The sequence below is a fragment of the Nothobranchius furzeri genome, chromosome 13, assembly GCF_043380555.1.
Source record: "Nothobranchius furzeri strain GRZ-AD chromosome 13, NfurGRZ-RIMD1, whole genome shotgun sequence".
NCBI lineage: Eukaryota > Metazoa > Chordata > Actinopteri > Cyprinodontiformes > Nothobranchiidae > Nothobranchius > Nothobranchius furzeri.
In genome coordinates this window covers 32,245,793-32,389,971 of record NC_091753.1, presented here as the reverse complement: position 1 = coordinate 32,389,971, position 144,179 = coordinate 32,245,793, and the positions used below count along the sequence as shown (strand labels likewise).

Genomic DNA, 144,179 nt, shown 5'->3' with positions numbered 1-144,179 from the left:
AACAAGTAAAAAAAAATTCTCGGTGAACTTGGTCTTTAAACTACACATTTTAAAGTGCAGGGAGCACAAGTCATGCCCATCTACTTCTGGACCGTGGGTCCCTAGAAGAACCAAAAAGCGTAGCGTCAATAACAGGTAACAAACCGTTTCTGTGTTTTAAAAAAGAACGACAACATGGTATCCTGAGCAGTTTTCAACTGAAAAAAGTTTCAACAGCACCTCGACTCGAGAATCAGTTTTTATTTTAAGTCTGTTTAACATCAATCTTATCTTCAATTTCCCCTTTATACTACGTGGTTGGACAACTTACATTTTCCCAACAAAATTCTACTTTAACTATTGTGACATATGGTAAAACATATTACGCAGGACAGCAAATGAAATTCCCAGACATTCATTACAAAATGCTTTCCCATTAGATCACATGGGTATGAACCTTCGGGAAGACATTACTTTGCGCTGGAGTTCTTACAACATCAAATGACAAATCAACAATAGCATCGCACCAAGCTCTCAGGAGAGTGGATATATAATACTCTAACTCTCTTGGATGGAGCATGCACGGTCTCTGAAAGTTCACACCCAGATTTATCTTATTTCTCTCAAACTTATTTTAATATCTGTTTCTTTTCTTTGTGGATTAGTCAGGAAAAAAAGCCACAGGGATTTTTTGCATAGTAAAATCACTTGAAAGTGCCAGATCAAAACGAGAACTGCAGCTGAGGTGAAGCCTGAGCCATCCTCCTGGATTTGGGCAAATTCAGCTGATGCAAAACAAGGAATTAATTTGAGGCGAGCGGCTTGTGCGTGGAGCTTGGTGCTCTGACAAAGATGAATGGCATCATTCCAAGCGAATGGTAATTTCACTTTTTGTGACAGTGCTCTAGAGCAAAAGCGACTCGGAACGCACAAAGCATTTGCAATCCCATTGAGAGTCCTTGGTACCTGCCTATCAGACACTGCACATTGTTTACCAATCATCTGATATTGATTGGTTTCAGACTAAAGTTTGAAGATGAATTAGAGGGAGAGAAGGTTAAGTCTTAACCTTGAACGATTTAGTGTCTCTTTAGCCAGCATGTAGGACTCTCCTCAGCTCACTTGGAGAATGAGGAACTTTTAAATTCAATAGGGGGTGGGAGACACAAAATGTGTCACATTCACTAAGTGAATCCACTGGAAGAAACGCAGAAGAACACCCAAAAAGCATAATCTTTCTCCCAGTTGATAGAAATGGTAATTGCATGTGTGGGATAATACTTTGAAGCTGAGGCCTCGGTCGAACAGACCGCCTATTTAGGTTCAAAAAGGGGCAACAAAACAGCTCCTTCTTTACGCTTTTGTTCACTTCTCCACTCTTTTAAATGTTTACTGAAAAAGAACCTTCAAATCCACTCTCCATCTCCTTCTCAATGTGGCACCTATCACTCCTGGGTGCATGGACACATTGTGTTATGGAAATCATGGATATGTAGCGATCATTCCCATGAATCATTTTCTATTTATTATTCAGAGGCTCAAGAATCCGATTTTCATCCTCTTGAGGTGGACAAAAAACATTTTGTGACACAAAGTGCATCATTTGAATGCTAGTACTTTGCTACAAGCCTGCATGGCTGCTTTGGGCATGTCAAAGAACACGTTTTAGGCTCCTACGTACTCCGTCTCTGGTTCAGATGCCACACTGATGCTCTAGAGGACACGAGCACATGACAACGCACCACAGGACACGAGGAGCTTCCACTCTAACATGCAGCACAAGTGATGTTCTGACAACAGGACTTTCATATTCTGATATTTTTGAGGGTCAGCTTGTTGGGATGTATCATCTCTCAGCATGAGGTTGGCGCTCTAAATGGACTGTTGGGCAACCCATCACAGCTGGGCCACACCACTCAGCATCTCCATGCCCCCCCCCCCCATCCTACAACTGAAAGCTTCTCTAGTCTGCTGTGAGGCTGTCCAGCCCACTCGACCTCCCGACACAGCACAGAATAGGTGCAGACGGCAGTAACCCCCACACGATGCCCAGGTCAGAGGTCGTGCTTAAAGGGTGCACGCAAGGCTCGTGGTCCAATGAGGTAAGAAGAGAGCAAACGTCATCCTTGTAAAGTGAGTCATCCTGTTGCTTATTAAAGCATCCTGTCTCGTAGACACTTTGCAACCATGATTGTGGTTGAACACCATATTTCAGATTTTGGTTGAACATACCAGTAGCTCCTCTCACTTGAAAGGGTCTGTAGAAGGTCTAGCACTGTTGGTGACAGGAAGCTGGCAGAGGTTATGGATTAGAGTGTGCTGCTAAGGATGCAGGTGTGTTTGTCCTGACAGCGAAACAGAGGAGCGCTACCGTGGAGGGCAGAGAGGACAGCACAGCGGGGCCCAGGGTCTGACAGACGTCTGTTAATCATCCTGAAACTAATATGTGCGCCCACTGGGGGAAACCCACACATGGCATGCCGCAGCAGCAGCAGCAGTTGCAGGAATCATGGCAGATGTTCAATAACTCAACAAGCACAATGTGTTGGAAAACACTACCTCAAACACAATGCAAGACTGAAAAAAGGAAAGGTCATAAGGACTTCACTACAAAATGCTGAAAGACATAACATTTAACAACACAATGAAAGCCTCCTTCTAATAACTGTGTGTTGTTTGTTGTAAGATGTTCATCAAATTTTTACAGTGGAAAGAAATAATGAAAAGGCAAACGGATACCAACATGTTGATAACAAAAAACCTGCTATTATTCTGAACTTTGATAATTTAAGCATAATACTGACACACACACACACACACACACACACACACAAAGTGAGGCCCTGGGGCTTAGCCAACCCTTGCAGCTTGACCGTCGGTCCTCAGCTCTGAATACGAGCGGCACTTAAACTTTCCCCTTTTCAACAGAACAGCACAAAGAGAGGGCCACATCAGCAGCCTGCTGATCATCCCCACAGATGGCTGAGCGTGGACAACAGGCAGGTCCCTGGACACGTCAACAACATAATGTCCTCATGTCCCCACACACCGTCCAGCCCTGGGCAAAGCACAGTGCAGGGCTCCCACGTGAGACTAGATAAATAGCAATTCTTTCTGGGAAGGGCAGTTGATAGAGAGGGAGCGGTTGGGATAGGAGGCCTGGTACTGCAGCTGTCCTAACTGGCCACGTCCACCCCCTGAATCCCATAACCACTCACCACCACCACCACCACCATCCCCAGCAGCAGGTTCCTCCTACAGAGTGAGGAAAAAAAAACACGCTTCATTACGTCCTCTCTCCCTGGATCAGCCAGGGGCCTTTCACTGCAGATAAGCCTCTTAGACATGAAGTAGCGCTCAGAGCTGCATTTGACTGACAGCAGGAAGGTTTAGCCATTCAGTGGACAATGCTCACATTCTCTGGCTTTAATCTAGGAGGCGGACAATGATCTGTATTTTAAGGCCTCATCTCCTCTGCTTTTCCCACAGCAGTAGGTGACTGGCACAAGGAGGAGAAAAAGAGACAGAAAAGGGCCGAGGGCCGACTGGAAGGGCGCGCCGCTATCTCCCGAGGCCTCGCGTTTCTTTGACAGTCCAGACTGAGGTGGGATGAGAAGGTGGGGTGGTTGGGGGGGTCGACGGAAGGCAATACGCATCAATCACACGCAAACACGCTCACACATATGCATGGGCACAAACAATAAGTCGTGATGGTTGAGTGCATTTGTGTGACAGACAGGCAGGTGAGAGGCCTGCTGGTGATGTGGCTTAGTGTAGCGCTTTGTCATTCTTATCTGCTCTGACCGCTGACACCCATCCCTACTCGGCCTTTTCTTGTGTGAGAGACCCTATGTGTGTGTGCTTCTATTCTTTTATCTATGTGTGATACAAAGGCAACTGGGGGTAAAAGAGCGAGAAATGTGCCCGAATTAAACAAAACGATCAGTTTCATTGAGTTTTTATAAAATGTCGTACAAAGAGCCTTCACAGCACAATCAGTCATTCACCCACTCACACACACACATCCACTCTCTGGTGGTGATGTGCTGCATTGTAGCCACAGCTGCCCTGAGGCGCACTGACAGAGGCGAGGCTGCTGAACACCAATCCCTCCAACCACCACCAGCAGGCAATGTGGGTTAACGTCTTGCTCAAGGGCACAGCAGCAGCATTCTCTGCCAAGAGCCGGGATCGATCCTACAACCCTCCGATCACTGGACGACCTGCTCTACCTCCAGAGCTGCTTTCCCACCCAGCGCTAAGTAACTGTGAAACAAAGAACACCTGTCAGCTTCTATGCCTTTTAGTTTGATTTCTAAATGTGTCCGTCAGCTTCCTTGTACACTTAAAAAAAGACACGTTGGGTGAATAAAGTAACCATAACATTTCTTTATCCTGGGAGTGTAAAATGTCCAATGAAAAAAAAACAACAACCACTTCTCTCTTGTTTACTTACTGACTTTTTTTATTAACTTTTTTTTTTTTTTTTTTTTGCTATTCATCTGATGGGAATGCAGATTTCTCACAGGAAGTGAATGACGGAGTATATTTCAGCCAAAAAGAATAAATAATACAAGCCAGGGAGACACAGTGTCAGTGTGCTACAGAGCCAGGCGGATTATTTTAGTCGCCTCGCACTTCGGACTAGTTTGTTTTTCTCCTGAGAGCGTATAAACATCCACACCTCATCTACAATAAACAGACACTGCGTCTTACTGAAAGAGGCACAGAGGCTTAGCTGAATGCATTCAAGCAGACATTTGTGGTTGCGTGTGTGTGAGTCTCTGAGTAAGTGTGTGTGTGTTTGTGTGAACAGAGAGCCCAACGTACGGAAACGTGTCCTTCAAGGGAAATGAGGTAAAACCCCTTCAGTGTCGATCACAGCGCTGCTTATTACTTTAATTGGATTATGACTACAGTTTGGACCTCTGTGTGTGTTTCTGTTTCTGAATGAGGCAGCATCAGCAACTCTAGATGGTGAGTTTGAGAAAGTAGGAAAAACTAGTACTTTTGTTGAGCAGCTGAATGAGGAATTCCAACCTAAATCAAAACTGTCCAAAACGTTTTCAATAATACGATTTCAAAGTGTAATTTCAGACACATATCTTTAATGCGCATTGATTACTGGTTTGGAAAACTTAGATTTTAGTTCGAATTTTCATTTATGATCAATTTTGTCAGATCAGACTTCAGCGACCTGTTGATTAGGAGCCTCATTTGTCTCTGCAGCCCTGCTGAGGTTGCCCTTTGTATCTGTGACCAAGTGATATGAATCTAAATAGTGTTTAATTAAACTCAGACTTGGAATGATCTTGAAAGAGTTCATTAAGAAGTTTTCATGTCTGAATTTTAGCTATAAGTGTATAAAATATCCAAGGTTGGCTGAGTCAAATAAGTTTTAATCCAGTGTTTGGGCAAATCCTTCATTATAAATGCTTTGGGGATTTTCTTCAAATCTTTAAGAAACTATGATTTTGCTTGTACTTAGTTAACCCTAAGCATAAAGTCTGCTAAATGCACCAGTTTTGTAGCATAGAAAGCTTGACCAGCTGTAGCAGCAGCACAATGACTTTGCTCTGTGGGTTGGTCTAGCCACGCTCCATTGCAGCTGCAGCAGACCTACTATTGGCCCAAACAGTTTTATGTCTTGCCAATCACAGCGCTCTACGCTGGGTGGGCTTTGCACTAGGGTTGCTACGAAGAAAAATGACAAAGATGGCGTTGGCTCTGAAGTGGCGCTCATTTAAACTGGCTTTGGCATCAATCGTAGACGATTTAGACTTGGGCTTTTCTTTAGCCTCGTATAAAACACAATGCCTCCAGTTTACCGCAACGCCGAGCTAGCATCTGGGAGCTTTAAGTTGTTCTTTTTCCCAGTAGACTGATTTCTATATTAGTGAATACATCACGCTGTTTGTTGCTCTGATCGGTCGTAGCGCCTTTCCAGTTGAATACTGTAGATTCGTCCCCACAACCAAGATCTGTTTATGCATGGAGGCCAGACTATATATTTACCGTTATAAGACGACTTGCCAGGCAACCAGTTTGGCTCATCCATTATAAATTAGAAAATTCCACGGCAGTACATTTAAATGCTTTATTCAGCTTATTGTACTAACTTGTTACAACTGTTGCAGGAAGTAAAATAGTGCTGAGCTATAAAGTGTAGTTTTCTTCTTCTTCATATCTTTACCTAGAGCTTAAAAATAAAGTAGTTTAAAAATGCTTTTACAATTTGCAGGAGGCAAAATTAGCCGTTTTTACTTGTAAATGTCCCGGACTTCTGTTTTGGACAAATATCATATTAAGTGACCATAACGACTCAGAGCTGGAGTTTTTCTGCTGGAGAGTCAACCCCCCCCCCCCAAAAAAAATGTCTACATTTTTGTCTTCCTGCAAATACAAATCTGACCCTGAAACTCCCAGTTTTGCCATCCTAATCTGGAGGATTGGCTGAAAGGTTACACCTTTAGATTTAAATATTTTAGGGTCGCAAAATGAACAAAACAACCTAATTTCCAATTGGTTTTAGTTGATTCTGCAAACCACTCAGTTCAGCATTTCATGCGTCACTTTGAGGTGGGAACATCAGTAAAATTTCCAAAATCTCTGTCTTTAAATGAACCCTGGCAAGTATGTTTGCAGTTCTGACAGAAGCACACACATCCATACTAAAAATTCCCCCTGGCGTTCAGCATGTCTTCAGCACCTCACCCTTACTTGTATTTTTTGCTTCTCTTACAGCTTTGCTCCCTTTTATCTCCCACACCTCATCACAACCCTGTCACTTCAACCCCAGAAATCTCATGTCCTCTGCACACCTTTACCTCCTTTGAGGGCTCACATCTAAAATCCTGCAACTAATAAGTCCTTGTAAGATTTTGTGGCAAATCACATGAAGTGTCAGTCATTTCTGAACGATAAAAACCATAAAAGTTTGATACTTTTTAAGTCTACTGGATTTTGGGTCCATGGTTTGTGAGTGTGCATCATAAAGACTGGCACAGCTTGATTTGATAGGCTTTAAAACAGACACACACACACACACACACACACACACACACACACACACACACACACACACACACACACACACACACACACTGAGTGCACACTTAGAAAAGACAGACCTATCCATTCATGGACTGCCTGATGCCAAAAATGTAACAGGCTACCCAAAAAAAAAGACTGAAAGAGGTAAAGAAAGCCACAGTCAAGTGGTGAGATAGACATATCAGAGGACAGGCAGGCAGAGACAGATTGGGCAATTAGACAAACACACGGAGAAAGATCATTCCATTACATAGAGGGACTGACATGGCGGCCATAGAGACAATGGACTGATTCAACTCACTACTGAGTGTTTATGTCCCCCGTCAGTCTGCATAACCAGTGTCCCCCATGACTGCTCGCAGCTGACACACACACATTTCCACACACTTCTTTGACCTCTGGGCTTGAACATGATTCGTGCACACACACACACACACACACACACACACACACACACACACACACACACACACACACACACACACACACACACACACACACACACACACACTCTCTCTCTCTCTCTCTCTCTCTCTCTCTCTTGGTTTGCTTTCTGTCACATGTCAGCACATCATGTCTCGCCTAACTGTATGTAAGGGAGAAGAAGGTGTGTGTGTGTGTGTGTGTGTGTGTGTGTGTGTGTGTGTGTGTGAGGAGTGAAATCTGACTGAATGAATAGGCTTCTGTTGGACTGCTCGTAATGACTTTATTTAGGGATGCCATGTTTAATGTCAGGAAACACCGGTCATGCGTGCTGCCAGCAGCGTCCGTGATGATGGAACAAATGATCCACCCTCATCCTTGGGCCTCAGCCTCACCTTATCTCCTGGCAGGACTGTTTTCTAGAGCACAGGTGAGTGAGCAACAACATGAAGATGAAGAAGAGGACTTCCTGTCCTGTCCCACATCTCTTCAACACCCCATCACTCATTCTCAGTAATCCGTTTAAACCCACGTCAGTCCTCTTCATTATCCTGCTGTTCCATACTTCTTGTTACCTTCTTTTTTTCTCTCTCCCCCCTTCAAAACCCTCCTCCCCCTTTTCTGGTGCAGGTATAAAACACACCAAAAGTTTTTACTGGAGCTGGGTAATGAGACAGACCTTTGACCTCGCCTTGATGACTTCCATATCTGTGCATGTGTAGGAATACGTGCGGCTGTGTATGAGTGTGTGCGTTTGCAGCTGGCGGCTGACAGCGACATGACTAATGAGGGCCTAGGACAGAAATAATAGGTGGGAATTATAACACAGAAAGGCTACAAGAGGAAAAAGAAGAAGAAATGTCCGACTAGGAGACAGAAGGAGTGGTAGAAGGTAAAAGAGGAAAAACAAACCATGAAAGAAAAGTTCAAAATAATTACACAGGCCAGGCTGTCACTGAGAACTAATACCTGAAAATATGTGTTAAACCCTGGGTTTCTTTAAATATTTTTGAACATTTTCACCTTTAAAAGTCCTCAACAGAGAGTGGAAACCTATGTAAAATAAACTTGGTGGTCTGCTCAACAAATGCTACTTTGGCTCAGTTTGTGATCACTTGTTAAGCTAATTGGTTAAAAGTGTGAAATCCTTCAAATCTTTCCACAATAAAACAGCAAACTCCACCATGTTTTAATACAACCACCTATTTTTAGACAATGTGCAAGTGTATGATTTATCCCAGGTTGATTATAAAAGTCAGAATTTTTCAGATGATAATTATAGCAAAGGCTGTTGTTGGTTCTGTTTTAAGGTTTTGTAGATAATCCCACATTTCTAAAACTTTTAATGGGACTTCAAGGATAAAATAAGCATCAAAGCCTTTAATTCCAAAACACATTCGGATTTGTATTTTTATCAAAAAAGTCAAATAAATCACATGGATAAAATAATTGAATGTAGTACAAAGTTTACACCTCTAACAAGCCAAGTTCTTCCGTGGTTTCCCCGCAACTATGTCAAGTAAAACAACACGTCTATATCTGTATTGGCTAAGGTATAGGCATCACTCTAATATTTCAATTTGTGGTCCTAATGACAAATCTTTACTCTTGGCGAAGAAAAATAAACATACTTCTGGAACCAAAAGGTTTAGAAATAAGGAGGAATAAAGACATCCGATCCTGCAACAGAAACCAGACTTTGTGGAATAAAGAACAACCTGGACAGCACATCTGACTTTCTGGCAGCACACGCCTGCAACTGTCACACTCGAGGTCAGAGGTCATCATGTGTAGACAGAGCAGAGCTGTGTAATTATGCATGATAAATGTAATCACACACAGGAAGCATTTCTCCTGACAATTTACTGGCTTAACCTTGTCAGATGTTCCAAGATGCAGACAAAACAGTGTTAAGCATCATGCTGAGGGTGTTTTCTCAGATCACAGCAAGCACGTAAAGCTATAACACACACAACCTGATCAATGATCTAGATCTCTTTCATTCAGAAACTGATGGTGTGGAGATGAAGAACCAGAAATAGAATGATGGATGGCAATACCATCTCATAGAAATCTTTTCACTGAACCCCGAGCCAGAGGGTCTTAACCCACTGACACGAAACATGGCGCCAAGACAGAAGCAAGGCAGATGGATGAACAGACAGATACACACTCTGACAGACATCCTGTCTCAAACCACAAATAGATACAACAATTAGGTAAGGTCTGGTCATTTTCATTTCACTGACCCACGCCCCCACCTCCCACGCATAAAGACAAATTACTGCTGCCTTCAGATTTTGGCCGATGATTCCAACCCTGACAAACATGTGGTGTGTAGGCTGAGACAGCAGACATAAATCATACCTGCATTTGATTTGAAACAATGACACGCAGAACCACTTGAAATGTTGTTAATGTGCTATTTCAGACCCAGCTGAGGTTTCTTTTTTTCATCAGATCTTTTGTTTAGGTAAATGGGACAAATGCAATAGTTTAAACTTTAGAAATTTTTATTTGATTGCCTTCAATTAATCCTCAGACAGCAGCCATGTTAGCCTTGGTTTTCATTTACTTTCCAGGGAATATTCAACTTTACCAGAAGTAAATAAATGTTTGTCACGATTTGCTTCTTTTCTCTTCAAGGTTTGCCAAAGTGAATCATCCACCTCTACTTAGTTCTATTAGAAACTAGTTTTTGGTTGCTTTCACAAGTCACGTTTTCAATGTTCAAAGTCTCAATTCCTCGAGGAGCAACTTTAAGTCAAGTCTTTGACGGTCGGGTCTAAAATCTTTGAAGAGCACATCTAAAGCCTGGTTTATGGATTTGCGTCGGTACAGAGACACACAACGGCATTATCCGTCGTAGCGAGGGCTCTCCAACAGGCACACGAGGATGGAGGGAGTCGAGCCCAGTTTTCTAAACATCCGTCAAATGAGGCGGAGAATGCAAGCTTGTGATTGCTCACGAAGACGCTTCCTTCACACTCGTTAACAGCACCGCCATTGCGCTCTCAAAAACAATTAGAAGAGAGCTGAAGATATCTACCAGCAGACATAGAGCAGCTTGAAGAATACCTCACGTAAAAAACAAAAAATATTAACGTTTAATTCACTCTTGACTGGAGGAGTACAATGAAAGGCATCAAGTGTTTTATTCGTAGATAGAAATGATGGGAAATTTGGGTTTAGAGGGGGTGAGCACATGAAGAGGTGAAAGGGGAGAATGAGGGACAAATTTGTCTGTTTTGAAAAGTTTCTGAAATTTAAAATACATAATATAAACACAATAGTAAATGTACTATCTTGGACCAGATACATGACAGGATGCCCCAAAAAAGCGCTACACCCTCTGTTGTGCTGGCGGGGAATTGTTTAGCAACGCTTTCCTATCAATACGTGTGCTTCTCTTCCTAGTGGAGCTGACGTAGAAGCGTGAACTAGGCTTAAGACATATTCACATATTGACACATATTCACAAGTCAAGTCTTTAGTCCTCTGGAGGAAGTCAAGTATTTGATGTGCTGAATCTAAATCAAGTTTCATGTAATTAAAGACAAATCCAGGTTAAAAGGCAACTTTTATAGGTGCAAGTCTGAGTCAAGTTTGACTTGCATGCCCGAGAAAAGTCTCAAGTCTTTGGTGGCCAAGTTTCAGTTCTTTGGAAGTTAGGTCAAGTCTCAAATCTCTAAGGGTTAAATATGATTAAAAATGAATATTCTCTCATGGGATTTCTGCAATGCACGCCAATCAAAGCGCTACAAAGCTCTATGTTATGAATTCAAAGCATCTATGTACCCATCAGTTAGATTAGGTCAAGTAGCATGATCAGAAGTAGAGCAGAAGCCTCAATCCATCAAAACGTATTTCCCTGTTACCTGTAAATGTCCCTGTTTCTGCCACAATAATATACTGTGATTTATGTCAATTCCATGCAAAGGATATGACATTGGCTGTGTTCATGAGTACTTTACATGGTACGTTACAGACATACAACAGTCTGAACACAACTATCTCCAAAATAGTCTACTTTTGCAATCCTGGAAAAGAAAACGACAACACGTCTAGATGTACGCTTCAGAGTGAAATTTAGAGTGATTTAGATCCAGACTTTGTTTTCTGCATTTCAGGGCTTGTTTCAAAACCCCAGAGGTGACTGCTGTCTTGGCTAAGCAAAATCAGAATTACATTAAAACCCAAAGAGCATTTCATCAGAGGCAGCAAAGCCCCGTGGCCCAAGACACTTGTAATAGAGTTTCTCCTGTCACAGGCGGAAAAAAAACATTTAAACTCCTCTTGAATGGAAGGTTTACATGGTCCTGGCAGCAAGAAAATATGCTCCCTGCAACTGATCAAATCAGGCCAAACAAATTGCATTTGTCAAGAGAAGGATCAAATGCTAGCACCCACAACAAACACATTTGCGGCCTGATCTACAAAGAGTACCCGTGGCAGGCCGACAGTATTTGATTAGCAAAGTAACACTGAATAAGAGAAAAATGTCTTCAGATATCCAAACTGACTTCTTTCCTCTGCTACCCCCCACCCCCCACCCCCCACCCCTGCCTGCACTGCACATATGTACTTTGAGGACTTGCCATAGTACAAATATAAAGAGGTGTATTGGATTTCTATGAGGTCAAATTTAGATGCGCCGCATGCCAATTTCAACAAGTCGGGTTAAATGGGTATAAATAGCCATCTAAAATACCCCGCCCTTGTAAAACCGATGCCTTTTGAAGCATTCCTTGAGTTCATCTACAAGGGATCTTAGAACAAATCAACACTTGTGTCTACGATTCTCACTGGGGAATACAAGAGATCTGTCATGTATATCTATAATGGGAAAAGGAGATATTTCTCTAGTTTGTTATTTAAATAAACAGAGGCAGGGATGTCTGCTATGTACTCGTGTGTGAAAGTCAGAGGGGAGAGGAAAAAGAGAGAGACTAAGGGGCCTGACTGTCTAACAGACAGGCAGGCAGATGGACGCAAACTTGGCATTGGGGAATATGTTTCTGCCAGGGAGTGATCCATTAAGACCGAGGAAGGCCAAAGGGCACCCTCTCTGTAATGAGTCATCATCACTCAGTGGTGTTCATGCTGGGATGGTCCATGTGAGTTGCGTGTGTGTGAGAATCATTGTCTGGGAGACAGAGCTGCAGTGTAAGCAACCAGCACTGCTGTTTTAAGCGTCTGGGAAAGAAAGAGAAAGAGAAATATCCCTGTTGTTTAATCTGGCTAAACATAGACACCCCTGCCAATTAACTCCCAGCAGTTTCATTAAAAAACATGGGTGAGAAGGTGAAAATGACACACTCTGGATGAATCTGGATAAAACTTAAATTGAATATCTTTTGTTAGGCAGAACCAGCCTTTGACTTCTTGAGGCTTTGCAAACACCCACTAGATGAGCTCTGCCATGGCAGCTGGTCCAAGGGTAACACAGTGGGCAGCTGGACGGGGCTACAAGGGAGTTGTGGTAATTTCATAAACTTTTTTTCCCCGCTCTTTCTTTTATTCAGGCTTTTGTTTGACCACATCACAGGTCAAACTGACCACTAAAAGGGCAGTGCACACTGTCAGCACCTTGTACTATAGCTCATAGTAAATGTTACAGCTACATTTCAGTCAGCTATGGAAATGATTGTTCCGGTGTACATTTATGTGCATGCACATGCATGGGGCCGTATTTTCTGTTTTGCAGGATTGGACGAATATCTCAATTTCTTGGCAGATGACAGACTGTTTGTCATCCACGCCACAATCAAGAACTGACCTTCAGCAGCATAACTACTATTATCCGGTCGTTTTTCTCCTCTCTCCTCCCTTCATCCATACATTTCTATTGCCTCTCTTACCATTTTATCTTTCTAATTGTACCTCCTTTTACTTCTCCTTCACAGTTTTTCTGTCCGGCCTTTGTCATTGATCACTGATGCGACTGGCTGCCTCCATGCTCAGTAATGACCTGCACTGGTAACCAGCAGGCTGCTCCTTTTGGCCCCCTCGTAGATTGAACTGTCAGATGGCAGCGATTAATGGCTGGTCAGAGACACGGACTCACACCTGCAATATCCAACAGTGCGCTGTCCATCCCATCCCAGTATTTGCACACGTTGACAGATGTCTCTACACTTGGGAATGCTAATTAAGGGTTTCTTGTAATGATAAGACAGTTCTATTCTATACAGAACAATGCAGAAGAACAGGAATATACTGTAACTCAGTCCTTAATGAATGTGAACTTTTACTAAAATAGAAAACATATCCATTCACATTCTGCAACTATGTCAACAGAAAATATTTAAAATGTTTTATCAGGTTGCCTTCTCTACTTTTTACATCTGGAATGATTCATTTAGTGTGCTGTTCACAGCTGAGCCACTATACTCAAAAGAATCACAATAAATGTCTGAGATATAATTAAGTGAGTGGAGTGTTTGGTCTGGTTTGTCTGCTGAGATGTGTGCAGTTGGTCCATGTGGCCATCCCATGTTGTGCTTGGCTGGTAGTTTGCTAACTGTCAACGCAGTATCTCCTAACACTGATGAGCAGAAATTTTCCAAACGATTCCCAAAGCTTTCATTCCTTTGTTTTAATGCTCATCCAAAAGAAACGGCCAAGAAAACTGTGGTTTCTCCCCTGCTTAGCATTCCTGAAAAGATAAAGAGCACAGAGGGCCAAATTTCCAGTGAGTTCTTGAGGTACAACTAACCTTTTTAGTAGCTGCTTTTAGTTCCAAAAACATCAAATTGCTGTATTTGACCAACAGCTGCATCAGGAACCAACTATTTCATTAGAGGAAATCTTTGGATTGGGACCAAAAGGATATACAGTACAACTTCCCTAGTTTTGGATCACATCCACCAAACTGATGATTGATGAACACCTGACCTTTAAAGATCATGTTGCCTCTGTTGGTCGTTCATGCCGCTTTGCGCTGTATAACATACGAAAGATCAGACCATACCTAACACAACATGCCACCCAGCTCCTGGTGCAATCTACTCTCATCTCCCGCCTCAATTACTGCAATGCCCTTCTAACTGGTCTTCCAGGCTGTACTGTGAGACCTCTTCAAATGGTCCAGAACGCAGCAAGGCGTCTGGTCTTCAATCAGCCAAAAAGAGCACATGTCACCCCTCTGTTCATTGAGCTCCACTGGCTACCGCTGGCAGCACGCATCAAATTCAAATTGCTAACACTAGCATATAAAGTCCGAGATGGTACGGCTCCCATCTACCTGAATCCTCTTGCAAAGGCTTACGTCTCGGCCCGGCCGCTCCGGTCATCACAGGATCGTCGGCTAGCAGTGCCTACACCACGCTCAGGACAATCCAGACTTTTCTCATGCTTCGTTCCACAAATGTGGAATGACCTACCAAGCACTACCAGAACAGGAGCTTCCTTTTCAATTTTCAAGAAACTCCTGAAGACCCTGCTCTTCAGAGAGCATCTTCTAAACTAGCACCCTCCCTGCACCCGTCCCCACCTCTCTACTGTCCACTCTTTGTTCCTTCCTCTCCATGATTGATGTCAAGTTGTTGTTGTTATTGTTGTTGTTAGCCTCATGGGCAAAATGCTGATTATCACTTGTAAGTTGCTTTGGACAAAAGCGTCTGCTAAATACATAAACATAAACCAAACACCATTTGGTCCTCACAGCTCGTTCCTCACTTTAGTTCTAACCTGAGTTTTAATCACTGTTTCTCTTTGGGCATAACAAAGGTTACACTCCACATCTTGCTAATTGACTTCTGGGTAAAACAGCCTATCTTGACCCTGAATAAGAAAAAAAAAACAGGAACAAAAATAATTAACTGTTCTAATGTCTAGATCAGGGGTGTCAAACATGCGGCCCGCGGGCCGGATCCGGCCCGCAAGCGAGTCAAATCCGGCCCGCGAGATGGTTGTGTAAACTTTATTTTCATACTTTACAATGTAGAGTGAAAATAAACTTATCATTGTGAGCAAGTTTTCTCTGTAATGAGTATAAATAAAACAAAGCTGCGCTAGAGGCTCACACAAGAACTTGAATCACATCCTGAAGTTGGCCGCCACTCAGGATGTGACTTCTGATATTGATGTGCTAATGAAAGCTAAAAGATGTAAAGTAAAATGAGTCAAATATACTTTAAGTGCTGCATGAAACTGATCTTGCCATGTGATCTGTAAGCTCTTTAAATCGCTAAGGAATTTTTATTGATTGATTGATTTTTTTTTTCAAATTTTCAAGTACACTTCAGGTGTCATACTTGTACTACACTGTCCTCAGGCTCCAACCTTGTTTCATATTGATTGTATTAAAACAAAGAAAACAATCTGAAGTTTTTTTTTTAATTTACCGGTCCGGCCCACTTGGGATTAGATTTCCCTCAATGTGGCCCCTGAGCTAAAATGAGTTTGACACCCCTGGTCTAGATGGATGGTTGAATGGCCAGGAACTAGCAATGCTAAACTTGGTGCTCACAGTTCTGCATAACACAAGTTATTCTTTTCCTGTTCAATACCCTTTTTGACTGGTTACTTACTTTAACAGATCACCAACCCGTATACCACATTCCACTGAGAGAGTGCGGTCTGGACTCCGGACGGGCTCCATGCAGACTGCTGGACTGTCTTTGCAGAAGCCGTTTGGATTCCAGACTGCATCCTTTCCATACTTGGTGTGAATGAGGCATTAGTTTTCTTGATACATCCAGACTTGTTTGAATATACAAATGTATTTAACTTTTTATTAATTAAACATGCCACAAATTCACCACTATTTGTGGATCCCAGTAAATTCCATGGCACTGTGATTCTGAATATTTCACAAATCCAATCAGAAGTGTGGATTGCTGGCAAAAGTGTAAAGTAATCCAATTAAATCTTAGGAGATTAACTTATTCAAAATAACATTCTAATTCAAGCACGATAATCATTTGGTGTAAAACACTACCCTCAGATTTAGTGAAAAAGAAAAGAGGGAGAAACTATGATACTGTAAGGTGACCCTGTAAAAGATGGTGCCAGAGAGAATAATGGAAACAATTAAGAGAAAAAAGGAAACAAAAGAGGAAAATGACAGAAAATGAAGAGGAATAATCATCTGAACAGTGGATGTGAATATCAGGCCAGTAGGGGTTTGGCGTGGCGTATGAAACCAGGATAAAATCGATTAGCTTGTCCACTGACCCAGTGAGCAGAGGGGTCCCCCATCGCCCAAGTCTTGCCACAGCTCTGACAGAGATGTCCAGAAGCTGAGGTCCCCAGGGGTCGCCGATGGACACTGAGGTGAACAAAGTAGTGGCCTCCTGTCAAACTAAAGCCCTCGAGCAGCAGCAGCACAACAGACCATGATGCAACGCTTCACTGATCCCTGATTCCAAAGGACAGAAAGAAGATGTAGTACAGGCTGCAGAAAGACATGCTGTTTAGAATACATAATTAATACCAATTTATTTTTAAGTTATTGAGGAATTTCAGCCAACTGATAACACATCTTAATCTCTCTTAGTCCCAGGAAATTACAAAAGCACCATTAAAGTTCTCTTTGAACTTGTATTCCTTTGCTCTCATCATCAAAAGTTGATTGAGAAAAAGTGATTCTGGGAAGTATTTTATGCTTGCCGTTGTTTTATTTAGATAATGTGTGCCTCTTTTAGTTCCTTTGTTAAAGATACTGTCAAGCGTTTCTTTGGAAATTCTCAAAACACCAGAAGGACAGATTCCTGACACCTGTTGGCGGACCTTGTAACCTCTGCGTATCGTTTCATCGACTCTTTTTCTTCTCTTGATTTCCTCAGCCAAATCACAGGGCGAGGAGCACCCTTTGATTCCTGGCTCATTGTAGTGTATTTGACCCCAGAGGTCACGGAGTGGAAAGAAGTGTATGTGTCACCCTCAAGCTCTTCTCAGTGTTAGAATAATATTCCTACGGCGCTTTTAGGATGCTAACGCTAATCAAAACAGGACATCCTGAGGAGGGCCACGCTCTCTCTCCCTTGGCCCTGTTCACTGGCTTCTTCGTGTTTTTGTGTTTGCGGAGGAGCGACAATCCCAGGAAACAGCAAGGAGGGTTCATCAAAGCTCCAGGCGGGGGGCCCCGGCTGCAGGATTGCTGGAATGTGACGCGGAAAGGAATCTCTACTGTCCTATTGTTCCCTTGTTTCCTCAGTCTCATCACAGGCCGGCACGTTTAGTTCAGTCACAGGTAAGCAGCGCTAATCAGCCATAATCATTCTTTTCCTCAGACACATCCTAACGTCTGCTACATTCCTGGACAGATCAGCAACAAATACACAACGCTTCTATCAAAACTCCTCTATGAACGACAAGTCATTGGGAGAAATCTTTAAGGTTTAGGGTTAGGGATGTGATTGTTTTTCTGGGAATGTTAGTGAAGCGTGTCCCAAAAAGGGACCAAAATATTCAATGTTTGCTAACAAAAGAAATAACTATTATGAAAGAATACTGGTTTGTGTCCCATGGACTGGCTGTCCTCAGTGTTTAACATGAAATCAGACTTTGGTGTAACCCCTAAAAAGTTAAGTATAGCCAGATTTTAGCACAGCCTCTCCTTTAAATCAGATGAGTTTAGTGTCCACACTCGTGTGATGATATTTTATCTTCATGTCTTCCAACATAACATTATCACCACTTTTCAGCAACACCAGGAGACGCCATCATCTCCAATCAGCCGAATATGCTGCAGCTCTAACTCCATCAGGAAGACCTCAGCTTTGATCACTTCTCCTCCCCTCCTCACTCCTGTCCTGCCAGGGTGAGAGGTCACTATTTAATGAGCTTTAGGGTGGAGAAGGGAGAAGGAAGCTGGTTATGGTGAAGATGAAAGGGGTACGGTGAAGAAAACTCATAGCTCACAAACAAACACACCTGATTACATTTGCCCTGCCTCCCGACATGACCTGATGTCCTGTTTTATAATCTGAAATCCTCCCTCGGACTCTCTCTCACCACCTCCTCCCATTGGTCCAGCCTGCCTCCACCCAGGGAGATCCCCGAGCAGCGCTGGAACACGCTGTTATCACCACATTCACAAAACGATTGTTGGGTAATTCCTGTTTATAGCTATGCGCTCCCTTCGGTGTGTGAGAGCTGTTTTCCCCATCAGCTCTCCAGGACGGCCATCAAAATGTGGTGTTTACAAGCGTTGCATGCCATTTGAGCACATCTGCGAGTACAAAGTTTTGTTTTGTTTTGTTTTTTCTCCTCCAACTTCAAAAGATTTCTGACAATATCCACAATGGGCTGAAGGCTCATTAAAAACAAATGGAATGGAATTTCTACAAAATCTCATTTGACATTTACGGATGAAATGTAAACCAATTTAACCCGTGAGAATTTTCAAAATGACTTTATGAGAGAAGGTAAACTGATCACCCGGCAGCATAAAAGAACCATCAGACAAAACAACAACACACACAGGCAGCTAGCATAAATTAATACCTAAGATTTTAACAGTGTGATAAAGTAACTTATGGCTGATGTGAGACATGAGTCCAGAGTGTCGGACCCGGTTTCTACCACCTGCTCCAGGTAATTGATTGGTTCATATAAATGACTGAGTTGCATTAATTAGCCAACGGGCATCTCTGTTTTGAAGCTTGCCAAGTGGTGCTAACTTCGCTGCTTGCTTTGGGTGAACTGCACCATCAGCATTGCATTACATCTCCGCAGACATCATAACGACACACAAATCAGTTTAATGTAAACTTCTTTTTTTTTTAGAACTCAGCAATGTGCCATTTGTCTTGGAGCGGCTTGACAAAACGGCAGCATGCCTCACGTTCAACAGCTAGACTCTGCAGAGTGATTTTGTTCACAAAAAAAATCATGTGTACACACACATACACGTTCACCACCCCTTCAAGCAAGCACACACACACACAAACACACTCACAATCTATAAAAATATGCTTAGCTTGGGACTGCTCTGTTGATAATGACCTCAGCCTTGGCACCGTTCTGGGCCAGACCAGACGGCCGGCATACTGGAGGCTTTTGTGTTGACTCACTATCTCTAACTCCATGACCTTTAAGGGGAAGAAGTAAGCAGAATTGCTTTTTTTATTATTTAGAAGAGGTAAGGCTCGCTCATTGTTCTGTATTGGTACAGTTTCCTGGTGGTAAACACTCTGTGGTTCCCAGGCTTGACATGTTGCTGCAAAGTCCCCCCACCCCAATCCTACCAACCCTTGGTGTTCCCACACTGCCCTGTCTGGGTCATAGCATCAGAACTGCCCTCTTAAAACACACAAACACACACACACACACACACACACACACACACACACACACACACACACACACACACACACACACACACACACATCAGCACACAATTTTGACACATAATCATTTTATTTTATAAATAATAAAATGCCACCCATGCATGATTGTTTCAGATACAGCACAGGTTGAACAGTGTTATAAAAGATTAAAGGCACAAGAGAATCCCCTTAGGAAAGACCTGATAGGGGACCCATAACTGGGCCTTATTTAGCTACTTGGGACAAGGGCCATCCTTCAAGTGAGTGACAACAGTGCCTAAACAAACCACTAACCTCATCAGCCCTCTGTTTACAGCCCAGAGTCTGAGTTCTGGACAGCTCATTAACATCTGAGAACTTCCAGCAGAGTCCTTTTCTCACATTGCTGATGGATGAGCAGTCCTGAGTCGCAATGGATCATGCACGTATTTCTAAAATTCAAATCCAACACACCAAAATGACTCGTTCCCCTCCCACGTTGGTGCTGTATATTCACACAACAGAGAAGATCTTTCAGCACAAGTTCTTCTAAATGTGTCAAATCATTTATGTAACTTTATTAAATCAACAAAATCCCCTTTTATTCCTGTTCATGAGAAAATAGTTCAGAGTCTTTGGAGTGGGTTTTGTGGAAATGGGTTGAATAGGTAATATCTTACCTGTTGGAGAAGGCTCTATGAACAACCTCAGTCTGGGAAAGGAGATGGGTTTAGTCCAGATTAATGAGCGCAGCGAAACGTCAATGAGGGTTCTTATGTTTTTAGACAAGACAAAATTAATTTCCAATTCTCAACTTGACCTGACAACAGAGAATGTGGTTAATCTCAGAGAAACATTATTTTTTTCACTTTCTGATTTTTCACTTTTTTTCTGTTTGATTTCATTTTTGTTTGTTTCTGTGGTTTTATCATTTAACTCACAGAGAACAGGGCTATTTATTTGCGAGAGCTTTATCAGTTCAGAAACAGGCCCAATCCCAATAATCCTACTATTAATGCGCCCTACGGCCTTCTGTGAAGTCCACTTGGAGGAAGTGTGCTGTAAGGCTTTGAGTGTGTAGTAGCTTACACAGGCGTGCAAAATATTGCCACATTAGAACAGAGAGCATTGCGTCATCAACCGCAAAGCATGCCAGGATGCTGGTTGCTGTGCTACATTTAAAAAAAAAGTTTATTCACAACTTTCAAACAAACAACCAATTATTTGAAAAAAGTTTACATTCATTGCTGCTTTGTCTAAAACATTCAGAGCATCAACTAATCATCCTAAAATGAACTACTTTCATTTGAAAATATATGTTTTCAGAAAAGGCACTTGAGCCTTTTCTCCACAGCAGTGGATTGTGGGTAATGGCCTTTGCCTTTGGGTCCTTTGGGTGAAGTGCAGATCAAGGGTGCAAAAGGGCCTGATCAGTTCAGTTTACAAAAGCGACACCTATTGCCAGTGTTTCCTCTCATTTTCATTACAGTTGCCGGCAAGAGCTCGGGGGTAACTCCCCACGTGATCACGACACCTCCCTCTGTTGTGCCAAGGTGTAACTTGCAATCACATGTCCGGTGATGTGGCAATATTACTACCAGTATGACTCGCAGTAGCAGCAGTATTACGCCGGGGACACACCGGCCGCGGAAGCGCCGAGAAGCGAATCGCTCACGAAATTCGGCCGCTGCTCGCCGCTCCTCAGTTCAGATCAGACACACCTCAGTCGAGGTGCGCCTCAGCTCAGCTGTAGTTTTTCTTTTAACCACTTGGTGTCCTCCATTTCCTCTCTGCCTTTTCTCAGCTCTTTTTCTCTACGTTTGAGTTTGTGTGTGTGTGTGTGTGTGTGTGTGTGTGTGTGTGTGTGTGTGTGTGTGTGTGTGTGTGTGTGTGTGTGTGTGTGTGTGTGTGTGAACTTATGGTATGAGTTGTTTCTGCCAGTTGAATCTCTTGGAACCCGCTCCAATTCTGCAGCTGTATCCTAGCAGTTTCTTCCGAAATGGGTACGTAAATAACCATGTTTTTCGGGGGTCGTACAGCTCCTTGAGTTTCTCAACTTCCATAATTAATTTAAAGTCATCCATCTTAACTGCTTGCCTCAGACTTTCTGCCTCTCTGTCCTGTTTGCTCCGGAGAAAAGACACCCAAAACCACACACCCCTTCACGTGGTCACACACGCACACAAGTTCGATGTGTGTGTATGTGTGTGTGTGTTTGTGTGGTTTTTCTGCAGTGTCTGATTACGAACACATTTGACTATTGCGGAATTTTATTTTGAAATGCTTTATTTTGTGAAATTTACCGGCCTGCCTCTCATGTCTAGGTTTGACTTCCTGCCAGGATTGACGCGATTCACCCGCGGCTCGCGAATAAATAGAGCAGGCGCCAAAATGATCGCTGCACAGCATGGGCTGGAGCGCCGGCATCGCCGGCGCAAGGCGATTTGCGGCGCTTCAGCGGCCCATGTGGTCTATAGAATAGCTTAACAAAGGCGCCGAATGAAGGCAGTCCCATTTTCGCGGCACTTCCGTGGCCGGTGTGTCCCCGGCGTTATGCTGATTTGCTGGTATGGCGTGTCTTCTAAAAAGGGCTAACTGTTTGCTCAGGGACGTGGATGTTTTATCTCCACAAATAGCACGCCAGGAGGAGCCTCTTCCATGTCAATGAGTTGCTAATGCTAGCAGTTAGCTTCTGTTGACCAAGACGTTCTCTGCTAATCTAGATGCTGAAACAACAACAGCCGTTATGAGTCAATATGGATAAATCCAGTTCACAATGTGGCATAAATCTGTTGGGCTATTTATAGATTTTCACCTATCTTCTATCAGAAGCTAATGCAGGAGATAGGTGTAGGAGACTATTCATGTTCAATATGCATGGAAAACTCTGATTATAGTAACGCAACACATCCTCACACCCTAAGCGTCGGAAACAAACGCTTGGTCAGCCACCCTCCACGTCAGACCCAAAACGCCATAAGTGCCCTTTTCGTTACCTATGTGCGAAAAGGGGTTTTTCCCTTTGGTAACTGCAGATCCCAATGCAGCGTAAAACTGACGTGATTAGATATCCGCTGATGCGGCACCGAACCAGCTCGTTTAACCGCACCTAAACCTTAACGTTTCACTATTTATAAGCTTCCCCTCACCCTCATCTTAACTTTAACCCTCTACCTAAAACGTTACTCTCACTGTGATCAAGCGTTTGTTTCCCATGCATTCTGACTGTGAATTTTCGTATTTGCCGCCCAAGGGGAACGTTAGAACATACCATCTGGCGAGGGGAGGTTACACATACCCTCTACTTTTGACCTCCACCTTGGTAGTTGAAACCTCCCCCTCGAGTTGGCTCGGTCCAAACTTGACCAATGACGAGGCGGCTCCAGCTGTTCACTTCATAGAGCTGGCTTTTAGAGCGATCGATACATCACTAACGTGTTAGCTAGATGGTTAAGGTTAGGATAGGGGTGAGGGGAAGGTTAAATAAGAAGATAAGGTTAAGGTGAGGTACAATGAGCTTGTTTGTTGCCCTGGCTGCGGACATCCCATCGCGTCAGTGTAACGCTGCATTGGAATCTGCAGTCAAATAAGGGGAAACCCCTTTTCGCACATAAGTAACGAAAAAGGGCACTTTTGGCGTCAGGGGTCTGTCGTGGAGGGTGGCTGACCAAGCGTTTGTTTTTGACGCGCTGGGAGTGAGAATGTGTTGCGTAACCAAACATAATCATTCAAAATGTTTTTTTTCTTCAGTCAACTACATCTTTAAGCCAATCTTGAGGGATTCTCACTGACTCAGATCATCATCTAAATCTTTTGGTGGATTTTAACCAAAAATGTTTCATTCACTTTAAATCCATCTTGCTTCTTTATATAATTACTCACATTGAAATCTTTTTACAGCAGGAATCAGTGCAGGTTTGTGAAACCTGGTGACAAATTAACTGAAATGGAAAGAACATTGTTGTGATTAATGACAAAAACACTTTTTACGTGCCCCCGTTGAGATGAACTGATGATGTATTGGTCACTTTGGTTCTCTGTTTCTCCAAACTGAAGCTGCTCAATTACTCTTCACAGGAAAGATAATAATTCCAAACCCTTCACCTGAAACTCACTTCAAAAGAGGAGCTCTCTAATTGTGTTTTCTAATTCTTATAGAACAGCAAACATAATAAAATAAATGTTGGGGGGAAACTGTTGGTCTTTTAGAGTTCAACTTTAAATCATGTTAGGGAAATAAGAAAGGTTTCATCTTCCTGATTGTTCTTGATTCCTGACCGGATCCGTTTCTGAGATGATCAGCGCGCGGAGCCAAAGGGGCGCAGGCGCGGCGCGCTGCTCCGGGACAACAAGGGCCGTTTAATGGGGTCTCACTTTCCTCGCGCCGGCCGCTCCCCCTCACCTCTCCAATGGGTCGCTCTATTAACCGTTTTAATGAGCTCCACCAGATAAACGCGAGATGCATGGCCCATTGAACAATGTGGAGAGAGGACAACGCACTGTTCGCCGCGCGAGACCTCTCTGGCACACACACACACACACACACACACACTGCTTCTCTCATGCCAAACAGAGGTGTCAGTTGACAGACCAGACATCAACATGAAGAGAAAGTAATATGATCGTTAAATTAAAGGATTGATTTTATAATATCCATCTTAAATTAAAAAGTTCTTATTTGTAGATTTTATAAATAAAAAAATGTGGTGATATGTTTTTATCAGAGGGAAATGTGTGCAACTCGCCAGGCAACATGCAGTTTTTGCGTCGTTACATCTGGACCAATCATTCCACCTCCATCCATCACGCTTCCTACCTCTCCATCACCTCCTCTATTACATTCTCTCTCTCTCTCTCTCTCTCTCTCTCTCTCTCTCTCTCTCTCTCTCTCTCTCTCTCTCTCTCTCTCTCTCTCTCTCTCTCTCTCTCTCTCTCTCTCTCTCTCTCTCTCTCTCTCTCTCTCTCTCTCTCTCTCTCTCTCTCTCTCTCTCTCTCTCTCTCTCTCTCTCTCTCTCTCTCTCTCTCTCTCTCTCTCTCTCTCTCTCTCTCTCTCTCTCTCTCTCTCTCTCTCTCTCACTCTCATTACACAAGCAGGAGGCGCACACTGAACACATTTACCAGCAGCGCCCTTATGAGGGGTTTGGGAATTTAAATATTCACTGCAGACACTGTGCAGACCTGGCAGAGGGCCAGGGTGGGCCCGCTTCTCTGAGGCCCCCCAAATCAGTCCCTCCTCTCGCCTGACTCTGAGAGGCGGAACCCCTAATTTTTCTTTCATTAAAAAATTAAAAACAGTGGGCTAATAATTTTTAAATGCACGTGGGAAATATCTCTCAGGCTTGTGCAGAAATCAAATTAGTGAATGTTTTCTTTTTTCTATTTGTTTAAGAATGAATGAAAATAAATAACATCACAGGAATGTTACAAATTTTGAAATATCCATGTTTGTTCCCTTATGCACAACAATCTTTCTTTTTAAATAATAAAAAGCTTATAAAATAATAATTATAATCATGTTTTAAGATCATACTTAAACGAATATATAAAACACATTTTATTTTACCTTTTGACTCCACAGCAAGGCCTAAATACGCTATAATTATTTTTACTTGAAAAATCCAAGCTGTTCTAATTTAGTGTAATAATCACTTAAATTAAAGCAAAAGGACATTTAACTAATTTAACACACTAAAAAGATCAGGGTTATTGGATGGCTTGCTTTCACTGAAAAATAAAAATAAACATATTCAACAATTATGCTGTCTTAAAGTTACTTGTTTCTGGAGACAAATAAATGTAAACCACTCGAAAGCATGAACTAATATCAAAAATAGAACAGTCATAGAAAAAAAATCGAAACACTTTAAAGAAAAATGTACATGTTCATAATTTATTGTTGCAAATCAATATATGAGAAACCATATCAATCACCATGTGCATAAATCTGCTGGTGTGCGTGTAATTCAATCAGTTTTAGTGGCAATAATGTCATTTTATTATTCAGAATTTGTTTTTACCTTCAAAATATTTGTTCACGTCCTAAAACCCTGTAGATAATTAAGGATACACTCCGCATCCCCTTTCCTCTTACACCATAAAACATTAAGAACCCGACAAAAACTCACACAAAGTGCAGAAAATTAAAATAAAACTCCTTCTCTGAAACTTGCATGCCCCTTTTCCCTCCTTATTGTCCCATCCATCCTCCTGTTTCTCTGAGGCGAAAAGCAGCAGCTGATGGTCTGGAAGTGCCGGCGCGCACAACGACGTGGGATTTTAACTCGCAACGCTCTTCAACACCACAGCGCCCACTACATGCAACGAGCTACTGGATCGGACGCCCTGCAGAAAGTTCCTGCACAGCTCCACCAACTTTCCTCTACTTTCCTCGAGGACGCGCTGAATTCTTTCATTCGCGACAGCAAAAACCCGTCATCTCATCTGTGAGCGGTGAAAGTTGGGATTGTTCGGTGGGACCCAAACACTCCCAGAAACTGTTAACAGACGCGGCGATAGCAGCGATAGGTAAATAGAAGATGCTAGAAAAGGATTTGTTTAAAGAAAGGGATGTTGCACCTACTCGTGGCCAGTTTCCGCGCCCTGCCTTTGGACCTCATGCTGCCAGTCTCCCTGCGTGGGTTTGTTTGGATTTTTTCTTCAGTCTTTTTTTTCTGTTCCTCCTTTTTTGATATTTCTCTGTCCCCTTTTCTCTGAGTTTCTCATTCCAAAGGCGCTATCTCTCCAGCATTGTCAGTCTGGACACCTTCGCACATGCGCACAGACACGTAATCTGCCGGCAGCAAGTGCCAGGAAGGGAAGGGGAAAAAAAGTTTGAGACGATTTATCACTTCGAGAAGAGGCTGATATGATGAAGATGAGGTGGATCGTGGACATCTGGTTCATCGGGAGGCGAGATCCTGGGAAAGTGGCTCGCAGCAGCCTTTCAGATACTTAGAAATACATTTTTAAAAGTATTTGATGCATGTTTGACTTTATTTAGGCAAAAAACGAGCTATAGATTAGTTAACCCAACCAAAAGTTAGTTTGTAAAACATATATCATGTTAAAGTAAAGTTTTAAAGACAGAAGATGGATGTTATCCAGCAGTTACCCCTCCCTCTGCTCTATAACCATAATTACACCGTTTTCTCTTCATATGAAGCCACATAAATCAAAAATCACCGCTGCTGAGTCAAATAATTAAAGGCTTTAAGTATATTCACTGCAGAGGTGTGACATTGTGGCATCATCAAGTCATCTCCATGTCATGTTTTTGTTCTGCTCAGCAATTAAACCAGGTGATTTCAATCAACACAGTGAATTAACCTGGTTCAGTTGCTGAGCAGAACAAAAACATGACACGGAGATGACTTGATTATGCCACAACGTCACACCTCTGATTATTCTGCACTGATCACTGGAAATGGGAAATGGACATAAATCTCTCTCTCTCTCTCTCTCTCTCTCTCTCTCTCTCTCTCTCTCTCTCTCTCTCTCTCTCTCTCTCTCTCTCTCTCTCTCTCTCTCTCTCTCTCTCTCTCTCTCTCTCTCTCTCTCTCTCTCTCTCTCTCTCTCTCTCTCTCTCTCTCTCTCTCCTTTATTAACATGTTTAGTGCTGCCTGTTCGAGCCGCCTCTGAACCGACGCATGGATTTCGCTGTTAGGTGAAGAGGATTTTCTAGAGAGCACATTCAAAAAGAACTCAGAAACTTGACTTTATCCAAACCTGAAACCAATTTTACGCACTTATTTATTATTTTGCTTTGGATTTTATATTTTAAAAGCCTCTTTTCTACATAAAAAAATCGCCACCTCATAAACAAGAGTTAGTTAGAATAGATATGCGATTCTTGGTTTTATTTTCTGGCCCAGTCTTTGCGTAAAGACGCGCCGTTGAAAACTTATTCGAGATGCCCAACTGGGGCAACATAAAACTTACTAAATCGTTAAATTACGTCATGAAAGTGACAAATGCAAAGAGTTGTAACACAAAAAGGCAAACTTCCCTTTAGATTTATTTTAGGGATGCAAACGCGCGTTGCACTTTTGCAAAAGAAAGAATCCCAAACGACGCTTTGTTTTGCAAACGAATCTTTTTCCCATCAACAAGTTTACAGCTCAGAACTGTGAGGGGAAACCCCGGCAACTCAAACGGAAACACTGCTGTGGTCTCCACCTCAGCTGGAGAAATGGTGCCATTAAGTGGGCCGCGTGAGCCTTAAAGAAGGTGGCGCGCCGGGCGAACGCACAAACACAGTTTTCTACCGCGAGAAAAGGGGGGAAGGGAGGAGGGGGTGGCATCAGGCAGAGCGCTCAATTAGCCTAAATGGAAACAGTTTTCATTCACCGTAGTAACTCACTCCTCTCTTTCTTCTGAAGCACTTTTTCAATCCATATTTTATCAGCAGATCCTGAACCCGCTGGTGGAGCGCAGATCCCCAGGTTGAGTAATTATTAGAAATTAATTGGGTTCAAGACCCCACGCTTGCACAGTTTAACAAAAAGAATCAACAAACAAACGAATAAACAAATAAATCATTAAAATAAATGAGACGGTTTTGCCTGCTGTGCGCATTTGACGTTAAAGCCACAAATAAAGAAAAACTTCGTTTTTATTTTTATTTTTTGAAGGGAGTAATACTATTTTTATTCCATATTGAACAATAAAGGAATTAAAATAAAATAAAAAATAACATGATCTGCGCAGAGACATCTGTGTGCGCGGAATAAAAGTGAAAAAAGAGCCTCGGGCGCGAGGAAATTACTAGAGCCCGCGTGACCTTTGAGTACGTAATCAATCAAGTGATCAACAGGAATATTTATCACCGCTTTGTCCAGGAGAAAACGGTTTCTGGGAGAAAAAACAAATACACGAGAAGATATCGGTCAGCTTTGATTGAACAACATCAACAACAACAACAACATTAATAATAATAATAATAATAATAATAATAATAATAATAATAATAATAATAATAATAATAATAATCTCAATTGGTTAATTTTTCTCTTATTGATGTAAAAACAGAAATGATGTGCGTTTTTAATCATAAGATTTTTCCACTTATTATTTTATTTTGTGTTCTCTCTCTCTTCATTCTTAGAGGTTGGATTCAGGGGACTTCCGTGACAATAATGCACTTGAACTCTACTCCATCGGACAGTTTCATTTAGTCTAATTGACCAAACAGTTGTTAAATCCTCAGTAAAGAACAATCATTCATAATAAAAGGAAAAACACCTCTAATGCGTCTTAACAGCCCGTCAAATTCAACAGAAAATTTTATGGTTGTTATTTTTATTCATTTATTTATTTACAACACAAAAAATCAAGACGGAGGAAAGAAGCATCTCCAGCCACATGAATCAGAAAAATCTAAGGCAGCTTGGCTAAGATCGCTCCCTACAAATGAAAACTGAGTTGACACTTGCCAGTTCAAGAAAGTCGAACTTGCAGTATGTCATTAAATGTTTTCATTTCAATGCAACATTGTACTTTATTCGACATAGGCTACATGAATTTCTCTCCTTTTATTTCCTAAACTCATGGTCAATAATATAATTTATACATTTAGTTAGAAATAATTTAGCTAAACACGCCCGTGTCATTGTTTTCCACAAATATGATTAATATGGGATTTATGCTTTATTTACTATAATTCTCTAAAATCTTTGCAAAATACAGTCATGTTCAAATTAAGCACACGAGTCAAAGATAACGTTTTATGTTATTGAAAAAACCTTTTAAATTAACAAAGATATTATATATAATATAAAATAACACCAAAATGAAAAAAGGTCTAATTTTGTTATCACATTGTTCTTTTAAATCTACACATAAAAAGTGATGGAAGAATTTGTTATACTATAGCTCTCTCTAGTGGACAGTTTGGTGAAATGTCAGCTATTGAAATTAAATGACTACACGATTCTATATCAATAAAAATAATTCTATAAAGCACATTATGCTGTTATGAAAGCATCACTGGAAAGCTTGATATGAGTCAACATATTAAAGTGACGAAGTGGTGGTTTGGTCCCGTCTGAAGCACTGATATAAAATCCATTTTAACAGCTTCTTGTATCCAGCTTGGAAAACAGATTACGGTGCACCCCTGAGACAATTTGTGGAAGTAGTATTGATAGTGTTGGTGTTGGGTTTTGACGTATTTATCTTTGAAAACCGGTTGATGAGAGGTCCTTAACCTCTCATCCTCCTGATGTCTTCCTTGCCCCCAGTCAAGTCAACAAAAGGCATTTGACGAGTAATCAATGGGACAGTCGATCAGCTTTATTTATTTCCATTTCCAGTAACGGCAGACAGTGAGATCATGTCAAGTTCCCGGTTGCAAGGCAATTAAAGGGACGAACAGATGGATGAGATGCTTGGGATGCCAAAAGCCTCCTCAGCTGAGTTCTGGCAGACAGTAGGTGAACTTCAAAAAACAAAAACAAGTGTGTTTTCAAGAATCAAGAGTGAAGAAGCTTTTATTGTCACTGACCCAGTGTCCTGGTTCAACGAGATGTTTCAGAACAAATCATCCCGTGAAATATCATCTGTTCAGACAAAAAATACCGGCAATGAACTGCAACCATCTCAAAAATAAATGATAAAATGATCCCTATACATATATTTAGTAGTAAAGTATTCATCGGGTTAGGTTCCACTAAGCACTTAGTCTTGACCGCTCAACACAACTGCAGTACATAATCTATCTAAACCCATAAAAATACAAACTCACATTATTTTCTGATTTTAAGTACCTTTGTACTTCTCACCTTGCTTCATCGATCTGCTGAGGTGCTTTCTTTCTTCACAGTAGCAGACATTTAAAAGAACAGAGCAAAATAAACATGGATCAAAGGTTAGTACAAAGTTCAAGTAAGAAAACATGACAAGAATTTAAAATTATTATAATCAATAATAATAATAATCATCATCAAACTTATATAGCGCTTAAGACGCTTGCGTGAACTCTTACATTCACACACTGCAGAGAATTATGCAGAGAAACAGTGTGCCTAAACAGGATATTAGTGAATAAACAAAAATAACAGCTGAAGTTGCACAATGATGACTGCTGTGGACCACAGTAAACTGCATGATACAACATTAGCTATTTGAGTAATTGTTGTTGTCCCAAAGACATTTGTCTTTTACACTAAAGCACTGCTACACCAAATTATTCCTTATTACAACGAAGCTAAATGATTCTTTTGGATTGAGAGCTCCTATTGGGTGTTCTGAAAGGGCTTGGCTGGATTTTAAATGTTCAGGAAGTTTATTCCAACATCTACAAGTTATGCCCAGTGACTTCTTCAGTCTCTGGTTCTGGTTCTTCTACTCAGCACCTACAGCCCGCCATCATCATCTGAAAATAAAACCTCTCCAACTTCTAATCAGAGTCTGTTTAAAGACCAAGTTCACAGACTTTAAAAAAAAAATACACTGGCAGCGTTCTCTACCATAAACGGATGCCTTGTGAGTCAATCTCTGTCGGGACAAAAAAAAAGCTCTGGTACACCTGTTTCCTTACAGAGAATTCAGCCAAAGGGGAACATTGCTTATTCCCTGATATTTGGACATCTCACCTCTGATTGGCTAACAGTAAAAAGACTACCACTGACTCTGTTTGCACTGCAACGTTGAATGTTTTATCTCAGCAAATACCACAAGTCTGAAGGAGTTCTGCCATGTGGTGGAGTTGCTAATGCTAACAATTAGCTTCTGCTAGCAAAGAATCACTCCGCTCTCTCCTAGACACAAAATCAATAACACCCTTCCCCGTCGTGAGCCAAGATGGGCGAGTTTATGAATGCTAATTTTCAGTGTAACGTGCAATTGATTTCCAACCTGACTGTTTCTCCATCTGTTTTCTGTCAGTGTCTAATGCAGGAAATAGGGGTGGAAGACTATTTTCATGTTTAGCCTGCATGTTAAGTCATTAACTGCCAGTCATTTCCTCATCGGAAAGCCCCTGGCTGCCAGCATTTTTGAGCATTTTAACAGTTTTTTTGAAGAGTCACAGAACATTGTGCTCTAAGATGATGTCAATGCCAAAACTACCAAAACAAAGAGTAGACTCACTTCTTACACCAGGAAGGATCTACGTGTTTCGAGCGTTATCTGTTCTTTAATAATCTGTTAAATTGTGATCGTCAGAAGCTTTTCCGGTTACCGCCTCACTTTTTTTACAGCAGCGGCCCAAAACAATCTCCTAACACATGGATGTTCTGCTTCCTGATCATGTGACGTGTGACCTATGCGGAAGAAGACTGACTATAGAGCTGTGATGTTTGTTCTCATGGTGCAGGGGCGTTCGACGCCCGCCCAGTAAAAAAATGCAAATGACTACTTTAGTCATCAATGACAGCAAATGATTGGATGTAAAATGACGACTTTAGTTGTCAATGGTAAATGAGTTAAACTCAGAGTGACCAATCATATTTCAAAAATAACTAGTAAAAAATGGTTTATCAGTGAACTTGGTCTTTAAAAAACCTGTCTCATCCTGTTCTCAGACAAAATCAGATTTGGTCAGCCAGTCCAGTCATTTTAAGATTCAAGCAGCTTTTCCACCCAGAGTGTTGATGGCTCTAGTTGGAGTTTTATTTCCTCCTGAAGTCGAATGTCTTCTTTTTCGCCAAACTCCTCCAGAAAGTTGTCAACCAGATCCCAGAACTCCATCTCCTGTCAGTCTCTACAACATCCCACCACTATAGTGTCATAAAAGAACTTTTGCAAAGGGCACAGTCTCAGATTTGAACTGCATGTAAAAAAATTTTAAGAGAGAAACAGAGAAAGGACAGTCCTCTGTGGTGCTTCGGTGTGACTGATCACTACATGCACAGGGTGATTGTCACTTAGCTGAAGGCTTGGAAGTGTTGAAAGCCCTGGAAAAATCAAAGAACATGATGCTAAAAGTTTCCACCACTATTCAGGGAGGACCTGTCAGCATCATTCCCCCATTATAGGCTTGTAGGCAAAACAGAACAGGGGTAGTCCTACCCAAGGCCCAAGAATGATCAGCCCAATAGAGTGAGTTAAAATGTTAGAGTAGGTCAAGAAAATGTTTATTTTCATACCTTAAATCAACTTTTGTTAACCTTTTTTATTTTTATTTTTTTATTTATGTATTTATTTTTTTCCCGTATCTTGTCTGGCTGTGAAGCAAACAGAATTGAATGCTGGTGACAAGCCTTGCAGATTTACTCTCAGGTGGTACATCAAAGCTTCTGCTTTTAATGTTACGCCTGATACTAAACACTTTATTGTTACCCCGCCCAGATCCCCGCATGGGGCCGCCCGCCCCCACATCCCGAGCCCCTAAGCCCCCACCCAGACCCACCCAGGGGTGATGCAGCCACCAGGCAGCAACCTGTGGCCACCGCCAAGACTCCCCAAGGCCCCACTCACAACCGCCAGTAGTCCACCCCCCGAGGTAACCCAAGCACCCCCAAAGTGGGGCAGCAGAACCCCATCCCCAGACCCCCCAGTGAACCCATCCCCAGGGAATGTCTGGGACACTAAACTCAGACCCTCCTCCCCATAAACCACAGCATCCCGCAGGACAATATCAATGACCCCCATCATCGCTATATGATGTAACCGATGGAACCAATCAAAGGAGCCCAGAGAGATTGATTTGAAGTGGAAGCAGAAGTGGCCTTAAGTGTATTATGATCCAACAAAAGATTTATATACTGGTAAATGCAAAGACTATCTCTATTTTTCCAATTTATGAGGATAGTTTTCTTAGCGATGCATATGGTAGTCAGAACCACGTGAACCAAAGGTGTTTCAATCGGGACATCGTCCAGGTTTCCCAGCAAAAAAAATGAGGGTGAAGTTGGGATATGATGTTTCAGACACTTTGACAGGTCTTCACATACTCTACCCCAAAAACCCTGAACAGGTGGACAGAACCACAGTGCGTGGATATAATTGTCAGGAATGTTATCTGTGTAATTGTCAGGTTCGGTGGCAGAGCTGAAGCGTGGCTGAGAAGGTCTGTTGCCCAGACGCGGAGTGATGGAGATAACCAGCGTGGTTATATCCTTTAGGTCAGGTTTGAAGGTTTGAGGGCTGGTAAGCCTGGGAACTCGATACAAAGTCTGGTGAGAACGATGACAGAGTAATGATTGAAAGCCGGCACTTCCTTTTATAGGGTCGGCGTGATGACGTCGGCGGCCACGTTGGTGGCGGGAAGGTTGGGAAGTGGTGGCGAGAATGCTGGGAAATGGAGTCAGCTGGAGGAGTTCGTGACAGTAATGTGTACAGGTGTCAAATGGTACAAACCCCATCCTGAACATCCAATGACCTGTATAGTGTACTCTGTACACAATACTGTATTGAATTGATTGTAAATTGGGGTTTCTGGTCATTTAAAAAGTTTTTAAACAAGTATGACGTCAAAAATTCTGATCAAAGCTGACTGATAAATCCACCTCCCATTTTCCTATAGGAATTGCTGTTGTCCATTTTGGACAGTGTCTTATAAACTTTAGACAGTAGTTTGGAGTGTTTGAGATTACAGAAGTCTAATACCCTTGGAGACGTGTGTAATTCCACTTTATTAAGCTTAAGCATTTGTTTAATTACAGATTTAATTTGGTGATATTCTAAAAAAATGTTTTGTCTATCCCTAATTGGGAGACTATTCTGTTAAATGGGATGAAGTCCGATCCTTCATGTAGGTGTTCCAGGTATAGGATTCCTTTACTTTTCCAGTCCACAAAGTTAATCATTTTATTGTTTTGCAAAATATCAGGATTATTCCAGATGGGTGTGCATCTGCATGGTGTTAGTGAAGACTCTGTCATTTTTAGATACTCCCACCAAGCTGCCAGAGAGGTGCTGATATTAATACTTTTGAAGCTTTCATGTTTTCTTATGCTTGAGCTAATAAATGGCAAGTCTGAAAGCACAATCATGCTTTTGTTATCCTGAAGAAGCTTTTCTAGGAAAACAAAATTTCTTTGTTGGTAAGCAATCTTCATGCTACCAAATGCATTGATTCTGATACCTTCAACAACATGTTTGATTACATCAGAACAGCATTCTGACCAGACTAAGTTCTGTGTCATACTGGGTGGTAATTTTCTGACCCATGACATCATCTATCACAGAGACGAAGGCAAGAGAAGTAGCTTTTTTTAGTTTACAAAAATAAAAAAGCTGGGTTGTGGAGGGGAAGGTTCCAATCTAAGGAGTGAGTCTGAAGGGAGAGATGTGTTCATGAAGGGATTTTTAGAGAGTGAATTACTGAATACGAGGGCTTTCAGAGAGGGAAGAGAGGAGGCCTGGCCTGAGTGAGTGGTGCGGCGAGAGCGGGAACCCAGGAAGTTGAGGTAACTGAAGGTGGACAGGTGGGCTACTATGAGCGAGCAGTAGACAGGAGCTTGACGTGGGATGAAGCGGGAACAAGAGAAAACATCCTGGATGTTTATGGCAATGAGTAATGTGAGTAATCATCCAGTGACGTGAAAGTGTCCCACAACTTCTGAAATCTCTGATGGGAGATTAGAGAATCAGCAACAGCTGTACCCACTCCTCAGGAAACCCACACAGGAAAGAAACACTCCACAGCTGGTTAGCAGCCACTCACTTCATACTATGACACTGTGAGTGCAGATGTTTAATTTCATTCAGGAATAGAATCTTATTTCATTTTGGATTTTCTGTACCAGATATGACTAAATGAAAACTTAACATTCATAGTATCAATATAAAATAAGATGAATTGGTTATTAAAAAGTACTGAACATTGGCATTATCAAATTGTTTTTGTCCGTAGCAACCATACACTGTTTTGTCAATGACTTTCATATTGGTTGTTATTAACACACCTCTTTAGAAGGTTGTACTATATTAACAATCAGTTATTTTTTATATCAGTCAAACAGTTTTATTCTTATATGCATAATATTGACAATACTTTTGTTAACACTTGTTAATGTAAAATGATAAATGACCCACACTTGTATAGCGCCTCTCAGAGTAAGGACTCCAAAGCGCTTTACACTACAGTGTATCATTCATCCATTCACACACACATTCACACACTGGTGGTGATGAGCTATGTTGTAGCTACAGCTGCCCTGGGGCGCACTGACAGGGGCGAGGCTGCTGAGCACAGGTGCCACCGGTCCCTCCGACCACCACCAGCAGGCAACGTGGGTTAAGTGTCTTGCCCAGGGACACAACTGCAGAATTCTCTGTCCGGAGCCGGGATCGAACCTGCAACCGTCCGATTACTGGACAACCACTCAACCTGTTGAGCTACTGCTGCCCCGACTACTGTAATATGTACTATGTTCATGGAAACAAGTGGGAGTTCCAAAGAACTGTAAAGACTGAGATCAAAAAGAGAATTTTAATTTTGTTTGTTGACACAGACATCACATCAGGATGGGGTAATCATGGCTGTAATTTTCACTTTAGAAGTGTGTGTGTGTGTGTGTGGGGGGGGGGGGGGGGGTGCACGGGGGGAGGGGGGGTATCTGTACAGTGTGTTCTAATGGGAAACAGGCTTCAACGCAAACAGTCTTTTTCTGCTTGGTCCTAGAGCTCAACCAGTGTCAATTTAATACAGCGTAATATTGTTTTTGGATGGTAAAAAGTGCAGGGGTCCAAAATTGACTTGGAAAAAGTGTGTGTGCCCCCCCCCCCCCCCCGAAATTTACATCCATGGGGGTAATTCTACAAAAGCTTCACAAGAGGGCAGTGAATAGCACAGATTTGAAACTGGTTTGCCGTTTGCTAACCAGTCAGACCATAAACATATGACTATTCAAAAGCAGGAATGTACATAGGCAATTAAGTAAAATTAGTTTTTATTTGATCTTAAAAGAACAAAATCAGGGCTAGTCTGATAATTCGACCTTAATTGGGAAACATTGTATATACATTGTATTTGTTTTGCATCTTTGTCATAGATCTGTTGAACAACTTCAGCCCTGCGCAAACATAAAAAATTCAATCATTTTGACCCTTGAAATGCCAGTTTGAATACTCAAAGTCCTTGTAGTAATCTATGAAAAAAACTGAGTTATTTTCTAAAAAAAACAGGACTTTTTTGCCTGGGGTGTTTAGTACAAATTAGTGTTGATTATGTTATGAAATACCAAAAAAATTGAATTTTTTGCATTTATAGTTTTTACATAGCAACAGATTTCAAATTTACTATACACTCGAGCCATTAGAGGACAAAAAATCCACTTTTAAAACTGCATTAAAAATTGTCCAGATTAATATTTTTTCTGCTTTTTGGGTCTAAATCTTGTGATCAACTTCAGTTCTAATCAAAAAATCAAATACTGAATAAGTATCTACATTTTAACCCTTTATATGCCAGTTTGATTATGTGATGCTCATTTTTTCATAAAAAAAAGGGCAAAAGAGGAGATATTTTACATAAACATATTTTGAGTGACTGAAACCTTTTTTATTTTTAAATCAGCCTTGGATATGTCAAGAGTCTGGCAAAATATCACATTTTATGCTTTTTTAGTTTTTGTGTAGCACCAGATTTAAAATTTACCACCCTCTTGTGCCCATTATGGACAAAAACGTCCCACTGACTTCAATGCAAACCACAGTTTTTGATCCTTTATCATCTGCATCAAATAATCATGCTTTCTGTGATGTTATGGTTTCATTTTGGACAAAAGTAGTCAAATTTATGATTTTTACTGTTCATCCCCAAATTCAGTAATTTCTCCATATGTTGCTCAGGCGAGAAAGTTTACACACTTCTTTGGATCTTCTGCTGTTTTTATTGAACTCAGAAGCTCAGCATGTAAACAAAACACAGTTTCATTCTCACACGTAAGATTAAAGGGTAGAAAACAAAAACAACATGTTTATGCACCTGAATCAGAATCAGAAAAACTTTATTTATTCCCGAGGGGCAATTAAAATTGGCCCTTGGCTGGAGCCCAGGTCCAAACTCTCTGTAGTTGTCTGTTTATGAATGTGTGAATGCTTGCTTGCATTTTGAGGTGAGACAAAGTTCAGTCCATCCAGCAAGACTTGCAGCACAGGATTGTGTGCTCTTTGCATGTGAATTTGCCACATCTAAAACAACATGTGACTGTTTTCTTTCTCTTTTTTCCTGTGCACAACAAGCACAGTCCCCTTTTCTTTGGCAGTGGGGTCAGTGCCAAGAGCCACTGTTGCAACTGGTCTTTCTTCTGCAGCTGCAGGTGCCGTTGAAGCCTGTGACTCCTGCACCCAAATTCAGTCATTTCTCCATATGTTGCTCAGGCGAGAAAGTTTACACATTTCTTTAGATCTTCTGCTGTTCTTACTGAAGTCAGAAGGTCAACCTGACCTCTGATAAGTAAAGAAAACACAGTTTGACTTTCCTACTGAACTTCAAAGTGTAGAAAACAAAAACAATTAGTATGTTTATGCACCTGCCACATTTAAACTCCTCATTGTCTGGTTATCTGGTCATTTCACTTCTGAAAAGCCACAGAGCAAGATGAAGAGGCATCTCGCTGTGGAACAAGTTCTGGATCAGCACCTACAGCTGCAGAAGAAAGACCAGTCGATGGCCACAGGTTCTTTTCTTCAACATCATCGATGTGTCTGCCTTCAACTCCTTTGTGCTTTTTACTGCTGTGGATCCCACCTGGAACCACACAAAGACCCACAGGAGGAGGCTTTTCTTGGAGGAGCTGGGAAAACAACTGGTGTCAGCAGAAATGTCGAGGAGAGGTCGCCTTCCTCGTACACTTCCTGCTGCAACAATGGTGCAGGAGTCGCAGGCTTCATCAGCACCTACAGCTGCAGAAGAAAGCAATGACTTTGAGTATTCGAACTGGCATTTCAAGGGTTAAAAGCCTCAAAATGACACTCTCCAAAATGATTGAACTTTTTTTTATGTTTGAGCAGGGCTGAAGTTGTTCAACAGATCTATGAAAAAAAAGCAAAAAAATTATTAATGTATACATTTTATGGCCACTTTTACAAGCAGACGTTTTTGACCTCTAAAATCTCAAGTGTGTAGTGTTTTTTGTTTCATAGTGTTCCCTTAGGCCACCTTACGACCACAGCTAGCAACAGCCGCCTCGACAATCGCAGAGTGCCAGTCGTGGTGGCAACCCCCGTACCCGCTGGTGGACACCAGAGGTTCGGGGAGCCGTCAGGCTGAAGAAGGAGGCCTACAGGGCGTGGCTGGTCTGTGGGTCTCCGGAGGCAGCAGACAGGTACCGGATAGCCAAGCGGGGTGCAGCAGTGGCAGTTGCCGAGGCAAAATCTCGGGCGTGGGAGGAGTTTGGTGAGGCCATGGAAAAAGACTATCGATCGGCTCCAAAGAGGTTCTGGCAAACTGTCCGGCGCCTCAGGAGAGGAAGGCAGCAACTCGCTCACACTGTTTACAGTGGGGATGGGGAGCTGCTGACGTCAACTGAGGCTATAGTCGGACGGTGGAAGGAATACTTTGAGGAGCTCCTCAATCCCACCAATGCGCATTCCGAGGAGGAACCAGAGCTGGGAGGCCTGGGGATGGACTGTCCGATCTCGGGGGCAGAAGTTGCTGAGGTAGTCAAACAACTACACAGCGGCGGAGCCCCGGGGGCGGATGAGGTTCGTCCTGGGTATCTCAAGGCTATGGATGTTGTAGGGCTGTCATGGTTGACACGTCTCTACAACATTGCGTGGTCATCGGGGGCAGTTCCTAGGGAGTGGCAGACCGGGGTGGTGGTCCCCATCTTTAAGAAGGGTGACCTGAGGGTGTGTTCCAACTATAGGGGGATCACACTCCTCAGCCTCCCTGGAAAGGTCTACGCCAAGGTACTGGAGAGGAGGGTCCGATCGATAGTTGAATCTCAGATAGAGGAGGAGCAATGTGGTTTTCGTCCTGGATGTGGAACTGTGGACCAGCTCTATACCCTTGCAAGGGTGATGGAGGGGGCATGGGAGTTTGCCCAACCAATCCACATGTGCTTTGTGGATTTGGAGAAGGCTTATGACCGTGTCCCCAGGGGCACCCTGTGGGGGACGCTCCAGGAGTATGGGGTGGGTGGCTTTCTGTTAAGGGCCATTCAGTCCCTTTACCAGAGGAGCGTGAGTTTGGTCGGACCTGTTCCCAGTGAGGGTTGGACTCCGCCAGGGCTGCCCTTTGTCACCGGTTCTGTTCATCACTTTTATGGACAGAATTTCTAGACGCAGCCGTGGTGTGGAGTGTGTCGAGTTTGGTGGCAGGAGAATCTCATCTCTGCTTTTTGCGGATGATGTGGTCCTCCTAGCTTCATCCAGCTCTGACCTTCAGCTCTTGCTGGGTAGGTTCGCGGCCGAATGTGAAGCGGCGGGGATGAGGATCAGCACCTCCAAATCTGAGACCATGGTTCTCGACCGGAAAAGGGTGGCTTGCCACCTCCGGGTCGGGGGAGAGGTCCTACCTCAAGTGGAGGAGTTTAAGTATCTCGGGGTCTTGTTCACGAGTGAGGGAGGGATCGGGAGATCGACAGGCGGATTGGTTCGGCATCTGCAGTGATGCGGATGCTGAGCCGATCTGTCGTGGTGAAGAGGGAGCTGAGCCAGAAAGCCAGGCTCTCGATTTACCGGTCGATCTACGTCCCAATCCTCACCTATGGTCATGAGCTTTGGGTAATGACCGAAAGAACGAGATCGCGGATACAAGCGGACGAAATGAGTTTCCTCCGTAGGGTGGCCGGGCTCAGCCTTAGAGATAGGGTGAGGAGCTCGGACATTCGGGAGGGACTCGGAGTAGAACCGCTGCTCCTCCGGATCGAAAGGAGCCAGTTGAGGTGGTTTGGGCATCTGGTCAGGAGGCCTCCTGGACGCCTCCCCGGGGAGGTGTTTCGGGCATGTCCTGCCGGCAGAAGGCCCCCGGGTCGACCCAGGACACGTTGGAGAGGTTACATCTCCAATCTGGTCCGGGAACGCCTTGGGGTCCTGCCGGAGGAGCTGGTGGACAAGGCCGGGGAGAGGACGGCCTGGAGCTCCCTAATTGGGATGCTGCCCCCGCAACCCGGACCCGGATAAGCGGAGGAAGACGAAGACGAAGACGAAGACGAAGTGTTCCCTTAGTCTATTTTGAAAATTCCAAATTGAATTTCAAAATTTGTTCAGAGAGAGGTTTTGTGACAAAATGCTGTACCATGTGCCCAAACGGTGGTGAAATGGCATCAAAAAGAAAAACAAAAAACTGCCCAAATGGACTAAAATGTCCCTAATGAAGGCTGAGGGTTAAGAGGAAATAAACAAATACACAATAGTTTCCATCATTATATTATTTAATATATGAAACAGCTTTGTAAAAAAATGAGCTCATCCTAATATGCATTTTCCCTTCTATTTATTTGACTTTCACATCATTGTGAACCTTTTTAGCCATTAGCTCCTGCTCAGCTCACTTGAGGTCCCACCACAGCTTGTCAGTCAGCTTGAGGTCTGCAGAGCAAGCCCAAATAATCAGCCCTCCACTACAGGCGAACGTAATTTTAAACAAATGATACTGGCCATCACCAGGGCCGTTGCTAGCTATTTTGGTGCCCTAAGCACAAAGGCTTCGTGCCCCCCCCCCCCCCCCCCACCGCAGAAAAAAACAACACAATAACACAGGATGTGCAAGCGCTTCGCCTTAAATTATCTTTAATTCTCTTGTATGTACAAACTGCTTATTATTTACAAAAAGTAGGACTGACATTGACATAATATAACATACTCAACACACTTCATATTGTTATTATTTAGAACTATGTAACAGATCCAAACAACACAAGCACCGGTTGTGGCACACGTGTTTCTCCAATGTAATTTTCAGATGCTTTTTCAGATCCAGGACTCACTCTGCCTTCTGAAGTGCTGGCTGTGGGCTGTGCTTGGTCTGTAGGTGTGCTTTACTTTGTAATTCCTGGTCAGGGCTGGGTGATGTTGTAGAAGGTTCAGACGTGATGGCTGACAACTGATCTTGAGCTCTTGAACTGCTGGTGGAGGGCTGATCTGAACTTTTGGCGTGAGCCCCTCCTTGAATGTACTTGTTCATTGAGCCTGCATTCAAACACAAAAAGATCATTTGTCATATTCATTCTATAATAAGATTAAAGTTTTAAACCATGGTAAAAAAATATACTGCAATAGATTATTTATAGGTTTATATTGGCTTATAAATCACTGGCATGTGACATGACTAAATTCAAAACTATTTAACCTTTATTAAGAACTAGAGAGGCACAATATACACATTTTATACACAACTAGAAAATTCTGAATATGAAGGGAGGAGGTTAGCACAATGGACTTTTTTCTTCAAATTATACCATCAGCAGCTGATGGTCCCCTTGGCCTGTAAATGTTTATGAAATATATATATTAACATAGAGCAAATACCTAATTAGAAAATAGGTTTATCTAATTTTTCATTTTAAATCTCAGTTACATAGCCTATAGGCCACATGGGCTATTTAATAATGATATAAATCATAGTTAACTCATGATAATCACAAACAGCCGCTTATTTAAAAATAAAATGTCTTACTTTACCTTGACGGTGTTTTTGTCCTTCCTGTTTTTGTGATATTTAAGTATTTGGGTGGACAAATATGATTCATTTGTTTATTTCTGTTTCAAGACAGCACAGATGGGCCTATCTGACCTCACAGAGGAAACTTTATTTTACTTGAGAAAGATGTTTTAAGATGAACTTAATACAACAAAAAAATCTTCAAACTCTTAAAGGTCTATTTTTAGATGAACAACCTTTAACACTGTTCAGACTTATTTTTTGATACAAGTCACATGAACAAGCTGAATAAAAGGATATTTCCCTTTGTTGCATTTAACTATTTCTTCTTCTTTAAAGAAGTGCTGATTCAGAATAGAATAACTGCATTTAGGAAGATGATGACTTGCTACGTTTTTTTCTCCAGCAGTAAAAAAAAAGCTTGTCTGAGTTTCTCTCCCTCTCAGCCTCGCTCACTCAGCTACTGATGAACGCCCGGTAGGTGGACGGGAGGCTGCGGGACAGAGTGGCGCATTAAACTTTTAACAGACTGGAGAAGCAGAGAACAAAATCTGCCCAAACCACGCAGATAGAGTCAAAATGTTAAATGTACGGAAGCAGAGAACGAAAAACACCAAATAAAAGTGCAGAAAAGCAGCATGCTTATACCAAACTAGGCAAAATTTGACCATAAACAGATTAATTAACAGCAGTAACAAGTCTGAATTTAAGCTAGGTCAAACGACCCTCTGAACTTGACCACACGTGTTTAGAATTAGGAATAGATTTAAAAAAATTAAGAATTTCCATTTAAATACTTGTCTTACCTGCAATCGAAGCAACAGCATCATCCCGCAGTTTCTTCTTTTGTCTATTTACTGCCGCGTACTCCTGCAGCCTTTTCGGAGCCATGACTGTGCCAGCTGCGCTGCATCCTCCGCGCGGGGGGGTTGACGGTGCGACAGGGTCCATCTCCTTTCCGTTTTGTGTTGTTTTCTCTCTATAAACATGCTGTTAACTTGCTTTGCACATCTTCTAATTGAAATCTGTCTGTATCATATACATATTATTTTTTTCATAAGCTTGCGTTTGGTGCCCCTCCCCCGCGGCGTGGTGCCCTACGCGCTGTGCGTGGTGTGCATGTGCGGAGCGCCGGCGCTGGCCATGACACTTGGTGTGATGTAGTTGATTTTTATTTACCAAGGATAATACATTTTTAGTTTGGTTTCATCGGTCCAAAGGATGTCCTTTTTTTTGCCAAGATTAGAAACATCCTTTCCAGGACTGATGCTGAAAAACTAGTTTATGTTTATTTATGTTTATTCATTTAGGAGACGCTTTTATCCAAAGTGACTTACAATTTATAACCTATAGGGCATGTTGTGATCTGTGGGAGAAACCGGAGTACCCGGAGGAAACCCACGCATGCATGGGGAGAACACGCAACTCCACGTAGTTCATGCATTTATTACATCAAGACTGGATTACAGTAATTCATTACTCTAGTCCACAGAATGTAGTTAAAAGTCTTCAGCTTGTCCCAAATGCTGCAGCTAGAGTTCTGATGGGAATTAAAAAGAGAGATCATATCTCTCATGTCTTAGCTTCCCTACATTGGCTACCTGTTGAATTCAGAATAGATTTTAAGATCCTCCTTCTCACATACAAAGCTCTTAATAATCAAGCTCCATCATACATCAGTGATATGATTGTTCCATATGTTTCGAACAGAGCACTTCGCTCTCAGATGGCAGGTTTGGTTACCAGAATATCTAAAAATAGGATGGGAGGCAGATCTTTTAGCTATCAAGCTCCTCTCCTGTGGAACCAACGCCCAGCTTTAGTCCGTGAGGCAGACACTTTGTCTACTTTTAAGAATAGGCTTAAAACATTATTATTTGATAGGGTCTATGGTTAAAATCTGATGTTAGCCTAAATCTGGACAAGTGGGGGAGTAGAGGGAGGTGGAGTGTACAGTGACACATTCTCACTCCTAGCGCGTCAAAAACAAACGCTTGGTCAGACACCCTCTGCGTCAGACCCCTGACACCAAAAGTGCCCTTTTTTGTCACTTAAATGCGAAAAGTTTTTTTTCCCTTTTCTGACTGCAGATCCCAATGCAACGTACAACTGACGCGACTGTGTGAGGTGGTGAGGGAACAGGTGAACATATCTAAACACGGATCTAGCAGCTAATAAATCCTGACATGTTCAAACCCAGTGAACACTGTTAATAATAAAGATGTACCTGACGTTTGTCTAATAAAGCCAGTCTGTTACTCCTCGTTCTTTGTAGAGCTTACTATCCACAAACAGTTTAACAACGGAGATCACAGCCTGTTTCTCATCCTGGATGAACTTCTGACGCAGAGGGAAGAGAACTCGGCGGCGATCCAGAAATTCTTTAGGAAACTGATCGTTCACGCTGTAGTTTTTACCTTTAAGCTCCCTCCCACGGCTTTTAACAAGATCTTTCTACTTGAAATGCTCAAATTTAGCCACGATGGGACGAGGTCTTTTGCTGTCTGTTCTCCTGGCTCCAAGGCCATGTACCTGATGAAAGGTGATGTTTTTAACGGTTTCCTCAGGTATCTTTATGTGGTTGTGGAGAAAGTTCTTGATTGTTTGTTCGCAATCCTCTGCTTCTCCTCCGGTCTGCTCTGGAAGGCCTGCAAACACCAGGTTATCAGGCTAGGTTATAACCTAGGTTATCTCTCATGCGGCGTGCCTGGAGATCCAGAACCGTCTCCTTTAGAGATTTATTGACCTGGGAGATCCGATCAAATCCTTCAGTCAAGGGGGAAACCGATTCCCGCAGAGACGCGTTCTCAGCTGTGAGCCGCTCCACTTGCTCCTGGCTGAATTCTAGAGATTCTCTGAGGTTCTGGAACTCCTTGTGAAGAACCTCGAGGAGGTGGAGTCGCCCCTCAAATCCCAGAAGCCGTTTATCTATGGATTCTAGTAAATCTAAGACATCCTTATGCGGAGATGAAGCCTCAGGCGAGTCCTGGGGACGGCTCGTCTTGGTCCTAGGTGTTTCCGTCTCAGCTGCTGATTTCTTCGGTCCCATGACAAAAAACTCAAAAACTAAATGTTTGCAAACTTTCTAAATTTTCTCCACTTACCTCCAGGTTGAGTGAGCTATATTTACCAGATGTATTTTTCTTTTTGCGTTGTCAGTGAATAAATTAGGCGAAAATGTGCCTTACTTGTTTGTGGAAGTTGGTTAACGAGCTGCCATCTGCTTCAAACGCTGCCTGCCGTGTGTCCGGTGATCGGCCTTCAGCGCATGCTCAGTTCCTATTCTGTTCTGAAGTTCCTACATCTGTAGCCTTCAGAGTCGCCAATGTTAGTGGCAGATGCAGCAGAAACGTTTAAAACTTTCAGCAAGAATGTAAATAACAAATCTCTATTAATCTGTGTTCAGAAAAGAACCAAGTAATGAAATATTTCAGTATATGTACTAATTAATCGGTTGTTTGTATTTTGATATCTATCCAGCAGGATGTTTCCCCTGCAATAATGCATGAAAAAAGTCAAATAAATATGTGTATGCTATATCGAGGGACCTGGCATAGTGATGTTCTGTACGAGCCACAATGTATTTAACAGCCCAGAGATGTCATGCACACATAGAAAATCCTGCTCATACAAACCACATTCATAATCCTCACAATATAAAGAGACATGAGACAGGGAAATTCCATCTTTTTTTTTATTTTCAGTTTGTATATTGTTTCAAGGTAAAATTCTGAAATGCATAGTCATGAAGGAGCATGAGCAAACATAGTTACAAAGACAGACAGAAAGCTGAACATTCACAGGAAAGTTTCCCCAGGAAAACAGGAGCTGCAGGTTTGCTTTGCTTTATTTAAAGAGTCGACTATAGTGACTCAAGCAACCTACTGGGAATTTACTGCAAATTTTCAACCTACTCTTGAGTTCTAGCATTTATACAAGTTACATGTTGGATCTTTTATAACAAGATGTGAATATATGATTCATTATGAGGAAAGAAGGATGTTTACAGCCTGTTGATGTGTAAAAAACATTGAAAAACTCAATTTTACCAGAACAACAGTAAGAAGAGCGGAGAGGTTGGTGTGGGCCTGTGCTTGTTTTTCAAATCTCCAGCCCCCAGTGTTTGTTTGGCATGTGATGTCATATTGACAAATTATTCTCAACTTGCATTTTGCCATGTCCAACAATTAATCAAAATTCATTTGGCAACTTTCAGAAATTTTGAAACACATGTTTGAGCCCAATTCGGTGTGTTTTCATATCAAACTTTTCTTTTTATTCAAGGTTGGATTTTCCGGGTCAATGTTTTACTTTCACCACCGATTATCTTTTCAGTTGATCTGATCAAAAATGACAGCACTTATTTTATAAAATGTCCAAAACCACTCTAAACTCTCATCAGAGTTTTTCAGAATGTTACATCACTAGATATCTTCTCTCTCCGATTTAGAGAAACATCACGTAATGAAAACTCAAAACTCTCTTAAAAACATCTTCAATCACTGAACTACCGTAATTTTTAAACAGACATCAAAATTATGGCAGTTTTTCATTTTCTTGCAGTTGACCAATTGATTAGCTGACTGGCTGTGTGGAATGTGGGAGACAGAAGTAGTTGTTAAACTTTTGGCTTGGCAGTGTGAGTTCCACCTGCTACAAACACAGACGTTATACAAAGAAATAAGATCTACGGTTTTGTATTTAAATGATCGAGTGATGTAAGTGTACTTTGTGTTATTTGTGTCATCGAGTCAGAAATGTAACGGCAGCAGACGTGAGACTCTTGGATTGGCAGTGTGAGTTTCAGCCGCTCTGGCAGTAAGAACAACACATTTTGTTAGAAATTAGAGTGGTCGATCATAGTGAACAATGCTACACTAATGCTCAAATTTAGTGTATTTTATATGTTTACTATAGCTGTCAAATGGCAGCCATTTTCTTTCAAAGTTGATACATATTTTCTCCTTAATATGTTCTGTAAACATTATTTATGTTATTTTTTCAAATGTTTATATCCCCTTTAATTGGCAAAGAGATATATGTATGTATTTTACCTAATCTAACTAACTGCTCTCAAAAAGCAACAGCAAGGAATGTAGCAATGTGCATATTAATGCACGGATGTGGAAAATGTTGCCATTTTCCTCACATAGATTATTAAATTTATAGTTTATTTTGCAGCATGAAATTCTTTTAAATTTTCTGCCTTTCTAGTTAAACTAATTAATAAACAATGCACACAGCAGGTGTATCTAAACTACAAGGGTTAGCCAGTATGCTTACCACTAGGTGGCAGTCAGCGTGTTGTTTCTGTGCTGTTTTACTCTACTTCACAAGAGCGATTTACAGAGTACATTTTCTGTACTGCAGAATTCACTGCCAGCAGCTGATCTCAAGAGTCTTGTGAGCTTGAGAATAGGAGACAAGGCCGATCAGAATGTCTGAGACAAAATTAAACTTGGATTTCAAACGTTAGTACAATGTTAGTTTACCATGGAAACAATACGACAAAGAGAACTAGTTTAAACACTTTAAACCAGTAAGCTTAGTTTTATCTTGTGGTCACCTATCCAATATACGTTGACCCAGATTTCTAGTCAGATCTGCAAAAAAAGTTTTAGACAGTTTGTCTTATTGTTAAGTCTAGAAAGAAAAATGTTCTTATTTACAAAAACAGCTAATAATTCTAAATATGTTCAAATGTCCTTTGATTAAAACTGACTGCCCAATGGGGTAAGCAAAAGTTGCTAGACTAGAGTTCTTAAAACTAGCAAAAGTAGAAGAAATAATCCTTTATATAGCACCTCTCAGGATAAAAATCATGAGAGGATTCACAAGAACAAAATTTATAAAAAAAAATACTAAAAATGTGAAGAAAGGAAATGAATAAGAAAAATATTATCAGAACATCCAATTTTGGATTTATTTGCCAGTTTAGAAAAAAATTAACTTAGTCAAATTTGCTTACCCTATTATCAGATTTTTTATTTTACTCAAAACCAGAAACTTGCAAATAGAATTGCTGTGCTATTTTACTTTTAGGTAATATTAGTACATGTTAACTCTAATATATTGCTTTTTCTTATAAAATGCATAAATAATAGAACAGTACTGATGGATATGTAAATTTAGTGTGTGTGTGTGTGTGTGTGTGTGTGTGTGTGTGTGTGTGTGTGTGTGTGTGTGTGTGTGTGTGTGTGTGTGTGTGTGTGTGTGTCTTCCCTGCATCCATTTCACATTTTGAGAGCACAACAAACAAGGACACAGTAGTACTTAAAACATTGCACCGTTGTTGAATTCTGATTCCATTTACACTCAGAAATAGAAATCCATTTAAAACATGGTGTGCACTTGAATTTAATTTACTAGCAAGCGTCATTTCAAACCATTTTGTGTCTCATTTTACTCTTTATCATTTTTGTTTAGAAGTGCGTTTTGTATCTGTTCACTGAATGAAATCTGATTGCTTGAACCAATTTAGGACAGTCGGAGTCACATTTACCCAGATGGTATTCAAGTGAAGACATCTGTTTCCTCATGACATTCAAGACAACCAAAGGTCCTTTCAACCCTTTCATCACATGCTGCCAAACAGGATCTGCTTCACACTTAAAATGGCGAGTTGGAGTTGGTGGACCTATTTTAGGCTGGTATAACTGTTCACCATGATGAGGAGGATGGTGGGTTGCTGTTAATTTAAACAGAAACCATTGCAATACATTTATGACATGAAAAGAAAAGGACACGAGTTGTCTTGGATGGTGTTTGATGGGTGGCAGTCAGATTTCAACCTTTTAAAGCCATTCACATGGCAGCTGTAGGTGCATTTCAATCAAACATATAATAATCAATGCCAACTACAAGCTCATGAAACAATCAAGTGGTCAGTCAGTGTGTGAAGGAATTTCGATCACGAGGCTCAGTGTTGATGTTCTCAATGAGCATCTGCACAGGAAATGTCATGCAAAATGTAAATGAAAGGAAGTTTGTTCTGTCCAAAGAAGAGATATGATCCTAACGTCAATACAATAGTCTGAGACACATTTGAGTGTTTTAGACGCATACACCAGTAGAACGAGATGCGCCTTGGACAGAGAACGTTGCCAGCCAGTCCGGACACATCGATAAAGTGCCTTGTAACAGGTTATTGCATAACAGGATGTCTGCCTTTTTGCTTCCTTTGAAAGCAAGATGGGCTAAGCACATTCCAGTGTAAGAGAGCAGCAAGCTGATACCAGAAATGAGGAAAAACTGAAACATTACCATTAAAAAATAATTTTTACTCTCATTTTGAAAATGTTAGACAAAATGTAAAAATGCTTGTTTTTGAAACTTGAATATCTGGTTGCCACCAGCACCGTAAACAGACATGGGATTTTTCATTGGACTTCTATCAGGTCAGTCTGATGTAAGGACAGGGTATTTTCCTTTTGGATAAAAGTTGGGGAACTTTAGCTAAACATTAAGATCTGTGTCCATCAAATCAGCTGGGGAAATTGTAAATTTGCCTTTCAGTGACCTCATACTGTAAGAAATAAATAATGGGTGCCGTTGCACAATTTAAACATCTATAATAATCCAATATTAACTCATGCTGTGATTAAATATTTGTTGCATTAAACAGTAGAGCAAGAAGTCCCAATCATTTGAAATGTTGGTCTATTTTATTTAATGCTGCCTTTGTTTGTTTGTTTTATACTTCTCACACAAGAACAACCAATTAGCATAAAAACTGTTAAATGTTCGTAGTAATCAGACCTTAAAAGTGTGGTTCACACCTTCAATCAATACTTTTGCAGTGGTCTCTAGTAGGAGTGGATGCCCAGTAAGTTGTACTCAGGGAGAAAGCCAGCTGGAGAAGAAAATAGTTTCAGACGGCAGGATTAGTCCAAGATAACACCAGAAAAGACTCTAAATAAGTTGTTTTCGGGAAGAAATAAATAGCTACATAAAGTAGTAAAGTGCACATTTAGCTAACACTGCTAACTGGTTACCAACAGTTGCAAACCAGTGAAATCCCAACAACAAAGAGGAGTTAATTTGAAAGAAGTGGCCCTTTTGCCACCTATGCTGTTTTACTTTACCTCATGGGAAAACAATTGGGGTAAAGGCAGTATAGGTTTTAAATAACTGAACCGAAGGCAACGGGACCAAAAAATGCTTTGGTTTTTACTGATTCATGGAGGAGTTTTATGAAACAAAAGGGAAAAATCCTCCTGCCTTCAATTCAACCAATTACCAGATTGACATGACAGAGATTTTACACTGACAGATTAAATGTTCAAATAAAATGGAAAAATACTAACACTTAAATGAAAACAAGTGTACAGCAAAATGAATGCTGCCATTATTGCACTGAGCTATGATGCAGCTTTGCAATGATGTGACCAGACTCAGAAAAAATAGCAGCACATCAAGTACTTTGGCTAATGCATTCTTTTCGAAATTGTTCCAAAAAGGTGACATTAGAGATACCATGACAGAGAAACTATATAAAACAATTGCTTTTAACACTTTAAAGTACTTAAAACCTGTAAAAATTACAACATAGGTTGATTACCCATGTTGCCGACACTCTCCTTTCTTCTAACTCTCCTTTATTTACACGTACCCAATAAGGAAGACAGTGTGAACATTTTTAACCATTGCATTGAAAGTTGCAGCCAAGAACTGCAAAACTTAATTCATTTTATTTTATATATATATATATATATATATATATATATATATATATATATATATATATATATATATATATATATATATAAAGGTGTAGCATGTGCTGAAAAAGGAATGAAGGAAATTCTGAACTCACTATCAAATGCATTTTTTGAATTTCAACCATTATTATAATATGAGTCATTTCACTCATTTAAAAACAACATTTAAAATAAATGAGACTAAGTAGACCCACTGAAACTATTAGTACTGGAACAATTCTGTATTTAAACACAAATCCTACACTGGCCCTGTGGTCAAATGCCGACATTCTTAGTTGATCCATGCCTTTGCTAATTATTTTTTTTATATCAGTAACAATTATAATTGTATTCTGGTATTTTTTTGATATTTAGTTAATTAAATTCATTATTTTCAGCAACAACTTTAAAAGGCTGCTAAATCCAAATTTCTCATCACCCTCGTTGAATATTTTTGATTTTTTTACTCTAAAATTGCAAAATGCCAAAATCTCTAAATAAGTTATTCAACTACAACTAAATGTGGTACGTATTAAAACATTTTTACATTTTGAATCCTTGTAAATTTTCTTCCAGCTATTTTGATTAGAATAATCTTCGAGAACACAAGTGTTAAAGCTCCCATTTGATCATGCAGATCTGCTCAAAGTTAATTTGTTGCAGTGTTGGTGGTTCCATGGAGTTTCACGCATTTCAAGCTGCTTTGAAAGATTAAATGAGGATGTAATGAGACATGAAGTCAGGCATTTGTATCATGGTGCAACATATACTCATATAAAGTTATAGAAAATGTGCACATGCCAAAAACACGCTAGTTAATAGTCTGAAGCAGCATGATTAGGTTCATTCCTTTCCACAGGGAGCTGGGTAATCCGGGATTGTCTTTGATGAGGATTATGTGTTTTTTTTGTTGTTTTTTTTTCTTTATGCATTTATACTCCCATCAGCTAAGGGAACAGAAGCATAACAGGCACCTGTGTTTATCTAAAGCAAAACAATAAAATCTGTGCAAAATTGGATCCTTCTATCACTGTAGGAAAGCCCAGCTGTCAACCTTGGCTAGCCAGAGGTTTGGCCATTATTTCTTATAAACATTAAAACTACAATAGCAATTCTGCAAAAAAGCTAGCTCTTAAAAGAAAACATGGTCACAGAACTCTCACCTCATCTTCTGACTATCATCCCTATAAAGCTTGGTTTATGCTTGACGCATTCACTTTCCGCGCGGGGATGCGGCTCGCGGCTGGAACGCGCTTCACAACTCGCAGTGTTTATGGTTCATGCGGCTTGTCTCTGCGGTGAGCCAATATTCTCCCAAACTGTAGGGGGCAGCATGGAGCTCTACAGCATGCATCCAACACTAAAAACTAAGTAAAAACTGTTGTTTACAACATGGCATTCCAGCAGTTTTAACAGCGTCCTCCTCTTTTCCGACAGTGCGAGCTATTTCTCTCCAAGAATTATTAACAACATGTTGATCACGGTGATCTCTGAGAGCTGAATCATACAAATGTCTGTATTTACAAACCTCTGCCATACTAGTTCTTGCCGGTCCGCCATGTTTTTCCGTGTCCGACCGTCCGCGTGGTCAGAAAATTTCCTAGGTGCGCGTTGCGGAAATTTTGGGCCGTGCGGAGGCACGGTGGAGGGGCGTGGTTGTTAAGATGACGCAAAATGATGCAACTTTTCCACGCGGACCTCGCGGACGCGTCAAGCTTAAACCAACCTTTAGCCACACACCCCCGATATGGGAGCATGCATTGCCAGAGGAAACGAGAGAACGTTAAACACAATCACAGTTTTCTAGGTCCAAATGTCTTATTGTCCATGACTTTAAATGGTGTTTTGTTTTTCTCTTTGGGACTCTGGTAGTTAGTCCAGTTAGGCTGTTGCAAATATGTAGCTTAATGAGTGGAGGACTCAGGTAAATGCAGAAGTGTGGCAATTCAGTTAGACCAACAACCGGATGGTCCAATCGTTGGTTGCGGGCCGAGCCATTTTGTTGGTTGAGGTGTAAGAGAATTCCTTTTATTTTTGGATTATTCACCAAAAAATCTGTATAGCTCCACAATGTTAGAACATTGTTAAAAAGCAGGAAAAATGGTTTAAGCTAGCTTCTTTCTAACATTTGCCATTGTAGCTTTAAACATGCATGAATATAAAATCTGACATGATCAAGGAGCTTTTGAAAAAAGCTTACAACCTTTAAAAATGTGCAAAGATTCTAGTCCTCAAGAGCAAATAACATTTTCAAGCTTGAACTATGAACTAAATATGTTTGATAACTAAAGTAGGCTTATGAGTTAATTTTTAGATATGCATTTATTTGTGCTGTTGATCAAGGCAGTTCAAAGATTGGCAATCCATTAAACCAATGTGTGTGTGTGTGTGTGTGTGTGTTTGTGTGTGTGTGTGTGTGGGTGGGTGTGTGTGTGTGTGTGTGTGTTCCTATTGTTCATTAAAATAGTTGCTTGGGCCTGAATTTATGAAAAGGTTCAACCTTAAGATTCCATAACAAGATCTGTAAACAGGGGTAATTAAAACTGAAATTACCCCAACTCTAATTGGCCCAAAAAAAAAAGCTATGAAAGCTAAGGGACTTGAAATCCCAAGCAGTGGAGGTTTGGTTATATAAATGTGTGTGGTTTTAGTCAAACATGGAATTCTAGAACTGGCAACACACTGTAACATATGAGCTTTCACATTAGTAAGAGAGAGATCCAGCCCCTTTGCACATTTCACACTCTCAATTCTCAAGCATGATTTAAACTAGACACTTGGTAGTTGCATCATTTAGATTCTACTAAAATAAAACACTCCATTAAACTATTTCTTCAAGCATTTCCATTTTTGACATTATTTACAAATGTAGACTTCAAATTTCACTTAAGCCTTTGCTGTCCCTTTGTTGTCAGCTTTGGCTCCTGAAAGTCCGTTTTCTGTGTTGTCATTCCCTGAGGAGGTCACCAGGCACTCTTTCCTACAGATAGCATTAAAACAAAAGGTTAAGATGCAGTAAAAGCCATACAGAGAATATAATTCTCATTATATAACTTTATTTTGTGAGTGCAAAAGTAGGCGTCTGAAACAATAACAAAAACTTCCTCTAATACTTATGTTTTTGTCATGACACTTTGGGAATGAAATGGAGGGTTTTTATTATCTAACAGCAAATAACTCATCTAAAGCAAAAAGGTCGTAGCAAAACAAAAAAGATCAAGTAAATAAACAACTAGTGAATATTTTTAGTTGTTACTTTATCATAATTTAATTGCATGACATAATTTAATTTCCATCCATTGTCTTCCACTTGTCTATGGTCGGTTCGTGGGGGCATCATCCTAAAAAGAAAGGCCCAGACTTCCATCTCCCCAGCCACTTGGGTCTAACCTGGAAAGCCATCCTATGTATGTAGATATAGTCTGGTCATGAGCCATTGAAACCACACAATTGTGGGGCAGAATCTACTGTTGTCTTTCAAACTGTCTCCGCAGGCAATTGGACAGCACTGGCACCGATGGGAGAGACGACCAACGTGACATAGTCATCACTACGGAAATCAGTCAGTTGGGCAGTCCGACATTCATTATGGAAGAAAATGATCCTTTGTCCAAATAAAATACTTAAGAACCTCTATCTGCTCATGTCTCAAAGATAAGCCCAATCAAAACCATTCAACATTGATGAACAAGCTTTTCTGAATGAGCATCATTCCTGAACCAATGCCATCTTTGTAGTATTAAGCTTTAGAGTGAAGCCCACCCAACAAACCTAGAGCGCTGTCCTTGGCAAGACACAAAACCTTTGGGCTAGGCCGACCTGCAAAGCAAAATCTATTGCTACTGCTATAGTTGGTCTAGATTTTTAAGCTAAGTTGGGCCAGTCCCTCCAGCAGAATCCTTAAATGCTCCAAGGCCAGCTGAGAAAATAGTCCCTTCACAGTATTTTAATAAAATGCTTTACATATGTTTACAAATAGATTGCCACATCAGGCAAGCGGGCAATGACAAGTAAGATATCATGCTCAAGGCCCATGCTGTCACTGATATACTCACGTCTTCTCGCTATCCTTGCGTAGGACATGGACAACCACTGCCTTTATAACCATGATGATGATAACGAAGCCAATGACTCCACCCAGGGCTGAGACGATAATAACAGTCAGCGTATTGTCAACCTCCTTCACTGGAGACAAGGAAAGAGAAGGCATTAAGGCAAAGGGTTACATGAGGGGTAAAAGTCTAGTAGATCAGCTTTGTTGTAACAGCACTGTCTTTGGGTGACATAAAAAAATTCTATACTTGTGTTTCAGTTTCATGCAAGTGAGTGAATCTTCACATACGTTGGTTGACAACTATAAGGGTGTAGATGGCACTGTGGTTGCGATTCTTCTCTTTTGGATTTCTGGCAAAACAGATGTACTCTCCTTCATCCTCAAAAGTTATGTTCCACAACAAGATGGAGATGTTGTTGGTCTTTGAGGAGCCAATGAACTCGACACGGTCATGGAAAACACGAACCTTGGGCTCCACCTTCTCAGTGGGAATCTCTGCTTCACATAACTGGACACAACATTGGGTTGTATGGCTTATATACACCTTGTCAAAGAAAAGCAGTGCCTTAAACAAATATTCAGTCTAGTAATTTCCCACCTTTGGTGCTTTACATTCCAACCAACTAATTGATGTATAAATTGATGTGTTTTGAGAATTTATTTTATGGTATGAGCTCATAACACATTTCACATTTGCAAGTCAAGAGCAAAAAACGAAGCCAAAACATGGCCCAGGGCATTTATTCACCCAAAACATTCAAAAAGATGTTGCACATTACTTAAGATACTAAGATGTGTTCCCATCAAATCACTGAGTTATGTACTTCACAAAGAATTACTTCAGGAAAGGTGGCCATTAAATTTTACCATCAAACACAGCTGTTACAATGATGATTTATCATTCATATTGACAATGGTTCAAGTGCTAAACAATCTAACCCTTCTACCCTAGTGATATAATTTCACATGTAGGGTGATTTATAGATTGATACACTAATAGGATGCATTCAGACTTAAAGAGCTGATTCTCCATAAACCTGAATTACTTCCTAAGTTTGAAAGCTACTTCCAGTTGTTTTTGTTATATTGCACTTGTGTGAGCACATTTTAGTCATACCTTTACAAGAGTCCCATTGTCATTGAATTTCCAGTTGAAGTAGAGGTTTTGGATGCCAATACAAGAGGAATATGTGCAAGGAAGCATAACTGTGGAGCCATTCATTGCTTCAATGGATGACACTTTGCCTGTTGAAACCTCCAGTCCATCTACACACCATACACCTAAAATAAAAGGGAAAAGAGATAGAAAAGGGTAGAAGCAATGCTTTATAAATATGTGTGTGTGTGTGTGTGTGTGGGGGGGGGGGGGGATTTGTACCCTTGTGAAGACCGGATTTGGGATGTTTACTAACCTTCTTACAACGGATTATCCTTGTTAGGACCAACACCCTTGAGTTTTTGCTACAGAAAACTTTAGGAATACACTGGTTAGGGTCAGAGTTAGGGTTAGGCATAGTGGACCCACTAAAATGAATGGAAGTCAATACGAAGTCCTAACATGGGTACAGATGCAAGAATGTGTGTGTGTGTGTGTGTGTGTGTGTGTGTGTGTGTGTGTGTGTGTGTGTGTGTGTGTGTGTGCGTGCGTGTGTGGATATATGTCTTTTGGAAGCATTTAGTGTACAACCAAATAATAATACCAAAACAACGGATCAAACTGCCATTGAGAGACGAAAAACCCAGATTTTCTGTCTCAGAAAGTATTTCTGCTTTAAATTAGACTTAATCAGCACACATTACTGAAAAACCATACTCTATATTTTATTCACTGTGAACAGTATCTGAGGGGATGGCAAATGGAAATGATGAAAGCAAATCTTGGAGGTTTTTTAGGTACCAAGGAAACAGTATTTAACTGTATTAAAGAATCTCACATTTCAAATTAGGGAGCCACTGAGTCTATAATGTCTTAAGTCGTCTTAGGGAAGTTCAAATGATGCTCTGTGAACCACACGAACACCATGTTTTTTTTTCAATTGTAGGCTCTCTTGAAAGGAACTGAAGCTTCAGAAATGTTTAGGAACTCCAAGTTGTCTGACTAAATTGAGATTTGTGCTTTGTACTCAGAAGATCAAATGTGACTAAACATGTCACATTAACTCAAATTTGTATTGCAAACTTGTTATTTTGTGGTATGTATTGCAAACAAATGACTTAACTTTTTTAGGTATTTGGATTTGAAAGTTATGTGATGTTGGTTTTGCATCGACAGCTGGTGTAATTCTTAGACTGTTTCTCTGATGTCTCTCCCATACTCTGGGTCTATTTATAAGTGCATAAACGCTCCCCTTGACACTGACCTGCTCAGGATCACATTGCACCAGGACGTGGTCAGCAGAAATGCTGTCTGTATTTCTGTGGAAGCTGTTCATGAACATGTATGTTGGAAAAGATCACATGAGCACAGATTGGTTCTTTATAACATCTTGATGGACATTTGACTCCTGAGAGCTGATGTTAAACCTCTTCTTAGATATTGTGACATGTTTTAATACATCATAGTGCATTCAACAATTTATTTATATTACTAATTGATTTGTAATTGCTAATTAGTGCAATTGATGCAAATTCGACACGTGTAGCACAGCGTTGCTTGCTTTTACCAGAATTGGTTCAATAGCCTATTTAACTTTTATATTTATACAAGCTAGTTATTATTATAAGCAGTTTTATTTATTTATTTATTTTTTGCTTACACGCAGTGGAGCAAACACATTTATATATTCAAATCAGCTATGACCATTTTTTTTTCAAAGCATATCTAAGCAAGTATTTAAACTACATTACTAAGTGTTGGGTGGTAATTTGATCATAAAGGAACTCCAAAATAATGATATAATGGTTTAATTACTACCTTACAAATTATGGTTTACATTAAAATAGATTTTATGTTCATCTAAAAATGTACTTCCTGTAAAATTGTATTTTCCTGCAGCTGCTTTAATATTTGTATAGTGACACCTGCTGTTTAGGAAATGTACTGCATTTTATTGCCAAACTGATTATATTAATCTTTTTTTTTCTTACCACTGCAACCTTTTTACTATTGGCCTCAATGTGTCTTTAAGGCAGTTTATGTATTTATTTATTTTACAAAAATCAGCTTAATATACCAACCTTTTCCTTATATTGCAGTGAAGGAAGACAACAGTGGACAATCTGATGCTGTTTGATACCATCTTGGCGCAAATCCAACGATTCAACATGGTGGAAATCAAACACCTGCTTCTTTTTGCATTTACTATAAATCTGAAATGGTTGAAAATGACCTAAAAGAAACAAAATGCTGCCGGGCATGAAAAATTACTTTAACATTTGTTTTAATCTTACTGTACATTAAAAGCCTTTAGCTAACGTTCAAACAGACAAAAAAGTCAAAATGTAAGCTTTTCAATCAAAGTGTTTACTAACCAGAGGGTGAAACAGAATATTGTAATGCAAACCCAATATAACCAATTACAAGATGCAGTCACATTTTGTAGTAAATGTGTAATTACTCACACACAGGGCTCTTTTTGAAGCCTAGTTGCTGAACAAGACTTTTGAGACTCTTTTGAGAACACTAGTGGTGATCTCATTTTACACAGTACATTCTCATCATCAAGACCATGTTTGAGTGTTTACATGTCTAGGTAAGAGTGTCCACTCTCATATCTAGAAATAGACTCCATGCCACCATTACTTTTCACCTTGGTACAGTCTCATTATTTTATATGTGCTCCTGTACTAACCTGCAAGTTTCCCTTTTCTTTGCAGCGATATGTCCCGACTTTACAACACTTTCATTTTAACATTCTAGTTTTGTATGCCTTACAGTATGTGGCTATGTATGTGTGTGAACTCATGTTTGAGCAGGGAGCACTGATATTCACACTTATGAGCGTGCGTACATGAGTAACCGGCTGGCATGTTTGATATTTTTAGCTCCACTATCAAGTATCTCCTTGTCCCAGTTGGGAAACATCAATATCTGAATCGCTGGTGGGAAAAGCAACTGAAAGTGTGTCTATGTGTGCATGCCCTTGGCTGATTGTGAAGGTGATTTTTTCTTCCTTTTTTCTTCTTTATAAGAAGGCCAGTGAGGGAAGGGTTAATGCATTTGAGAATGAACCCATAGAGAACTGACAGAGGACACTGTTACCTCCATGAGAAAAAAAAAACGAGGAGATGAGTAAAGTATGTGTTGAGTATGGAGGGGTGAAGCAAATTGAGGAGCTACAGTGTAAAGGAAGTGTGTCGAGCCCATGAGGGTGACAGCAGAGCAGGGAATTACATCAGCGGCTGAGTAACTCAGTCACAGGAGCTGCTGATGTCGAACAATGTAGGTTCACGCTTACACTTCACATAAACAAACTAAATGAAGGTAAGATGACACGTGTGCAAACATTTAACAACATGATTGTCACGTTTAGATGCACACTACTAAATAACTGATTAAGGGTGGGTAGGATTGTACTGAGTAATATTATATTAGTATACATTTGTTCAAGTAGAAGTGAAAAGTAGTCATCACGAAAATTACTCTAGTGCAGCTAATGTAATTTGTTAAAATAGCTCAATTTGATGGATAGAAATATAAAGTTATCTGAAAAATTATGTGGTTTAAAAATAAAGAATAGGTAACAATAATTAACTAAACTATAAACAACTAAAGGTAGAAGAAACAAATTTACATTTCTTTTACTCTATTTTGTTGATTTCTCACATTAGTCAACCTGATGTTTTAAATCATTTAGATCGTTGTGTGCCTTGTTATGGTTTATTTATAAAGATATGTTTTTTGTTGTTTAGATAGTATAACTGAATTGCTTTTTAGGTTGACAAAAAAAATCAGACTTGGAATTAAAAGTGATGAAGCTTAAGAAAAAACAAAAAGAGATAAAACCCAAATGAGTTAAATACTCAATAATAAAAATAAGTGTGTGGAATAAAAGAAGGAACATTTTGACAAATAACTTAATTTTAAATACACATTATTTTGTGATGCAAAATTTAAACTTTAAGGACTGCAAAGAGAGGACAGACACGCTTTAGACATGTTTTGAGTTGGAGCAGGCGGTGGTAGACTAGGGGGTCTTAGCACACCTCTGTTGTCGCTTGGCTTCCCAGGGCTGGAGGCTAGGAGGGGGAGCTGGCTGTCATGTTGGGGTCTGGGCTGGTGGCATGCTTTGCTCAGCGTTGGCCTGTGGTGCCTGCTCATCAGCACCCCAGCAGAAAGGGTCGACCTCTAGGAACCGGTGATGGTTGTACCCCTTGTGCAGCAGCACCGGGACCAGAGTGAAAAGGGTGTGTATGGGGAGCGGGACTGCGTGTCTAGTGTTCATTTTTGTAGGTCTTAGGTTGTATGTGTATGTGTGAGCATGAGGGAGGGAGGGAGGGACTGTGTCTGTATATTACTGTATATGTCAGCTGGGGTCTTGGACTCCTCCCGTCTCCTGGGAGTTGTTGTGCTGCGACACATCTTCGCCTACCCTCCCCCTGCCACATTTGGTGTGGAGTATGCTGCCTTGGTCTGCATGAGGTATTTGCGGCTCCCAGGTCAGGGGATTTAAGATTTTTGGAGTCTGCCTGATCGATCCCGGTGGCTGCCTGGTGGGATCTGAGTCCCTGGGCACTGCTGGGTCCCTGGCGGGGCTGGTCGCCCCGGGGTCCCGGGTCGCTGGGTTCCGGGCTCAGCCGGTTTGGGCATGGGAGGCTGCGGGCAGGCCTGTGGGCTTGCCGCTGATATCTCCCGGGACTCTGCCGGCTGCTGGTTGTGACCCCCCGGGGCAATCCTCTGCGCCTTTCCAGAGGGTGCTGGGGCTTTTCTGGTTACAGTCTCCCTGGGGTCCCTGCACTCTGGGGCAGCTCCTGGATCTCTGGGACTTGGAGCTCCCTCCATCTCCTACACATCTTTGGGGGGCAGATCTGTGGCCCCTCATACTCTCTATTGAACGCTCCTATAGAGAAACCTTACATATACAAGCATGTGTGCACACACAGGTGCTCTCACAAGTATGGACTTGGGCATTTTCAACACGTCTTAAGGCTGTGGTTGGCACTAAATGCACTGTGATTTATTATTGTGTGATTGTTCAGTAAAACAATGTTGATTTTATATTTCCTCATCAGGTTGATGCAGTGATAGCTTGTTCTAGCTGTATTGTTGTGTGTCTCCTTCTTTTTTTTTTCTTTTTGGTTTTTCTCTTTTTTTGCAGGTCCAGAAGTAGGCACTTGTTCATCATTGATTGTTTATTTTTGTGGACCATCAGTTCAGCTCAGACTTCTAGGAGGGGCTCAGGTTAGAGAAGATGCTCCTCCATATCAAGAGGAACCAGCTGAGGTGGTTTATAGATCTGGTCAGAACACTCCTTAGACACCTTCTGGGTGATGAATCCCAGAACTAGCTAGATGAATTAGGTTGGCCTAGGAATTGAAGTTGGTGAAAATGGCAGGGGGGGGGCAACCTGTGCTTCTCTATTGTGGCTACTGCCCTCTTGACCAAGACCTAGACAGTGAGTGCAGAATTAGCCCCCACCCCCCATCCATTAAATAATGCTTCCTTCTAAGACTTTTACTAGAATAAGCTTCTCACTAATCATTGTATACTGTCCTCCAAAAGCCATAGCACCTGCTGCTAAATTTGTAAAACTTTTATAAAGTTTACATTCTCACTTAAAGTAAATAAAATAAAATAAAACATCCCTTTATTTTTTTACATATCTTTTGATTTGTTTTTTCATTTGAACTTGTTAAAGTTAAAGTCACATTAGTCATCACATACTGGTGAAGTTCATCTCCACATTTGACCCATCCCCATGGGTGCAGAGAGCTGCAGCTGTGGTCACACTCAGGATCTATTTGGTGGTTTAACCCCCCAATCCAACCCCGAGTGTCAAGCAGGGAGCATTGGGTCCCATTTCAAAGTCTTTGGTATGACCTGACTGGGATTTGAATGCCGATCTCCCAGTCCCAGTCTCACGACACATTATACAGTGACATAAACACAAAACAGTCTAATGCAGGGGTGCCCAATCCTGGTCCTGGAGGGTCAGTGTCCTGCATGTTTTAGTTTTAACTCTCTTTCAACACACCTGATTTCAATCAGCAGCTAATAACATGCTTCTGCAGAGCCTGATGAGCTGGTGCACAGGTGTTTCAACCATTGAGTCAAGTCTGTTGGAGCAGAAAAAACACAAAACCTGCTGGATACAGGCCCTCCTGGACCAGGATTGGGCACCCCTGGTCCAATGTCTCATTCAGTGCGTTTACATGCAGCCAGTAACCCTTTTAAAACCCGAATATTCACAATAACCCGGTTCCGCAGGTCCATGTAAACACCGCCAAAAACCCGGATATGCTCATAACCGGGTTTTTAAAAACCCGGTTACTACACCTGGGGTAACCCTTTTCTAACCCGAATGTTTGGTCGTGTAAACGAATATCGGGATATCTCCATCAAAGCGTGTGTTCTGCGCATGCTCTGTTCGCAAGGAATCTTGGTCTTTTGAGTAGCGAGACGTCTTGTATGCGCCAGAACACCGGAAGTAAACAACAAGTTAGGAACAAAATGGCGAGTCACGGCACAGCACCACACTTTTGGAGTGACGAAGAAACTAAAGCACAAACAAACGTGGTCGCTATCTCTTCCGAACTGGGAAACATGTTGTTGTTTTCACGGATCCCGGAACAAGAAGAACAGGAAATGAGGCATATTGCATCTGGACGTAGTCCACACGTCGTGACGCTACCCCAACGTCCACATTTAAATCGGGTTATGCAAGTTAGAGGTAACTATTTCTATTTATGCTCGTAAACGGGTTATTCTGATCAACTCAGAAACCCGAATACCGACCTTAACACGATCATAACCCGGATATTGGCTGCATGTAAACGTAGTCAATCATGTTGGAAGGAAGGTTACTTTAAATCAGATTTAATTCTTAGCCTGTCAGATTTTCTCCTTTCAAAAGAAAATGAAAGATGGACATAGTTTTTCTTTTTTTACAATCTAAGTTTGTGAGGTTGCCTAGTTTGCACCAAGCTAACTCTGCAGCTAACCCACATTTGTAATTTGACACTGGCAGGAAAAAATGCTCCAGAGTTGTAAAACCGAAGCCAGTAAACAGCAGTGACCGGAAGTTATTTATTGTAAGAAGCTACATTATTCTTTTGATTCACTCTAATATCATGTGAAGAAGGCTAGGGGCTAACGTTGATTTAACAATGCTAACAGTGATTTGGAAGCAAATAGTCGGCTCTAAAAATTTCTCAAGCTAATTTTTCAATTACCAGCCTGTGTGAAGTTAATAATGAGTCAGTCGTGGCATTTTACTTCCTTTAATGAGTCATTTAGAAGTAGACCAGCAAGCTAACAGCAAGACGGCAAACAACCACACTTTCTCTAATGCAGGATAAATATTACCATAGTAAGTGAAGAAAGTGCTCCCTACCGTAAAACACCCAATAGTGCTAACCAAAAATGGGGAATTGTGACATCAACAAGTTATCTCCATACTGTTTTTTCTTCAGTTCAGCAACTAAACCAGGTAATTTAAAAGAGCACAATGAATTGACCTTGTTCCATTTCTGAGCAGAACAAAATCACGATATGGAGTTGACTTGTTGATGCTACAATTCCCGTCTCTGGTGCCAACACCAGATATGACAATGCGTTCATCTACTTATCAACTTACTGTGTATGACTCATCTTTGTTTGTCATCTAGAATCTTCTGGTGATGATCCAAAACTCCATAAATCTATAAAACTCACCGAACAGCAGTGAGAAAGTCACTTTGTAATCAAATTTGACCACAGGATGTCAGTCTTACTTCATTTGTATGTATTGTACTTTTAGGTCATTTGAATAATGACGTTATCTATTCGTGTTCTTTCTGAAAGAGTTGTGCCACTGAGTATTTATTATGCTAAATGTGTTGGTTAAATATTACTTCAGAGTGAGAGCTTGCCCATCAACTGCTGAGATTTGCACCAGCTTCCCATCACTCTAAACAGAATTATATTGGTATGGAAAAGGTTGGGTAAGAAAGGCTGCAAAAGGTGGGCAATTTAAAAAGTAATGTGAACATGTTTCACTGACAGTTGATTTTTTTAAAGCAAACTCAAAGTGCTGACCCTGTTTTCTACCATCCAGAACTTTTATTTGCATAAATTCCAATTAGGCTGTAAAGGGAAATTGAAAAAGAAATTATTTGATATGTCAAAGAGCTAATTAAAGAGGCATTGAGCAACTTTGTATTAACGTGCTTGAGAATTTGACCAGCTCTTATCACAGCTGTTCAGTTAATCACTTCTAAGTAATTTCACTCTGGACCTTTCCTAACCAAACAAAACATGTTTTTAAATGTTCTCTTCTTCTGTTATTTTCTTTGTCGCCTCCCTATACATGATTTGAATTCCTAAGCCCTCTGTTATTTCAGGTTCAAAGCATTGTGATGATAGCATTTCAAGGTGTGTAGAGGCCAAAACATGACATTTATTTATTTTTACATGAATATTATGAAATTTATGTCCCAGACCCCACATTTCTAGGGGATTTTTCTGATACTGTCCAAAATGTGTATGTCTGTGTGAATTAGAAGTAACGTCCCATGTGAGCTGTGTATCTCTGATCTCCATTCTTTATTTATGAGTACGTTAAATAAACTGCAGCTTCCTCAGTTAGTATTACAGTTATGTTATTTCAATCTTTTACTTTTTATGGTGCAAAACTTTAATATTTTCTTTATGTTTCAGAAAAATTAAAATTTCTCAACTTTCTGAGCTGGAACATGGTGGCTATTACTGGCCACTACAACAAAATCATGGAGGGAATGGACCAAGACTTGGATCATCGCTGCACTGCTACGTCACTACCAGTAATGCATACTCTGTCAGCCGTGTGTGGATATCAATCAATAGTTATTTTCTTAATTTAATTGTTTCCCTTTTGTAACTCAGTTTTGAAAACTGAAATGCGTTTTTCAACTATGTCCACTGAAAACACTTAATGAGTCAGCTGTCACATCAAGTAGCCAGGGTCTAAATTCAGATCAGTCAAAAGTTCTGTATTTTTGACCCCATTGTCCTTTGATTTTAAACAAGCAGACATCCCCAGCTGCATACTTTAGTCAGTCGGTGAGGACACGAAGCTTTGGCGTGAATGCTGAAGTGGAGGCGGTAGGACAGTTCATGTTAGAAAGCCGTGCTTTTCCTGTATCGACTTTCAGCCCCCCCCCCCCCCCCCCCACACACACACACACCTACATTAACAAATATATGGGAGGCAAACAGATGAGTTTTGACAAAGGAAAATTAGACTCTCTTAACCTTGCAATAAGTTGGCTTTAACATATTTTACATATGAACAGAGAAACAATGGTTTTCTGTTGTGTAGGAACGACATGTCATCCTAAGGTACAGAAAGGAGTATAACTCACCAAGCAGCAACACAACTGCCAGTCCAGCATGGAGCAGATCCCCTGATCTCAGCCGCCCAGAGACACTTGAACCGGTGCTGTCCATTGACGCCATGACACGACACCCCCTGTCTACCTGTTTGTCTGTGATTCTGTCTGTTCCTACGTATGAACACAATGTGCCCACTTGTCAAATTGTCCGTCAGTGACAGGTTGTGTGTTTGACTTATGTGCCTTTGGAAGAGGTGGGACACTGAGCTGTGCAGCGGTAGGGAGTCTGAAGTCCTGATCTTGTCCCTCCCTCTTCTGTCCTCCCCTGCACTCTGTCCCAGGAATGAGCAGAGGCAGGAAGTGAACAAATCTCTTCTCAGTCCAGTTGTCCTCCTGCTCCGACCTCCAGCAGCCCAGAAAAGCAAAAGAAAAGACAAAACAGATCAATGCAGTAGTTGAACAACGAGACACTCCTCCCTTTGCCCGGCTCCGTTCCTGTCCTTTGCAGCTGCTTGGGAAGATGACTTATCCAGTGAAGCTGAGTGTGAGGGAAAAGGCAGAAAGGAGAAGCGAGGCAGTGCGGTAGAGGCAGTGTGGCGATGTGGTGTCAAGCAGCTTCACTGCTCCAGCAGCAGTAACAGCCAGAGAAGCAGGCTGGCCAGCAAACCTCACTGAGGGAGACATAGACTCCAGGGGAAGCGAGAGAGGAGGGAGGAGAAAACACTGGAGGCACAGGGGGATGCTGGAGCAGAGCCAGCAGCCAGGCGGAAAAGCAGAAAGTGTGTGTCTCCCGAGCCGGCACCGGGAGAAATGAGTGTGTGTGCGAGAGAGAGAGAAAACTGCTGCAGAGGTGGAGGTGAGGAGGGAGCCGGCAGGAGAAGGAGGGGACACGATGATGGGGTGTGTGTGCGTGTGATGTGGGGGGGTATTGGGGGGTGACATCTGCTGCCACTCTGACGCACAAACAAATGCATGCAGAAAAGCTGAATCAGCCTTCCTTAAGATAATCTCTGATTAGGATGTGACCTGGGTGCTTTACATCACATGCCTGTGTCTACTGGAACCCATTACTTACGTCCCCACTTTAACACCGCTTCCACGTCAATTCCTCTGTGGTTCTGCTGGTTCTTGTAGTAATTGGACAAATAATCAGAATGCTGAAGGCTTGACAGAAAGCGTGACTTGATTAAGACCATTCACTTTAAATGGGTATGGACAGCTCTTCTTCGACAAAATACCCATTTTTGACCTGTTCATCTTGACTCCTTTGACTCCAAAGAAGATTTGACATTCGTTAAGTCTTAATTATTGTACAGTTAGATAATAGAACTGGCTCAGTGCTAATGGCCTCCTTGTTTTTTCCAGAAACTTTTCGTGTTATCAGAAATAGTCTTCCTCGCTTGCGAAAAACTTCTGATGCTTTTTTACTTGCAGCCATGGACAAGCTGACATCGACCCCTTCAATTCCTTCTATTAAGTAATGTTTCATCTGTAGTTTTAGTAATCAGTTACTTCCTAAGTAGGCACCTGTGGAAAACAAGATGAAACTGAAGAATAACTTATGAACCTTCAAAGACTTTCCACATGCTGAATATGTGTTTGCAAACATTGCTTTTGTGTGTCATTATACCGCTACACTTCCCTGGGTCCTCCATTCATTACACATTTACATATTTTGCAACACAACACCACTGTGAGAGTTTCTCTGCTCAATAATATCAGGGAAGGAGAAACAGCCGGCTGCTATAACTTTAACATTAGGACAAATTGCCAGAGTCCCAAATAGTAAAACACCATTTGAAGTCACGGACAACAAAAGATGTTTGGACCTAGAACATGGCAACTGATGTTTAACACCATTTCGTTTCATCCAGCATCGCGGGTTTCCGGTTCCGGCAGAATCAGAATCAGAAGGCACTGATTTCTTGCCATATGTGCGAGAATCACAACATTAGGAAATTTCTGCGATAACTGGTGCAAGAAAAAATAAATGATTTGCAAAGTTAGACTTAGGAAATAAACACAATAAAATGATAATACATAGGGAGACAATGATTATAGAAGCAGCTACTAAACACAAGTCAGTGTAGGTACTGGTCAGAAAGGGTAAATTCAGGTGCAAACACAACTCAGGGTCGTGTAACTGGAACAAAGCAGCTGAAATGGGCAGTCATTCATGAGTCTGAACACAGAGGGGAAGAAATTGTTCTTGTGGCGAGAGGTTCTGGTCCGAATGGATCTGAGTCTCCTGCTAGATGAGGGCGAGTAAAAAATACTGTGTCCAGGGTGACATGGGTCACATGTGATCCAACCTGCATGTCTCAATGTCCTGGAGGTGTACAGGTCCTGTATAGGGGGCAGTTTTCAGCCAAAGACCTTCTCAGCAGAGTGTAGTGTTAATGAACTAACTATCTAGGAATTAAAGGCTGTTGCTATCAGCTTATGCTTTAATTCCCAAGAAGATCAAACAAATTAACAAATGAAATTTACATATATATATATATATATATATATATATATATATATATATATATATATATATATATATATATATATGTGTATATATATATATATATTCATATACCAACTTGCTTGGTCAAAATCAAATCACTTTTATTGTCACTTCACATGTGCAGGTACACTGGTACAGTACATGCGAGTGAAATTCTTGTGTGCGAGTTTCACAGCAACAGTTGTGCAAAATACAATAACGTAAAAACAAGCAAAATATAAAAATGGCTAATCTAAGTAATGATATTTATAGTATGCAAGGTATATACATGTCTATGGTCTATGTTAATCAAAAGATTATATTTATTTTTTTAAAGATTTAATTTAATAGCAAAAGTTATTTGTTAATTCAGAAGATCTAAAGATCTTTGCTTGTTCAGTGATCAATATACACCCACTCCGCGTTTATTTCAAGTCAAGTTTAAAAAGGTTAAGAAATTTATTACTAAACTATTTAAACATGACAATTTAAAACACAATTTATAAAACACAATTTATAAAAGACGATTTGTAAAAGCGTTGGTATTAAAAAGACCTTGGTATTAAATACAACCCTGTGTTTGGATGAATCTAAGGTGAAGTGTGTTTTGTTTGCGTGTGAAGCAATGTCTCAGAACGTGTTTCTTTAAGAGAGGACGCATTCTGGGTGGAGAAAGAATTTGGTTTTGTCAATAAGCTAAGTTGTTCTCTTAAAGAGGATTGAGACAAAATCTGTGTTCTACCTCACCGTCAGGCGACCCTCGTCGTGGATCCGGAGGTCAGGGGAGGATGTTGAACAGCCTCAGGGTACTGGGTCCGGTAGGGAAGACCGATGGTACCAACTTCTCTGGTCCTAGAGAAGCCGCAGGCACACATGTGGAATTGGTTTGCGTCTGCAGATTCTTAGTAGCATCAGCTTGTTCTGCAGGTGTCGTTTTGTTGTGTCGGAGCAATTCTGCCAGCGTGACAGAAATCACTTGTTTGGTTAAAGCGCGTTGGGTGGCCGTCCCAACTTTCTCTAGAACTCACTCGCGAATGACGAGAGTTCTGTTTTAAGAGATGGCTATCATCATTTCTAATGAATCAGGTTTTGACACGTAGAAGGAAGATTTAACAAACCCTCAGAAACACGTCTCCTGAAGATAGAAAGTTCTGGTGTGTATGGGAAAAGTCATGTGAGTGCAAGTTACCTTTAACTTAGTTCGTGTTTATTTGTGTGTGTTTATTCGCTTAGCAGACGCTTTTATCCAAAACGACTTACAATTTATAACCTACAGTATAGGGCATGTTACTGTGACCTGTGTGAGCTAAGTGCACATGATTCTTGTCATAGTTAAACATTACTGATTATCATAAATAATTATTAAACAAAGAATAATAATTCATTTCAGTAATTAAACACAGTCATAATGAACCTTGATGATTAGCAGTAAAGAGAGTTTATTTAAATGATTATTTTAAGTCTTGAAATGTCCTCTTCTCGTTAGATGGAATAGCAGTCAGATAAGCAGACAGCTGCATAGATTAAAGGAGTAGTAGCAGACTTTAAGTCTCCTGTGAAGGACTATATTGCAGATTGGAGTCGTAGCCAGGGCAAGGTGGCCCAGGCTGTGTATCTGACCTGTGAGTCTTAAAACCAGGCCATTACGTGACGTTACAAGAGTGTACAACATGCTGCAGCCTTTTCATGTCCCTGATGGTGGCTCTGGCATACCACACAGTGATTGAAGAGGTGAGGATGGATTTAATGATTGCGGTGTAGAACTGCCTTATCGACTGAACTGATAGGTTGAATTTCTTCAGCTGCCTCAGGAAGTACATCCTCTGCTGCGCCGTTTTTTATGATGGAGGTGATGGTGGGCTCCCACTTGAGGTCCTGGGTGACAGTAGTTCCTGAAGCGACATGAGCCCACCATTATGATGGGAGTTATGGGGGGTGGGGGGTGGGGGGTGTGCTTCCTAAAGCGCCCAACAACCTCCGCTGTCTTCCGTACATTTAGCACCAGGTGGCTGTGGCTGCACCAGAACACCAAAGCAGAGCTGAAGTCCATGAAGAAACATCTCAGGGAAGATACCCGAGGGGAGGGATGAGTGTTGTGTGACCATATTTGTGTTCAAAGCCAAGCTTGTTTGCAGATTTGAAAATAAAAAAAGCCTTTAGTACAATAAATAAACTTGTATCAGTTCTTTATTCCATTGAAAACGGATCAGTATTGCTTCCTCCTGACACCAATTGTTTATGAATAATCCCTTGTACCTCCTTTAAGACCATTCTTTTCTCTCAGTTACATCACTTTTAAAGTTTTTAAACTACTGAATTGTTTTCTTTTGTCTAACTTTTAGCAAATTTCTCCACATTTGATTCAATACATTGTTGATTATGTTGTAAAAGTCAACAGAAGAGTATTCATATAGAGCAAACATGTAAGGCTGACTGGGATAAACTCCTTTCAGAAAGTGATCAGACTTTAGATACCTTACAACTCGCCTTCAAGGAATGCAAAGACAGTAGTATGTCCTTCACACTACATGAAAACATGCAGCCATCAGACATTAGACGGCCCCTGCTCACCTTTCATTAATCTCAGCTCAGCTCAGCCATCAACTCAATCCAGAGAGAGTGATGGATCACCAAAGTGTTCAACTTAAATGTGCCACCTGACCCCATTCTCAGGATTCGTGACCTTCCTCGTTGCCATCAGTCTTCTCCAACATATGGGATCCATCCAAGGTTCTTTCCTGTGTCGAAAGTACAACTTCCCAAGTTCTTAGTGATGCAGAGACAAAGAAGGTTGTTAATGCTTGGGTACCAAGCTAAACTTTGATACGATTCTATCTACTATAGTTGTTGCCAAATGTTCTGCATTGTTCAGCATGATCTACACCTAGACCTTGTATGGCTCCATAGGATAGGTTTATACATAATTTATATAAGGTTTAAGTCTGTGGTTATATTGGGCCAATGCGGCATGATTTTGCAGCAGTTTTATGAATTAAAAAATGAAGTTAAAAGTATTGCAGTATATTCTTATTGTTCATATGATTGAAGACTTAATAAAAGTAAAGATTCTGTGTGATCCAATGCTTCTTTTAGATCAACATCCATTCCTTGTATCTATACTAACATGATTCATATGAAAGTATTGAGATTGCCATTTGATTATATGTATCATTTTGTGTAAACACACACCTGAATGCTCCAGACCAGCAAACTCATAAAATATATGTTTTCATAGAATCTAGGGTGAATGGATCTTGGTTCAAGATGATAAACAATGAATTGCCTGTATTTTTATAGTGCCTTATAGAGTCCTGGAACCCCTACAGGTGCTTTACAATACAAAGGCCCTCACCCATGCATGCACACAGTCATACACTGACAGTGATAAAACACACTAGCCATAGCTGCCCTGGGGCACACTGACAGTAGCAAAGCAGCCACACAATCAGTACCACTGTTTCCTCCAACCACCACCAGCAGACAAGGTGGGAGAAGTGTCTTACCCAAGGACACCATGACAGTGACAGTCTGAGTGGGGCACCAACCTGCTGAAACCCTCAGGTTACAGGGCAGGCCATAACTCCCCTGCCACCATCATTTAATACACTGAATTAGGGATAACATACTAAGGTTTGGACTAGGCATGCAACTCAATTAAAAATGTATCAAAATAATCAGAGACTTTGGAATTAATCTTGAATAATTGCATTTTAATTGTTTAAGACGATTAGACCCCAAACATTTTTTATTTTATTTTTACTAAAAATAGTGTTATTGAGGCACATATGACATGCTCACACTTTAAAGAGCAAGTAACATCTAAATTAACTTTTTTTGCTGATGAACTGTAAAAATGAGTGTCTAATAGTGTTTTAAATGTGTGTATTCATTATTTTAGCATTTTAGTGCATTTTCTTTAAAAATTAAAAATTCTGCCTAAATACCACAGTACAGTGCCACCTTCAGCTTAAAACATAGAATTTGAGTCATTTTGAATACATTTTAGCCAATGGCTAAAGAGTAAGATACTACGTAACCAGTAGAGTACTACGTAGCAGCTCTGTGTCAAAGTTATAAAAGCATCGAGAGTCTCGGCCACGCCTTGTGGCGAGTTGGGAGTTGGATTTGCAAGTGAGTGTAGGAGGTTAGCGGTAGTTCAGCATTAGCATATAGCATTAGCATATCCTAGTCTTTATCATAGCTTTTAGTGTTATACATACTTATTTAGTGTTAGTTTGGCTGTTAGATATTGTAGTTTAGTTAGTGTTTGGCTGTTAGTGTAATTAGGAAAGTAGTTCAGGTTTAGTGCTCCATATCATGTTAGTATGGTGAGAAGGTGTAGTGTAGTATGGTTGCGGTGGCTCTGTGGGGTTGCACTCCTTTCCGCTGGACTGAGAAATTAGGCGCCAGTGGTTGCGCGCAATGGGTGTCTGGAAAACAGTCAGCTACCGCCTAGTGCTGTAGTTTGCAACCAGCATTTTACCCGCGATTCTGCACGTCTCCGTTTGAAGAGGGAGGCTGTGCCCACCGTGGCTCTTCCGCAATTTAGATGCAGCCCACCGACTCTGCTCCCCCACCAAATGCAAAGTTTGAGAGACGTGGTTCACTCTATTTAGCTAATATCAGCCTGCACTGCCTTTGGGCAGATTTGTCAAGTTCACAAAATGTAGAACGGGATGTAAGGTTAGAATCAGCGACGAATCGGAACATATCTCGAAGCCCTGGCCGATAAAACGGTCCACATGGCTTGGAGAAAATTCGGGCTGTTTTTGTGTCAGTCGGTAATTCTGCCACAGTGACTAACTAACGAAGCACTAGTTGACAGACAGCATTACAGCGTGAAATCCAGCTTGTGACCCGGTTCCGTGAGGAATTCTGTTCAGGAGGTCGCATTTCAGGCTCTCCACATCATATGTGACTGACTTTTACGTTAGAATAACGATCACACACTAGGAATGTTATAAAGCGCCTATATGATTCTTTTGTATATTATCTGACTTTATAAACTCCAACAACACAGTGCTTCTATTTTTTTTCCAGGTTAAATCTACCCAAGACACTGGCTGTGAGAATGTACTTGTCCAGGCTGACGTGAAGCCTTAACGGCGTAGCAAAGGTGAATTATTTTTAATAATCTTCTATGTAAACATTTTATTTTATTTTTATTTTTTATTTTTTATTTTTTTTTTTTTTTTTTAACGTGTCCTGTCTGGCTGTGAAGCAAGCAGAATTGATGTCTGAATGCTGGTAACAAGCCTTACAGTTTTACTCTCAGGTGGAGCATCAGAGCATCTGCTTTTAATGTCTCAGGTGGAGCATCAAAGAGTCTGCTTTTAATGTCGCACCTGATATTTAAAACTTTATTGTTATTGTTTTTGAATGCTTTGTAATTTCGACCAGACACGGAGACAGAGGTGAAAGAGAAAGGAAAAGAGAAAAGGTGGGGAGAGAGGGGGTTAGGTGGGGGGGGGGATTCAACAAAAATAAACAATAATGAACAAGAGTCTGCTTCTAGACCTGCAAAATGAGACGAGAAAAAAGCAAAACATAACAAAAAAATGGGACACAACACCAATATAACAAAATCAAGCTATCACTGCGTCAACTTGATGAAGAAATATATAATCAATCATTGTTTAACTAAACAGTCACACGATAATATACCACAGTGCATTGAGTGCCCACCATAGTCTTAAGACATGTGTTGAACGTGCCCAAGCCCATACTTATGAGAGCACCATGTGAGCACCTGTGTGTGTACACGCGCTTGTTTATGTAAGGTTTATCTATAGGAGCGTCCAATAGAGAGTGTGAGGGACCACAGATCTGCCCCCCAAAGACGCGTAGGAGACGGGGGGGAGCTCCAAGTCCCAGAGATCCAGGCGCTGCCCCAGAACACAGGAACCCTAAGGAGCCCGCAACCAGAAAGGCCCCCGCCCCCCTCGAGAGGCACAGAGGATCGCCCCGGGGGGCCACAACCAGCAGCCGGCAGAGCCCCGGGAGATATCAGCGGCAAGTCCTCAGGCCTGCCCGCAGCCTCCCACCCCCTAGCCGGCCGAGTCCGGGACCCAGCGACCCGGGACCCAGGGGCGACCACCCCCGCCGGGGACCCAGCAGAGCCCAGGGACCCAGACCCCCCCAGGCCGCCACCGGGATTGATCAGGCAGATGCCAAAAATCTTAAACTCCCTGACCCGGGAGCCACGAACACTCAGGCAGACCAAGGCATCACACCCCCACCAGGTGTGACAGGGGGGAGGGGAGACGAAGATCTATATCATCAAAGGAGGTCCCAGGAGAAGGGAGGAGTCAAAGGCCCCACCTGACATATACAGTCATACACAAACACAGTCACACACTCCCTCCCTCATGCTCACACATGCACATACAACCAAAGACTTACAAAAATACACGCCGGACACCCATTCATGCTCCCCATACACACCCTATTCACTCTGGTCCCGGTAATGCTGCACATGGGGTACAACCACCACCGGTTACCAGAGTTTGACCCTTTCTGCTGGGGTGCTGATGAGCAGGCTCCCCCGCCCACCGCCGAGCACAGCAACCCACCACCCCAGACCCCAACCAGACGGCCAGATCTCCCTCCTAGTCTCCAGCCCCAGGCAGCCAAGCAACAACAGAGGTGTGCTAAGACCCCCTGGTCTCCCTCCACCTGCTCCAACATAGTGTTGTGTGTTAATGAGGTGTATTCTATTGCTGTGGTGAGCGGGCAGTGCGGGCATTTTCTGGCCTATGCCAGCTGATGCCACTGCACCACCCTACTTGCACCCACAGCCCTTGGTGTCTAAATGCAGTTTAAAATTCGAAGTGGGCACCGGCACTCGGGAGGAGGCTGAGAACTCCCCCTGCCAAGTGCCGTTGAATGTGCTCACTCCCAAGGCCCTAAGTGTATGTTTGCGTGGAATGTCGTCGGTGGAAGTGCATAAGGTGCAAATAAAATTGGGGGGCAGGAAGCCACAGGAATGCGGAAATGGGGTCCATACCCGCACTCCTCGACTTGTCCACCCCCCAAGGTCCTATGTGCATGTTTGTGTGATGATGTGAGGGAGCAGGAGGAGAGAAATAAACGGGGATGGGGAGGAATGGCTGGTAGGGCTTAGCCCTCCAGGGAGCCAGCTCCCCCACTGACCCCAATAGGCACCTCCGTTGTCATACCGCCGCCCAGGGCATGGAGACCCCAGCCCATCCTGCCAGGGCCCAAAGCAGCAGCATCACAGAGCCCCACAGAGCCCGAGGGAGCCGACCCAGCCCCACCCCAGCAGAATATCTATGCCCATCCCTGCATTTGCACAACTTCCAGAATATATAAGACATAAGACATCCAGGTAAGGTTGGGTCCTCCCCCTCCTGGACCTCCCCCTCCCCTGTGATGGGACAACAGAGGAGCCAGGGCCTGCCCTACGCCCCCGAACCCGGGCCAGGTACTTCTGCGTATTCCTGCCTTCTTCCCGGCAGCGTACATGTAGGGACCCGACCCCCAAGGCCCAGCCCAGATCCCCACACGGGGCCGGCCACCCCAACACCCCGAGCCCCCAGGCCCCCACCCAGACCCACCCAGGGGCAATGCAGCCGCCAGGCAGTAACCCATGGCCGCCGCCAAGACCTCCAAGGGGCCCCACTCACAACCGCCAGCAGTACACCCCCCGAGGCAACCCAAGCACCTCCAGAGGGGGGGAACAGCCCCCCAGTGCCAGACATCCCCAGTGAACCCATCCCCAGGGAACATCCAGATACTCCAAACTCAGACCCTCCACCCCCCCACCCACATCATCCCGCAGGACATCATCAACGGCCCCCCATCACCGCTATGTGATGGAACCGATCAAAGGAGCCCAGAGAGATTTATTTGAAGTGGAAGCAGAGGCTAAATCAAGTGCAATATGATCTAACAAAAGATTTCTATACTGGTTAATGCAGAGATTTTCTCTATTTTTCCAATTCAAGAGGATAGTTTTCTTAGCGATGCATATGGCAGTCAGAACCACGTGAACCAAAGATTTTTCAATCGGGACATCATCCAGGTTTCCCAGTAAACAAAGAGAGGGGGTGATTGGGATATGACATTTCAGAGACTTTGACAGGTCTTCACATACTCTACCCCAAAATTCCTGGACAGGTGGACAGGACCACAGTGCATGAACGTAATTGTCAGGAATGTTGTTTGTGCAGTGTGTACAGATGTCAGACGACACAAACCCCATCTTGAACATCCGATGACCTGTATAGTGTACTCTGTGTAGAACTTTGTACTGAATTAATTGTAAATTGGGGTGTCTGATCATTTTAAAAGTTTTTAAACAAGTTTGGGACCAGAAGTTCTGGTCAAAGCTGACTGATAGATCCACCTCCCATTTTTCAATAGGGATTGCTATTCTATCGTCTATTTTGGACAGTGTCTTATATACTTTAGACAGTAGTTTAGGGGGTTTGAGATTGCAGAAGTCTAAAACCCTTGGCGGGGTTTGTAATTCTATTTTATTGAGCTTAAATTTTTGTTTGACTACAGATTTGATTTGGTGGTATTCTAAAAAGCTATTCTTTTCTATTCCAAATTGGGAGACTATTCTATTAAATGGGATGAAGTCCAATCCTTCATATATGTTTTCCAGGTATAGGATTCCTTTATTTTTCCAGTCCAGAAGGTTCATCATTTTATTATTTTGCAAAATATCAGGATTATTCCAGATAGGTGTGCGTCTGCATGGTACTAGTGAAGACTCTGTCATTTTAAGATACTCCCACCATGCTGTCAGAGAAGTGCTGATACTAATACTTTTGAAGCCTTCATGTTTTCTTACGCTTGAGCTAATAAATGGTAAGTCTGAAAGCTCTATCGTATTGCAAATTGTCTGTTCTATGTCTAACCAGGACTCATCTAGTGGGTTATCTTGCAACCATCTTGGTATATATTGCAGCCTGTTGGCTAAAAAATAATAATAAAAGTTGGGTAGATCCAGTCCTCCTCTGTCTTTGCTCTTCTGAAGCGTTTTTAAGCTAATTCGTGGAGGTTTATCCTGCCAGAGGAATTTGGTAATTGAGGAGTCCAGAGATCTAAACCAGTCAGCTGGTGGTTTGTTTGGGATCATTGAAAATAAGTAATTTATTCTGGGTAAGACCATCATTTTAATTGTAGCAACTCTTCCCATCAGTGATATTGGTAAGGATTTCCATCTAGCAAGATCATCCTCCACTTTCTTTAAAAGTGGGATGTAGTTTAATTTGGTTAGATCTGCTAACTTGGGAGAGACATTAATTCCCAGGTATGTGATATTACCTGACTCCAGTTGAGTATTAAGTAAATTGACAAAAGAGAAATTAATTGGTAGAACTGTTGATTTTAACCAGTTTATAGAGTAATCTGAAACTTTTGAAAAAGAGTTTATCAGTTCTATTGAATGAGACAGAGACGATTGAGAATTCTGGAGGAAGAGTAAAACATCATCTGCATAAAGACTGATCTTATGTTCTATTTTATTACACTTTATCCCTTTAATACCTGTTGTTTGCCTAATTGCTGCTGCTAGTGGCTCGATAAAGATAGCAAACAGTGAGGGGGAGAGTGGGCATCCCTGCCTGGTCCCCCTCTGAAGACAGAAGCTAGCTGATATTTGGTCGTTCGTCCTAACACGTGCAATTGGCGAACTGTATAATGTTTGTAGCCAGTTTATGAAGAAGTTCCCAAAACCAAATTTATGTAAAGTTGCAAATAAGAACTTCCAGTTAACTCTATCAAAAGCCTTTTCTGCATCTAGAGATAATATACTAGTTTCTATGTTTCTACTGTAAGAGAAATCTATCAAATTAAGTAATCTACGCGAATTAGTGGACGACTGTCTACCCTTTATGAAACCAGTTTGGTCAGGGTGTATTAAGAAGGGGGTTACCTTCTCTAATCTTTTTGCCAGGGCTTTACAAATTATTTTGAGATCAACATTAATAAGAGAAATTGGGCGATAGCTGGTTGGAAATGCTGGGTCTTTGCCTGGTTTTAACAAGAGACTAATATTGGCTGAGTTCATGTTTGGCTGTAATCTGCCGCTCTCTTCGATTTCCCTCACCATTCTGAAAAATGTTGGAGCCAAAATGGTCCAGAATTCTTTGTAGAACTATGCTGGGAACCCGTCTGGACCTGGAGCTTTCCCATTAGTCATGGATTTAAGGGCTTCCTGGAGCTCTGCTGATGTTAGTGGCGAGTCCAGGACTGCAACTTGGCTGTCTGTTAATTTAGGAAGTGTTATCCTATCAAGGAACTCATCGATCTCGTCATCTGATGGGTTTATCTGTGGTGAGTACAAAGTTTGGTAAAAGTCTCTGAAAGTGTTGTTTATTCTTTCAGGGTCATAAACTATATTCCCAGTTGAGTCTTTAACAGCAGATATGGTAGTTTTCTCTTTATTAATTTTTAATTGGCTGGCCAGAAATTTACCGGATTTATTACTATGTTCAAAGTTTTCTATTCGTAGTCTTTGTGCTAAAAATTGTGTTTTTTTGTCAATAATTCCATGAAGTTCTAATTTAGCTTTACGTAATTTGCTCAGTAACTCTTCTTCTGTGGATGTCTCTAAAGACTTAATGATTTCTTCTAACTCCTGGATACGTTTATTTTCTGTTTTTTTCTTATGTGATGAGAAAGAGATTATTTTACCTCTCATCACTGCCTTTCCTGCCTCCCAGAGAATAGATGCTGATGTTCCAGGCAGGTCATTATGTTCTAAATATAAAGCCCACTCCTTTTTAAAAAATTCTATAAAACCTTCATCTTTAAGCAGTGATGTATTAAACCTCCAGTTTTTGCTTGGTGGGATTGCTTTCTTGTTTACTAGAGTTAAAGAAACCGGAGCATGGTCGCTGACAACAATAGGGTGTATCTCAGTGTCTGAAATGTCAGCCAGCAATGAGCTGCTGACTAGAAAATAATCCAAACGTGAGTGAGAGTGATGGACGTGTGAGAAAAAAGTATACTCTCTACGGTTAGGATGAAGAGATCGCCATGCATCACAAAGCCCATAATCACTCATGTACTGTTTAACTATATAAGTGGATTGCCAATTGCGCCGAGTCCCAGCTGTACTAAGCCTGTCTAAGGAATGCATCCAAAAATTAAAATCACCTCCAAGTATAAGTGGACAGTCCAAGTGTTCGGAGAGTACAGAGAAAAAATTATGAAAGAATGGAGGGTCATCAATATATGGACAGTATATGCTCACAATACATAAGCGTTGGTTCTGTATAGTTATTTTTAACATTATAAATCTACCTTCTGGATCAGAAACTGTGTCCAGTACTGTGAAATTGATGTTTTTGTGTATTAAAATAGCTACCCCTCTTTGCCTAGAGTTATAGCAGGCAGAGAACATGCTAGGAAACTCAGGTGTTTTAAGTTCATCTGCCGATGTGGCAGATCTATGAGTCTCCTGTAATAATATTACGTCTGCTTGCATTCTTTTTAACTGATCAAAAATCTTTAATCTTTTATCTCTTGAGCCAGTTCCATGTACGTTCCATGAGACAAATCTTAGTGCACCCATAGATGTGTGTGTGAGTAGCTAAAATATGACGCCTTCATGTGAATAAGATGGAATAAGTATCTAAATGTATAAAATAGTATGTTAATAAATAACAGAAAAGTAAATAATAATAAGGATTCAACAGTGTTTGTGGTTGTATTATTTGACGCATAAATTATGATATTGTGTTGTGACTTAAATATATCCATGTGTGTGTGTGTGTGTGTGTGTGTGTGTGTGTGTGTGTGTGTGTGTGTGTGTGTGCGTGTTCCTGTGTGTGTGTGTGTGGGTCTGTGTGTGCATGTGTGTGTCTGTGTGTGTGCGTGCGTGTGCGTGTGTGTGTGTGTGTGGAGTCTGACGCAGTGTTGGAAAGTTGTGTGGTTGTGCCATACAGGTGTAAAGAAGCAGATAAAAAGAGGAAAGGAAAATACAGAAACAGGTTAAAAAAGAAGAAAGAACTAAAAAGAAAAGGTGATGGGGTGTGAGGTGATGATGAACAGGTGAACTCATCATCTAAAACACGGATCTAGCAGCTGTTTATTACTGACGTGCTCAAACCCAGTGAATCTGATAAGAAAAATAAAGGTCTGACCTGATGTTGGGCTAATACAGCCAGTCTGTCACTCCTCGCTCCTTGTAAAGTTTATTATCCACATAAAGCTTATCCACTGAGATGACAGCTCTCTTCCCATCTTGGATAAACTTTTTACGCAGCGGAAAGAGAACTCTGCGCCGATCCAGGATTTCCTTAGGAAACTGGTCATTAACGCTGAAGTCTTTGCCTTTGAGCTCTCTTCCGTGACTTTTAACCAGATCCTTCTGCTTAAAATGTTCAAATTTAGCCACGATGGGACGAGGTCGTCTGCTGTCCCCTCTTTTAGCTCCAAGGCGATGTACTCGGTCGAAGGTGATGTTTTTTACCGTTTCTTCGGGTATCTTCATTTGGGTCTGGAGAAAGTGTTTAACAGTGCGTTCGCAGTCCTCGGCCCCTCCCACCTCCTCCGACAGACCTGCAAACACCAAATTATCCCTCATGCTACGGGCCTGAAGGTCCAAAACCGTCTCCTTCAGAGTTTTGTTGTCCTGGGTGATCCGCGTCATTCCCTCCTCCAGGGAAGAAACGGACTCCCGCAGAGACGCGTTCTCAGCAGCGAGCCGCTCCACCTGCTCCTGGCTGAATTCCAGGGACTGGCGGAGGTTCTGAAACTCCTGGTGCAGAACCTCAAGCAGATGAAGACGCCCCTCAAATCCCAGAAGCCGTTTATCTATGGATTCTAATAATTCCAATATGTCCTTCCGGGGAGATGAGGCCTCAGGCGAGTCCTGAGGGCGGCTCCGCTTCGTCCCAGGTGTTTCAGGTTCACCTGCTGATTTCTTCGGACCCATAACAAATAACTCGAAAACTCCGTCAATAAAGTTATGTAAACTTTCTAAATTTTCTTCACTTACCTCCAGATTGAGCGAGTTATACTTACCAGATTATTTTTTTGCGTTGTCAGTTTTTAAATTAGGCAAAAATGCATCTGAATTGTTTGTGAATGTTTGCTAACGAGCTGCCATCAGCTTCAAACGCTGCTGTGTCCGGTAATCGGCCGTCAGCGCATAAACATTTTATTATTACCTTCTACTTTTAATTTGTTTTACAGATTATTGTTACACGTGATTTTATGCTCTTTTAAACATTTATAAATGGGCTGCTTCTTTGTTTTTTACATGGCCACCCAGTTTAGAGCTCACAGCCTCAGTGTGTCTTGTGACACAGGGACCATGACAGAAATTCATCTTCCAGAAAGTCCCAGAGCAGCGTCCACACCCCTGAAAAGACCAAGATGTGAGGTGTCTGCTGTTGATTCCAGCTTCCACCTCAGTGACAGTGCAAGATCAGTGAACTGTACAAGGTAAAACAAAAATTAAAACATTTCAGAATTTTTAAGATATTAACAATTAAATAAGTATGTGATTACATCATGACATCATGAAGGAGGCTACTGATTATGGCCCTGTGACACTTGGTGGTGACGTGTGAGCTGATTCACCTGGTAAATAACTTTTACGTTAAATATTGTGTTTTTGCTATCAAAAGTAAATTAATTAATAACCTGCATTATTGCAGGACACTCAGCAAAATATGGACTCTCCATGAGGCAGGCACACGTTAATACTCTATAAGAGCACATAAGGTAAGCAACACCACATATTATTGTACACTGTCCTGGATTTGTTTTCTTTCTGCATCTCATCATTAGCCTGGCTGATCACCTGATAACTCCTGTCATCTGGTTATGACAGCATGAGGACGTCCTCACACACCTGTAACCTATCAGCTCATCTGGCAGAATAGAGAGAGAAGAGACAACACCACATCTCCTGTTCCTGGAAAGCCTTCAGCCATCCTTTGATGACTGAGAACCTCCATCAGCTCTGTCTCCTGTCTGCCTACAATTATTATAATAAATATTGTGTTTGACAAGTTTTTTGTGCTGCCAAATATCTCATTTTGATTCCAGTTTTGATATTTTAATGGATTTTTATGAATTACATTAATTGAATTATCACATTGTTGCATGTTTAACTAGCTCTATTGTGATGAATTAAACTAGCACCTCACTGTTAAAAGCTAGTTTTAATTTCAAGCATGTTTAAGTATTTATGGACATGAACAAAAACAGGAAATATATAAATTGAGATTTATTTAATTAATATAACAAATAAGGGGGAAAGAGTCATTGAAAGGCACATTCTTCTGGAAGCTCCTGATCCTGACGACACCAGCAGGAGACCAGCTGCAGACACCAGAAGATCACCTACAACCAAGAAAGCAGCTAGTATCAGTAAATAAATAATGAAATCAGGGCAGTTTAGTGGGCTGAACACATTACAGAATAATTTTCTCATGGGGTATTTTCATAACTTTCTATGCAGTGGACTGTAACTTGAGCCCAGGGCTCCTGGAGAGCTGCTATCCGGCACGTTTCAGTGGTTTTCCTGCGTTAACGGGTTAGATTAGCTGTTAAGCAGCTCTTTGTTGCTGATTAAAACCAGGTGTGTTGAAGCAGATTAACCTCAACATGCTGAATACTAGCTCTCTAGGGCCGTGGAGCCAAACCCTGCAGCTAATCCAATGCTATGGCTAACAGCTGCTTACCATTCAGAGCTGGTTCTGTTGGGTCGGCTCCGTGAGTTTCAGGCAACTCACAAGCTCAAAAGAATAAGGCTCAGGTCCGCTTGTCTCCTCCAAATAGACTTGGTCCCTTTCTTCTCGAGTGTCTGGGTAAGGAGGGGGAGAAACGTCCTCCACTTCTAATAACTGCTCAGAGTGAAGGGAGCTAGCATCGTCTAGTTAGCCGTCGTCTCCGTCACTGCCGCGGCTCCGCCCTCTCGGTCCTCCAGGCAACGCCTACTAATGTTGCAGTTTTTAAAATTGATACGTGGGTGGAGTAAGACTCTGAGGGGGACATTACCACTTCTTTAATGAGTATATTTCTGTAACCACAAAGTCTATTCAGATTAGTTTGGTCTCATTATGAAGGTAACACTTATGAGATATGGATGAGCGAGCACACCACTATCTGTATCTGTATCTGTTCAACCATCTAAATTATCTGTATCTGTACTCGGAATGGGTGTGATCTAACCCGGAAGTGGGTGTAGTTAAACCAGAAGTGGGTGTGGTTTACATCAATACATTATTTTAAGTCTGAAATTGATATGGAATGATCAGAGGTTGATATGTGTATTGTTTATTTGAAAACTATTTACAGAGCAGCCTCAGAATTAAGATTAAATATTTTGATCACAATAGTAAAGGAACTATTACAGAACAAGTTTTTCAATAAAATCAGAACATTGTGCATGGATTAATACATCTGAACTCATGCAGTAGGAACTAGGAAATATGAAATACTAGAACCAGACACAACTTTTAATTATTTTTTATTTTAATTTGATAAAACTGATTTTTTTTCTAACGTTCTTGGCATTTTCCCCACACAAAGATGAACAAAACAATGTTGATTAAGGTGTGTGTGTGTGTGAGAGAGAGAGAGAGAGAGATAGAGAGGGAGAGAGTGAAAAAAACAGATTTGTTTTTTGTTCTTTTCTTTATGAGGAGCGATCATCATGAATCATTTAGTTGTGTTTAGGAAAAGTAAAAAAGGTTTATATAGTCTTGTAGCCCAGGCTGTGCAGTTTTTTTTTTTTTTCCAGAAGTGCAGCTTCATGGGTTTTTATTGATATACAGGGCATAAGTTGTAACGCTAAACTTTTGCATAACTGGAGTTTGTGGGGGGGGGACGTAATTTTTTTGCCAGTAAATGAATCCTAATTAACATGTTAAATCCCCATCTCTGGTGTTAACACATGGTTTCCACATTTCCTCAGTTTTTGTTAAAGTAGAAAATCACAGTGAACCATATTTTGCCACTCCTAATTTTGAGACTTGGTGAAAAGATTATATCAGTTTAGTCTTTGTATGTAGCTTTTATCAGGAAAGATGCTTTACTGACCTTTTTGCTTACCTCATATGCCACGTAAAATTTCCTGAACTATTTTCTTTGATAACTATTCATTGGGATAATTATATGACTTGACCTCCCCAGACTGTACATTTGAGTAAAGAAGCAACAAAAAAAGAACCATGACACAATGATACATGAATATATGTGCTATATGCATGGTGACAAATGTAAACATGTATACACTTACACGTACCTGTCTGTGAGGATAATGTGACCTTGCAGTTTGTGTATAGAAGGATGTTACACTGAGAGGAGATCATTAAGGGATCAGGAGTGAAGGCTACGGGTGAAAGGGAAGAAGAGTTCAGGGAGAGGAAAGACAGAATGGGCACATTAAAAAAAGGGGAGGGTGGACAGAACAGTGTGAAAGATGGTGGGGAGGGGGGACAGGAATCAGGGGAGGAGAGATGACAGGAGGCAAAGGAGGGAGGTGAGCTTAGAGTCAAAGAGAGGTATAGATAAGGGAATCTGTTTCTGGGTCGGCCGAGGCAGTGAAATGCTGCAGGGATGCAATACAGATGGACTAGACTGAGAGTCCTGGTCCTATTTTCCCCCATACTTCCATCCATTTACCACCTACTACTTAAACACCTTGATTACATTTCATCCCACCCCACAATTCAACCTTCACCATTCTACACTCCCCCCACCATCACCATCACCACCCCTCCTCTACCGCTTTCTCTTTGCACCAGCTGGTGAGTGAGCAGATTTCAGAAAGCATGTGAGAGAAGTAGGATGAGCAGAGCGGGGTGGGCCTCCCTCCACCTTTCATTTTCATTTGGCCTTCCTCCTTTACTTTACCCTAACGGGTTGGTCTTATCGTCTTCATTTGTTCCTCAGCACTCTTTTTGGCTTCTTTTAGTTGCTTTAAAATGTATGTTTGAATTTTTTATCATTTGGTTGTTCTTGTCTTTCTGTACCTTCCCTCTTCTTTCTGTGTTTTTTGTCGCAGTCTTTTGTACCTTAAATTTTTGTGTCTTTCCATCTTTCTGTCTGTCGGTGGGGAACAGCAGTCATGATAAGGTGAGTCCTGTCTGAAATAAAAGCAGGTCTGCAGCATGTAATGATTCATGCACATTCATTTTCTCTAGAAGTTGTCCAGAGCCACATCTCAATGATGATGCTTTAGGAAAACTTTGGAGATGGAGAGTTTTATGTTGGAAATTTATATTTTGAAAACCAATAGTGAGTTATTGTTTCAAATGAGGAATGCAGTTTTGAAGCACTCACTTTTTCGGAATGTCTTACGATAGGATGTCATTGAGAAGGAGACATAGTGGTGCAACTAGGACCTTTAAATGCATATTGTATTTTACAAAAAAAATAAATAATCAATTACACACACACACACACACACACACACACACACACACACACACACACATATATATATATATATATATATATATATATATAATGGTATAATAAGCTTAAAAGTAATACCTAATATGTATTTCTTGCACTCTGCATCAAACTTATTTCTGCGCTATGGCCTATTTTCCCTGTGCACCTGTTCACACGCTAACATTTAGATGGATGAGGAGTGATATTTTTATCTATGTGTTCGGTACTGCAGATTTGTGTGTGAAGCAAAAATTTTCATGCCATGAAAATGGGTCATTCGTGTCGTAAGACACAATCATTTTTTAGGGTGTAAAAAAGAACATTGTCCAACTTTTTGCATGTTTAGCTGTTTTTTTTTTTTGGACCACTCATGTGCCATGGTGCACTTCTGTGACACCCCAAGCCCACAATGGCTTCATTGTACTGGTTCCCAAAGTATAGGGTTTCAAGACCTCATTCCATAAAATGTAACAGTTTAAGCACATTTTAGCTTATAATGTTGGACATAAAAAATTGTGGTGATAAATAGATGGAAAGTGACTGGTTTCATTATGCCCTTACTTGTTTGGATGTTCAGCCATGTTAGTATTAGCAAAGACAACCAGGTTTATTTTTGGGTCAGAGTAAAACATTTGGAAATATGTGTGTAAGTTGTAGATTTAGAAGACTGGAAAGAGTTAGTTGTTCTTGTTCAAGCATAGGAAACCAAACAATGATAGTGCACTTTTTGTGCTTTCAGCAGCATTGCACCTTGTCAGCTTTTGGTATAACTGCTTACACATTTAGTAGATTTTCTCAATGTTTTACTTTTGCGGTATTTGTTAATGAATACAACACTTTGGACCTTTAACTTGATGCATGTCTCCAAACTGATTGAGGCTGGACAGTTCTGGATTTGTGTACAAATTCACAGCACCGATGCTGGGGTGGTAAAATGAACTGAGCCATGTATATTAATTTCACTTGTAGCATGATTTTTATTCTAAAAATAAATGAATAAACTATTTTAAAAGTCCAGTTCCAACCATTATGTTTAGTCATTTATTGTGACACATTCATTTTTAATGCTTTTTTATTAGCATTCACCAACAATTTTAACAATAAAATTTTTCGTTTTTTTTAAACAATGAACAACAAAAAACATAAATTAAAGCTGCAAGCAGCGTCGTTCGGCCCTCGCAGCGAAGCTGCTCGCCCTCCTTCCGCACCCCCCCCCCCCCCCCCCCCCCCCCCCCTGCTCCATCCCCAACGCTCTCCAAACCCAGCTCCGCGCTTCTCCATCCTGGCCGGCAGCCGGGGGCACCAGGGCAAGTCTGGCAGAACAGAAACGTCAACCACCCCGACACCAGAAACCGTGAACGGCCTCCTCGTCCACACCTCACCCTGACTCAGCATCCCCTCTGAGCCCACCATTACACGTCTCACCACTAGAAGATACTCTATCTTTACCACACTGGTGATGTGATGTTCAGTCTCGGGCAAATTGGAGGCTGTTTGTGGAAGTTACAGTCAAACGTAAGGTCACAGCGTCACGCCAGAAATTGCCATGGCATCAAAGCCCCTCCCTTTCTGAAAAGCTATCAGATCTGAATGGTCATTACAACATCATGAAGACAGTGCATGACCTTAGTGTCATCTTGACTAAATTAGAGGGGACAAATATGGGCATTTCACCATAAAACAGTAGACTTCCTGTAGTCAGGGGGCGGGGCTTAGGTGATGTCAGCTGTCCACATTGTCACTGTCTTCAGATGTGGTCAGTGATCACACAGACAAAGTTTTAAATTGATATGATCATGCACATGGGAGTTATTAAGTCAAGTAACGTAATGGCGACTGGTCAAAGTTTGAGGCTTAGCCACGCCCACACCTTTATACTTATTTAAAATCCGACGGTTGAACTTTTTCCTCTATGTCTTAAGAGTATATAGCAGGAGTTTGAAGGTGATCGGTGGAAAGGACGACGAGACATCATTCTCCTAATAACGTGTGCGAAAACCACTAAATCGAGTACTTGGACCAAAATGGCTGACCTCCTGTGTGACATTGTACTTGGCTCCAAGAGACTTTTTTGTAGGTCCTGAGACACTACATTAGTGTGCCAAATTTCGTGATCCTCAGTCAAAGCATGGCTTGGGGCTGATAGTTTTAATGGTCCTAGGGGGCGCTATTTCAGAAAATAGGCCACGCCCACAAACTTCAGCTGTCCAGTTCTATTGGGGGTCAGACTCGGATCACTCACCAGACATTTTGTGGTGATGTCACGATAATTGAAGAAATGAGAGGCAAACGTATAGCCATGGCGTGATGACGAATTTTGCCATGCTCCCAAAGCCCTGCCTTTTTTCTAAACCTGCCAGTACTGGAGACCAAGTGACCTCAACTTGTCAGCTGCAATTTGCCAGACATTGCTGGTGATTGGTTAAAATGAGTCCAATAGGGAGCTGTGAAAAAAAGAGTGGTGTGGCGACAGGTCAAAGTTTGAGGCTTAGCCACGTCCAATCCTTTATACTTATTTAAAATCCGACGGTGAATTTTTTCCTCTATGTCTTAAGAGTATATAGCAGAAGTTTGAAGGCAATTGGTGAAAAGGGCGATGGAGGTTCACTCTCCAAACAACGTGTGTGAAAACCACTAAATCGAGTACTTGGACCAAAATGGCTGACTTCCTGTGCGACTTTGCACTTGGCTCCAAGAGACTTTTTTGTAGGGCCTGAGACACCACATTAGTGTACCAAATTTCGTACTCCTCAGTCAAAGCATGGCTTGGGGGTGGCAGTTTAATGGTCCTAGGGGGCGCTATTTCAGAAAATAAGCCACGCCCACCGGATGTTCACATCACATTTGTTTGGGGGGCCGGACTAGGATCACTCCCAAGAAGTTTCGTGTTGATATCTCTAGAAATGACGAAATGGGAGGCAAACGTAAGGCCACGTCGGTACGCCTGACTGCGCCGCCACAGCCCTGCCTTCTGCAGAAAACTCCCATAAAGTGACGCCAAGAAACCCCAACTTGTCTTCAGTTACCTGCTACAAATTTGGGGTGATTATTTGAAAGGGCGAATTTTGGAAAATTTCCCAGTAAAACTTGACCTTTTAAGTCCTGAGGGGGCGGGGCTTATGTGACATCATCAATCGACCATTCATTTGTCTTCGGAGGGCGATGACGATTGTCCATAGAACATTTCTTTAACTGTAATTCTTTCATTTATGAAATTATAGCAATTTGAAATTTTTTGGCGAGTGCTCGAACTTTGAGACCTGGTCCCGCCCCTTCAGTATTTACGAAAAGTCAATTTTATTGTCTCATTTTAATCGTCCATTGCTTCTGTTCGATCGCACACTATTTTTGAGACGATCGTGCGAAAAATGACCAAACTGTTCAACCCAATATAGACCCTAGAAATGGCCAAAACGGGGTCAAAATGGCCACTTTAGTCCAAAATGGCCGACTTCCTGTTTGATATTGACCATGGGTGCAAGAGGCTTTTCTGTGCGTATTGTTGAGTTCTACAAGTGTACCAAATTTCATCACTCTACTATGAAAAAAGGTCAAAGCGGAGGGGTATTTTAAATTTTCCAGGGGGCGCTGTCGAAACATGTTTTTTACCAACTTTCACGTTGCCAGTGAAATACGTAAATTTCACGCACTTTCTATATTGGGCCAGAATTTGGTGAGTTTTTGGATATGCTAAGACCCCCTAAAGGCCATCCAAAGACGCGGAAGAAAAAAAAAGAAAAAAGAAAGAAAAAGAAACGGAGCAGATACAATAGGCCTTCGCAGCGCTTCGCTGCTCGGGCCTAATTAAAACCCTGCCCCATCACCCACCGTGCAACACTGATCAAACTAAATAAAAGGAAATAAACAAAACAGGTGAGAAAGTGACACAAAATGAATACACTAAAAAGATTTTAGAAGAAGAAAAAATTCAAAATATTATGGACATTTTTCAATAGAAACACCATCAAAAAACAATCAAATCGTCGACCATACATTATTGAAATTATTGACTGAGACCCTCAAAGTATTTTTAATTCTCTCAAGGTGCATGAGTCATACGTAGTCTCCACAACCCCGTGGCCAAATGTTGGTGGGTGACAGTCTTTCCATGGATGAGTCTCTTAGCCAGCAAACAAAAAAAGCAATCATGTACAGTTGGCACTTGTCCAAAGAGACATCCATTGCAACTAACCCAAATGAAACGTTCAAGAGGTCAGGATACGCATTGATCCCACAGATTCTGGAGAGCGCATCACATTTCAAATCCAAGTTTGGTTTAATTTTAGATAGTTTGTCCTTGGATCAATGCAAAGGGTGAACCACTTTAAATCAAATTACACTATTAGGCCTTTTCCAATGGCCCTACTCAGCATGACTCTGGGCGGTGTGGTTCAGTCTGGCAGCTTTTTCCTACAGCAAGGTTCAATATTTCCCCCCTACTTTCCCTCTACTTTTCAGTCCCTGCTCCATTTTGGCTCCTAGGGCTAAGACGGGCCGGCATCGCAACTGTCAGTTGCTGATTGGCTCAGGGGCGGGGGTCACTGGTTGCTCCAGAGCTTTCTGGCTGCTGCCATCAGCCATAAAACTGAACAGAATGTTCAACATCACCACTGTTTTTGTGCTGAGTTGTGTTTCTGTGTAGCATACAGGTCACCTCCCAGTGTTTATGATCACCTTGTGCTATTTTTGTATCAAATAAAGGCTCCCCCGCCGAGCAAGTGCAGAAGCCTCCACTGCCCCACACGCTTTGAGAAGCGCACCCACTTTTGAGGTGAGTTGAGTTAACCCATGCTGTACTGAGCTGTTTCAGGGTATATAGTGCTGTTGGAAAAGACCTATATATCTCACACGGATCGAGTATTTGTGAATATTCCATAACATTTTGTGCCGGACTCCAACAGTCCAATACCTAGGTCCCATTTTTGTTTCACAACATCCTGACTACTTTGATGGTGTAAGCTGAGCTGGGTGTAAAGTTTACTCTAAACTCTCCTAGTAGTTGTCCAATAGTCTAAAATTGCATCAAGAAGAGTCTGTGATGGGTACGGGGAAAACATTCAGAGTTGGATTTGACAAAGTGTCTCAGTTGTGAAAAGCCAGACCTATAATTTGTGGATATGAAAGTTGGCCACCAATTGTTCAAAAGAGGCAAATGTACTGTGATGGGCAGAAGACGGAAGCTGCCGGGCTCTGAGGGTGTGGTGATTGGACACCAGCTGGTCCTCGTTATCCATAACGAGGCCAGGGAGGATAAAAAGGTGACAGGTCTGCTGAGAGGTGTGCGTGGTCGACCTGTCATTGTGGCATCGGACTTTGGGGGGTGGGGTCGTTCGCAGCCGGTTAGGGCTGCCGGCGACGAAGATAGCTAAACAGGTGTTTAGAGTTCCAGCGTCAGGAGGGAAGGCTGGTCGCCTTCTTTAGACAGCAAGGGCTGGGCATAGGTGATGCCAAGGTCACGCCGACATCTGCCGCTACGGACTCTGGCAGTGGACTTATGTTGTGGATGTACCCGCCGTCCTCGCAAGCTACACCCCGGGGCGTTGGACGGCATTGGAAGCTCAGACCCCGGGGACGGGGGTCACCACATCTGAGACAGCTAAGTACCGCTGCTTGTGTGACTCATGCTGGACTGTTGGTTTTAGAAGAGAGGGCTTGGGCCATGGTGTTTTATCGTTGTATCTTATTGAGTGTGCAATAAAGCGTCTTTTATAAGTCGTTGCCTACTGGTGGTGTTTTCAGGTTCTGTCTGGAGGGCAAGATATTCTGCCCGTGCTGCCCACGGCTACTTTTATTACAGTACCATCAACATACAAGTCACAGAGAAAATGTATGCCTTTAGCACCCACCTGTTAAAGGTCTTATCAGAAACAGTGGGAATACACATGTGGTTCTTTGTCTCAGGGGCAGCAAATGATAATTCAGTGAGACCAAACAACCATCTACCGATCTGATTCAGATCTTAATTGTCTGAACAACATTGGGATTGGCCAAGAATGAAAATATCGGGCTTCGAAAGAAGCACCCAACTCAGCACATCAGCACCCCGCTCACATTTAAATCTCATCAGAGTCTCAAAGAGGAAGTCCCACTCCAGCCGATGAAACACCTTCTCAGCACCTAAAAGTACTACTTCAACCTTTTGGTCTGGTGGAGCAGGCGTTTACAGTACACTGAACAGATGTCTAATATTGAAAAAGGATTGATCCTTCACACACCCTGTCCAGTCAGGTGACATGAAAATAGTAATAATAATGCATTGAACTTATATAGCGCTTTTTAGGACACTCAAAGACGCTTTAACACACTCACACTCACACACTGCTAGTGGTGGTAAGCTACTGTGTAGCCACAGCGACCCTGGGGCGGTCTGACAGAGGTGAGGCTGCCATTTGGTGCTGTCGGCCCCTCTGACCACCACCAACATAGGCAAGTTGGGTGAAGTGTCTTGCCCAAGGACACAACAGCAGAATACACCAGGCAGGAGCTGGAATTGAACCCATGACCCTCCGACCATGGGGCAACCCGCTCTACCACCTGAGCTACTGCTGCCTCTAACTGATACCAGGTAGCCCCTTCTTGAGGTGGACACACTAATTTTGAGAAGCAAAGATTTCAACTGCAAGATTCCAAGGTCATATTTATTCCTCTAAGATCACTTTTTTATATGGACAATAATGTTTATACTTGTTTAGCTGTAGAGTCTGTTAATAAATGCTCTACATTTACAAAGTCACCTCTAAGTTATTCTCAGCAGAGCAGCACCAGGCTCTCCTCCCTGATGAGATCTCAGAGCTCAGCTTTATGGGTTTGACTAGTTTGTGCTCAATGATGTAGTTGAGTTGTCATATTGATATAGTGGGCCCACATCGTTTGGAGCTATAAAAACTGCTGATGCTCTGTAATATATGATGTATTGTATGTGATGTGGCATAGCGCACAGAGGGAACTTCGTGATGCATTGGAGGAGATTGAATTAAACCACTGTCGTTAATGTGACACAAGGAGAATCAAAGAAATGAAGGTTCAAAAACATGGCAGGGATGTTCACTGAGCTCCAGAGAGGAGTTCACATTTAGATAGATGTGTTCCTTTACATGGTATTAAAGGAACACATGGACAGTATGGCGCTGTGGAGAATGTGTCTAAGATTTCTGTTTTAGCCATTTTTAGAAATTAAAATTTTCAGATCAATAAACAAATATCAAATCCTGACAAAGGCAAGCTGTGTAAATCACAAATGCAGCTTTCAAAAGGAGTTTTAAATAAGTTCAGTTTGATTTGGATGTTGTTTTTTTTCTTGTAATACAAAACAAATTATCATTTGAAAACTACTTTTGTACTTACTCAGGCTTTTTTAGTCCGATATTGAAATTTGTAAGCTGGTATGCTACAGCGAAACGTTTATTCTGTCAACTGAAACCATCTCAATGTGCAATGTGGTTTATGCGATGGTGGCAGAGAAGTTAGGTGCCTTCCCCGTAACCGAAGTCCCGTCCGTTGCACTGAAGTCAAGGTCTGGCCTGCTTGTGGTAGTCGGAGGGATCGGTGGTGCAAGTGCTCGGTAGCCTTGCTTCTGTCAGTGAGCTCCAGGGTGGCTGTGGCTACATTGTAGCTCATCACTACCAGTGTGTGTGTGTGTGTGTGTGTGTGTGTGTGTGTTTGTGTGTGTGTGAATGACTATGTATATGGCAAAGTGCCTTGGGGAGTTCAAATACAGGCCAATTACCAGTTAACATCATAAGTACTGTAGGTTCAGACATGAAATGGACAAATACAAAAAAGTACAAAAATCAGCTGAGTTTTTTTCCCAGAACTTTATTTCAAATACATAATGTAGTGGTTTCTTTGTGTTCTACAGCAGCACAGTGCAAGCATTGATTTGGTGTCAAAGTGATGCAAGAACAACTATTCAAGGCAAACTCATTGCTGAAGGAAGGAAGCAGAAAGAAGTACTAATATATAATTTTGTTAAACTATTGTTTCATACACTTTCATTTGCCTCAAATGTTGATCTGCCATCACCTTAGGGTCTGTAAGCCCTGCAAAGTAAACATGTGTGGCTACAAAGAGGAAGCAGCATCTCATGAAATGTGACATTACAGCTTTTCTGACTTTAGAACTAAGACAAAACATCACTTTATTGTAGTTCCTAACTGGCTGATTGTATTACATGAATAGTACATATATGACATGAATATTACATATATGATGTGCAAAACCCACTCATCACTGTTGAGAGAACAATTTTACTTTCCAGTCAGAGATAAGTTCAGTTTTTAAAACATCTCACCTAATTGACTTTAACTATAATCTTCTAATAGTATATACAATTGCACAATTACTCTCAGTTATTTTATAATCTCTAAAAAATATTTTTCATTTTGAATTCCACTTAAAGTTAAACAATATAGAGTGTAAGATTATATTTTTCTCTATGGTACAAAATATTCATGATTTGGTAAATATCAATTACATCAAAGTGCAACTAAATAACTTCAACACGTTAAAATTTGTGCAGGGAAAAGCACAAAATGAAATGGATTAGCAATCAAATATGTGCATTACTTTGTCTGACAGATTGTTTCACTTGACGGCTGCAGAAAGTGATCGGCATGCTTCGACTCACGATGCTTTTTTCTGTAATAAGCTAAATACTACATCTGTTTTTAAATCAGACAATGCTTTTTTCCTCTTTTTGACATGTGATACGTAACATGCATGAATGGCGGTATAGTAAAATATTAATGCGTCAGCTGCCAGACATTATACCAGCTTTAGTGGATATTCCCACCTCAAGAATAAACATAAGTTTATTAGTACTGCATTGTGTGTACTTCTCATGATTGTAAACACTTTATTGTTGGTCATTTGGTATTATTTTCTAAAGGTTTATTTTTGGCAGGTGTTAAGCTTGTATTAGTGTGTGTTATGGGTTAATTATTACTAAAACTATTTGCACCTTTGTTACATGTTCACATAAATATTAACAAAGGTCCACGCTGTCATATAACGAATATCTGTGGACGCAAATGTCAGTTTCTCAACTTTGATATGTATCATTATACAGTTAATAATGCATTTTATCTCTAACTACAGCACACACTCCATAGCAAATGGTGGATTTGTGTGTGTGGCAAAAGTCTGTGTGGAAAGTCTCCATGGCACTAACGTTTCTCACTTTTCATGATGTGCAAGTGACTTTATGTTTTACTGGAGCTGCAAGTTTTGTAAGTATTTTATATCAGTATATTAAAGCTCCATGTTAACACAAAAAAAAGAACATGCCTCCTTTTTGGGGTAATTTATCAAATACTCTTACTTGTTACTTTATTAGGTACAACACCTTGCTAGTAGGGATGTGTATTGGTGAAATTCTGGTGATACGATATTTCACGATTCATTGCGATACATTCAGCCAGACGATATTAGCGATTTTTTTAGACTGAAATTATTGTAGGAAAATTCAATAAACAGTCCTAATTGATAAGTAACATGTTTAACATGAGGTATCTGAACCATAATAGAGGGATTTACATTTCAATGGTGGGAACAAACCCCAGCCTTACGCTCCATGAAGGCCACAAATCGCAGACTGGAAAGACTCTATAGGAAAACTGGCCTCACCATCCATATGGACTACTACACTGCCCAGATCGCACTCTATAAGGACACCATCATCCACGCCAAATCACAGTTTTATTCCAACCTCATTTGTTCCAACTCTGCTAACAATAAGACTCTATTTTCTATCTTTAACAAGATTTTTCAGCCACCGGACTCACTGCCTATCCACTTATACTTCACGGACACCTGTAACTCCCTCCTCCAGTTCTTCAATGATAAGGTCCACAGAATGCACCATAACCTTGGTACTCACCCTCTGCCTGATCCCTCTGCTGACCTCTTTAATCCCTCCCTTCACTTTGCCTCCTTTAAATTACCTCACCCATCAGAAATCTCTGAACTAATCTCAAAGTCGAAACCTTCCACCTGTTTGTTAGATCCCCTTCCCACAGTCCTTGTTAAATCATGCCTCCCGTCTCTGCTCCCTTTCATTACAGCAATTATTCATTCTTCATTATCATCTGGAACAGTTGCTTCTCCTTTTAAATCTGCAGCAGTCAGTTCCATAACAAAAAAGCCTGGTTTAGATCCTAATGACTTCAATAACCTCCGTCCCATCTCACACCTTCTCTTCATTGCAAAAGTTTTAGAGAAAACTGTGGCATCACAACTTCATTCCCATCTCACATGTAATAAGCTCTATGAACATTTTCAGTCTGGCTTCCGCCCACCTCACAGCACCAAAACCGCTCTCATTCGTATAACTAATGATTTACTTCTTGCTGCTGATTCTGGTCTCATTTCTATTCTCATTCTACTTTACCTGAGTGCGGCCTTTGACACCATCTCTCACTCGATCCTCCTAAATAGACTCTCTTCTCTTGGTATCACTCACACCCCCCTCCGCTGGTTCCAGTCGTATCTCATTGGCCGCACTGAGTTCATTCAGTTAAAATCTTTTTCTTTCAAACCATCCCCAGTCACTTCAGGTGTGCCCCAGGGCTCTGTCCTGGGTCCTCTTCTGTTTATCATCTATCTCCTACCCCTCGGCAATATCTTCCGTAAATTTTGCATACAATTCCATTGCTATGCGGATGATACCCAGCTCTACATGTCTAGTAAGCCCCAATCCACCCTTCCGCCTTCCACTCTTGCCCTCTGCCTCTCAGAAATTAAAAAATGGGTCACCTCCAACTTCCTTAAACTTAATGATAGTAAAACTGAACTTCTCCTGGTCGGTGCGAAGTCCAGCATTGCCAAAATTGACAGCTTCTCCATAACCATTGACAACACCACGGTTACCCCCACCCCTCAGGTTAAGAGTCTGGGTGTCATCCTCGACAGCTCTCTCTCGTTTCAGGCTCATATCAATAACATAACTCGGTCAGCACACTTTCACCTCTGATCCATAAATCGTCTCCGCCCTTCCCTTACGTCTAACGCTGCAGCCATCCTAGTCAATAGCCTTGTTACCTCCCACCTTGATTACTGTAATTCACTTCTGTATGGTCTCCCTAGCAAACTCACTCAAACTCCAACTTGTTCAGAATTCAGCAGCATGTATTATTAGAACTGACATTTTCCACCACATCACCCTGGCCCTCCAGCAGCTTCATTGGCTTCCCATAAAATTCAGATCCATTTTCTAAATTCTACTCCATACATTCAAAGCCATCCATTCCATATCCCCTCCATACATTGCCAGCCTCATTACCATTGCTACACCCTGCCGTTCTCTCAGATCTTCCTCCTCCATCCATCTGGTAATTCCCTCATTCCACCTCAGCACCATGGGTAGTAGGGCTTTCAGCTGCTCTGCTCCCCGTCTCTGGATCTCTCTCCCTCCTGACATTAGAAACACCGATAGCTTCAACCTCTTCAAAACCACACTCAAAACCCATTTGTTTCGAACCGCTTACTGTTTTTGATTTCATCTATTTTATTCTGTTTTATTCTGGTTACTTGTCCTTTAGTTGTTTTATCTGTATTTTTATTGTGTACTGTGTTCCTTCTCACTTTATTATTATTATTATTGTACACTGCTGCTAACTAGCGGTTGGCGTTTGAATTGCACCAAAAGAAAAGAAAATACACAAATGTTTGCAAGTAAATTCTTCTAAAATTTCAATACACGGCTTTTAAATATTGATATAATAATGCAGGAAAAAAGATCGCATTATATTGCCTCATCAATATTTTCTTACATCCCTACTTCCTAGTATGAGTTTGACCCCTTTTGCCCTAAGAACTGCCTCAATAATGTAAGCAGATTCAACAAAGAAACTTCCCTTTATGGAGGCTGTCGGAGTTTAGTGATCTAATTTTCATGTTGTAGAAATCAGTTGGAGATGATCTGAGAATTGTGACATGGAGCATTATTCTGCTGGACGTAGCCATCATAAGATAGGTCCACTGTGGTCATAAATGGATATACATTGTCACCAACAATACTTAGGTAAGCTGTGGTGTTTATAACCAGGCTCAGGTGGTTCTGAGATGTCCAAAGTAGACCAAGATCATCTCCCTCACTCTATTACACTACCAACAGAAGCCTAAAGCACTGATACATGGCAGGATGGATCCATGCTTTCATGGTGTTGACACCAAATTCTGAATGACCACCTGAATGTTGCAGCTGAGAACATAACACATTTTTCTAAGCTATTGTTACCCAGTTTTGTTGAGTCTGTGTGAATTGTTGCTAGTTCGTAGCGAACACCAGTGGCATCTGCTTCTGGGGTCAATGTGTTTTGGGGTTGAGAGATGATATCTTGTAAGCATTGGGTTTAATGAGTGTTACTGAGTTTCTGTTACCTTAATATCGTGACCAGTCTACTCGTTCTCCATTGACCTCTGATATCAACAAGGCATTGGCAAGCAGCTACCAAATGTTGGATGTTACCAAATGTTCCCCTTTTTCAGACCATTCTCTTTAAACACTTGATATAGTAGTGGATGAAAATCAAGATCAGTAGTTTCTGAAACAATCAGACCAGCCCATCTTTCACCAACAGCCGCCACAGTCAAAGTAACTTAACTCTCCTTCTTTCTGCATTTTGATGCTTAGTTTGAACTTTAGCAAGTTTAGTTCTAGACAATTGCCACCATGTGATTCGCTGATTAGAAATTTGTGCCAACAAACAACAAAACAGATGTACCTGGTAAAGTAGCCAGTATGTGTCCTTATAAAAAACAGGACACTGAAACAATGGTCAAAGGTCTAAAAGTGAACATTGGCTTCCTGTTTAAACAGAGTTGAGGTGTTCTAAATGTGATCATAGCTACATTTGTGCTTTTCCCATTTTGACAAATCACAACATCTGCCTGAAAACACAGTCAGCTTAAAAGGGATAGCTGATTTGTCAAAAGTCCAAAATTGATAGGAATGTTTGAGAATAATCTCAGTTTGAGACCCATGTAGACATTACTGACACATGTAAACATATTTTGGCTGAGTCTCTGGATAACTGATATCGTTCTGACAACAACTAGCTGTGGACAGTCATTGGAAATGGCTTTAGGACAATATGCAAACCATAATATTTTAAAAATGTATCGCAGGTAGTTAAGCAACCTCTCGGCTTTGTAGTGATGTTTAGTTTAAGTTATACATTCTGTTTTCTTTAGTTTAAAATAGATTCATGTAATGAATAAAGTAAGGGCAAACAATGTTTTTTTTGCTGCCTTTGTTGAGTTGTTACCCCTTCTTTCCACCAGACGTGAAAGTGTCATGGAACGGCAGCGAAACGAACTACGCAGCAATTGACCGCTGGTATAATGGACAAGTTCCTTTCCCCAGAAGCGAAGGGATGTAATCATTACGTTTTGAGTCTATTTTTCACACACAACTCTTACAAAACAAGTCAAAATCCACAATTTAGATCTGGCCAATGAAAAACTGAAAATAAACCATTGACCCTTTTGGCGACATGCCACTGTCTTTCTCCTTGCTTGCTACTGCGTGGACATCTGAAGTCACGCATGGCTTTGCAAATCTCCCATGATTTTGTGACCTCACGGGATCAGCTGTGTGGAACACTTTTGCTCCCATTTCACATCTGAAACGCTCCTACTTTGGAATGAGCTTGTGGGTAAAATACCGCTATTATGTTACACGCCGCTTTTTCGTCTTATGGAAAGAAGGGGTTAGAATCAAAGTTTAAAGTGGAATTAAGTTTTTAGCCCTAACCTGCCACAGCGAATGCTCTGAAAGTGACATTGGGTTGACTTGGATACGTAGATAAACCAGTTTATAGTTTTAAGTCCCTGACATGTTACATGAAATAAACATATTTTAGAGGCTAACTTAAAAAAATGCGCGCACACACACACACACACACACACACACACACACACACACACACACACACACACACACACACACACACACACACATGCAATTAGTCCTCAAACACAATAAATCCCACTTGTAAGCACTAGATACACATACACATTCAAATAGTTGATGCAGCTGGTCAAAGACTTAAGCAGTGGCTTCTAAAGTTTCTCTGAGAGCAAGTGGACATGTCTGTAAAAAAAAGAGAAAACAACAACATTACACACTATATAAATTACACACAAGTGTGTGTTTTGTTTGTATTCTTCTTTATATTACACGAACAACAAGAGTTATGCCAATTTTCCTCATGAGAACATTTCTCTTTAGTTTCTTTCCTCTTTGCTGTTAACACACACATGTATGCTCCAGACTTCCTACTTCTGTATAGTCACACTGATGATGATCCGTTAAGTAGTACTTTTGATCAGTAATACTTGACTGCTACTTAAATTCTTAAATCCTATGAACACTGCAACTCAATGTGTGCATTTAGTTTTGGCCTAATTTTGGTGTTTGTTAAAAAAAACATGGTGGAATTTGTGAAGAACTTCCTGCTATTTTTGAAAAGGTTTAGATCATGGATAAACTTGAGCTTCTTATGTCCTGACTTAAAAAAACAAAATTTTAAATAAAATGGACTTCCATTTTTCCACAGCTAAAGTATTTACAGTTTTGGATATTAGTATTCATCCCTTATTTTGGTATATGTTAAAGTTAAAAGTTACAATCACATGCTAGGGACAAATATTATTTAATGAACATTAGGGATGAGCGAGTACAATGTTGAGGGTCTGACCTCATGAGGAAATTACTATGCAGTGATTTTCTCCAAAATGACTGTGCTTAAATTGCTCTGAAAAGCAAATAATCACATCAGCGCCAAGAAACTTCATTTCCCATGATGCTTTGCACACTGAAGCATTGGGTGATGTCACCGCCTAGTACCAGAAACACGTTCTGCGCATGTGCGGGAAGCCGTGGAGCTTTTCCCGCGAACTAAGACCATAAATCTTCAGCAGAGACAAAGAAACCTCGTTCTTTTGCCCAGGATACCTGGCGGTAAGGACACGCTTGTCGAACGCTCCGTCAACTTGAGCACGCGGAAGCTCTAAGTGCCAAGTTGAGCCCACGCAACCGCTGGAAACTACACTCAACTCCATCGGGACCTGACTGGGAACGAGCGGAGCTCCATTCAGCTCTCAGAGACGCTGTAAGTTGTCAAACTCAGCACAAAAGAAACTTCGTTCTCTTTGTGTCCAGCCGTGGAGAAACACTCGTGGAGCCAAACAACGGAGAAAGCATTAAACCGACGGATGACGCTGAAAACTGCGGAGAAAACGGAGAACCGTCAAATCAAACAGCTGGGACGCCTTGTTGCTGCTCATCTGGTGATCAGAAAACTCATTTTTTTCTCTCTCCTTTTCTTCTCCCGTTTCCTCTATAGTCCAGAATAAGCAATAAAACCGCGCTATTGCTTAAAAAGTAGCTTCGTGTTTTCCTCTTTCGCTCCCAATTCGTCCTTCGGGTCATTTTGAAAGAATAAACTGCTTATTGATCATCGCTAATATCTTTAGTCGTCAGCTCTGGCCAGGCTGCCGACTCCTTTTAGATTAAATAATTTACAAGTGACCTTTTGTTGTTTGTTAACTTTTGAAGTGTTTGAGTTAAGTTTTACTGTGATTCTAAGCCACTAAGTGTTCGGGAAAGTAGAAAACTTTACACATCCAGGTCTCCTGTTGAATGCGAGGGGAGGGGAAGAGCCCCACACACACTCACAGCTCACTCCCCCCACCTACTCTGGGGAAACAAAGACCCATTCATCTCACACACACACACACACTCACTCACACACACCACACAAACACCTTGAACATTATTTTGAATATACATCCTTTTATTATATCACATGGTTATTATTCATTTATGCCACTGTTTATTCATTTGACAAATTGTTAATTAAACGTTATAAAATTCAGATTTTCGTCTCCAGTAGCTTTGTTGTGTCGAAGAGAAGTCTCTGCTCCGAGGATTCTACGAACTTCAAGAAAGACTGATAAGAGTTTTGGATTCAATTTTTCCCCGGTTAAAGGGGAATGGTGCCCCGTATATCTAAGAATATCTTAATTAATTAATAAATCAGTAAATATTTACATATTTACAGAATTTATTGAAGAATCCAAAAGTAAGTTGAAGCTTACTAATTGTTCGCTCCTAATAACCCCAACAACACCACTATCTGTATCTGTATCTGTTCAACCAACTAAATGATCTGTATCTGTACTCGGAATGGGCGTGGCATAACCCGGAAGTGGGCGTGATTTTACCCGAAGTGGGTGTTGTTTACATCAATATATTATTTTAAGTCTGAAATTGATATGGATTGATCAGAAGTTGCTATGTGTATTGTTTATTTGAAAACTATTTACAGAGCAACCTCAGAATTGAGATTAAATATTTTTGATCACAATAGTAAAGGAACTATTTCAGAACAAGTGTTTCAATAAAATCAGAACATTAATATTTAAGTGCATGGATTAATACATCTGAACTCATGCAGTAGGAACTAGGAAATATGAAATGCTAGAACCAGACACAACTTTATATATAATTTTTAATTTTAATTTGATTAAACTGTTTTTTTTTCTTAATGTTCTTGGCATTTTGCCCCACACAAAGTTAAACAAAACAATGTGGATTGAGGTGTGTGTGTCTGAAAGAGATAGAGAGGGTGAGAGGGAGAGAGAGGGAGTAAAAAAATAAATAAAAAAACCGACCGGAGCGGATGTGACTGATGCAGCACGTCAGCTCTGTCTTGTCAAATGCACCATGTAAGTTACGAAAAATGTAACTTTAAATATTCAACCGAAAAAGAGGCGAGCTGAAGAAAACCTGGGGAAAACTGAAGAAACGTGAGCAACAGTGAAGCAATCACAGCGAGATCTGTTACTGTATGTGTGTGTGCGTGGATGAGCCGGAAGGACTGCGCTCCCGGCCGGCTAGAGAGTTTTACGTGTAGGGAGGGGTGGGCGCTTTATGTGACTGGCCAATCACAGAGCGTGAAGACAGTCAGTTACCCAATGAGGATTTTCCTTCGGCACGATTACAGATATTTATGAGTTTTACTCGTGTCATGCTCGTATTTGTCAAAAATGCTTTATCCGTACCGGATACTCGACGAGTATCCGGCTCATCCCTAATGAACATAACACTGATGTACTCATCCTAGACATTCCAAAATATTCTAAACAATTATTTTTTGTCTTTTGAATGAAATGCCCAATAAACAAATTACACATAAACACACACACACACACACACACACACACAGTTTGACAGACAGACAGACAGACAGACAGACAGACAGACAGACAGACAGACAGATAGACAGATAGATAGATAGATAGATAGATAGATAGATAGATAGATAGATAGATAGATAGATAGATAGATAGATAGATAGATAGATAGATCGATCGATCACTGCTGCAACATTTTATGCACATTATAGTCCATCTGACAGTAGTAGGAATTTACCAGATGAAGTGTTGGATGTTGAAGCTCCAGAGGAACCAGTTAAGATCCAACTATGGTAGTCTATAGAAGAAAGATAGGCAACACAACATGTCAAGTAAGCTTTAAACAGACTGGGGTTAAATTTGTTTGCACAATTTTTTGTACAGAGAAACTATAAACATTGCATTTGAAAAAGGCTCAAAGACCAAAACCATTATTGAATTACAGAATATTATTTAATAAAACAACATAATATGCAAATGTCTTGGTATGGCATTGAGTGGTGTCTGCCACAGCTAAAATGCTTTGTTGCTTATGAGTGGTACGTTCCAGAGTAAATGCTACAGAGAAATGGTGAACCACAACCAAGAGTGGCCTACCATTAGCTACATGTTGCTACCAGAGATGGTTGAAGTTGACGTTCTTTATGGTATGGGTTCTTACTTGGTTCCCTCTTCTGCAACAGCTTCAGGCTCCAGTTTCCCCTCCTCCTCCATCTTTTCCTCTGAAACCAGTTCTTGTTTCTGGTGTCGGCGAAGACACTTCACCACCACCATTGAAAGGATCAGCAGAGCCAGTGCTCCACCCACAGATGCCCCAATAGCAACTGCAATGGTTGAATCTCTAGGAGGTGGAACTGAGGAGTGGAAAGGAAGGGGTTAACTATTTTGGAGATAAGTGCAATGCTGGCTAAAAGCTCTGCTGAGCTGATTAAAGAGAGAGGAGAAGGAAAGTGCTGCTGAGTTAGCCTGTCTCAAATGAGTGTTTGTGCTGGTCTGTCTGTGTGTGTGTGTGTGTGTGTGTGTGTGTGTGTGTGTGTGTGCGTGCGTGCGTGCGTGCGTGCGTGCGTGTGTGTGTGTGAAAGGGTAAGATGTGAGAAGTTCATACACCTAGAAAACAAGACACAGTCACACACAAAGTATGTGATCAATGAGATGTAGTTGATGCTGGGCAAACTTTTTACGGTTACCTTTTACCCAAATGCCAGCCTGCACATTTCAGATATGACTGTTAATTTAAAGCTGCTTTGCAGAGTTTTCCCCTTTCAGAAATGATTTATGATTCGTCAGAAATCCGTAAAAGCAATTGTCTCATCGTGTACTGTGAACAAATGTAAGAGACACGTATTTTGTATTTATTTTTGCAAAGCACGCCCCCTGCCCCACAGAGCTCTGTGCAATAGGAAACTGAGTGCCGAGCAGAACTAACCAATAGCGTTAGACTACTGCTTATTTGCTTCAAATTTAAGAAACACCTCGGCTGATGCAGAGTCGATTAACTTTTCACGGACAAGTAAGTCTCTGAAATATAAATATACGAAAACATGACAGGAAAATAATACTCGTAAAACAATGTGTTTTAGCTCTGTTTGTTGGCTACAGAAGCACATTTATGAACAGAAACGTGAAGTCGCCATCTTAAAAAAATGGAGCACCAGAGTTTTGTGTGATATGCTTGTCAGCCACTAGATGGTGCCATCGGATAAGAGAAATACTCCAGAAAGAAGCTTTAACCTACATAAAGACACGTCTCTGTCCTGTTATGCACCAAAGTGAAGCCATGAAATAAAGATGCTGTCATTCTGGATTTTTTTGCTGTAAGAGAAGAAGATGAAGAAGAAGAAATGATCTTTTCTATAGTGCCTCTCAAGATAAATTTCACGAGGCGCTCCACAAACACAAACAATTTTTTACCTTCCCACTGTCTTTATGGGTGACCCCACGAGGAAAGTTGACCATTGAGCAGGATTGATGGTAAATCACTTGAGGTCCATGTGGCAGAGGTGAGGTGGTGCTCACTCCTCACCCCTGCCACATGGACCCAAGGGATAAACCATCAACCCTGCTCAATGGTCAACTTTCTTCGCGGGGTCACACCCATTAGGACAGTGGGAGGGTTAAATATAAAAAAAAATGTAGAAATTGATTCATAATGTTTAAAATAAGCAAAAATAGACTATTGTGATTTTTAAATGTAAAGAAAGAAAGAGAGATTAATAGGAAAGAGGGAAATCAGTGGATACTGAGGAAGGTGGAATAGGTAGGGAGAGCAGAATAAGGAGAGCGTGGTGATGAAGGTAACACCAAATCCACCCTGAACAAGTGTCTTCAGCTGCTTTTTAAAGGAGACCACCAAGTCCTCTGATCTCAGGCTCAGGGGGAGAGAGTTCCAGAGTCTGTGCACCACAGCAGCAAATGTGTTGCACAACCAGTAGGCTTTGGTCAATGGACCTCAGGGACCTGCTGGGGGTGTAAGGACTGAGAAGATCACCAACGTATGATGGTGCTTGTCCATGTAAGGCCCTAAAGACCAGAACCAGGATCTTGAAATGAACACTGAAGTTGACTGACAGCCAGTGAAGCTGGAGGAGAAGCGGGGTGATGTGGGTGTGTTTGGAGGACTTGGTCAGAAGCCGAGCACAGGCATTCTGAACCACCTGTAGACGGTTCAGGGAGGTTCTGTTCAGACACGTGAAAAGAGAGTTACAGTAGTCTAAGATTGAGGAGATGAAGGTGTGGAGAACTGTCTCAAGTTCAGAGCGGGACAGAATGGGACTCAGCTTAGCAATGTTCCTGAGAAGGAAGAAGGAAGAGCGAACAAGAGAACTGACATGAGAATCCAGGGTGAGAGCTGGGTCAAGGGTCACACCAAGATTCCTGACGGAAGGTTTGGTGTGGGAAGCAAGCTGACCAAGAGAGTCTCTGACTTTGGGAACCAGCTTGTCTGGGGCATAGATGAGGATCTCAGGAGCACACAGTGTATGGGGACTAGAGTTCCAGACTCGTCATCTATTTAATTCTACACAGATAACTAGTCTGGTTACTCACAGGCAGAAAAGCACTTGAGGGGCGGGACTAGCCAGCTCAAAAATAACCAATCAGAAAAAAAAGGCAGAAAGGCCGACTGTAACGTGCGACGCTGTAGTTTTTAGCTGTAGTGAAAGTGAAAAACACCTTTGTTTAGAAGAAGCAATTTTCACTCTTCTTGTGGTTTTAAAGACATGTTCATGTCATTTAGAATTGAGGAAAGAGCCGCTTCAGACGCCGTATGAGCGAAGTGAGACGGCTGTGACGCTGTAGTTTTTTAGCTGTAGTCAAAAATGGCATCTGGTGAGAGCGCAAACATTTGTCCTTTGAAGAAAGGCTTTTAGCGCTTCTACTTGTTGTGGTTTTAAAGAAATATCCAAGTCATTTAGAACAGAGAAATGAGGTGTACCAAACTCCGAATCAGTCTTCATTGTTTATGAGAAACTGAGCGTTGCGGTGTGTGACGTACGCTGCTCAGTGCTGATTGACTCCGTTAGAATTCTAGGGGGTGGGGTCATTTGATTAGGAGAGTTCCCAGGTCTGCCTGGTCACGCAAAGTTTTTATGGCATCAAAAAACTAATTTCAGTTAAACGTTGTATGACTAAACTGTGTTCCTTTATTATACAACACAACAGCAAGGTACAATAGCACCTGGGAAAAATTATTCAAGATTTAGTATTTTGAGTCAGAAAAAAATATTTAGGTGTAGGGGACATGACCTAAAATATATACTGCAACCACCCACTAGAGGGAGTCTGTTTTGATTTGGCTGCAATGTCCACTTAAGGTTGGTTTATGTTTGACGCGTCAGCGAGGTCCACACGGCTCCGCGCGGAAAAGTTGCGTCATTTTGCGTCATTTTAACAACCACGCCCCTCCACCGCATCTCCGCATGGCCCAAAATTTCCGCAACGCACACCTAAGAAATTTTCTAACCACGCGGACGGTCGGACGCGGAAAAACATGGCGGACCGGCAAGAACTAGTATGGCAGAGGTTCGTAAATACAGACATTTGTATGATTCAGCTCTCAAAGATCACCGTGATCAACATGTTGTTAATAATTCTGGGAGAGAAATAGCTCGCACTGTCGGAAAAGACGAGGACGCTGTTAAAAATGCTGAAATGCCGTGTTGTAAACAGTAATTTCTACTTCTACTATGGTGTAGTGTTGGATGCATGCCGTAGAGCTCCATGCTGCCCCGTTCAGTTTGGGAGAATATTGGCTCACCGCAGAGACAAGCCGCATGAACCATAAACGCTGCGAGTTGTGAAGCACGTTCCAGCCGCGAGCCGCATCACCGCGCGGAAAGTGAATGTGTCAAGCATAAACCAAGCTTTATGCTGGTGAAGGTTCTCAGTCATCCAAGTCATGGTAATTCAAAAGATATTCAAATGAAGACAACTGGAATTATTTGCTTACTTGAAGACATTTTGCTTCTCATGTGAGGAGCTTTTTCAATTCTACCCAGAATATGGGAAAGTAAAGTTTATAAGCTGTAGTTGTCTATTGTTGTTTATTGGGCAAAACTACTCTAGGTACCCCTACTCTCTAAGTTGTTAGCCTCTATTGAGAGGGAGTCGTTGTGTTGATTAGATGCAGGAAATTGTGACCTAGACTGAAACTGCTTAGGAATGAGATTCAAAGCTGCATTATAGATACTGGAAAGGTGAAATCTAACATCAGCTGACCTGAAGAGGTGGCTCTCCTGTAGGGCTGCTCAATTAATCGAATTTTAATCACGATTACGATCTGAGTTTTGAACGATTATAAAAAACAAAACAAGCCGATTATTTGCTCCTCCCGCTTGCGCTGCCCTGAGTTGCAAATGAAGCGCTCCTCCCACAGTGTTGCCAACTTAGCGACTTTGACGCTATTTCTAACAGCTTCTCAGATCCCCTTCTTGACTTTTTAACTTAAAAGTACCTAGTGAACACCTCAGAAACATCTCTGGTAACCCTTAGCTACTTTCTGGATAACTGTCGTTGACATTTCCTGCAGGTTAGCTAAACACTCCGCCTGCGCTCCGGACCGTTCTTCAGGACATTAGGAAAGGGAATGATGTAGTGATGTGTCAGTCGCTAAAGACAGCTCTCAGAGCCGGCTCCCTGTTGGATTAACCAGAGTGAGTGACACACACACCGCACCTGCGGGCTCCTGAGCCACTAAAAACGGCTAAATGTGCGTGTGCGGCGTGCTAAACACACGTGCAGCTTGCTCCGTGAGACCGGGTTGGGGGGTGCAGCTGTGGTTGGGACAATTATTACATTAACTGAAGGACATGTAAATAAATAGTTTATAAATAAGTTAGAAATAAGTTCCTCACGCTGATAAATAATAACTAACCTCCCTGAGGACACGGTGCTAGTGCACTCTCCTACAGCACCTAGACACGACTCAATGAATGTTATGCAACATTTTGTGAACATTAATTTACTTACATTTATTTGTTATAAATGCCACTGTATAATTCTTGCTGTCAGTATTTGCAAGATATTGGTATTTGGGTCTGTATTTGGGTCATAAACTATGAGCTATAAGTATATTGGTCTTTTTACACTGGGAATCAGGAGTTATTTTAGTGTTCACCTTGTTTCTTATTTATTTTTGTCCTGATTGTGCCCTGAGCAATTTTTTGACTGAATAAAAACAAATAAAATCAACATAAATTGAAAATTCGTCCTAAATAATCGTGATCTCAATTTCAGTCACGATAATCGTGATTATTATTTTTGCCATAATCGAGCAGCCCTACTCTCCTGTGTTGTGCCATGCACTTGTGTAGTTGTTGTTTAGTTTCCCCATTGTAAAGATCTGGTGCCACATTTATCAAAACATCCATACAAACATTCCTATATTCCTTCCTACAAATGAAATTTAGGATGTGTGTAGTCCTGGGGCCTCATTTATCAAACATACTTACATTCAGAGCTGTGAGTATTTCGTGCATAGGAACAATTCTACGCATTGTGTGGCATTTACCATTTTTGTGCTTGTTCGTAGAAATGTTCCTGACCGTGCCTAGGAACAGCATCTAGTGGTAGAACAACAGTGCTGAAAGTCTCAATCATCCACGTGTTCCTCGTCCACAAATCATATTTACCCTTTATGTAATTATGTCCGTGGAAAAACGGCTTTGCGCATATTTGGTGCAAAAACCAATAAAATACAAGTGACCGACGGAAATCTGACATTATATCATGGCTGATCCGTGTTACTGGAGAATTTAACAGTGTGAACGCTGGAAGGAATGCACTAGGAAATCCTTCTGCTATGCTGTAATTTAGGACCCTTTGTGGCACGACAGACAAACCTCACAAATCCGATTCCAGTTCATATTTTACTGAGAACCCTCCAGAACCTCCTCTGCTCCCTGATCATACACCCAACCAGACTGAATGGTAGCTCAGAAGAGGATGAGGCTGCACTCAGACAACATTTCCAAATGAAACTAACTCCAAACAGAAAGACTCCTTACATGTAAATGAAAGCCCGTTACTCAACCATTTATCAAATCCATTTATTTTTTCTGACGGAGATCTCTCCTCTGTCCTGACCGTGTTTATAACGTCTGCAACTTTTTTTTCTTTTTTTCTTTTTGCGCTTCGGCAACCTGTGTTTCGATCTCGTTGTCAATAAGTTTTTTTTTTCTGAAAAAAAAAACTGGGAATTCTCTCACGTGCTGAGGATGTAGCGTGACCAAATATGGCTAGTTGAGGGTGTTTGTGTATGTAAATGTCAGTGAACAGACAAGAGCACCTGGGTACGCACAGGTAAGGTTTATGATCAGATGATTACAGAGGAGTGTACGTACGAGAGGCCACCGCATGTTCCTAAATCTAAGGTAACAGTAAGGTAAATCTGCTTCTTTCCATCAAGCCTTTCAACCAAAAGAGGATAATACAATCCATTCTGTGTCTGCAGAAAGTGTTAGGCATCTTACGTTCAGTGACAACTTTTAAATGAATGCGACCATGTCCTTGGATGCGGTCCGGGGGATTTTTCACATAGCAGTTGTAGATCCCCTCATCCTCGGGTTGAACATCTGATAGAGTGATTGACAAGTCGTTCTTGTCCAGATTTCCAGTAAACACAACCCTTTCTCCAAATCGGCTTGTAGACAGTGGCTGCATTTTTTTCCGGGAATAATTCATAAACTGTATAAAAAGAGAGATAGTTTAAAACACTTTCAAATGTAGAATTTGTTATGTAATATTTAGTGTTTTACCGTCTCCTCTGTGTCATTGAGAGTCTCTTGGTAGGTCCAGTTCATGCCAAACTTTGTCAGGTCAATCTTGTAGCAGGAGGTGAAAGTGCAGTGGATTGTGGTAGTTGTTCCGTTGAGTGCATTAATGTAAGGCTGCACCAATACATCCATGCATGAACAGCCTGGAAAAAACATACAAACAAACATTTGTTCTAATTGCGAAGCCATTGTTTAGCTATTGGAACTGTGTTTCTGTAATTACTAGCATAACAAATATACACAACTTTTTATGGAAATAGAGTTGATAGGACTGATGAGCTAATGGCTAGTCCAAGTGCAGCCAAGGTCAAATTATATTGCTGCCATTTTAGAGTTTTTGCCCATTGCTTGAACACTATAGACACATGCTTAGACCAAAGTAACAAAACCTGAAGCTTTTGTGCAATACCTTAAACACAGTGTAACATTGCTTAAACAAAAGTGCTGCTTTGCATTTTAGTTCCATTTCTGCAACACACTTGCTCCTTCTGCAACACACTTGCTCCTGTGCACTACACACTATTTCATGCATAAGACATTTTGTTCATAAATGAAATCTCATGGTACCATTGGGACAACACATCTCTTCCAAATAGAAAACACATTGGGTGATTGAAAACACCTAGACAGACACCTGAAAGCACTTACAAAACTCAACACCAATCAGCCAGACATAAATAGGCCTCAGTTCAGCCATTTTCAGAACTCTGCAAGCATGGAGGTAGAAAGAGCAAGAGGTAGAGGAAGACAAGCAGAGAGAGGAGGAGGAGGACGTGGTCGAAGAGGTCATGTACAGTTGCTTAGTAGGAGAAAATATTGCTTGTGATGTTGACACAATACATTCTCACTCCCAGCGCGTCAAAAACAAACGCTTGGTCAGCCACCCTCCACGTCAGACCCCTGACGCCAAAAGTGCCCTTTTTCGTTAAGTGCGACAAGGGGTTTTCCCCTTATTTGACTGCAGATCCCAATGCAGCGTAAAACTGACGTGATGGGATGTCCGCTACCGTTGCATCCCAATGCAGCGTTACACTGACGCGATGGGATGTCCGCAGCCAGGGCACCAAACAAGCTCATTGTACCTCACCCTAACCTTATCCTCTTATTTAACCTTATCCTCTTATTTAACCTTCCCCTCACCCCTATCCTAACCTTAACCATCTTGCTAGTGAACATGTTAGTGATGTGTCGATCACTCTAAAAGCCGGCTCTATGAAGTGAACGGCGGGAGTCCCCCTCGTCATTGGTCGAGTTTGGACTGAGCCAACGCGAGGGGGAGGTTTCAACTACCAAGGTGGAGGTTAAAAGTAGAGGGTATGTGTAACCTCCCCCTCGCCAGATGGTATGTTCTAACGTTTCCCTTGGGCGGCAAATACAAAAATTCACAGTCAGACTGACTGTCAGAGTCAGAATGCATGGGAAACAAACGCTTGATCACAGTGAGAGTAACGTTTTAAGTAGCAAGAGGGTTAAGGTTAGGATGAGGGAGAGGGGAAGGTTATAAATAGTGAAACGTTAAGGTTTAGGTGCGGTTAAACGAGCTGGTTCGGTGCCGCATCAGCGGATATCTAATCACGTCAGTTTTATGCTGCATTGGGATCTGCAGTTACAAAAGGGAAAAACCCCTTTTCGTACATAAGTAACGAAAAAGGGCACTATTGGCGTCTGGGGTCTGACGTGGAGGGTGGCTGACCAAGCGTTTGTTTCCGACGCTTAGGGTGTGAGAATGTGTTGGTTGACGAGATCATGTGGCCAGACCCAAACCGACGGCGGGATCCATAATCCCACACATGCCCAATTGCCTACTTTTTCCTTTATTTACTGTAGTGTGTTTTTTTTGTTACTGCATGTACTGTACTGTACTGTAAAGTATACTGTAGTACTGTGATGTGCAGTATTGAGTTGATATTGTTTGTAACCTTTCAGTACGTTCATTTTTGATTGTTGGGGAAACCTTTGTTGTGAACAAAAACAGTGTTCCATTGAGCTTCACAGAAAGCTAACTGATGAACAGAATATAAAACAGTGAGAATGAAAGACTGCACTGTTTATATAAAGTACTCTAGTGTGTTGCTTCCAATCTGAAAGTGTATTCACATGATGCAAGTGTGTATCACTTTGTCGTCAGAGTTTCATTTTGACAAAGGAATAAGTTTTGATAGCAGAGTTTAGGTTTTGATAGTCAAGTTTCAATTTGACACAGATGTGAATGGCATATTTGCCAGTGTTGTGTTATGTGTACTTGTGTGTAGAGTTTTGGCACAATAAGCCAAGTTTTGCAAAATGTGTTCAGGCAATGGGCAAAACCTGTAAGATTTCTTCAAAATGTCATAAAAGCATAACTTCATTTTATAAACCTTTACATAACTGTTTTTTAACACTTCACTGTTATTTCATGGAGTTTTATAACTTTTTACAAACATGAATGCCACCAGCAGCAAATGCAATGTGCAGTTCATGAGGTGCATCCATAGGTCAGGTCTGATGGAAGTTTCCTAAAAATTTTGTACCTAGATGACAGAGGGGCACCTCGAATGTTGATATATTAGGACAGTCTGCTTTATGCTCAGCCGACCCAACATACCCACTACCAACTGATTGGTTGAAGTTCATGCCTACCAATAGAGGGAGCCTCAGATTGGTAGGTAGAAACAGCCAGTAGCACCTTTCTCTATGCATGATTCATTATCAGTCTGGGTGCTGTGGAGTAAACATCTACTCTGACTGCAGCTCGGACCTGCCGCTCTAGCCACTGGAGCGCAAAGACAGACTTCTGTGAGGAATATACTTCAGTCTCAGTGACCCCTCCTTTATACTGGAGGCATCAGCGGTGCAGAACGGCAGTGCAATGGTTTACTCTCGAGACTCGCTGCATGCCGGTACACACCGGGAGAATCTCAGCCAAGGAACGGCTTCTCTGCCGTGCTCCTTGCTGGATTCGCAAGATCACAAAATCCCTTGAGGCTTCAGCCATCCCCCTCAATTAACTCACAAGATTACAAAATCTCTCGAAACTTCAAAGGTCAGGGTTTGCTTATGTTCGTCTGCCAGTAAACCCAAAACAAATAAATCACGTTTGATATCGCTGTTGGGTGTCATATGTGATGTTGTCCTCTCCACTGCCAGGATGAAAACCATGAAAAAACATAGTTGAACTTCTCCAACAAGGCTAGGAGTAAATAAGCCATTAGGTCACATGTATAGATGTAAACTACATAGATATGAAATTGCATCACTGCAATAGTCTTTATTTAGAAAATGAACTGAGGTTTTACACTGAAACCGCGTGTAATGTATGTGTCCCAGAAGTGACTCCCGGCAAAAATAGAACCTGATCCTATCTTTAGCGGCGTAGTGCGGCATAGCGCAGCATGGCACGGTGTGGCATCAAGCCACTTCTGGGACGTGGCTGAAAATGTTCACGTCATGGTTTAATCAACTTCCACTACTATAAGGGATTCTATCTGAAGCAGTAACGTTATGCTGCCATTCTATGCCGCTGATGCTTCCAGTGTGAAGTAGGGATGAGAGAGTAGGAAGCAATGTGCTTCATATCAGAGTCTCCATAACAACACTACTCACGACTGCCTTTGTTTACTAACTTGAGGAGGACACAGCATGACTTTGTGCGTCTTTTGCTCCACCCACGTGCTTGGAGACATCAGTGTTCCTAAGAAGGGTCGGGGGGGTGGGGGGTGGGGGTGGGGGGGGGGGGGGGGCCAATGCTACCAAAACCGGACTGGGCCAGGTCCAGGTCCAGGTGTGAAAATGCAGTCGGTCAGCTGATCTCCACAGAACCATATATGTGTTAACAAAAGTTTTCCTTTCGGCTATTTCCACATTTGCCATTCTGGAAGGTTTTTTTAATGTAACATTTAGCAAAAAAGTGAATCTTTCTCTTGTGACACCTGGATGTAAAGGTAGTTTTTTCTTTTGCTGAGCCATTCAAACTAACTCAGTTCGACCCATGTCTTTGCATTAAACTTCTAAATGACTAAACTACCAAATATTAGATTAAATAATTGTTTAGGTTTGTCAAGTATCACTCCCCACCACTACCACCACACACACACAGACGTACGTGAAAACTTTTTTCTCTCAGAATGGGATAACACCTCCCCCACCACCACTCCGCTGATGATATCCTTTCTGAATAAGGGAGAGTGTGTTTGTGTGTGCAATGGGACTCTGCACCAATCTCTCCTCTGCAGTCGAGTGCTTCTGGCTCCCTTCCCACTGCTGCTGCACCACTTCACAGGCCTGCATTTCTGCACTACACACACACACACACACACTTCTTTACCTTCCACATCTCCAACTTCTCTCTCTCTCTCTCTCACACACACACACACACACACACACACACACAACAGATGTGTGTACCCTTGTTACAATCATGTGCACAGATATACAGCTTTAGGAACAGTTTCATTAGGACCCCTGCTGACTCAGCATTCATGTGGCTAGCGAGAAAGTGAGGCAAATGCAGAGACTTCCTTGCTAACAGATGAAATACTGCAGTGAAGCACACTCATGTGACTCCTCCCTCTTGGTGCCCCTACTTCTTCCACTCTCCCATCCTTGTCAGTGTCCCTTGCCTTCTTTCACACCTCTCTCAGAGAGGTCCTGGTTTCTAATGCCTGTACCACCTCGCTCTATGGTCTTCCGTTCCGTGTTCCCTCATAACACTTGTTCAAGTTGAAGGAAAAAGATCTTGTAACTGGGTATGTTTATGTTTATTCGCTTAGCAGACGCTTTTATCCAAAGCGACTTACAATTTATAACCTATAGGGCATGTTGTGATCTGTGGAGGAAACCGGAGTACCCAGAGGAAACCCACGCATGCATGGGGAGAACACGCAACTCCACGCAGAAAGGCCGCAGCCGAGCCGAGATTCGAACCTGCAACCTTCGTGCTGCGAGGCAACAGTGCTAACCACTGCGCCACCATGCAGCCCACTGTATTAAGTCATAAGCACACTTTAGAACATGCACATTCAGCGCAGAAGGGTCTCAGTTGGTTTTTGAACCTGTGACATTCTTGCTTCGAGGCAACAGCACAGCTTCTGCGGCAACTGTTACCCTAGTTTTCAATAAATATTAAAAATTTGGGGTTACATAAGCTGTCTATGTTTCTCAGCATTGATTAAGTGTGTTACATAAAATTTGGGAACTCAGTGGGTAGTGCTGTTACCTCGCAACAAGAAGGTTGAAGGTTCAAATCTCAGCTTCTGCGTTTCTGAATGGAGTTTGCATATTTTCCCAAAGCATGCTCAGGCTTTCGACAAGTACTCCAGCTTCTTCCCCAAGGCCAAAGAAGTCATGTTCAGGGTAATCGGAGACTCTAAACTGACCCTAGGTGGAAGTAAGTGTCTGAGTGGTTGTGGCCTTGTGAAGAAATAGTGACCTATTCAGGATGTCCCCCGTCTCTGGCCGGGCGACTGCTAGAGGTAGGCACCAGCTCCCTATGACTTCACTGCAGATGCATAGACCAGTTCAAAACTGGGTTTGACTCCTAGGCTGGTGTGTATTCACTTTATGTTAGGGATACACAAATACCACTTTTTTCCCAAACCGATACGATACCGATACTTGGATCTGAGTACTCGTCGATACCGATTACAGATACCCATACTTCTACCTCACAAAAAAAATGCAATGAATTTTAATACAGGTTTTATTTTCTTCTCTGCTTTCAACTGGAAAAGACTGTGAGGTAGATAAAAAATAAAGCAAATTAATAGAAATGATCACAAAACTCAAATATTAGGTGAACAGAAAGAACAAGTTACAGTGAAGCCACTTTCAGGCAACTGCATTGGTATTGGTTAACTTTTACCGATATCGATACTGGTATTGGCCCAATACCAGTATTGGCGCATCCCTACTTTATGTGTGTATTGTGGGTTCAGTCTTCAGGCTATGTAAAGGCTGGCATAAAATTTGTTATAAACACACCCCAAAACTCTGCACCTCTGAGCCTTCTTATTTACTAAGACCATGAGCTGTCAACTTCTGATGTCAACCCTACATATTCTAAGGTGTTTGATTACAAGTAAGCTTCAGCAAGGAATAAGTGGTTATGAAAATGAGTGACAGAAAATACTAGCGTTGTCTCTACTGCCTCCTGCTGTGTGTAGGTTTTACTGCAGGCTTCACACTGCAGAAGCAAACACAGCTGGCTACAAAACATAAAACAATGTTATGAAAGTTTTTCTCAGATATTGTCGTAATATTTTGTATCTGAATTTGTATCTGATCATGTCAGCCCAACTTTAACAGGGCTACAAGTATGTATAATAAGAATAAAAACATGGGAGGAGGATCTACATCAAATGTAAAATTTTGAGATGTGAAGTTATATGGGAATTTTTAACCTGTGCTCCATGAAAAATGTACATGTGTACTTGAACTTATGTACTTGTTACTGCTTTATATCCTCGTGTCCCCTCCATTTCAATATGAATTCTTGACCACCGTGTCTGTTCAAGTCATAAACTCAGTTCTATTTCTGGTACACTTTATATATATATATAGATTATGTAATGCTAAAAAGCACTCATAGATTTCATTAGAGAGTTTGCTGATCAAAGTCGCTGACAAGTACTTTTCTGCTAGCTTGCAGATCGTTTTTTCCTTACCATATTTTGGTTAAAAGGAGGATTTTCAAATTGTATTTTTTCCCAATACCTAATTTACTCAGATGTTCTGCAGTGTCCCTTCCCTCTCATTTGAATCATTTGCAGAAAATGTCCCACAGGCCTTTTGTGTCTTGCCCTCCTTGTGCAAAGTATCAATGGTCGTTGGACAACTGTCACACCAGCAGTCTTCCCCACGATTGTGTAGCATATACAGAACTAGACTGAGAGACCATTTAAAGGCTTTTGCAGATGCTTTGAGTTAATTATCTAATTAGAGTGTGGCACCAGGGGTCTTTAATTTTTGAATCTTTTCACAATATTTTAATATTCTGAGATGCTGACTTTGTGGTTTTCATTAGTTGTCAGTTATAATCATCAAAATAAATGAAATAAACATTTGAAATATATCACTCTGCATATAATGAGTGAATCTAATATACAAGTTTCTCCTTTTGAAAGGAATAACTGAAATAAATAAACTTTGTCATGATATTCTAGTTTCATGACCTGCATCTGTATTTCCAAATTCAATCCAATGCATTTTGTGGCTCCTAATTTATTTGCACTGCTGCCCCCTTGTGTTTAACTGACTTCATTGTAACTATGCAGTTGCTGAGCAGTAGAGAAAATCTCAAATGCTTTGTTCTTTTTTTTTGGGGGGGGGGGGGGGGGTTGATTTTCTCACAGGAAGCTGGTGTCTATGTCCAGCAGTCAACGGGTGAGAGACAAGCTACACCTTAGACAGGTTACCAGTCTACCAGAGGGTCTACACCAATACCTAAGAGCTGTTTGGAAGCACCAATTTACTGATGACATATTCACATCAGATAAAAAGATTAACTCTTCTAACCAATGGTGCCATGGTGCAGTTCAAATGTTGAACAATGAAATTATTTCTGCACTGACAGATTGTCTTAACTTGGTGATGTTCAGAAGGACAGGTAACACTACTATGTATGTCAAAATCTGACTGTAATCATGTAATCACATACATCACATGCAATTGTATGAGAGAGAAGTAAAGTATATAAGTATAACTCCAAAATGTTACCCAAAAATAAATGAAATGGTATCAGTCATGAAAACAATAGCAGATTATTAGATTAAATAAATAGCATTGTAGATTTTTACGATCACAGACCTTTATACATCCTATAGCTGTGATGAAGTGCTAGCAGGGTTATTTGTAAACCTGGATCGTTAGGAGTTCACATTTAGGATTGTCTTTGTACAGATGAGAGTATTTTGAGTTGATGTAAAATGTCAAAGGTTTACAAGTTTAGCTGTCAGCATTTAATGGTCTCCTAAAGCCCAGACCACACATATGAGTTTTTGCTGCCCCAGATAAATCCCTCATTGTGAAAAGAATCGTGAGAAAAACACGATAAATGTGAGGGTGATTCGCAAGTCTGTAGCCGTCCAGTGTGAACGGCCCCGCAGCAACCTATTGTGCACTCTCATGACCATCGTCAGCCTCCTACAGTCTTCAAGCAGTCACCAAAAACCTACGACTCTGGTCAGCAATCAACCAATGAAAATACACCCAAGGACTGAAAAACCTAGGGACGAGAGTACAATAAGAGTAGAATTAGCATCATGCAACATTGAAAGCGACAAGCAGGAACTTTACTCCTCTTTGTTTAGAGTCTAAACGAAAGACATGATAAGGGGGCCGCTTATTTCTCTTTTCAGCGTTGTTGTTTTGGCTATATGTCGGCTTTTAGTGACGTATGCTTTTCGGTGAGTACACCCGTGATGTTAGCGTGTCCTGCTAAAGTGAGACGTGCCGTTTGGCTCTCTAAAATCTTGGACCGTTCGGTGTGCCAACTCCTTGAAGTCCTCACATGAAACAGTCCTGTGCAACAGCTGAAACACGGTTGTTTGCAATTGAGTGTTTTAGATCAGCAAACAAAATTCAATATCAAATGAAAATGACCTGAGTCAATAAACTCTGATTAACCACATTACTTGTGACTTACAGAGTTCAGGTTCACTATTCACAACCAGATCTGATTACTGCCAGACCTGTAGAATTAAGAACTTCACGTCCTGTTATGAAGCCCTTACAGGCCTTACTTGGTTAAATTTAAGGTCAAAGTACATGATTAAACAATAACAAAGAGATAAAGGGGCAAACATGGGAAAGTTCCAATTGTAAAAACCTCTGCTGTAAAAACCAAAGGGATGCTTCCTATACAGGTTGGTTTATGTTTGACGCGTCCGCGAGGTCCGCACGGCTCCGCACGGCGAAATTGCTTCATTTTAACAACCACGCCCCTCCACCGCATCTCCGCACGGCCCAAAATTTCCGCAACGTGCATCTAGGAAATTTTCTAACCACGCGGACGGACGGACGCGGAAAAGCATGGCAGACCGGCAAGAACTAGTATGGCAGAGGTTCGTAAATACAGACATTTGTATGATTCAGCTCTCAGAGATCACCGTGATCAACATGATGTTAATAATTCTTGGAGAGAAATAGCTCGCAATGTCGGAAAAGACGAGGACGCTGTTAAAAATGCTGGAATGCCATGTTGGAAACAGTAATTTCTACTTCTACTAAGGTGTAGTGTTGGGTGCATGCCGTAGAGCTCCATGCTGCCCCGTTCAGTTTGGGAGAATATTGGCTCACCGCGGAGACGAGCCGCACGAACCATAAACGCTGCGAGTTGTGAAGCGCATTCCATCCGCGAGCCGCATCACCGCGTGGAAAGTGAATGCGTCAAGCATAAACCAAGCTTTAGTCCCCCCCCCCCAAAAAAATAAACATGTAGATGACCCTAACCCCAAAACTTTCAGAGAATAGGAATCCTAAAGCCTAGTTAATATATTTATTTATTTTATTTATTTATTGAGAACCTCATTAGCTCCCACCACAGTGTGGAGCTATTCTTCCTGAGGTCTCTTCCAATTTCATTACAAATATTTTACAACCCCCCCCCCCCCCCCCCCCCCACGCACACACACACACACACACACACACACACACCCAACGACAACAAACTCCAGGAGCTCATTATATTCATACCAGCTGAATTGCAATAATGATATACCAGTAAGTTACCACACACTTCAGTGTTTATGAAAAATCTAAATAAGTAAATACGAATGATGATGATGATGATGATTAATGATTCTGCGTCAGCTCCACGAGGGAGAGACTTACATGCATTAACGAAGACGTTTTGCCTTCAGACTTCTTTGTGAGCTGGGAAGTGTTGCAAAGCAATTACCCGCCAGGACAGCAGAGGGCATAGCCGCTTTTCTAGGCTATCCTGTCACGTATCTGGTCCAAAATACTGCATTTACTACTATTTATAATGGTTTTTTTTTTGTATTTTTTTTTTTTGTAGTTGAGAGACTTTTTAAAGAACAAGTCACCCCCAAATCAACTTTTTTTTCCTGATAAACTATAAATGAGTGTCTAACTGTGCTGTAGGTTAGGGTTGGGAATCGAAAACCAGTTTTTGTTGAGAACCAGTTCCCATTGTTTCAACTCCTAGGAATCGTTCGCCACTTTTGCAAATGGCTCCCCTTATCAATTCCAGTCGGCGCGAATGACGTCACCACGGACGATGATTGCAGAGGTAGGAAACATGGCGAGTGAGCAGCACGGACACTCGAAAGTTTGGTTATATTTTACAATAAAGCATGACAACAGGGTAACTTGCAATAATTGGAAAGTAGAGGAAGCATTACAAATATACAAAACCTTTGGGCACAAAATACGTGATAACTTAAAGATATAGATGTGTTTTGACCCGCTCTGGACTAGTGAATGTCAACACAGCAGCAGGGGTGACGCTCGCACGTCCTCTCCTGTTAACACTGCCTATCATGTTAGTGTCATTAGCCTTATATATATATAGTATATATACACACACCTCCACACTAGCAGACTCCAGCGACAAAGATCTGACCTGTGGTGAGATTTTTCCCACTCTACAAAAGCTACAATAACACCGCACCGAACAAGAAGATGACTCTGCCTTCACAGGGAAAATAAAGGAGAACATATGGAAGGATATTTCCAACCGATACAGGTACAACTGATTATCATAAAGAAAATGACAATTATAATGCAGGAGCCTTGATTGATGAAGAGAATCAACAATGCCATTGATTAAACATATAAAAACATAAATTCCCACCCCTACTGTAGACACTTGTTTGGCACTTTAGTGCATCTTAGTTAAAATTTAAATATTCTGTCTAAAATGGTCAGTGTTTCGCCCTCTTCAGGTTAAAACTCTGCAACACATTTGAATTTAAATCTGCCATAGCTATTGGCTAAGAGGTACCCTGTGATGTTAGCTGGTAGCATATGATGTCACAATGCCGCTGTGAGCCTGTGTGTGTGTGTGTGTGTGTGTGTGTGTGTGTGTGTGTGTGTGTGTGTGTGTGTGTGTGTGTGTGTGTGTGGCTCAGCCCTCTCTGTATGCCAGGCAACGCCCCCTTGTGGCACATTTTTTCAAACAGGAAACGGAAGTGGAATTAGACTCTGGTAGGGGGTGACTTGCTCTTTAACACAAACAAATTTGTCCATTCTCCTACACCTCCTCATGCACTCGCCACCCCTAAACCCACGTTTCCCGTCATTTCCATCAACCCTGTGAATCATTATACTCCTCTCTAGTCATGGGTGAATAAAACATTCGTATTTTTAGTTTTTCCACGAAGTATTCTGCCGCTAGATATTGTCGGCTCTCTATTTTTTTGAAGGCGCAATGGTGGTCCTGTTGAGGAATTTAAAGGAAGCTGCGACCTGGCCAATCACTAGCTTGCACTCTCCATCGCGCTTAAGTTTCTAACCCTAACCCTCCCCTTCCTGTGGGCTTATTGATGATCACAAAAAATGACGAACGCAAGAATTAGGCCATAAAAGTAATTTGGCTGTTTTGCCTTACGCCATGAAAATCGTGTAGGAGAATCTCTGACGTTAAACAGCCAATCACACTGGAAAACCCTACAATGTGTCAAAATTTAAACAATTCACCAAAAAAAAGAGTCTGCTAAAATCCCTCCACAGTGGCGTGAGAAACCCATCATCAATCATTGCACATACATTTAGTGCATTCAATGTTTCTAACTGTAGTGGCTTTTGTTGCCTTTAAACACATTAACTCATCATTTGAACATTGCATTATGTAGTGAGATTACGTTTGTCTGGTATAAAAATTATTTTGGTGATCAAAAAGTGACAAAAATGTTTAAACAGATCGATATTGTTTACAGTATCTTCTATTTTATGTTGTCTAACTTGATTCATGTCAGAGACATGGACTATATTATAAATAACACGTATGGCTCTTTAAGGCCTGCTTTTGTCACCAATTCTTAAAGATGTTTAATTCCAGCCTTCGTTTGTTTAACGTGCGTCATAATCCTGACTAAAACTGGCACCACCAAGCATTTAATGTGGTTATGAGGCTAAACTGAGAGATGTAAATAATCTGGAATCAACACACTTAACTAGAGATCAGATTTGGAGGGACAAAATAAACAAAATCCACAACAATCCTCTTTATTGGGAGGCCTTGGGAAAAATAATGGTTTGACTAATCACCGACATTATTACACCTCTCTCATCCACCTCCTATCTTTATTATTCCTCTGCACATTTTCCCGCTGAAATAGAAGTAAAACTGGTGGTATAATTTAAAGATGATGAGCACATTCATGTGGGAGAACACCGGTGTGTGTGTGTTTGTGTGCGTTTGTGTGTCAGTCTTACCGGAGAGCAACAGCAGCAGCGCAGCGCTTGCCAGATGAACGCCAGAGCCACTCTCCTGAGCGGCCGGAGACATGGTCTTCCTCCTTTAATCTCCCACGAAGCAGAAGGTGGATAAAATACAAATAAAAGCAACAGCACTGCTCGTGAGGAGAATGTTATATACCAAAAAAAATATATGTTTTGTTTTTGTTTTTACAGGCAGGAAATGGCTGGCAGTGTCTGTAGCCTTAATGTGACGGTTGGTTTTATGGTTCTCGGGCTGTGTGATGGAGAGTGGGACGGACAGGACGCACGGGGGTATAAAGATGGAGGGGTTATTTAAAACTATTTAAATAAAAAAATATGACGGTATGAATAAAAATGTCGACAGAAAAAATAATGATTTTCTTCTGGAAACCGGGGACATCATTTAGCATTTCACTCAAAAATGACTTTGGTAAACAAAAATGTCTTGCTTTTGGTTGTTTCTGCTGGGGGCGGTGATTTGGGCAATGTCTTTGTTTTTATTTATTTATTTATTTATTTATTTTGCAAAGCTCTTCTTCATTTTTAAATTTAAATGCACACATCTTCAGAATGACAGTGTGACCAACTTATCACCCTGAAGTGACCCATGTGTAGACGAGAATATGATGTTGCATGCAACTAAGTTCAGTTAAAATGTGATATTTTTATATTAATAATGATAAACAATGGAATTAATTAAAGGGGAAATAAAAAATAAAGCAAAACACAAAGTCAGCGTTCTATTCAGAAATACGCTGTCGTGCACAGGAACCAAGAAATTAAACTAAACCCTACCCAACGCTTTTTCCATCCTTGCTGGGTGGGAGGCAGGATGAGATGACTACAATAGAATAATTTGATCACACAGAACTGTTCGTCTGTGACACGAAACATCAGTCTGTATGTGTTACTACTTATAAAACCAGGGATGAGAATGAAATCCACTCATGTCTGTCATTATCAGCCAATACACTCGTGATTTGGTGCATCTATACATCCGTGAGTTTTAATATAAATAAAAAGACCGTGTAAGGTGTTTGCTGCAGAGATGCTGCTGTTCTCTTCCCCATGTGATGGTTCTTTCTGACCAATCAGAGCTCAGCACCGCTTCTGTACGTCCACGCCTCAGCGTCATCGCTATAGAGGCGCTTATGGCTTTCTAGAACGTGTGCAAAGGAGCTGCCAGCCAGTGCTTATGTAAAGTATAAAGGAGTATAAAACACAAGTCTAGACATGTTTTATGTTAATATGTATCCCTCTTTTTGCTGTTTCTAATACTGTTTAAGGAAAACACTGGAAAGTTAGTTTTAATTTTAGCAATGGTGTGTGTGTGTGTGTGTGTGTGTGTGTGTGTGTGTGTGTGTGTGTGTGTGTGTGTGTGTGTGTGTGTGTGTGTGTGTGTGTGTGTGTGTGTGTGTGTGTGTGTTATGAATATAATGGAGTTTAAATGTTTGTTTAAAGGGGCATTATGGAAGTTTGACAGTCAAAACATGTAAATGTCTTCTTCATACATTCTCCTGCAATGCCCTGGTCCTGTAGAATGAGCCCTGGCATTTTTACTGTGATTGCCTGTTTTTCTGTAAAATCACAGAAAAAGAGAGCTGCTCGGGTCGAGCAGGCTGCTTCATGCGCGTTCACGCTCAGGCATAGCCCGTAGCATTTGCTATCAGTAGCATTAGCAGCAGAGAGTGAGGTAGTGCCAACTCAGCGACTTTGTCGCTGTTCCTAACGCCTAGTGATGAACCTAGCTACATTTCTGAGGACCCTTAGCTACTTTCTTCTAAATATTTCTTGCAAATTAGCAACAAAAAAAGCCATTTTCGCTTCGAACCGTTCTTTGAACGTTGTTTTAGCTGTAATCAAGGATGTAAATAGTACAGAAACCAAAGACGTCACTGGTGATTTAGCTCACCTAGTTAGATGTTGGACTCTCATGTAGGACACCTGGGTTTGATTCTAGATGTGAACATAGTTTATTTAGAGTTTCTTTTTTTACATTAATGGTATATTTTTTACAGTAAGATGCCCAAATTTTTATTTGAGACTCGCCAAACGGCATTGAATTCACCGATAAAAAAAGATGTGGGTTCAACTTTCATTTTGGAACAATTTTTCAAGCAAGGGGAGGGAATGATCTGAGCATGCAGGAGGACTGACCCATCTTAAACCTTTGTCGGCTGTGCTGAAGAGAAAGGTACAGAACCAAATTATTTAATTAATTAGCTGTGTGTTCTCTTGTCTTCTGTCCTCCGGGCCACACACACACACACACACACACACACACACACACACACACACACACACACACACACACACACACACACATGGGACTTTCTTAGCTGTTATCTTCGTTAAGGAGTGTGCACGTACAGCATGCCCGCCTCGTGCACTAGCCTAGTATTGCAGCTGCCGTTTCGCTTTTGGCCTGAGGGGGCAATTGCGAGCATAAAAATTCAAAACTCCGTAAAGTCCCTTTAATCATATCACATTGTATTATATGTATTTTTTTCCACAAACAAAACTTAGAAAATTTGGTTCCAGTGCCTTTTTTACATAGCTTATTATGCTTTAACTCGGGCAGAAGAATTTCTCCAACATTTTCTTGAAAATTTAAAATAGTTTTTAAATGACATGTTGAATTCAGCCTTTATGTGTGTGTTTCTTTTTAAGCTTATATTTCTGGTTTGAAATTAACATGAGACATTATGAGACCTTTATAGGAAACAAGACAGAGTTAATTTAAGCTTGTATTCCTTTTGTTAAGTATAATTACTTAAATGCTCAATTTTGTAGTTTTGCACAATCCTTTTTCTTTTGACCTCACTTTTCCGCTTTCTTTCTTTTTTATTCAACTGTGTAACAAGTTGCTGGAGCTCTGTGAGATGTACCCACACCAAACCCTCTTTATCAGATTTTTGTAATTTATTTTTTCATGTTTTTCTGTCCTTCCCTTTGACTTTTCTAATTTAGGTGTTACAGCCACCACCTCTATGCTCTGATTGCGGCTGTTTCCCCTGCTTACAGGCCCTAGAACAGCTAAGCTTAGATAGTTCTCTAATGGCCCTTACACACTAGTATCCGCTCCACTCTGCCTGGACTGGTTTGGGAGTTTTCTTGCATTTTCCCGCACACAACTGGGCGTTTTTTTTTACCCTTTTCTGGAGGAAGTCTGCCTGGAGCCGAACAGGGCCGACACGCCCACTGCTGGCTCAAAAGCACTCCTACCACTAGAGGGAGCCTCCGATTGGCGGATAGAATCAGCCCACAGGAGCATCATTCTGGATATCGTGGTGTTAACGAACCTCTGACTGAAGCCGTTTTTCTCTGTCCTTCACTGCTGTGAGGACACACACACACACACACACACACACACACACACACACACACACACACACACACAGAGAGTCCTGCCAGATATATCAAAGCAGGATGGCAGGATGCAATATCAGAGTCACAACAACAGCAAGACTGCTCTGGCCGCTTTTGTTTAATCATGGAGACACCGCGGCCTTCTGCACGCACTTTTGCCCTGCCCATGTGCTCGAAGATGCGCTCATGACATCACAGTCTGTCCATGTACTCAATCATGTCCGCATTCCTAAGGTAGCGTGGAACAAACACTTCCGGACTGGGGCAGGCGGTGCGTAGGGCAGCAGATGCTAGTGTGTAAGTTGCATATGGAAAATCAGCACCCTGGACAGCTACACATTTGAGAAGTCCTACAGAGCTGTACTGAATATCTCAGATAGCTGCTAAATGAGCAGCACCTTATAAAAGGGGGAAGATCACATGCTCTTTTGGAATGGGGGTTCAGATCGGTGCTGTAACTCATCGCTCCATTTTGTTTGTACTGCTATCTATTTCTGTTCAGGAGCTTGAGAGAGCTCTTTCAGAGAGTATAGTTTAACTGCTTTGAGAGAATGCTGAATCAGGGAAGGAACCGGATCTGTGCTGTTGCCTTATCACTCACCAAGTTTAAGTAAGTTAGCCTCTCTGTTGTTTTTCCCTTGTAGTTTTGGATGCAGATCTTTAGTTAAGTAGTTAAACTCTGGTACGACTTATTTCTCCCTGTAGTTTTGTTAGCTTATCAATGTCTCTGTTTTTCTCCGTAAAGAGTTACTTTTCGGTTTGTTATATTTATGAAAGAGGCCTTTTTAGTTTGTTATTTAGTGTGATTAGCTGGGGAAATGTCCATGTGTTTATTAGGCTTAGATATCTGCTACCTTGAAACCACAAAATAAACCATTTTACTTTCATTTACATCAGTTCGGCCTTTAACACAGTCTGCCCAGCTCTCTTCCAGGACAAGCTGTCCTTACTCAATGAGCCTGACCCCATCTGCCTGTGGACCACCGACTTCCTGACAGACAGGAGATGACTTGTGAGGCTGGGAAGAATTGTCTCAGACACTCAGACCATTAACACCCCTGGTCTGTGTCCTTTGTCCTTTGCTCTTCTCCCTCTACACCAACTGCTGCTCCTCCAGCCACCACTCTGCGAAGCTGGTCGAGTTCGCAGATGGTACCACCCTCATTGGCCTCATCTCAGACGGGGTCGAGTCTGCCTACAGGAGGTAGGTGGGACGTCTGTGGTTCTAACAACAACTTGGAGCAGAATGCCCAGAAGACGGTGGAGATTATTGTGGACTTTAGGAGAGTGTCAGCTCTACTTCCCTCCATAACCTGGTTGGACACCTCTGTCTCAACTTTAGGCGCATCCTCAAGTGAAGGATGTCCATCAGCTCCCTCATCAAAAAGGTCCAACAGAAGATGTTCTTCCTGTGGCAGCTGATGAAAATCAGATTGCCAACCAGATGGTCCAGTTCCACATGACCATAATTGAGTCGATCCTCACTTCCTCCATCACTGTGTGGTACACTGAGGGCACTGCCAGGGGAAAGCACACAATACAGCATGTTGTGCATTCAACAGAAAAGCTGATTGGCTATACCTTTCCATCCGTGATCTGCACATCTCCAGGGCTCTAAGGCATGCAGGTTGAATCGCAGCTGACCCCTCCCATCCTGGTCATGGACTGTTAAATCCACTCCCTTCAGTCAGGAGGTTCAGGGCCATTCAGATCAGAACCTCACACCTCTACTGTAGGACTTCTGAACACCAAATACCCATTATAACCATACAGATCTACAATAATGACTTTGTTTCTTATGTTTATTATTCACGATCTTTTTTTGATGAATCCTGTATTTCACTTGCAAGTTTGCACCATTCCACTGAAGCAAATCTCTAGCAATGTGAGACTCTAAAACATGCACCCTGCCCCATACTCCTAACAGAGCTTGCAGGAGTTATAACAGTTAGCATCTCTGCTTAGAAAAAACAGTGATGTTAACACATGCTTCCTATGAGTAGAGACAAAATACGGATGCATAATTGCATTATTTCTTGAATGAAAGCTAATAGTGAAGATTATTACACTAGTTAGTGTTATTTTGGTTCACATCAGGCAGCTTGCCATTCATGAACTAAACCTAAATTATCAGTGACTGCTGGAGAAGTGAGCAGCTTTCTTTGAAATTAGCAAATGATCTGCTCAGAACTGTTATCCAATATGACTTCAGACTCTTGTACAAAGCAGTTCTTGTTTTCTGTCTATGCTGAATTCTTTGTGTGACATTGGTGTAGCAATGGACACATAAGGGTATTGTGGGATTTGGTGTTTTGGCCAAGAACCCTTAGACACACAAGTTCCAAATAGTTTGGAGTTTAAACAAGATTGTATTTATTGTGATTAATTTCTTCCCATCAAGAACCTTCTACACAATCTGTAAACAGGCAATGCTTAAAGTTCAAGATTGTTTAGTAACTTGAAGGCCAATGTGGCTAACCTTCTCATTAGTGATTGTGACTGATTGCAGTTGGTCATTTGATTTGACAGCTGTTCTGGAAAACTTTATTAGCAAGAGCCTTGGTGTGAAGATTAAAAATAACTTGAATGATCCTTGTGCACAAAGAAGAACACACACACACACACACAGCAGCGTCTTTCTACCTGAGTCTGTTATAACATAGATCTCATGAGAGAGAGAGAGAGAGAGAGAGAGAGAGAGAGCGAGAGAGAGAGAGAGAGAGAGAGAGAGAGAGAGAGAGAGAGAGAGAGAGAGAGAGAGAGAGAGAGACCCTTTCAAAGCTCACAACTCTGCACATGTTCCATCTTTCTAGCATTAAGCTCTCACATCCTACTCAGGCAGGCACAGGTCACAAGTGACCAGTGGGCCACCAGTAAATATGATGTGATACTAATAAAAGGATGCAAATTAATAATTTTCACCCCAAATCTGATTACTGCCTCAATCAGAAACAATGTCCTCCTTCATTCTGAAGTCCTTGAGGCTGATCTTTGTGGTCACGGCATATCTCTGTTGGTCACTGACCTTATCTTTTAAACCCCTGGGGCTGAAAAGGCTTTTGTCTAGCTGAAACGGCAACTACAGATTGCATTCACTCTGGGGACATGGAGAAAAACTGCACCCAGTGGCTTGTTTTTCTGCAAAATTGGATCCTGTGGCTGCTGGCACCCTGGGGCATCTGTGTGCTAGCCATCCAACGTGTCATTCAGGGTAAAGTCCAGACAAGAGAAATGGGAGGTAAATAATTATTTACATTAACATTTTAAATAAAATGTTATCATTTAAATTTATTGTCATCATTATTATTATTATTATTGTTGTTGTTGTTGTTGTTGTTGTTGTTGTTATTATTATTATTATTACAGTATAGTTGTAGTAGAAGAAATATTCTTATCTCCTGATATTTGAATAAATCACCTCTGATTGGCTAACAGCAACACAACTCTACCAATGACTCTGTTTGCTTTGCATTGCTGATGTTTTATTTCCAAAAATAACACAAGCCTAGAGGAGTTCTGCCACGTTGTGGAGTTGCTAATGCTAACAGTTAGCTTCTACTAGTTGAGACGTTCTTTGTTGGATGATAAAACATTATTGACCTTCTCTATTGCGAGTCTAGATGGGTGACTCCATGAATGTTGTAACAGTGTGACATAGATGTGTCAGGATTTTCTAAACTGAGCATTTTTGTCTTTTTTCCATTGTTGGTTAATGCAGGAAATAGCAGTAGAAGACCATTTTCACGTTCAGCTTGCATGTGAAACACAGAGTGACCAATAATTTTGATTAATCTGAAATAAAACATATTTCTTAATGAAATTTGTCTCTAAAGTACACTTCTTTGTAAAAGTAACTTAAATTAAACATGCATCTTTGGGCATACAGAAGGTTAAATATTTCAAAGCAGTTTTTTTGCACACATGAGCCATTATGTGGTGTGCACCAGAAAGGATCTAGTTTCGAAACAGAATCATTATAAGTTGGTAGATATTAAAGGCCCCATGTGTGAAATCCATTGAAATCATGATTTAAAAAAAAGACTACTCTTTAGCAGCATGTAGTTTAGAATAAGTATTGCAACTACGGTGCCCCCCCCCCCCCCCCCCACCCACACACACACACACACACACACAAAAAAGGGCAACAACCTCCAGCTTAGCATGAGCTTGACAGTGGAATACATTTCCAATCTCTGGAGTCTAACCCAACAAAACAAGCAAGTTCTTTAAAAATAACTAGCTGCTGCTTAGCTACCAGCTAATGGATTTGGAGCGATAACTGGCTGTTAGCCATCGATTAGGCAAGGAGAGTTGGCTAGTGCCGGGGACACACCGTTGAGATCAATTAATCAATGCTGACTTAGCCACCAGCTAATCATGCTCATAGCTGGCGTGAGCTGCTGTGGAGAGGAACATTACTAGCTGCTTGTTCGCCACTGGCTAGGGAAGGAGGGCTGGCTGGAGCTGGGGACACACTGTGTATGATATGCGGAACCTGCCAGAGATTACCAGCAGAAAGAGACCCACGTCTAAATTTCATGTTTGATAAAAAGTCCACAGAGAAGCACGTCATCTCTGTCATGTGTGAAGAAGTACATCACCGTTAGTAAAGTGTTTGTGGAGATCAAGTAAACAATGCTGACTTAGCCTTTGGCTAGCGGAAGAGCACTGGAGCATGGCGGGAGAAAGATGGCAGGCGGCAGGAAGAGAAGATACTTGAGTAGAAGGAACTATTGTGAAGAAGAACTTTGGAATTGATAAGTTGGGATCGTTAGCTCTGGTACAAAGAAATGAGGAATGCGCAACTTGAGGCGAGTTAGGGAATCGGTGACACCACTTGGAGGCTGGTGTTTATAGTGGGTGGGCATCTCATCGTATGCGGCTTCTGAGAGTTGGAAATGACGACGACCTGACAAATTTGTCATGAAGCTTGTCTCTTCTTCTTCTTCTTAGTTGAATTGACAGGCTCCATGCTTCCAGGATGCACTGCTGCCCTCGGTGGTTTCTTTCAGGTTAGTCATAGTGCAAATGCAGAGTTTGTAGGTCCTCCAACAGCTGCTGCACTCCAAGATGGTGGACGACCATGGAGCGTCGACCACAGTTGTATTTGTGTATTTAAAAAAGTTAAATTTCAAGCTGAGAGGAGCATTTCATTTTGATGTTGGTGAGAAATATTATTGAAAAGAGACAAGTTTGTGAAATGGATACAGAATTTGATGGTAAACAGGTAAACATAGTACACACTGGGGCTCTAAACTTGGAAATATAACAATTTAGATACTTTTTCAAATTCAATAAATCTGTCATTCTGTTAACAAAATGGAAGGCAGAAACTGTGGACTACCATTCAAGTTTTTTTTTCCTCTTTAGAAGTAAAAAATTGAAATACATTTTTTAGATTTAAAGTCGATCCAACTCCTGTTGATTGTTTCAGTTTGAAACTAATCAGTGGGTTATGAAAACACTAGTAAAACAGAAATTGTCTTAAGGGCATTGGAAGGAGTTGGCTGAGTGACTTGGCAATATGACAATTCAAATGCCTCCTGTCACCTTCCTCTGGAGGATTTTTTGTGTGCCTCCCATGGAGAAAGTCCCAGATCTTACTGGAAGGATTATATATCCTCTCTGGTCTGACAAGATCTTGGAATCCCTCAGGAGGAGCTGGAGAGAGCCAAGAGGGATCCTCCAAAGAGACACTGCTACTTTTATGACCTGACCTTGGAATAGAAGAAAAGGAATCCCGAATGTTTTACACTAAAAATGAGTAAAACACACATTCATGAAAGCAATAAATGAGTGCGTTCATGTTTTGAATGTGAAACTCATCCACATTAAGCTTCATCACATCGAGTTTGGGGCCAACTCTTAACAAATGTGGGTGTAGTTCTCCGTATTTCCAGCAGAGGGTGGTGTGACTCCACGAGTCAGACCTCTGTCATTACAGTTTTTCTCAGTTACTAAAGCACAATTCCTGAAACCTTGCTCCCTTTTCTCAAAACATTAAACACAAAACCTCAGCTTCAAGAACGATTTACAAAACCTCTCATTTCTCTTGCAAAATCAAACTTTCGCCTCAAAACAGTTGTAGCTGTGCTCAAAATTAAACACTACTCTCAAATCTTAAACGAATTACTCAAAATTACATACACCATCAAGACAATACACCAAAAAATAGAAAGCACAATATTCAGGGCCGTACAATTTGTTTATTGTACTGTATACAGGCTGCAGCTCATTGTGCCACAGTGTTCAATGACAGTGAAAAAAAATAAATAAAATGAAAAACATCAAAGGACTAAACATGTTATCAATGGGCCTCTTCTTGTCTGTGGGCTGGGTCAGGCCACAGCACCTCATCAACCTCACATGTAATATTTTCCCTCGTGAGGCTCAAATTGGGTTGCACTCTAAGTCCTGCTTCCCTCTTTGTCAGCCCATGGACAACAACATGGTCTATGATTGTTGCTCAAATTTCATTGGATATTTTCACTCTTTGTCTTGCTCTTCCTCTTCATCCTCCTCTTTCTCTTACCCTCCTCCTCATCCCCCACCTCGCATATGCACCCGTCCTCTCACATGAATTCTTCAATCCATTGTCACACTTTCTCATTCCCACCTTCAACAACCTGTTTGCTCTCTGAACCTTCTTATATTTGTTGTCACATCATTTGAAACAAGTGAAATCTATTTTGACTAATTGTGTTCAATCAATGACATTTGTGCCCTTGTTAGGGGTAAATGTGTTCCACTTGTGTTTACTGTTATGGATGACATGTACATGAGAGTGCAGAGTGTGTTTTAAGAATGAGAATGTGTTTAGAGTTTTGCTAAACACTGTGAAATGGGGGGGGGGGGGTGGGGGGGTGGTCTGGTGCTTATCTCCACCAGACATACACACACACTTACACCTAAGGACAATTTAGACAGACCAATTAACCTAACAGTCATGTTTTTGGACTATGGGAGGAAGCCGGAGTACCCGGAGAGAACCCACACATGCACAGGGAGAACATGCAAACTCCATGCAGAAAGATCCCAGGCCGGGAAGCAAACCCAGGAACTTCTTGCTGCAAGGCAACAGCTCTAACCACTGCGCCACTGTGCAGCTGAGGGAAAGCATATGAATTTAATGTGAGCTTCATGCAGCTTTTAATGTAAAACACATGTCAAGTGTAGTTTTTAAGGACAAACTCATGGAGAGACCAAGATTCCACCTTAACACATTTTTTCCCATAAATCCTAGAAACTGACTAAAGAAGTAAAGTTCTGGTTCTCCAGGTAAACTTATTGTCGTATATCTATGGAAGTGCCACTGAGAAACAAGCCCTGTAGAGTTTGATAGAGCATCTGATTGACAGCTCTGTTCCCCTGCCTTCTTTTCTCATCTTGTCTTCCGCACACGTTCAACTTGTCCCCTGCTTCTGAAACTCCAGAGGCTTTGATCATTCTGCATGACTGTACTGCACTGCAGAGAACTACTGACGACTACAGCGAGAGGAGAGGAGGTTAGAAAGAGTTAGGGAGAGGAGGACACGGAGAAAATTTTCCATCTCTTTGTTTTTCTCTTTGTGGCATCTTGCCTTGTGGGAGCTGGACTCTTTGAGGGGGATTCAAGTGCTTAACACTGGTGTGTGTGTGTGTGTGTGTGTGTGTGTGTGTGTGTGCGTGCGTGTGTGTGTGTGTGTGAACCTCATAGAGCACGACAGCCTCGCTCTTGTTGACTTCTAAAAGTCCTCCAGTGGCCTGAGACACGATGCTGTTCCACATCCTCCAAACACCCAAAGGATGCAAGGACAAAAGCCCTGAGAAGAAAGCCAGAGAGAAAGAGAAACATAGGAGGGGAAGGAACTGAAGGCAGCTGGGAGGAGAAAAAAGTGAAACATATAAGAAAGAATTCATTAGAGCAAAGAATAGAAGGGAGACCCAGCACAAGAGGAAGGAAATGGAGACAAATGAGAACAGAGGTTCAGAGGATAAAACAGAGGTAGAAGAGTGATGAAGGGAGAGATGTTCAGTAAAAAAAAACAAGGAGATGTGTCATTCATCTGTCAAGGTGACAAGAAGTACAGCTTCTTTCACAGAGCTTGATTTATTTACTGTCTGCTCTTGAGTTCAAATACAGTTCAAGTTCAAAATTTGGTACGGCTGCATGTGTGCTGTAGAAGGCTTTAAGGTGGAGTTAAACACCCCAATCATTTCTGTTAGAGTTCAGAAACACAAATGGTGGTGGAATGTTTTACTCTCAATTCCAAGATAACAATAATCAAGTGCAAAATGGCAATATCAGCATGGCGGCATGTCGATGGTGGGCTGTCTCACCATCTGACAAACAGACTTGTCAGAGACAGAAATAGTGTTTAGGAGAAAATGTGGGAGGATCCTTTATGTGGATGAAATGAATAATAGATGACAAACTCTAGATGTAACATATTTTACCTTTTTCCTCTTATGCTGATGAATATAAATATCACAAGGGCCCCTGCTGAATATGCTCTTCTACTTAGCATGCGAGGAAATGGCTCAGCCCAGTAAAGTAGAACTGAATGCTTCCTGTTGGCTGGAACTCACCACCACTAACATGGCACCAGCCTTGATTATTCAGAAATGTTCGAGCTGTTCTCTGACAGTAGTTATGACCTATTTACCAAGTGATAACTAACTTCTACTGTTAAGATTACTAACAGGCTTAAAAAAACAGAAATCAGAACAATTGTAGGTTTTATTTTTATCAGATTGCGCAAGGCGGAAAAATATATCACACTTTAAGCCCCTCTCCCTACTTCCGTTATTTAGGCTGGAAGCAACGCCTCGCATTCATAAACCTGCACTTTTATTTTGGCAACAGAGCTAATTTATGCAGTTTTAAACTATTATTCTCATGTTATGCTGTATATTCTTGGAAACATTTTAAACCAATAACAATGAGGGAGATCTTTATCTGCTTAATGGCAGTAACTGTTTACTCTGCCAACATACCCTGTGTACGAGAAAATGCTCACTTCCGGGGTATTTATAATGTAATCAAAGATGCGAAAACGATATTTACTTTCAAAAAACTAATTAAAAATGAAATACTGGAATCATATATGTGCAAATCAATTATATAAAAAATAAATAAATAAAAATAAAGCTATAGAAGTTGTGTGTAGGTATATTCATGTGTGTATGTATAAATATGTATGTATGTTTGTGTATGTGTATATGTAGTGGATACGTGTGTATGTCTATGTAGATGAAGTATGTGTGACCACTTTAATGTATATATGTATGAATAGGTATATGTGCAAAAATCCTTTTGCTTTTTGAATTGTTATTATTACTATTAATTTTCTCTTTCTTCTTTACAAATTGAACTCAAGTTAGCTAACTAATCGAGCAATTACTTTGTATAGGCTAATTCATAATTATTGTTATTTCAGTGTAAAAATGTCATTTTAGTTAAAAAGGGGCAGATAACATAAGTTTACTTCTTTCTGTTCCCTTTTCATTTTCTTGGTTTGAGAAACCTCATTTTATTTGTTAGTATTGTTTTTTTTTTTTTTCAATTTTAACAATAAATGAAATAAATAATTAAAAAATAAATAAAAAATACCAGAAGTTAGCACCGTAGTTTCCTGTTAGCGTTCTACGAGCCACAACCTAATGGCTTCCACGAAAAAGAAGGTCATAGGAGAAACTGGACGCCAACTCAACACACGAACAATAGAACATAGAAAGGAGTGTGAGAAAGAAGCAAGTCGAAAACACACAAGAGCAGCAAAACAAGAAGCAGAAAGCACAATAAAGAAGTCAGCCGTAACAGATCACTGCACAAGAGAAAACCATATAATGGACTGGGACAACACAAGGATCATAAACACCGAACAACAGAAATACCAAACATGGATAAAAGAAGCTATAGAGATAAGGAGACGTGGATGCGGGACCATGAACAGAGACGATGGGGTCTACACATTGGATCACACATGGGACTGCATCACCGGAGAGGGGAGAGCGGGCAGCAGAGGGCGACAACGTCCTCTGCTGCCCGCGGATAAACAGAGTAGGAAGTGACGCCACCATCAGCGTCAGCTCTGAGGATGTTTTGCAGTCGGCAATCGAAACTGTCAGCAAGGTAAAGAGAACCCTTTCCTGTGTTTTAAAAAGAACCAAAAATGGACACAGTGAGAACATACCAAAGAAGAAAAAGAAGAATTTAGCTTTTTTGTTGGCATCATGGCAGAGCCTAGAAGTAAGAGTAATAGAGTAATGTCTTGGAGGCGAAGCAAAGAGCGAACAACAGTATGGCCTACCCTCAATTGGGAATGCTGAAGGAGGCTAGGAAATCATGGACTGATTGTGACCTGGCTTTGTTGATACATGACTTGGTTTTGTCCAGCAGTGTGTATCTTTTTACTTTGTTTCTTATTTTCTATCAGTTGTGCTTCTTGTGTTCCACCAGACACGTAAGCTTTGCGAAACATCTGCAAAACGCACTTTGCCATAATTAGCTGCCACTATAACGGACAGATGAATTTCCACCAGCTTCAAATCACGTTTTGGACATGCCCCAGAAGCGTAGAGATGAGTTGCCCGTGTTTGGAGTCTATTTTTACATGCTATGCTTCCAGAACAAGATTGGGTGAGACAGGAAGTCAAACATAAAAGCAATGTAAAAACATCTGGAAACTTTCCAACTCAAAGACATATGTGCAGATTCACATACGCTTAAAGGGGCCAAATCATGGAAAAGCTTTTTTGGAGCTTTTATTCATGTGATGTTATTTCCTCATCCAAAAGAAAAAAAAACTCATTGTTGGCTGCATTCATACATTTTCCTGTTTCAGCAAAAAATTTGAGTTTTACTTTGAAAACCCTGCAAAGCAATGGAAGCTAGTCTCTGGCCTGAAACCTGTCTCTTCTGGCTAGCACAGGATATGTGACGTAGGTGACAGATGTCATGTTACATACTTGTTAGTCCAGTAGTTAGAGTGCTAGGCTGGATGCTTTAACCACTAGCCAATACAACTGACTCACCTAAGGCTACGTTCAAAATGCAGGCCTTGATTGCTCAATTCCGATTATTTTGAGTAAATCTGATTTAGTTTATTTTTTGTGTGTGTGTGGCTGTTCACTCTGTGACTGAAATGCAACATCAAACTCTCTCCAGTGTGAATGCTTCGTGGCCCCAAAGCGACCCACATGCGCAGAAGACATGAAGCCACACTCGGTGTAGCCGAAACCAGGAGCGGCAGAGTTGTGATGTAATCCTGATCCTGTGGTTAAACCATCACACCTGTTAATTCTTCCATGTTGGGCTGGAAACAGTTTTATAGACTGTAAGCTATTTTACTCCTTGTTTCCGCCATCTCCCTGAATTATTATTCATCCAAAATGTTCCGGTGTTAGTTCATTAACAGAGAATCCCCCCCTTCACGGAGACAGGTGAGACGCTTTGCTCCAGCAGCACCTCCACCTCCCGTTCACATTATTTCTTGTATTTTTAATTCCTAAAGTTAAAACAGGATGTCCAGACATACTCCTGAACCCTTCTGTCAGCGCTTCTCCCCAGGAACATCCACATAAGACGCTCATCTTCGCTGACTCTGTGACGTAGGAGACTGGTTTAATGCGACATGACCGTTCAGACTGCAGTCGCTTTCAAAAACATCAGATATGTGTCGGAATTAGTACTACATATTCAAGTGGCACTGAAAGTATTTTAAACAATCGGATCTGTGCGTTCAGACCGTCATAAAAATCATGTGAACATAGCCTAAGATGTTGTTGTAGGTACTTTTTTTTTGGAGTGGGCGGAGTTTTACTGAAATGATTTCCAGGTATAAATTTAAGCTGACGGAAATAACTTGTATTTAAGATAAATGGCATCTCAATAGTGCCAATGATAATATTGTATCATACTTTAGCCCCTACTGCATACTGGATGCATCAGTGGCAGCGGAACGGCACTGCTTCAAATAGAATCCATTTTAGTCTTTGGGACTGTTTCAAACCAGCCATGATGCCGCAATTTTCCAATGCGTCCCAGAAGCGGCACGCTGTGCCACTAAAGGCAGGTCTGGGTTCTATTTTTGCAGTGAGCCACTTCTGGGATGTGTCAGTTACTGGAGTTAACATAGGGCCTAGACATGAAATCACATACGGTTTCAGTGTAAAATCACTGGTAATTTTCCAAATAAAAGTATGCAGCAATGCAATTTTATACAGCTTGCATGTGACCCAACGACTTATTTACTCACAGCTTCGTTCCAGAAGTGCAGCAGTGTTTCTTTCATGGCTTTAATCATGGCAGTAGAGAGCAACAACATTCAATTCAGTTCAATACAATAATACTTTATTAATCCCAGAGGGAAATTAGAGTTTCAGTACACACAATATTGAGATCAGACATACAGTACATACATAGACACACATGACAAGAATTGGTGACTGTGGTCATTCGCAACCCGAGTCGCGCTACCGTAATAGATCAAGAGGGTTTATATGAGGATAGAGTTGGGGGGAGGGAAAAAAGGGCACTTCAGAGTTACCCTCAACAGAGAGGGTAGCTTTGCTATGCAAAAAAACACCTCAGACAGATATACACACAGACTTCAGAAATTACACAACATAAGTGTCCCCTAGATGGGGAGGTAGGGTTGGGACTCTCCTCACTTCGGTGCGTGCAGCCACAGAGCAGCGTGTTTCACCTCCGTTTGGACAGGGGAGGGAGATAATGGGTTAGAGGGCACACTGATTCCTAGATACGGTTCCACGGCCTTCACCGGTCACAGTACCGCCCAGGCTGGAATAGGGAGATGAGTTACCATAGCGACGGCAGCATTCCACATTTCCTCTGAGGGGGGAGTTTGCACTTCAGCCTCACAGGCTCCAAGGGCACCAGATTCAGATAAGAATTGTTTTGGGGACAGACAGAGATAATTTCCTCTCTGCCTTAGAGTTCTGTTGGTCTTCAACCCCTCTAGATCCAATAATGGCGTAATTAATCTATCCCAGTCCGTGCTGATCCATCCACAACTCTGTCCTTAATGGAATCCACTTTCTGGGTCAGAGCCTGAATCTCAGTCAAAGTTCCAAGCTTACGACTCATCTCGACAATTGTATGAGTTTGTGCGTTCACAGCGCGATGCATTCAATTCCTGAGCTCCGGGATTGAGCCAATATTCCTCAAAAGCTCGTTAATTTTCCAGTACGCCCGGTCTCAGGCTCAGGCTCAGGCCAAACAGCAGGAATCCCAACACCAAAACCACGAATATCCAGACATCTTCAGAATCCTCTACAGACAGTTGAGAGAGGCAGATCAGGTTCCACTGTTTCCAGGAGTCCATGATATACCCAGCTGGCTCTGTCCCAGAGGAGCATCTGGGAGCCCCTTCACCCGTTCTCATTGTTGAAAAAATTTGGTCAATCGCGTTGAGAGACCAACTGACCAGGTTCATTTTTAATAATTTCCAGTTTCCAGAAAAAATGCAGAAAGCACCGTGCACAAGACAGGACAAAGAGCCTTGGGATACGAGAGGGAGGGAGAGGAGAAAAAAATCGTCTATACTCTCCAAGAGCCGGAAGAAGAAGATAGCAACAAAAAGCAATAACAACAAATAGCAATAACAACATAAATTCCTTTTGGTTTAACGGTGGATTGCATAAACAAACCGTAACCTTTGAAGAGTCAAGGGATCGTGTGATCTCGCAAGGAGCATGGTAGAGAAGTCGCTTTGCTGCCGAGACTCTCCCGGTGTGCACTCTGGTGCAGTGATTGTCGCGGATGAACCATTACGGTGCCGTTCCACACCGCTGATGCTTAAAGTGTGTAGCCGGGGTTACTGGCTACGATTTAAAATAGCATGATATAAAACCTTTAGCACACATCATTTTCTTTAAAACCTCCATAGCTAAGATAAACAGAACAAAAAAGAAGTCAAACCCTTTTGCATACATGCTGCCATCTTTTTCCTTGCTTGTTATTTTCTGAACTTGTGAAATCACACGTGGTTTTACAATTCTCCTGTGATTTTGTGACCTTGTGGGACTTGCATGAGTAGAACGCTTTCACTCTGATTTAGCGTCTTGAAGCTCACGGGTAAAAGGCATCTATAACATTACATGTCGCCTAAGCTTTTTTAACCAGGTTCTTTTATTTTGCAGGTTCACTGAAAACTTTAGAAGGAAAAGGAGACTGCTGATGGTGAGTGGCGGACACGTGGAATAGGGTGAGTTGAAGAAGTGTTGATCAAACATAGAAACTACCAGCTTTTCTTTTGGAGAAGCAGATGAGCATTTCTATGTCAGATATAGATGCTGCAAGGACATGACGTAGTAACCAAGTTTGTAACAGGTAAGAGGTTACTCAGAGGAAATGGAGCTGCCAGGGACATGAAATTCTTTCCTGAAGGAGAGGTAAAACCAAGTTGTTTTGTATATTCATTCTGTGAACGAAGAAGGAAGTGACGCCGCTATTAGCGGCTAGCTCTGATGAAGATCGCAGGAGTGATCCAAGCTGTCAGACGAGGTAAAAAAAAGTTTGTGTTTTAAAAAAAATTTGAAATGCAAGTTGTGAGATTTCATGTCTGAAAATCCAATACCATGAAATAATAAATAATTTCTCAAACATCCATTTGACTTATCAAAAAATTTCACAGGTCAGGTCCCTAATGAGCAGAGATTTGATGATTATGAGAACTGATGGAGCAGTCATACTGGCTGAAACTGGTTAAAAGCTTGCTATGTGAATGTGAGCTAGAAGCATCTGTCAGCTCTATATTCAGACTCATACCAGGCTGCAGTGACTCCACTCCTACATTTACTGTTAGTTTTCTCTTTTTCAGTGCAGTCAACATTTTCTCATTCAGCCAAGGAAGATAAAACAGTTAGGTTGCAGAATCTGAATAAGTGCACCCGTCCCCCCTCTCCACTGTCCACTCCTTGTTCCCTCCTCCATGACTGATGTCAAGTTGTTGTTGTTATTGTTGTTGTTAGCCTCAAGGGCAACATGCCGATTATCACTTGTAAGTCGCTTTGGACAAAAGCATCTGCTAAATACATAAACATAAACATAAAATCCATTTGAGAGACTTCTAACTGCACAAACAGACATCTCATTTTTAATAATCTAACCCCGAACAGCCAATGCTCACAGACAATGCATACGACCTGGCAGAGAACAATAAAAGTGTGAGGTTTACTTTACAAAGCTCAACAGATGCAAGCATGCAATGCATTCAGGGCCTGGAGGTATGATGCCTTCAGATGCACCTCAAAAACTCCATGCTCAATAATTTATTTTTCAGAAAATAAGTTTACATTAGACATTTTTATTATAACAACTGAGTTTAAACTTTCTAGCAAAATCAGCATGTTGTGTTCTTGTAGGTTTTATAATAATTATGCTGTGTCTTGACATCTAAACAGCCCGATAAGTAAAAGCCCGAGGCTATCAAGTGCTCAGTCTATCATGTGTGTGTTATGCATATGCAGAGTTCCAAGGCCTCCATTGTGGTTTGCTTGGTTTGACTCAGCATGCAGCACTTGTATGGGAAGTGACACTGGGCATTTATTGGGTTCAAGGGCTGTTAGGTCACATTAAACCTCAGAGCTCAAACGAGATATTACAAGTGAGAAACCTGCCACATCAAGGACCCAGAGTAGAAATTCATGTGATAATTTATTCACACCAGACAGAGGAAGTTTCTGATGCCTAATGAACTGAAGTCCAAGCCAGGTTTACTTGTATGTTGTTAGGTTGTAAATGAAGAACCACTGCAGGGGTGAATATCAACATGAATAGGATTTGACTCATTAATTCAATACTAACTACTTATAACAATAATGAGGTAATGATAATGTAAGAAAATGTTTACCTTTTAAATTCAAACATCCCAATAAAAACAATATTACTACAGTTAGTAAGAAGCAGGCAGTTTTGGCTTGCTTTTAGAACCCCCTAGTGCTTGTTTAGTATAACCAAAAGCAAAACGTATCCACTCGCTATGCATTTGTCTTTTTAACACCTTAATCTAACAGCTGAAACATCTCCCCAGCATTCCTTAGTGTCTACAGGAGTGATTCATCACTAAATCAAACAAATCAGCTGTGTTCGTGATCTAAAACATGCAGGAAACGTGCTGGAGGCAGACTGCAGCATCAGATATGTCAGCTCAAGACTGGACCAGCACTCTGAAGTTGCAGAGGGTGACGAGGGACTGAGTGACATTTCATTAACTCTGTAAAGGGTCATTATAGCACATATGCCACTTTCACATCTGGGTCAGTACGGTCGGAGCTGGGTGGCATCGGTTCGAGCTCGTACAGGCAGATTTTGTTCACACTGACTTCTCAAGACTGCGAAGATCCCCACAACATGGGGGTGATGCAAAAGACATGCAGAAAAGTCCGTGGTGTCCTCCCTAAGATAAACAAAAGTGGGCGTGAGCTGTTTTGCTTTTGGAGACTCTGAACCACATTCATTTAATTTGCTACCTGTTCTCACTGGCATGCGTGTCCTCAAACCCCGCTCTCTCTCTCACACAGACACACTGATCTCCTCTCCTCTCCTCTGCTCCCCTATGATCCTTTTCACCATCTGCCCCCACGCTGTAGCGGGAGCTCCGTGCAACAGACAGAGATGTTTAGTTGAAAGCAACCAGAATGAAAATTAATCGTGCATGCAGGAAACCCTCGCCAGCTGATTCTACTCACAAATCAGAGGTGGTAGAAGAAACTTTCAGCCAGCCAATCAGTCCCTACTGTGTGGGCGGAGCCACATCGGCCCTGGCTGGACCTCCGGGTAAGAAGTCTGGAAAAAAAAGAGTCAGAATAGACAGGAAAATGCAACAATGACCTAAATCTGAAGAAAACGTACCTTCTGAGTCTGCTCCGCGCTGACAGATGTGGAAGCGGCTTTACTAGTTCAAGAAAATTATTTAAAAACATGAAAAAGTTGCATAGTATGCCTTTAATTCTTCCTTTTGTAAGATATTGTTACTAAAATGTGCTCTATGGTCTAACAGATTAAAGGTCAGAGTTCATAAGCCTCACAGCTTTAACCCTCCCACTGTCCTAATGGGTGTGACCCCGCGAGGAAAGTTGACCATTGAGTAGGGTTGATGGTTTATCCCTTGAGGTCCATGTGGCAGGGGTGAGGAGTGAGCACCACCTCACCCCTGCCACGTGGATCAGGTCTCTGCTTTTTGCAGATGATGTGGTCCTGTTGGCTTCATCAGAACGTGATCTTCAGCTTTCGCTGAAGCGGTTAGCAGCCGAGTGTGAAGCAGCTGGGATGAGAATCAGCTCCTCTAAATCTGAGACCATGGTCTTGATTCGGAAAAGGGTAGAATGTCTTCTCCGCGTCAGGGATGAGGTCCTGCCCCAAGTGGAGGAGTTAAAGTATCTCGGGGTCTTGTTCACGAGTGAGGGAAAACTGGAGCGTGAGATTGATAGGCGGATTGGTGCTGCATCTGCAGTGATGCGGGCGTTGTACCGGTCTGTCATGGTGAAGAGAGAGCTGAATCAGAAGGCAAAGCTCTCAATTTACCAGTCGATCTACGTTCCTACCCTCACCTATGGTAGTAACCGAAAGAACGAGATTGCGGATACAAGCAGCCGAAATGAGTCTTATCCAAAGAGTGGCTGGGCTCTCCCTTAGATATAGGGTGAGAAGCTTGGTCATTCGGGAGGTGCTCGAAGCGAGAGGGTGCTCGCTGCAGAACCACAAAGGCGGAGCTGCACCATAAGGTGGAGCTGCACCAGGGTCAGCCCCGCCCATTCACGCAAACTCAGCCTAGCCCACTGACTTCCGTTTTTGTTTTCCAACTTCATCGCAAACTAACCTGACCCACATGAATTATGGCTGTTACTACTTTACAAATGTTAATGCTATGTTCTATGCTCCAATTAAACAAGATAAATATAACTTGCTACATGACAAAGCCTGAATACATCTTGAAATGAAACGATTTCTTTTAGCAGATAGCTGCCCACAGCCGCTCTAACAATAATGTGGTGCAACAGCATGGGTGATTGTCATATGTGCTCTGGTAGTCCAGTGGTAAGATCATCTGAAGCAAAATTTGCTTCCCCCTCAGCAGATGCTGGTTCGATTCTCAGTGAGGTCGGCATCAATCTATTTAGCCAGCTGAAACATTGAATTTGTTTATATTTTAGTTGTAATGTTTATTTTCAGCAAAATATTTATGTCTCTAAAAGTTCTTTGAATTTGGTCGTTCCTAAACAGCATTTTAGTTGAAACTCTGCTCACAAATGGACTCACAATGGCTAAATAAACGAATAAATAAATAAACACATTAGTCATTATATTGTAAACGGTATACCAGTAAATTGTTGTAAACAGTACTGGCAAGTGTAGCTAGAAATTAAGAAAAGGGGTTGTAATCTACCTAAGATTTCTGCCACTGGGAGTCAAACCTGCGCAAAACTGCATGCAAACCTGCCTCCATAGCCTCTACCCCACCACATCTGATATGAAGTAAGTGGCGTTACATGTAATTGTCCTATCCAGTGTGTCTTTGGAGATGGGATGTATGGTTTATTGGCGATGTCTCAGTAGAAGTCATTTCAGAAATAATTTGTCAGAAAATTCACAGAATATCCAGATTTGAGAACCAAGACCAGACCCACTTCAGGGGAGGAGACCAAATTGAAGCTGAGAT

The 144,179-nt window shown here is 41.5% G+C and overlaps 3 protein-coding genes and 2 long non-coding RNA genes across 6 annotated transcripts in view; 2 read left to right on the top strand and 3 right to left on the bottom strand.

Moving 5' to 3' along the window:
• The window catches only part of mecom (MDS1 and EVI1 complex locus), a 170,102-nt gene extending 143,646 nt beyond the window's left edge, over positions 1–26,456 (bottom strand). Inside the window, exon 1 of the mRNA XM_054743414.2 lies at positions 26,293–26,456. Coding sequence (XP_054599389.2) covers positions 26,293–26,329 — 37 coding nt within the window. The 5' untranslated portion in view covers positions 26,330–26,456. The remainder of the gene's footprint in view (positions 1–26,292) is intronic.
• Positions 26,457–45,887: 19,431 nt separating this feature from the next.
• On the bottom strand, positions 45,888–66,233 carry scn4ba (sodium channel, voltage-gated, type IV, beta a). Its single transcript, XM_015951793.3, has 5 exons — positions 65,440–66,233; positions 56,078–56,241; positions 55,249–55,468; positions 54,962–55,091; positions 45,888–53,886 (listed from the first exon to the last, which is right to left on the bottom strand). Exons 1-5 carry the CDS (start codon positions 65,531–65,533, stop codon positions 53,793–53,795), a joined length of 702 nt encoding a protein of 233 aa, XP_015807279.1. The 5' UTR covers positions 65,534–66,233; the 3' UTR covers positions 45,888–53,792.
• On the top strand, positions 62,027–81,938 carry LOC139062495 (uncharacterized). The gene is made up of 6 exons (XR_011516031.1): positions 62,027–64,878; positions 72,941–73,016; positions 81,156–81,328; positions 81,412–81,469; positions 81,544–81,610; positions 81,720–81,938. It is a non-coding gene; the product is annotated as an uncharacterized lncRNA (long non-coding RNA).
• Positions 81,939–93,089: 11,151 nt separating this feature from the next.
• On the bottom strand, positions 93,090–122,414 carry scn2b (sodium channel, voltage-gated, type II, beta). 2 transcript variants are annotated; one of them, XR_011516029.1, is made up of 6 exons: positions 122,140–122,413; positions 109,747–109,907; positions 109,462–109,675; positions 103,155–103,347; positions 102,732–102,791; positions 93,090–99,386 (listed from the first exon to the last, which is right to left on the bottom strand). XR_011516029.1 is itself a non-coding variant. In XM_070543492.1 (4 exons), exons 1-4 carry the CDS (start codon positions 122,210–122,212, stop codon positions 103,151–103,153), a joined length of 645 nt encoding a protein of 214 aa, XP_070399593.1. In that variant the 5' UTR covers positions 122,213–122,414. The 2 variants fall into 2 exon arrangements, 1 of the variants encoding a protein (XP_070399593.1); XM_070543492.1 differs by lacking the exons at positions 93,090–99,386; positions 102,732–102,791 and having other exon boundaries at positions 103,151–103,347; positions 122,140–122,414.
• A 17,238-nt stretch (positions 122,415–139,652) lies between these two features.
• LOC139062494 (uncharacterized) overlaps positions 139,653–144,179 on the top strand; it is a 30,086-nt gene continuing 25,559 nt past the window's right edge. The window contains exon 1 of the long non-coding RNA XR_011516030.1: positions 139,653–139,724. This is a non-coding gene — a long non-coding RNA (uncharacterized lncRNA). The remainder of the gene's footprint in view (positions 139,725–144,179) is intronic.

Excerpts from the sequence above, each read along its gene's own strand:
- scn4ba (XM_015951793.3), bottom strand. The coding sequence starts at position 65,533 with ATGGCGTCAATGGACAGCACCGGTTCAAGTGTCTCTGGGCGGCTGAGA. Across the intron at positions 55,092-55,248 it reads CCTTATAGTTGTCAACCAAC|TGAAGGAGGTTGACAATACG; the intron begins GTATGTGAAGAT and ends CCTTGTCTCCAG. Across the intron at positions 53,887-54,961 it reads CGCAAGGATAGCGAGAAGAC|GAAAGAGTGCCTGGTGACCT; the intron begins GTGAGTATATCA and ends TGCTATCTGTAG.
- scn2b (XM_070543492.1), bottom strand. The coding sequence starts at position 122,212 with ATGTCTCCGGCCGCTCAGGAGAGTGGCTCTGGCGTTCATCTGGCAAGC. Across the intron at positions 109,908-122,139 it reads GCTGCTGCTGTTGCTCTCCG|GCTGTTCATGCATGGATGTA; the intron begins GTAAGACTGACA and ends TGTTTTTTCCAG. Across the intron at positions 103,348-109,461 it reads TTTAAAAGTTGTCACTGAAC|TTCCACCTCCTAGAGATTCA; the intron begins GTAAGATGCCTA and ends TCCACTCCTCAG.